General features: G+C 43.8%; 1 protein-coding gene across 1 annotated transcript; it reads left to right on the forward strand.

Annotated features, from left to right (window-relative positions):
- Nucleotides 1–30,171: 30,171 nt before the first annotated feature.
- JAG2 (jagged canonical Notch ligand 2) lies at nucleotides 30,172–100,492 on the forward strand. The gene is made up of 26 exons (XM_074583793.1): nucleotides 30,172–30,504; nucleotides 30,787–31,110; nucleotides 57,905–57,959; nucleotides 64,745–64,999; nucleotides 66,036–66,096; nucleotides 77,251–77,381; nucleotides 77,765–77,884; nucleotides 80,243–80,356; nucleotides 81,144–81,257; nucleotides 81,837–81,950; nucleotides 82,507–82,553; nucleotides 82,835–83,008; nucleotides 85,386–85,536; nucleotides 85,839–86,003; nucleotides 86,600–86,713; nucleotides 87,906–88,019; nucleotides 88,398–88,511; nucleotides 89,408–89,524; nucleotides 90,513–90,540; nucleotides 91,580–91,665; nucleotides 93,906–94,019; nucleotides 94,204–94,319; nucleotides 95,947–96,192; nucleotides 96,630–96,761; nucleotides 97,771–97,927; nucleotides 99,883–100,492. The coding sequence occupies exons 1-26, from the start codon at nucleotides 30,172–30,174 to the stop codon at nucleotides 100,353–100,355; spliced, it is 3,969 nt and encodes a 1,322-aa protein (XP_074439894.1). The 3' UTR covers nucleotides 100,356–100,492.
- The last annotated feature ends 43,687 nt before the right edge of the window (nucleotides 100,493–144,179 follow it).

Raw genomic sequence — 144,179 nt, forward strand, 5'->3', positions numbered from 1 at the left:
TTAAACACCATGGCAAAGGGAATACATTTTTAAATCAATCATTTTCTTCCTACTTGTAGGATTGTCTAGTCTGTAGAAGACAAAAGAAGCAAGCTCTAGGCTAATGTTTGCTATTCAGAGATTACCTTGAATTTGACCCTTCTGCTCAATTTACTCTGTAGAAGGTGCTGAAATGGTCATGTCCAAATGCCACAGAGTCAATTAATCCGGGCTTTGCAGTTCCAGCTCTGTCCAGGGACTCCATGGTTTCTGCACTGTCAGTTCCTGTCAGAGCCTTATCTGCAGGGCACATCGGACAAAGGAAAGTGAGGGGGTTTTAAATGATAAAATTGTGGTTTATTCCAACAAAAGAGGAGGGAGAGAGGCAGGGAGGACAGGCGGTTTCCATGAGAGGAGAATCAATCCGGGCAGAATTTCCAGCAAGGCACATTTAGGCTCGGCATGTAATGGAGATTACATTGATTTTCCTCCATTTACTGTAAGGTAACTGCGAGTGAAACTGTAACAGGAAACTTAGAAATGCACTTCACAGAAGCTATATTTAGGCAGACACACTGACATGATACCACTGAATAAAATAAACATGCAGGAGACAACCAGTCCTGAGAGACTTTCAGCTCCATCCGCATGACATGCAGCAAGGGGAGTGCATTATTCCCAAGCCATCTATGCGACCTTTACCGTGGAAACCTATAGAAAGCCAGCAGGCTGCTGGGCAACAACCTGGATAAACTGGGGGCATCTCACTTAAATGCAAAGGTTTTGCCCTTCCCTGCTAAAACAAAATCCCTCTAGCTGGCCGGAGCACAGCTCCTGGGGCTGCTGTTCCCTTTTATATAACAGGATAATTTACAGCTTGTTGTCAACAGAAAGAGGAACATTTTTTTTTTGCAGTGCAGGCTAGAAGAGATGAGTTTTCTCGGAAGTCGGGGTCATTTCTGGAGTTAAGGGGCAGCTGCTTCTTTAAAGCCTCTGGCATCGTCTCCAACATGAAATTAAGCTGTGCAGCAGGTCCAGCTGCCTGGTGTCGGTGATGCCAGCACAGTGTATGCAAGGGCCTGATTTTCCACAGGGTACCCAAAACTTGATCCAGCTGCCTGATCCAGCCGAATTCCCTATTGCTCCTTTCTCACCGGCAAGGGACACCTTTCCCTGAAATGACAGCTCTCCAGATCCCTGGGAAAGAGAGCAGCCCTGTGCCCTGGGGCTCTGCTGGCTTTTAGGTCCTGCAAGGGTCTTTCCAGAGCGGCCATGGACGAATGACTTAACTCCCCTGTAAGTGGGAGCGATGACGCTTTCCCTCCTCGCAGCCTGCACGTGACACACGCTATGTAAATATTTAGTATTTGAGCCAACTAATGCTTGCCGGAGTGGCACAAGTGAATATCAGATCTGCAAACATTATGTCCAGGAATGCAGCAGAGAACACTGTTTATTTTTATGAGCTAAGTGCACACCTTCTCCCCTTGGCTGCAAAGGCTGCTCTGTGATGGGAGGGGAAAGCGTAGATGTCTGAACACTGTCCCAGATCTCAGCTTATTCATCCTTGGCACAGCATCCACATTGAAGTTAGCCTTGTGGGCATTAAGGAAAAGATGTGAAATGACCTTCCCACTGGGCTGGAAGACCTCAGGGTGCCACCACCATTCCCCAAGAGTTGGGGAAGACAGTGAGTTTCGGCAGGCAGTAGTGAAACTCTCTGCCCAGGCTCTGAAGAAACGGGTGCTGAGGCCAAATACCCTCAGAGATGAGAAAGCAAAGTCAGAGGATAGTGTGGGGCTGACAGTGTCTGCAAAGGAGGCACGGGGAGCTACGCCAGCTGGTCTTTGCCATGATCCATTCTTGAGGATCCCTCCTGAGCAGCTGGGGAATAAAGATAATCCACGCAGACAGAGGGTATATTTCAGCCCAAGACGGTGACCCGTGTAATCTACTCTTCGTTATCAAGCAAGCCCATTGTTCCCAATCTTTTGGTTTATACCAAGTGCCAAAATGATGGATTCGTTTGTGGGAATCAGACGTGTGAAATCAAGCCTTTGTTTTTGCATACCTGGGGTTAAGTCACTTCTCTGTGCATTAAAGCAGGTTTTATCTCTCTGCCCACCAGAAAATAAATTCATGGCTCTTGACCCAGATTGATTGCCAGGTTGGGGGAGTTGCACGAGCAACACCTTTTTCCATTTCGTGTGCGCGCTTAACGTTTGGTTACATTAATCACACAAAACTGATCGCTAGGCTGTTTCTTCTGGCAGGCAGAGGCAAAACCTCCTTACTCCGTGGTTACAGACTGCAGGACATGCTTAGTGCTGAAGCCACGAGCTAAGGTAAATGTGTTGCGTAGACATTTCAAACATTTGCAATGGCTCAAAATCCAGCTGTTTCCAGAACGAGTTTCTGTACGAGCTTCACTTTCTACAGACAAGTGTCTGTAAGGCATCTCCAAGGCTTTTATCCTGAGCACACTCCATCTTTCAGATGACTACTGTGGTAAATCAGCACAAGACATCTACTGTAAAAATCTGCCGCATGACAATTAGACGTGTTTGCCGGTGCCACTCATCCTCGTTATATTTAGCAACATGAGCACCAGGTGGGCCAGCGAGGGCTGACCCGCTGCAAGGGAGAGTGTGGATGATCTCACTCCCCTGCAGCCCAACGGTGCGGGAGGGGAGGAGGAGGCATCAGCAGCGGCCAAGGCGAACAAAGGATATATGTCATTTTTCAGCTATTTGTCTGCCTTTTTTATGGTTTGGTCCAGGTCACAGGGAGGCCACTGGCCAAGGCAAAGAGACATCTCTGCCACCTCTCTGGGGAACGTTTCTCTGCAGCATCAATAGCTTGAGCCAAGTGGTACCCACTCATTAGGAGTGCACATCCACAGGCAGCGGCTGGATATCTTTAAACAGGAGAAAGAGCACGGTCCAGCGGTTGCACCCCCAAGAGATGATGTGATGGGGCACAATGTTGGGGGAGGGAATTGGAGCCTGGAGAAGGGTGAAACGTGCGCGAGGAGTTGCGGACACAACACAAGCCGTCGAGTGCCATCTGCTGCTATCTGGAGATCATGTTAGCTCTGCGAAGGGCACGACACTTAGGGGTCTGCCTAATATGGAAGGAAAAGCAGGAATGAGCTCAGTGGTGCTGCATCTGCTCTCTCAGGCTAAGGACAAGCAAGGAAAGGGTCTGGAAATTGTATAGATCCACCATCTGGCTCGGCACAGCCCCGATGCAGAGCCTAGCTGTGCCCCTGCACCGGGGAGGAAAGCCTTTCCCACTGATGTTTTTCTTGTCACTAAACGTTAATAAAGTGGTGTGAGGTCCTTGCAGACAGGCAACTGCTGCCCTTTCTCCTCCTGCTGCAGAGCTCTCTGAGGTGATGTTTTTTGCTGCTGCAGGGACGGCTGGTTTTCATGGCCCTCGCTGCCACCCTGCAGGGCCTCCAGCAGCGGAGCTGGCAAATGGCTCATAGGTGCAAAGGAGCAGCTGTGTAGATCCCAAAATAGTTGGCTTGTGCCATTTCGGTCCCAGTGGGCCAAAGCCAGCACCATTGCAGAGCCATTGCGAAGCTGTTTGGGCAGCGTTCGCTGCTTGCACAACCCTTCCTTGTCTTCTCCGGATGGATGGAGCTGCCACACCAGGATGTCACTTGTTGGCCACCAAGGGAACTTCACAGCACAGAGGGTGTGTGACACACGGTTGCCTGACCTCCTCTGCCATAGCCCACAGCACCCCAAATCGTGCCTTAACCATGGCAGGGCTTTGCCAGAAGACAGAAGATACACCCTGCAGCAGCAGCACCACAGCCAAAATCCCCTTGCCCATGCCTGACTCAAGGAAATGCAACTCCTCCCCTTGCCTTCCTCCTTGACCTCTCCCTAAATGCAAAGTGAGGTCCAGCTCTGGTGTCCATGCCTTGTCTCGGTGCGTGGTGAGCTGTACATACCGGGCTGAGGTCGCTGAATTACTTTACTCTCAGGCAGTGCAAGACCCGCAATTTTTGAACAAGTGCTCCAGTGATTATTTCATTGCAGCATCATGTGAGTTTGGCTCCTCCTGTCATTCCATTGAGAAAGACTGACGCAGTTAGGAGGGCAGATTCATTTGTCAGTGGTGTAACAGCTGCAGTTAAATCCAGTTCTCATCCCTGCCGTGCAGCTGACCAACTTGTTCGCAGCCCTACCCCGATCGCCCAGCTACGATACCATACCCTGCTCCATGCCGTACTCAGCACTGAGAATGGTGATTTCTTTAGAATTACAGATGCATCACATAAATGATGAGACAGTCTCGGGGTGGAAAACACTTTGTTTTCTGATGCCAGACTCCTCTTGTGCACTGCAAAACTCTTTCTTCCTCATTGAGATGTAAAGCAAACAGTAAAATGCTTTTCACCTATATGGGTCTTTGGATGTTGTGAACTACTTTATGTCGTCATTTCTCTGACTCCACCGGCAGCAGGACAGGTATGGGCAGAATCCGTCCTCAATGCTGGGGATGGGGGATGCCAGGGGAGAAGTGCTGGGGCTCGGTATGGAGGCAGGGGTGGAGAAAGTGGCACGTGCCATCTTCTGCCAGCAGCACCTGCTCGCGTGTGAGTCAACTGCGGAGCAGGAGGCTCTTGAGAGAACATAAGGAGGAAAGCAGATATTTAAGAAATTAGTCACAAACATAATGGCTTAATCAAGAGCCTGTTGGAGGCAGTTGGGCTCCATCTCACCAGAGCCTGCTCTGACCACCTGGGCCAAGATGCAGGGGTGAGGGTCTCATTCAAGAGCCTGGCTGGCTCTCGGCATTCCTGCATCCCTCCATGCTTCACCCCTTGCCAGTGCCAGGGAAACTCTCCCTCCACGTACCCACCCATGCTTCCTTGAGACAGTCCAAGAAACTGATCCAGCTAGAAAATAACACAGGGAAGGAGAAAAAAAAAATATCACATTTTCCCCACAGACAAATCTGATCTCTGCTACTGTCCTCACCAGACCCTGGTACCCTCCCGCAAACATGGCCAAGAGGAATGAGCAGGGTAGGAGCAAATGGCTGTGAGGGAGGGGTGTGAAGGGCTGGTTCATCTGAAACTCATCATGTCTGGAGCTAATGAGCCTGGAGATGGGTCGTTGGCTTGGGCTGGTGCATCCAGGTGGGGTGTCGCACCACCCTGTACGGCACTGGTACCTGGGCCACCATGCTGAGCTGTGCAAGCGACACCTTCAGGCCTTCAAAGTCTCCAAAACAGACAATGAGGTGATGATGGCCTCCCCTCCTTCACACTGCCTGATGCTCCTTTAGCTGTTGCTGCTTATCATAACAACAGTTCATATATGTATTTATAATGACAACCTGTGTATTGCTACAGTAGAACCAAGGGAACAGTGCGGTGAGATGCTGAAAAGCGTTTGCATGTTTATGCTGTTCACACTTGGTGACCGATTAGGTCTTTAGTGCAAAATAGACATTGAAGGTAAACTAAGTGCACCTCCCACATCGGAAAATAAGGATTATTGCATGAACAAAGAAAATTCAGACCGAATCATCTGAACCTAAGAATTCAGAGGCTGAAACTACTTTGTATTAATAGGTGTCTATTTAATTTCAAGTACTGACTTGAATGTATCCTACTCATAGATAGGAACAGAGGGCACACTGCTATTAGTGAATTTAGTTGAAAGATTTCTGCTGAAACATTTTTGAGAGCAGAAACAGTAATTTTCACACGTAAAAGCCTTTCTCTGTTCCATAAAAGAAATCCAGGTTTTCCTTAGGAAAGCCAAAATGCTTCAATGTAGCTAAAACTTAATTTTGACAAAAAATATCTCAGTTGGAAAAGAGGAGGAAGAGATAAGGAGAGGATTTTCCTAGTCCACTCTAGCTATTAGCCCCTTTTCCCTTGATATCTTGATTTCATGACCTCTAATAAAATGTCAAGCTAAAGGACAGGGAAGAGTCCCTGAGTGATGAAGTTATTTTTTCTGTCTCTACAAAACGCCTCAGTGCAAGAGATTGGCCCAATGCAAGAAGCTCTGATAAGAGATATTGCCAATAAATTCCCAGCTGCATTAGGATGTAAACATAAAAGACAAGCGTTACAGAAAAAAAAAAAAGGGGGGGAAAAAAGTAACAAATTATGTTAAGAGCATTCAGGATGGAAAAAGCAGTTGCTATAAACAAAGCAAGAGGCTTGAATTAGATCTTTCTTTTGTTTAGCCCACCTACTTCAATCTGACTCAGGAACTGAAGGCAGAATCTGGCTTTTTCAGTGTATGTCTACAGTTTGTGTATCAGGTCTATGAAAATGTGCTATCAAACTTAAATTGTTACTTCTCCTCTGTTCCTTAAAGGCGAACCCTTTGCACAGAGGAGTAAAACCATGTGGCCACATTTTCCTTACAATAAAACAAATGAGAGCAAGGAGGGAATAAAAGCCACCAGCAAAACCCACTCCTTCTGTTTAAAATTATAGATGTAAGCAAAGAGCCCAGGGAGCAGCCCATATTAGGCAAAGTGCACTCTTTTCTTGTAAAAAGTTTGAAGAATTGAAGGTCTGCTGTCCCCACTTACAATCGTCAGCTCGCTTGTGTACTGCAAATGAAAACAAGAGAAGATGCGAGGATACCAGAGCAAAAGGAAGGGCTTTAAACTCCTTGCTGTGGGGAATGAGGGGTGGAGAGGGCGATGAGATGTGCAGAGAGGGAAATCACGGGGTCACCTCCGCTTCGGCTTGGTCCCCACAGCCGAGCCGGGATTGTCATCACCACTGCACCCGCTCTGCAGTCAAGAGGGGCTCTTTTGTCCAGGCTCCCAGGGAGAAGGGACAGCCCCAGGGAGAGCCGCATCCAGGAGGCTTCTCCAGGCTGCCCACCTCCATGCCGCAGGTAACGGTGATGGGCCATGCTCAGCCCCGCGGCTGATGGCACTTTGCTTGGCAGCCCAGCAAAGAGCAGCCCGCGCTCCCAAAGCACCATCAGACTGTGAGCACCCAAGGCACAAAGCTCTGCCTGCGATGACAAAAATCAAAGCTCATTTTAGCTCCAAGAGCCTCACTGTACGTGACAGCACTGGGCAACCTAGCGAGGACATCGCCAGTAATCAAACCTGTTTGAAAGCACGATGCAATGCTATACCTGGGTCAGGATCCCAGGTATGATTTCTGCCAGCTCTGCAGCTGAAAATGTGCTTGCTGGTATCTGGTCTCTCTCAAGCTTCAGGGATCAGATTGGTTTATGAACCTGCTTATATTAAGAGCAAACAATTTATCATGGCAGATTTTCCGTGGATTCGCCTCGCTGTTGTTCCTCTGGTTTCACAGCTACCTGCCCCCAAGAGCTTGAACCTCAGCCCGTGGCTTTTGGGAGCAGTGCAGTCTGTGGTGACTCCGTGGGTACCTCTTCCTCCTTCTGCCTCCAAGCCACAACTCAAACCTGGCAATTTTAACCTTTCTTTTTACTTTTCCTGTAATTCTTCCTGCAAGGTGTCTTTGATCACAAACATTGCATAAAGGGTGCTGGTGCATAACACGAGTGAGAATGGTACACTCTCTATCCTTTTCACACGGTTTTCTTCTTTACTTGCCATGGGTTTGGGGTTGGTTACACCACAATCAATAAGGTGTGGTTTTTTTCCATATAGGCTCCACATACCATACAGTATGTTTAAAATTGCTGCATCAACAAATCAAAGTAAACAACCTTCCTCTCCTCTGTGAGATGATGAAAAACATAAATTATGTAGTCTTTAAACAAATGGTAAAGAGTTTCCTTATTAGGCTTCAGGGTCCTGTGTGTGTATATGCCCCTTGTAAAATCCTTGTCATTCCTGGGTCTGTAGGTCTGTATAATGTTCTTCACAGATTCAATTGAGTGGTCAGCATACCATGCCTGGGCTGGGGGATTTGACATAGACACACACACACATACACATGCAGATATATATATATTTATCAACTGCAGTGAAAAAGTTAAAATCTCTGCTGATTCTTTTGCAGAAATTTTCTTGAGGGTGAAAGCTTGCCTTGCTTTTGGTAGATTGCCTCTTCCATTTCCCTTCTGTAGTATTTTGTCCATTTCTTGGCTTGCACAGAAATGTTTCCTATGTTTAGTCTCTTGCTTTACCAGGTAAGAAAGACACAGGCTGGGGACATGACCTTCTCCTTCCCAGCCAGGTGTGCTCCAGTCCACCTCCAAACAAAGGATCTGGTCACATCCTCACTCACAGCCCATCCCTGCCCACCACCTTCTCCTGGGCCACAGCCACCAAGGCACCTGAAAACCAGGGAAGACCTTGGTTCAAAATCTAAAAAGGACACTGAAAACACTGAAGAAAAATCTATCAGCAGCTTTGCTTAGTTTCTCAATGGCAAGCTGGGCTGTAGCAGACTTCTGGGTGAGCTTCCCAGGGTAAGCTGGGTGGGAAGAGCCATGTGGTGCTGTGTTTGCTGCCCCAGGCTGTCAGCGCTGCCCGTGGGCAGGGGACCGGGGCAGCTCACCGCAGCCTTGCGGGAAACGGCTCCTTTGAAACAGGACATCGCCGTGACCATCGGCTACCCGAGAGCGCCTGCGAGTATGAGAGTCACAGCGCCGGCCTTCCCTACATAAATAATTTTGCTTGAACAAATAGCATCTAGTTCATTGTACTTGTTATGGGAAATATCTTGAATAAGGCAAATACTGACGTTATCAGAGAGATATGTCTTATCTAATGCAAATGGCAATTTTTAGGGGGGTCATCACTGTTGACTGATTAAACACAATCCTGATGGGATGTCTGGCATGAACTTATCCATAGAAATGCCTCACTTTTTCTGGGTAGCCTTTGAGAGCAAAACCCAGTCCTGGTCTATTGCCCAACTTCTATTTCCCATGCAATTACCTGTTATCTCAAAGCAAATGTACAACAAAGGAGGAGAACCAACAAGAACTTTGTAAAATGGGGTGCTGAACCACAGCAAGGCCTCCAAGGATTACAGCAACACAAATAAAAAGTGTGTGTAGCCAAATGTGCTCAATAGCTCACCATCCTGGCAATTCTCCATCTCCTTTCTACACTGGCTTTTCACCCCACCATGTTGTTGTGTCTAATTTGAGATGTAACTCACATTGAAGCTAGCAAATCTTTCAAGTTACTTTAACTGAGTCAGTGAACACCTATCCTAGGAGCAAGCCATGAAACTGCAATCTCTGAGGATGATCGTTCTTTCCCCTCTTATTTCTCAAGGACAGGGAAGGAACCGTTCATATCTTTGAAACTATAAACAGGACTGGAAAACCAAGTACTGCACAGGTAAAACAGCAGGATTAAGGATGTCTACAACTACATCATGACCTCTATTTTCTTGCCCCATTGCTAACGACTGCTCTTTGCGGTAGCTGAGCAGTTTGCCAGCATTGAGGAGTCCACCAGCATGACTCTCTGAGAGACTTGGTGGCGTTACCTCTTTTTGAAAGCTGGAAAAAGAAAAAAACTAGGAGATTTAGGTCAAACCTGCCATCTTCCCAATTACTAGGAGTGCTCAGCTTGAGATTTTTCTGAATGCTTCATGTTTTATAGCATAAAGCAGACTTTGTGGTTTGAACACAAAGACTTTGCACTGGCTGTGAGCGCTCAGACGAATATTAATCCAGGGCTTGTGCCCTTACATCCCAACTGAAGCAAAGCCAAGCCAATGGATATCTGCCATCCCTCCCCTCTCCTCTCTCCTCCAGTGTGGACGTACATGCCTGCTCAGCAGATCCATGAAGGGACAGGAGAGACCAAAGAGCAAATAATGAAATAATCATCGATGTCCAGGGACTACATTTTGGCTCTCCACTTCGCGTGGAAGGCACTGAGGTGTTATAAAGTGTGGTGGCAATGTATCACAGTAAAATAAATGAGTCTCTCATGCTGGGCACATAAAAAATAAGAAATTCACTAAGAAAATCGCATGTGGGTAATTTGTCACATACTTTGTGCAACTTGCATGATGGGAGGTGCAGGGGAAGAAACAGTTTCTCCAGCCTTGCGTTCAAACACCCTCCTCAGACCATCTCTTCTCCCTCAGCTAACTCACCAGCTGCTTTCTTTGGCAGACACTGAAAGACCCCCCCAGAGCCCTGTGTGCTCCCAGCACAAGAGTTTCCCACCTTGTCTTACAATCAACTGAGCCTCCAGTCAGCTGGATTCGCCGTATGTGCAGGAGCAAAAGAGAAGGCAATCACCTCTGTCGCTGCCACTGGGCAGGGTTTGCCCCTTGTGTTCCACTTGGCTGCCCAGCCCCGGGGTGTGGGACACGGACACCAGGCTGTCCACCATGGCACAGGTATACTGGTTGTGTGGGATATATCCCAGCTGCGTGACAAATAAGGCCTTGTCCAGATTGCATGGGGTCTTGACTGAAACCAGTCTCTGAATTTGGTTAAGGAGATTGTTTTCAATTAAATGGGCACTTTCTAAGGTGATGAATAATTTGAAGGTGATTTTTGGCTTTGATGTCTTAACCCACCCTGCAGTTGGCTTCTTTAAATCACCGCTTTTTAAAAACCCCAAAGTAAGACTATCCACAGTTTCTTCTCCACTTTCAGTACCAGCAGTCTTTCATGATACCACATTATTTTTATCTGATTACTCCTAATTGTACTTGTCCTGCCTGGTGAGAATTCCCTGGAGTACCAGCCCTTGCATTCTCACCCGTGGCTTTCAAGCTGAAAGGTTCATGGTCTGGAAAAGTGGGTAAAGAGTTTCTGACTGTGAGAAAAAAAAAACAGCTCATGCAAGGAAAGCTAAAGATACGCATTTAAAAATCATAAATACCTGCCATTTTACCCGACTGGAGATTTTTCTTCCACAGGTAATTCAAAGCAGTTTAACGTAACGTTAAGGGCCTGATTCCCATTTCGTTTACCTCACTGAAAAAACAGAATAAATCCATTCTGTTCAGAGGAACTAAACCATTTTTAAAAGGATTGCAGGTCACAAGTAGGCGTATGAAATCTAGGCAAATTTACATGATGTAGGAGTCCCCAGCTTTTCAGCCACAGTGTAGCTATTAAGTGAATGATCAGCGGTTCATTATATTAGTGTTGGCACGCAGTACAAGGTAGCAGATGACTGGCTAACACATTTCAAGCGATCGCTGTGAATCAGATTTAACTCACGCTTTCACTGAGGGCTGCTCACCATTACTTCCTGCGCAGATCTTTTCAGGCACCAGCTCTGGGGGAGTGTACATACACTGAAATGCTCTCTCCCTATAGATCAATAGACGTAGAGAGAGGTGGAGCAGGAGGTCAATGATCTGCACACCTGCGCCCAGCAGGACCAAGGTGGACACTGCAGAAAGCAGCCCCTACGTGGACCGGCAGAGCTTCAAAGCCTCATTGCAGCATCTCCTACCCAGGGTGGAAATCACTGCCCATCCCTGCACTCCCGGGACAGTTCGTGCTGGGGTAGGACCAACAAAGAGATGGTGTTTACATCTCCACTTCCTCACTCTAAATGTCAGGAGGGTTATGGGGTATAACTTGCTTTCGTGCGCAGCGCTCATGAGGTACATCCCACGTTTCCTGCTCTCGGTTTTGCCCGTGCATGCACTGATTGTGTGGATACTGCCTTATCTTTACCCCAGCTAAGCTTTTTTATCTGGACTCTGCTGTTTATTGCTTAACACATCCCCATATAGTCATTGCTGGCTGAACATATGCCTTGTGAAAGGAAGGAAAGAAGTGGAAGGGCACTTACAGTAGATTTAGAGACTTATTACAGTAACCAGCAGTTTGTGCCAAACACTGTACAGCCAAAGCACTGAATAGGATTTCAAAATCTACCAAAATCCAGAGATTTTAGGCTGATTTTTCTGTTATTTCTTTATCCACCATTACTGGCTCAAAATAGTGCTTTTCAGCGTACAGACCTATACCAGCACTATTTTTCCACATGGGTAAAATAAAGACCCCGAGCACAAGCACACAGGTCTCCAGAGGAGAAAAGAATTAGCAACTCTGTGCCTCCAAACAGCTCCCCGGCAGTGGCGGTGGTGGCCAGACGAAGCATTCTCCTGAATGCTCAGGGAGGAGGAGCAGCGCCCATGACCCAGCAATCTGCCACGGAGAAGAACCGCTAATGGCACTTCTTATCTCTTGGCAAAAGCTGCTGGTGATCGCAATTTCCATTTCTACCCATTCCCACCTCCCATTAGACCAATTTGTCTCCTGCAGCAAAGTAGAAGAATAAAGTATTTGCAGCACTGGTACACACGGTCACCTCAGTGGCCAGCACGCCCAGCTGTGCAATGCAACTCATTTGGAAAGTCATCACCAGGATTTAGAGACATTCTGGTGCTTTCTTTGCTTTTTCCTCACTCCTCTTTCTTCATCCCTCTGTTTTTTGCCACCAGGACTGCTGACTTCATTTGTGGCTTCCAACATGGGCAGAGACACCCTCAGCGACCGGCTCTGCCTGGTGTGTCGCTCAGCCTGAGCTGATACCTGCACAGCACCTGGAGCAACAACGTACCCCATCTGGGACAGACGGTCAGGTCACAGTGCCCCTTCCACATCCACGGGAGGACTTGAAAATAGCATAAATGTTGCTGTGTGCAGTATCTGCGTCCAGGAACAGGGTTTGCGATCCCTAAGCAGGCATCTGACCTCTCCAAACACCTTTCTCACCCATCCCAGTTTGCAGACCCTCCCTTCCCAGGAGATGTCCTGGCGGGAAACTGAGGCCTGCTGGCAACAGGGTTGCCTTGCCTACGCTACAGATCCACGTCCGTGTTGTTTGGTATGAAGTCATTTGTGCCAGCTCAATGGACGGATGGGATGGTGAGAGTGTGGGATCACCAGCGAAGTCTTTGAGGTCATGAGGACTCCTTAAGGTGACACTGTTGTCACTTCCACTGCACCAGATGAGCCCCAGCTGTGGATCCAGCTATACACCATGTTTACTCCCCAAACGCTGGGTGCAAAAGGTGGCTCTCCTGAGGCAGCAGCACCGCTCCTTGCTTTCCTTCTCCCAGATGGAGGGCAGGCAGCCGGGGATCGGGCCCCCTGAGGAGAGCCAGGCTGCAGAGCTGGGGCTTGGAGCCCCTCAAAGGGCAGCCGTGTTTGGACGTAGGAGCTTCATTCAGTCTGCGGTGAAGACAGAGCCTGTTTGCAAATGTGGATTGTGGATTTCAGCAGGGCTCAAAAATCCCAAAGACATCCTGTGATTTAAATGGGGCATGTCTGTCTTAAACGTTCATTCGGGAAAGAGTTTAGCTCTTAATCCTTCCTTCTTGAGCCAGAAGGGAAGAATCTGTCCCTTCTGTTTTCCTCCTATTGTATAGCGCCGTCTGAAAAATCATTAGACCCTTAGTGATGTTTAGATATAACAGTGACGGGCACATCATGAACTCCTTAGAAAAATAAATTTGCTTTGACTGTTTTAAGTTAATTGGGGATTTATTTTCTTTAAAGCCTGTAGCCCCACCTCTTTGGTGTCTGGGTTGGTTTGACTAGGACTCAGAGGCCCAGTGTTCAACCTGGGCTTTGAATAGAGTCCCACAAAGCATTTGCTTCGCTCAGACCCCGAATGTGATGGCGAGTGCCCAACAAGTGAGTCAGTGAGGTTCTGTGAATCTGTTTATCAGACAGCAACAATCATTTGTGGAAATGTCTTTCGTAGCAACAGAAGAGTCTATTTGATGGTAGCACTGACTAATGTAAATGAGGATTAATTAATGTTTTCCTGCAGTGATGTTGGCACTGATAGCGCCTTATTCATGTAATTTAATTTCTATTGACAGGCTGCTAATGGAAATGGATAGCAATGGGTGTCTCTTCCATCAGGCGTGCTCTGCCGCAAAAATAATTCTCCGAACTGGCAGTTGGGCTCATTTGTTGCTGGAAACGTAAGGCAGTAAAAGAGGACGAGTCAGAAATGGGAAACAAAGGGACTTATTGTCCAATTCATAGCAGTCATCTCCCAGGTATTTGAACCAGGATAAATTTGGGGGTTCAGGTCCGGTTTGGGCTCAGCTACCCCTGAACCCCAGCTTCGATTTGGCCCCAAATCATGGATGCGTGGCTTCACAGTGGGAAGGAGCGTATTTAAAGAGGGCAGGGGGATACGCAGGTAGCTCCATCGCTCAGGGCTTGGGAAGGTACAGGCTCAGCTTCTGACTTCTGCCTCCCTCGCAGCCCAGCACCGCAGCCGGGGGAGGCAGGGTATAACCAGGAGAGACTGGGGTTAATATGCACAAAGTCAGGTCTTTCCCTCCCCACAGGAAAATACTGCACGTACAGATGTAGAACAGTCCCTGAACAGGTCCTCAGGAAAGCCGCTGGTGTTATTCTAAAGCAGTAAACAGCAGCGACTGCTGGTGTTCAGGGATGGTTTGAGTCCAGCAAAAGACTCAGGCTTGTGAGCCCATTATGAACTGAGAAAAACGGGCCATTTTTTTTCTAGTGTTCAACTCCACACTGTCCACAACTGCTATCCTTAATGTTCTGAAGCGCAGTTGGGGAACTGCAGTTCATCCGAAATCACAGAAGCAGGAAAGCAGAAAGAAATAATCCGGTGAAAAAAAAAACATATTCCCTGTTACCTAGCTAGTTCATGTACAAAATTCACATACAAATACTTTTTCTGTTTAATGTAATTAATTCTAAACATTGCTTACTTCTTAAGCAAAGATACACTTTCTAAGTGTCCTTTTCTCCATGGGAACTCATGGTGAACTTCCAAGGGACCATCATTTTATCCTGTGCTGAGGAAGCCCCACACAAAGATGAATGAAAGGTCCTCCGGGTGACTGGATTACCACCCCATCAGAGCCTGACACGTGCAATTGCCCCTCTCCTTGCAGAACTGAATGGCAGAAAACCACCTGTCAACACCTCTGCATCTTCAAGCACCACCAAATGTCTGACACAGAAGAAATTTTATCTGGTAAGGTCTTTCATATGGGCAACCTGAAACAATCAAGGTGACATTTTGGGTTGTGCTCCCACTCATATGACAGCCAGCAGAAAAATACTTTGAAACGTGAAATGTAAGTGTGAAATGTAAGACATAGTAAGTGTGAAGGGTGGAACAAGAGCAACATACCAACCTGCCACAACCAACCCGGCAATAAGGCACAGCAGCACCTCTCCCAGAGGCAGGAGCAGCCAAAGCAAGAGCCCCGTGGCCAGTAGCTGCCCCATAACTCTGCTTGTCCCCACACGTAAGGGCCTGCAGCTCTCCCTCTAATCTGATCACCTGTTTAGATGCTCACCATTAGCATTTGCTTAATCCTCATACCTTCACTGAACTCCATCCTTGTCCTTTCAAAGGGAGAGCAATAACCTCTCCCCTCCGGGTATGCTGCTGCTGATATCCCCATTCTCTAACCAAACCGGAGGCTCTAATTTGATGCTTCTGCTGCCCAGATTGCAGCAACAATGAGGAGAGCCCAGCACCTCAGAAAATTAAATCTTTGCCATTTAAAGTCAAGCACCCAGGACCGGAGGATGCTGAAGTCGTGAGGGGTCGTGATGTCCGAGTGAACCGCAATGCTACCCCATACATCAAGGGGGTAGATCATCTGGGTGAGATCAGCTGTGCTCAGAGCTGCGTCCTGGGTGGTGGCAGCAAAGCTGTGGTGGCCCAGCCTGCACAAACCCTGCCAAGATCCTGGTAGCTGAAACCGTTGCTGCAGTAGCATTTTATTCCCTGCTGCTTTTTGGGGTATCTCCTTGCTGCTGTGAGCAGGAAGGAGCCCAGCTATGGGGACCAGACCCCCTGGTTCCCACCATGGGCACGTTCAGAAGAGCAGCCAAACCCGCAGGAGGGCACCTGTGCCTGGCTGGGATACAGAGGCATTCATTCTCCATCCCTCCTCCCGCTGATGCTGAATCAAAAATAACTGAGGCTTTCCTTAGCCAGGAGATGAGGAGAGGAAACAGCTCCCCAGCCTCACGCTCAGGGCACCCCTAAGGAAAGCACTCTGCATTTAAAATTAAACAGATGCTGAAAGAGTTGGGAGAAGAGGGGCAAGAGCAGAGGGCTTTCCTCTCCCTGCCATTAAGCAAGGCCAGGGTTGTATGGAGATATAATGACCCTCATCAGACAAGCTCACATCGTTAGAGAAAACAGGTCTAAAAGCCCTTCTTTAGGTTTGAAAGAGAAGCAGCAGTTCCAGCCTAGGGATATCTGAGCACAATTTCTTGAGTTTGATTTTGTTAATTACTTAAAGTAAGTGAAAAAGAAGGGTTAGCACCTGCACAGAAGAGAGAACTATTAGCAAAGTGGTAAGGTTAAGAAAAAAAAGGAGCAAGAATTACTGCCTAAGGAAGGGAGAGAGGTTAATTCAAGGTAAGACCTGAGGTAAAGTATTAATAAAAGCCTGTGGAGTCCTTGTTTTTTTGCAGTCAGCAGAGCTATGGAGTCCGGTTTCCAGGCTCACCTTTGTCACCGAGGTATTTCTCTCCTTTGCCCTCCTTTCCTACAAGCACCTGCCTGAACAGAGTCCTAAGCATCTCATCTGTGACCAGGCAGCGAGAGTGCTCCCCTAAAAGGTGAAGGGAATGGGGCTTGGACCTGTCCTCTCTTACAGAAGTGCTCTAATTAGGTGATGGTATGCAAAGTGACTCCAGCCCACCTCTCCCCCCTCCCTGCCTAGGGCAGGGAGCTGAGCAGCAGCCTTGGCCCCTTTTAATGGGGATGCCAGTTGGGGGGTTTATGCAGAATGGCTTCTCTTTCCTCTTTCAGCGTCGTACAGCCATGTGCTGTGGCTGCTGCCCGGATTGGGCCCCTCGTTGCCTGCCTGCAGGTAGGCAGGGGCAAGCAGGAATTCCCACCCAGATCGCAGGCTGGTAGGGGACGTGTGGGAGAGCGGGGAACGTATTTGGGTGACAGACAGAAACTGCAGCTGCGTGCCACGGGATGCTTGATGCTCAGTGCTCGATGCTCCCAGTTCATGCTCCGGCCGTGCCTGCACGTGTCCCTTTTCTGGGGATTCGGCTGTGCCGGGGACTCACTAGCTGATTTTACGGGGCTGCCCTGAGGTTTTGCTGCCAGGCTGCGTGCATGGGCAGTTCACACCCAGTGCACAGCACCCCTGGGACACCGCAGCTCTGAGAGAACCGAACCTGCTCCTGCCTCAGCAGTAGTGGGTGCCCAGCAGCACCCCTGTGTAGGTCTTGAAAACCATTGCCTTGACAGAGGCACGGCTAAGGAGGTTGGGCAGCTCTGGGGTGTGCAGAAGAGGTTCAACTTTGGGTGCTTCCTCTTATTTTTAACACGTATATCCTTTGCTGAGCATAGCTTACAGCAGCCCCGCACCAGGTTATGGCCCGTGGAAGCACGGGCTTGCACAAAGGCTGGCCGATGCCACAGTGATGGAACTGAAACAGTGGCACAGGTGATGGGAGGTGTTTTGTGAGAATCACTTTTGCACCGTTACGGGATCCTGCATTTTGGGCACTGACAAACGTCTTAAAAAACAATTCCATACATTTGATCCCTGGGAGGCTGAGCGCTGAGCTTCCATCTGCAAGTTTGTTTATTTTCCGACGGGGTACCAATAATTTCTTATTCTTTTTTCCCCATGCGTCTGTTGCTTGCTGAGCCCATCAACTGCCTTCCATGAACATGGTCACTTGGATCGTGTGTCAAGGAGACGTGACCAGCAGGACTCGCTTTCTGCTGGGTCCATCAAGACCGCCTAGCAGCGTCTGACAAGCGTGCTGGCTGATCTTCCTATAATAATACCATGTCACCCTACATCTTCAACGCTTCTACCCCACGCAGGCTTTCCGTATCTGTTTCATTTACAGAACACAGTAATTATCCATTTTACACGTGAAGACACCAGCAGCAGCCCGGCATTGTTCGGCTCGCGGTGTTTCGCCACAGGTTGTAGTCTACTCTCGCAGCCCGAGAGGTAAACAAACAGCCTATTTAATAAGTACCAAATTCTGTCAATGCTGGTAGTTGCTATGGTGAGAATTCCCAGCACGGCGCTGCAGCCCTTGGTCACTCCAGGCAGACACACGTGGGCGTTTCGGATCACAACACTCTGTTTACCGAGGTAGGTCTGAAACGCATCGGAGGGCAGGGGCGGAGGTTGCTGGAACGGGGAGCCTGCTAAGGAAACCGCCAGAAAAAAACACTGGCGGATGGCAAGGTTTAGGAATAATCAGAAAACCAGCTCAGGTCGGCAGCACCGGATTCGGCGCTGGCTGAGAGCTGCTTGGTTTCTGTTGCACTGGTATTTTTCAGGGCAACCCAGAGTGCTCAGGGATCCAGAGCACAAAATCCCTCGGCACAGCAGCCAGCAAAGGCACCAACCAGCAGCTGCAGATGGAGAAATATCTGCTCTTTCAGCCCTCGGGGAAGGCTGTGCAGAAGAGATGAGAAGGCTGATAGCACGTTGCTTGATCTGCCTGCTGCATCCTCACAGCGCGAGGAAGATTGCAGGCTCCAGGGCTGTCAAACCGTCAACTTTCACTTGGTTTGACAACAAACTCGCTTCACATATATGGTTACACTTAAAGAAAATAAGAGGAGGGAAAAAAGAAAGCTGTTGGAGCAAGCAATGTCCACAGATGCTTCCTAGAAGTAGAACGTTATTTTGCGATCTGGCACCGACATTTTAGCAGCCTATAAAAGGTAAAGTTGGTACTACAGCCAGCCATTTGTACTGTACAAATAAGAGCTGCGAATATATTCTGGAAGTAACGTCAAAGAGGACCAGATGGGAAATGAGCAGCATTCATTCTAATTTAACAAAGACAGCTAACCCAGAATATGCATTAACATGTAGCATTTTTCGTCTGCCTCCATTCAGAACAGATTCTCGGTATCATTTCCAAGCAAAGGAAATTGAAGGAATACTTACTCCTTGGTGAATTACTGTTCTCTCGTAATTGGAAAAGTTTGGCATCCGAAGCTAGGTGTAATATGTTTTGCCTGGAAATGTATGCAAGGACACAATACACCCACAAAACCCTGCGTTTGGGCGTGCAGCCAGCTCCGTGTGTTTTGGTCCACGCTGGATGGATCCAGGGTTTCGGAGGCCCCGGGCATGTTGCTGGTCTGTGGAGGGAGATTTCACAGGGCACGGCAGCGAGGGGAGGCTGTGCCAGCCGTACGGTGGGTCTGACGCAGGGGCTGGGGGGGGGGTGTCTCTCCAGGCAGGGGTCAGTTTGCACATTAAAGTAAGAGCAAGCCCGATTCCTTGTTTCCTTGCATACACCCATCAAGGCTTGTGTGCGACATAGGCTTTGGACACACACTTTGAGGGCTAAAACCAAATTTGGAGACTACCAACTACTAAATGTAAATTTTAAAAACACAAACTCATTTTTTTAGCTCTTCCAGTACTGCATCAAGTAGGGTGAGGGTGCAATAAACTGTGGGATTTCTTCTTGTGTTTAGTAGAACCTCTGATCCTGTTTTTAAACAAAACACCATTTCCATTCCCCCCCCTTTTTTTTTTTTCCTTAAATATTTAGAGGGGATTAACTACAGAAAACAAGCCGCATCCTGAACATTTTTTTGCAGCTTGAACTCAATCTTTTTATTCAGAATTGTTCATTACTGGAACTTCTCTCAACTTCCAAGCTCCTTCGTGTAACATTTCTTTTTTTGAAATCCAGAACTGCCGCAGTTCCCCCAACCCCCCCATCCCGCCACATTACAAAGCCAAACTTTTATAACATTCTGATCAGTGGAGCTCTGCGTTTAAAACATACCATTAATTTACGATAGCGATGCAACTTCAAGAAGTGGTTAATGAACATGTCTCTGCTCCACTCCAGAGCACTCTTCCTTTGCCAGGAGAAATGCAGACACAAATCATGCCAGGTCCTGGAGCTTTTTCTCTGCGGCTCAGCGGTGTTTTCTCAGTTTGTTATGCAGCCCCCAGGCCAAATCCCGGAAGGGTGAGCGAGTGGCCCTTCCTGAACCGAACTCAGGGTGCCTGGCCGCACAGCCTCTCTTACTAACAGCAAACGGAGCGAAAGCCTGAAAACCAGTTAAGGTCAGACCGGGTCGCCATCAAGTTTCCATCTGACCTTGAAAAATCTGATCAAAATGCACAGCTCTGACTGTGAGTTGACACTGTACACAAAATGCTTTTTGGACGACTGAAGCATCTGGTTTAATGGATCCCTTCAGTCCCTCAGCTTTTTCTATGCAGAATCGCATTTGGAGCAGCTACGTGTAACGCCTGGCCAGTGATCTGCCTCCGCAGGGCACAAATCCTCTTTCTGTCTCTCTCAGTAACACCTACAATACATCCAGCTGGTATGTGAAGAAGCCACTTTCAGAAGCAGAATGGGATCTCCAGCTTTCCAGGCGAAGGCTCTACCCTTGATCCCAGGGACAGCTGTGCCAGCCCGGCTCCGCGGGGGACCCCGGCGCGCTGGGGCAGAGCAAATCCCGCAGCAATTCCCGGCTAAGGTCTGCAGCCAGCGCCATATCCGTCCCAGCAGACTCACCCAAATCTCCGCTTCCCCCATCTCTGGGATTCTATCCCATAGGTCCCTGCACTAACATATATGAACTGTGTAATCCTCCGTGAGTAAGATGCAGCGGAGCCTGCTGAAAGCGGTGGCAACCTGTTTCGCTCCCTGCTTCATGGCTGCTCCAAGTGCTACACAGGGGGAAAACTGGCTGCCGGTGAGTGAAGCGAGGTACACGCTTTGAGCCTTGCTCGTTCATGGCTTTGAGAACGTAAAGCAATACTGAACAATGTGAGACTGCTGCTGCGTGAGCATGCTAGGGATCACCACGGCCAGGAACAAAAGCACCGGCTGGAAAAAATCTCAACCTGCAATTATGTGCAGCACAGTGCACCAAATCCTCTACGCCCAACAACCTTTTTTTTTTTTTTTTTTTTTTTGCCACGCTTTCAGCCTCCGCAAAGCTAAGGTGCAGGTTGTGTCCTATTCATTAGGGCTGGAATAATGACTTACAACGGCTCCTGAAATCGCTATCCTTGCTGGCAAGGGCAAAGAAAGCAGCATGAATCTTTATAGGCAAGAAAGACTAATAATGTCTCTCCCTTCTCCCTTCCTCTAAAATCCACCCTCACCCCTCCTCTCCCGGAACAAACACACTTTTAAAAAGGCTTTTAAATAATCTCATGTTCCTTAACAAAATTACAGCAGCAGTTTCCTCCTTTAATAGCACTCTTCTTCTCAGTAATCTTGTTTTAGCTACAGTTTTTGATGGGAGAGTGCTGGTAGATGAATCATCTGTTGCCCCTCTTGGTTATTTTGCCTGCCTCCAGGAAGAAGGAATTCTTTTTCGGAGCAAGGTCTCTTGTTCAGAAGAGGAAGCTCCCATTTATGTCTGCTTTTAACTAGGAGTGATAAAAATTTTATTTGAATGGTTAATCAGGGCATAAACAGATGAATTGTGAATGTGACTGATCCAGCACAATGGATGGCATGGTCCTGGCTCTGAGTCACTTATCTCAAATGAATTGAGCTGTCTTCTGCAAGCTACAGGTCCGCTCCTGCACACTGCCTTCCTACAGAAAGCGCTGGAAGGCACTGGCTGCAAGAAGGGTCAAAGACTGACTGAGATCCCCGTGTTAATGGAGACAGGGGGCACAACTATTTTAGTTCAAGAGCTCTGATGTGGACGATCACTTCTCTGACAACCTCAACTATAGGTAAGGCTAAAGAGAGAATTTTTTAGAGAGAGATCTGATTTTATTTATCAAAATATAAGGGGCTGGAGGTGCCAGTGAGGGAGAAGAAAGATTGCATGAACATGCACATCAGATCAAATTATGCATCAAGCAGTGATTCAAATAAATGCATTAGTAACTGGAAAAAAAAAATCTAGAGGAATGTCATAGCTATTGGTCTTTTTTTTTTTTTTTTTTTTAAAATCAGTGTCACTGTGTAAATTCGTTACCACGCCTTTGCACTAGAAGAGCTTCTCAGGCACTTCTCTACTGCTGAGGCTGCACTGGCATGATGCTCAAACTGACATCACCAGCGTGGTGCTCAGCAGCGCCACATACAAATCTGCATTTCCTTAGGTCTGACTGCTTTACTCTCAAGCACGTTGTGTTACAGCAGTCCCTACATGGCAGAAGACCCTAATAAAAAACAATCCCTCCTCCTCCAGCATTGGGTAGGTTTTCCAGGTGACCAGAAATAGTGGAGGGTATCAGCTGAGGATGCTGCTGTGCAAGAGCCTAATATCAGTGAGGAATGCATGAACTCTACTCCACTGACAATGAGTAGGATGCTTTCAAACAAAGGAGATGGAATAATAGATTTAAACACTTCATGTTTTTTCTTCTGTCATCTACCATACTCTTCACCTTACTCACATTTAAGTTGCAGAAGCTGTGAGCTGGTCAAGGCCAACCACACGGCTAATGTGGTGAAAGGAATGTCTTTGTATGAAGAGAAATGTACCATTATATCTATGTACATGTGTCTGATACCTCAACCCGTTGCACCTTAACAATTCATCGCAGACATACATGTCTGCTTTCCTCCCTTCTCCACAGACGTGGATATTTTATTGCATTTTACTGAATTCTGCAACCTCCTCTTGGCATGACAACAGCACCTCCTGGTCAACAACAGCTCCTGCTCTGGCAAGCAGTCCAGATGCAGGAGAAGGATGTCAGGCCTCTCTCCTCTGACAGCAGATTATCCAAGATGTCAGAGGCTTAGTCTGAATTTAGATTGGGTTTTAATTAGATAAACTTCTAACTGCATCTTGGATGATTTCCCTATGAATTTTCCATGGGAATTAGAGATCTGACATGTTGGCAGTTGGCTAGAATCAACATATCCAGAGTGGGTTTTCTTAGCATTGGTCAGACCGGTTCATGTATGAAAGGAGGAAGGAAAAATTCCTTCCATGAATAAAGCACTAGCTATTTTGGTCATGAGTGGCATCAGCTACTTATAACTCTTTTCCTAGAAATGAATACATGGCTGTGCAGGTGGAATCACCAGGAAGGTTTTGACTTGCTTGAAATTGATGAACGTTCCAAGAAAAAGAACTGGTGATCAGAACTAGCATTCACCTCACAAGGCAGGAAGAGCATCTCTGTGCCCTGACCTGCTGCATTAATGCAACTAGGATCCTCAAGGACTGGTTTCAAAAGTGAACAGGTAAATACAAGCATCAAGTACTTGGGCAGATGCGTTATAAACTAGGGGAAACACCATTACTCATAAGAAAATCATTGGAGGAGTGCTGAAGAGGATAATGAATTGCCTAATAAAATAATGCAAAGAGCATAAGGAATAAATAAGGAGAGATTAAAACCTTGATACATAGTCAAAATGAGAACTGAATTTGACTCTAACCAAAGAGAAGGAACTGCTTATAACATGCAAGAGGAATGCAGCTTGGGTGAGAATGACCATGAAACAACAGAGTTCACAAGTCATAGGAAAGGAAGGAAGGAGAACAGCAAAATAAATACAATGGACTTCCAGAAACCATATTTCAAAAACCTCATAGAACTGATAATCATGAGAAACAAGTTTCAGAGAAAAGAGAATTCAGGAAAGCTGGCAGCACCTTAAAGAAACAATGGTAAGGACATCAACTCAAACAGTCCCAGCAGAGAAGGGAAACCAAGTGTTGTAAGAGACGGGTGATTTGCTTAAATCATGACCACTTCATTGACCTCCAATGCAAGAAAGAGTGCATTCAGAAAATGGAAGAGGGACTCACTTGCATGTGAATTTAAATGCATAGGCTGAAGATGTAGGGACCAAACCAGGGAAGTCAAGATGTAAAAAGAAATACAGGATCAACAGGACATTAAGAAAACATAAAATAAATTAGCAAGGACGTGAGGGCCATGGAAGAACTACCCAACCGGGAAGGAAAGCTAGCAAGGCGTGATGGAAGCACTTGCCTTTTTTACTTCAGCTTTCAGTAAAAAGACCACTTGCACACAATTAGTGTCATGGATGACAGAGAAAGAACCCAGTCTGGAAGGAAGAAAGAATAAGTGAAGAATGCTTAGCTGGATTAAATACTGTGTGCTTAGGCTGCTTGTTGAAGCAATCTCATGGCTGTTAGCAGCTCTCTGAGACCCCACAGAGAACTAGCAAGGTGTCAGAAGACTGGAACGAACAGAGAAATTTTCTATAAACATCTGGAAAATAACAAAGAAGTGAGTGACAGCTAACACAAATTTGTTAAATAATAACCCAGATATTTTTCCTATCACTGGGGCAGCAGGATACACAAGAACTGGTAGATGCAACAATCCTATTGTTTATTAGGGATTTTGACACTCATATCACATTCTCATAACTAGAAAACATGATCTAAAGCTCCAAGGGTAAAAAGCTGCTCAGTAGAGGGCAAACCAAACTTAAGTCAACAACATCATACTGTTGCAAGAAAGAGAAGGAACACTAAAGCAAGCATCATGCTTGCACGTATAGCAAGGACTGACTTCTGCCTGGTCTGTGATGTATTCCTCCCACTTCATCCAGCGCTGCTAAGATCTCACCAGAACTCTGTGTCCAATCTGGGGCACTGGATTTTAAGAAAATCAAGGAACAATAGCAGAGAGACTACCGTAGGACCACAAGAATGATCAAGGGTCTAGAAAATATGGTCTACAATCATGTAAGACCAGAAAAATACTGGGTTTTTCTTTCTTTGTAAAGAAGAGACATCAGAGGGAGGCACAACCATAGTCTTCAAATACATAAAGGATAGCAGCAGAGAGGAAGGGAATATGCTGTGCTCCACATCCGCTGCAAACAGGTCAAGAAGTGGGATCAAAGCACAGCAAGGCAGTAGCATATGTTTTCTGATGGTTAACCACTAGAACAGGTTATCACAGCTAAGAAATTTCTATCTGGGGATGTTTTTAAGAAGAGGTCGGACACCCATCTGTTATGCAAGGAGCAGGCACTGTTTGTCCTTCTTTGTGGAATGTGATAAACTAGATAATCTCTGGATATCCCTTCTGACCTTATTTTCTGTGATTCTTGCACCAGGAAAATCACAGGTAGAGGTTTCTTTGAGGATGACTGCCATGAACCTGAAGAACAAAGGCCGGCTGTGGATAGCAGATGCAGCATGGGTCACTCAGTTTTGAGAGGGCTTCTCAGATGGGTTGTCTTCTGAAAATCCACAAAGAACCAGTTGACACCTCCACCCTTACCCCAAGTGTTAACATTTTAGCAGGGCTTTAAAAAACGGGAGGAACTCTCAAAGACTGTGTTCAGTAGATCTCCTTCATTTTACTAATATTGCTGGCCTCTAGTGCCAAGCTGTACAAACTGAGACCAATTGACTTCTCAGGCCAGACTCAGCATATGCTTCTGCTGGCAGAAGCCCAGGACCCAAAAGCAGAAAGGAAAGCATGCCAGGCAGCAAAGTTGAAACGATAGGAAACCACCTTCTTTCTGCTCTGGAGCCTGCAGAGACCCACGCCAGCTCAGAGCTGGGCAACCACTGAAATAGGAAGGGGCAGTGCCAAGATCTCAGCTTCTTTCCTGGCACAACTTCCATCAAGCGTAACTTTACTTTCCTAGTAGTAGTCAGGAAGGGAAACAGATACAAGCACTACCTTATTCCTTCTCTACTTGGTCTTCTCTTGGGCTGTACTAGCGGCTCAATCCTAACTAAGAGACGCCACTCCCAGGTCTTACATTGGAAGATATTTAAAAACAACATCCTCACAGTTCAAGTCTGCTTTGCTTCCATGAAGAGCATGCACATGCATGTACACACTCGTTAAAGACATTACATAAGCCATACAAATCCAACAGGACTCTTCAGTCAAAGTCAAGGGAGAAGACATGTCTTTACGCTGCCAAGTCCACAGCAAAGCTCAAAATACCTTGCTCCAGCCAAGTTCCACACAGAAGAGAGAAAGAAAAATCCTTCTCCTCTGGTTACCCTCTAGCTCTCTTCCTGAGCAGTCTTCTCCATTCATATTCTTAGCCCTGGCCCACAAGGCTTCCCATGGAGGAGGAAGGAGAGAAATTAATTCTTCACAGCTGGTTCTGTCCTGCAATGCCTTGCTCTCAGGACAGGCAGCTGTAGCCTTTCTAGCCAGAAAGGGAGGGTTAACTCCTGCCCTGCCAAGTTTCAGATGGACAACATCCAAAATGATCTTCTTGCCTTTAACTTTCCCAAGCGGACACATTCTGGCCTGGGTAAATGAGATATATGTCTATATCCATATCCACATGCATACTGACAAATGACATCCCTGTACCTCTGCTGTCTCTAAGACAAATGGATGAACCCTGCCCCTTCCTAGCTGCTATGATCCTCCAGGGATATTTTATGCAAATGATTTAATGAGCATGCTTGCAAAGGATTTGCATACAGGCATAAACTTAGCACAAGAGTGCAGCCAGAGCACAAAAGCAAAAATCCTGGCCCAGAGGGCTGGGAATGAGGAGGTGCGGGATGCCGGCACTCCACCCTGCCTGAGACTGGCGGTGAGCGCGTCCCTCCCCTGCCAGAGGGACCGATGTTCTCCAGTCGCGTCCCTTGTGCAGGATGAGTAACTGCTGACTGCAAGCTCAAACCCCAGTTAAAATCAAGCACGAGTTTCCTCAGCCCTATTTCCACCCCTCTCTCATACGTGGCCCCCCATTCCCACTTGCTACGCTCATCAGGGGTTGCTGGAGAAAGGAGAAGGAACAGCAGCAGGAGGAAGCAGCAATGTGAGGATATTTACTTTTTTTTTTTAATCTGGATCTTGACAGCCCTTGTACTGGTGGGGAAGGAGTGAAAGAAGAGCACCTCAAAGCTTGTGCTCGGCATAGGGAAATTTATATCGACTTCCCCTGAGCAGCAGGCAGGTGCCTGCAGGGCACCTCATGGACGGTCCCACGACTCAATGCAAAGGCAAAGGGACCCTTCTCCAGGAACGGCGAGGGGAGGATGACCCCGCAGTGGCAAAGGAAAGGTCCCAGCCTCACTCACCGGGAAAAGGACGGCTGCCGGTGCAGCCAGATGCAGTACAGCCGGGAAAGCCAGCGGGTTGGGTGACAGCAGGCTGGGCTGCAGGTGTGGGTGTAAGAGGAGACACGTTACACTTGGCAGCCAGGGCCTCGAGCGGGTCTTGGAGAGCGCAGCTGATTGGGAATGAGTTATGGAGCCTCCGGCGCGCTTGCTCAGAGCAGGGGAAGCCCGGTCCCGCGAGCTGTCATGCGACTGGAGCAGGAGCGGGGCGAATCCTGCCACCTGGATGCAGAAGAGTTCAATGGCTTGTTCGAAGTGTCCAAGCCACCCCAAGGGCTGCACAGGACCTTTTGCTTTTCATCTTATCTAACTTTATCTCCCCCCAAGTGCTAGTGGGAGGCAGCCCCCTCAGGAAGGCAGGGACTACACGGGAGGCTGGACTGTCCCACTTCGGGGCTGGTCCTACAGAGACAGTCTGACGTGGGTTGTCCAAGCTGCAAGGGATGACTCCTCTTAGCCTTGCTCAGCATTCACCTCCAGATCTGGCCACTGGGCTTTTTTAGGAACTCAGAGTTTGTACGCTAAGAAATATTTTTGCTGCATTTCCTGAAAACTGTTGCTATCTGTGCATAACTAAAATGAAACAACTTTGCATACCTGCAGAAGAAAAGAGTGAATCTCCATGGCGCTCGAGAAATAACGACCACAATAAGAGAACTAAGTAGTTCAGGCTGAAAATGGGGCTGCAGCACCGAGAAGAATAAAATGAAAATTCTCCTGAGCAGAGAGAATGCCTGGAAATAGCTGCACCTCCCCACTCTGCTCCTGTGAAGTCAGGTTACAGCGAGAAAAGGCATTTTTAAATGGCACCAGAGTTGTTGAGTACCGTAGGATATTTAAAAGGTGAAACCAAAGCATAAAAAGAACATGCAGCATGCTCAAGGTAACAAAGAAATTCTGTGATACAGCAGGTAACCGAGCTTGGCTCTGCAGAGACCGAGCATATGCTGTAACTACTGGATCATCTTTCTTCTGTATTACATTTGCTTAGCTTGCTGATAAAAATATATGTCTTCCTCCACAGGCATATTGACCGCATAATGCTGAACGAGGATTATGAGGTTTTATGTTTGTTTATGATGATACATGCAAACAAAATACCTGTCTTGCAAAATATTTTGGCTGCCATCCACCACAAAATAATCTTTAGGCAGTAAGCTAGTCTAAGAAACTCCTTCCCTTCAGCCACCAGAATAGGTAATTAAAACTAAAGAGCATTTGCCTGTCTATTTAGAAGCACGCAGCTGGGCAAGGGTAGGGGCCCAGCAAAGTTTCTGATTAACAAAAAGTTCTGACTTTAAAATAACACCTCAAACCAAGGCCCTGGCCCTCCCTCAGCTCCCCCTCCTTTCCCTTTGCCACCTTCTAATACTAGAGGTTATCTTAACCAAAAAAATGCTTGAACACAGTTATGTTGGGAGGCACAGTTTCAAAGAGAGGACACATAAAATAATTAAAAGCAATATTCACCGCGCCACTTCAGAGAGCTCCTGTTTGAGCTCAAGGAGGGATGAGAGGGAAAGTAGGGGATGCTTCCTGGAGAGCAAGTAAGGTGAATCAGGACAGCAGAGGGGTAGGCTCAGGACAGCGGGGAGGTAGGAAACCAGAGCAGATTGTGGAGAGTGGGAGACGTGGGTGGGGAAGGAGAAGCAGGTCTGTAGGTGGGGAGGCAGGAAAGCAAGGGGAGCAGGGCGGACAAGAGGATTTTGGAGAGCGGCTAGCCAGCTGGCACACATATAGCAGCTGCTGCTGTGTCAGCCTAGGAGAGTAGCTGCAGCTGCAGGCTGGCCATGAATAGCAGAGGAGCAGCGTGCCGGCTGGCTGCTGGAGGGACGGGAGGCAGCCGGGGCACTGAAAAGGCAGGGGGAGGCTCTGTGAAAGGTTTTCCGTGCAGGGAAACATGACAGCCCTTTGATTTCTGAGCTGTTTGTTCTCCAATTGTCCACTCTGGTGGGTGATCAGCGCTAAAGAGTTAAAACGGGGAGAAGGGGGAGGGAGGGAGAGCAACAGAAGGAAAACTTAGGTCCTAAATGCAGATCCGGGCTTTGATACCGTATCCATAGCATGCAGTTTTCTGGATGTTTAGCTTTCATAGTTGTCAGCAAGGATCAAAATCACAGGATCCTTATACTAAAGGAGAAATCTCTGCTCGCTCTCATAGTTGCTTGAGCCACCACTGGAGAAGGACATGATCCCACCACTTGGCCATCTGCTCTCTGTACCGCACACGTCACTGAGAACACTCTATAAGCGATCCTGTGTGAACTCCTATGTGGCTGTGGGTGCGCGCACCCTTTGTGCTTCAACATGAGTGTGGGCGCACACATCCCATGTGCTCCCCCACAGCTGCAGGTGCATGCACCTCACACACTTCTCGGGCTGTGGGTGCTCCCACCTTCTGTGTTTCTCTACATCCACAGGTGCACGCAGCCCATACACTCCCCCACAGCTGCACATGCATCCACTATGCACGCTCTTCCACAGCCGAGGGACGATCCCACCCTGTGTTCTCCTCCACAGCTACACTTGCATGCACCATGTGTGCTCCTACATGGCTGCGGGCACTCCCAACCAGCACAATCCTCCATGACTGTGAGCCTATACATCATGCGCACTCCTCCGCAGCTGTGGGTGCTCTCACCCTGTGGGCTCCTCCACAGCTGTAGGTGATCCCACCCTGCCCACTCCTGCACAGCTGTGGGTGCATGAACTATGCGTGCTCCTGCGTCGCTGGGGTGCTCCCACCCCAAGCCCTTCTCCTTGACCCTGTGTGCTTGCACCACGCGTGCTCCTCCACTCCTGTCTGTGCGCACACCCCGTGCGGTTCCACACCAGTGGGGATGCGTGTATCCCACGTGCTCCTCCATGGCCAGGGCTGCACCCACCCCACGCACCCCTCCACCGCCGTGGGCGCGCACGTCCCACGGCTGCTCCTCCGACACTGCGGGTGCAGGCGCCCCGCGGGCTCCTCCCCACCCACCGACACGCGAGTGCGGGCACACGCACCCCGCAGCGCTCCTCCGCGGCACGCGTGGGGGCGCGTACCTCACTGCCCGTGGGGGTACTCCCCCAACATCCCCTCTGGGTCTAACAGACCCCCCGCTGCCGGCAAGGCAGGGCGGGGGCTACCACCGCCGCCCTTTAAGAGCCGCGGCGGGAGCGGCGCTGGCCCCACCCGCCGGCCGCGGGGCCGGGCCGTCCCCCTCATTAATATGAAGGCGGCGGCAGCGGCGGCGAATGGGTAATGAAGCTGTCACTCCGGCACCTACTTGTTGGGTGTCCGCGGAGCCGAGGCGCACAGAGGGCGAGCGGAGCCCGCGGGAGGGGAGCGGCGGCGGAACGCTCCGGGCGGCCCCGCCGGCAGCCCATGCCCTGCGCCCTCCGGCGCGCTGCGGGCGGCTCCCCCGCCGCCCATGCGGCGAGCGGCCGCCGGTCCGTGGCCGGTGGGCTCGGCGGGCTCCTCTGAGGCGGCGGCGCGGAGCGGCAGGCATGCGGGGCGCCGGCCGGCGGAGCCGGGCCCCCCGCGCCGCCGCGCTCAGCCTGGCGCTGCTCCTCGCCTCCTGCGTGCAGGTAGGGGGGCGCGGGGGGCTCCGCTCCCGGCCGGTGGCGCGGCTCCCTTCTCCCTACTCCGCTTCTACTTTGCGCACATCATATATCTATATATACACATATATGTATATAGTGTGTGTATATATATATGTACATATATGTGCTGCCGCGGTGGGGCTAAACCCGCAGCCGGCGAAAGTTGGGGGGGGGGGGTGTACCGGGGAGCGCTCGCCGCAGCCCCGCGCTGCCGCTGGGCCGCGGTAGTAAAGGAGGCTGTCTCTTCCCTTTGATTTTTATTTTTAGGTGTCCCGGTCCACGGGCTATTTCGAGCTGCGGCTTAACTCGGTGCGGAATGTAAACGGCGAGTTGTTCAATGGGGAATGCTGCGATGGCATGAAAAGCCCCCAGAACCTGGACTGTACCCGGGACGAGTGCGACACTTACGTGAAAGTCTGCCTCAAGGAATACCAGGCCAAGATCACTCCGGTCGGACCCTGCAACTACGGATTCGGATCTACCCCCGTTCTCGGTGGAAATATTTTCTATTTGAACAGCAACAAATACTCCCATCAAGGCAGAACCCCCGAGACGGGCAGGATTGTTATTCCCTTTCAGTTTGCGTGGCCGGTAGGTTGATGATGGGGCTGCTGTTATCGCCCCTCTTTTTGTTTATTTCTGCCACCCCCCCCGCCGCCACCCCCCCGTCGGTTCTGCAGCGCCTGCCCGCTCCCCCGTTAGGAAGCCGCGCGAGCTGCCGGTGCGCTGCCCGGGCGGGGCCGGCCGCCTGCCGGGGCTTGCGGGGGCACGGAGCGGGAGTGTGGGGAGGGCGGCGGGGCGCGCTGCCCTCGCCCCGCGGAGGGGCGCGGGGGCCGCGACAACCTCGCAAGGGGCTCTCGGCGGCGGGGAGCGGCTGCGGCGTGGCCGGCGGCTGCGGGCGGAGCGCGTGACGGGCTCCCGCACGGGCCGCAGGTGCGGCTTGTGCGCCGAAAATGTTTAAAAAAAAAAAGAGGGGGGGGGGGAAGATAATAATGGCGAAAAGCCGCCTGCGAAAGCCCGACGGCAGCCGCGCAGCGCGACCCGGTGCCTCCGAGCCCCCGCGGCTCCGCGCAGTGCGGGGTTGCGGCCGGCAGGGGGCGCCGCCGGGCGGCGCGCGGCGCAGGTGGGGGCGCGGCGCGGGGCGCGTGCCGCGGCTGGAGGGCGCGAGCTGCCGCCTCTCCCGGGGCGCGGGCGGGGCCGCGCGGCGGCGGCAGCAGCAGCAGCGCGCGCGGGGGTCGGAGGGGCGGGAGCCGCCGGCCGTGGGTGTGAGGGCGGGGGCCGGCCGCGTCCCGAGCGCTGCGAGCCCTCCCTGTCCCCCCCCCCCGACACACACCTGCGCGGGGCTGAGCGCGGCGCTCGCCGCCGCCCCGGTGGCGAAGGGAGGCCGGAGTTGGCCGCCTCCGGGCGCACGAATCGTGAGGGGGCGTCCGGAGCGGAGCCTCATCCTGTCAGACACCGGATCCGTGCCTCGGCCGTGTGGCGGCGGGAGCTGTGGGCGTCTGCCGGCGATACCCCGGTGCTGCCCCCGTCCTTCTCTGCTCCTCTCTCCCCTCAGGATCTCGGGGGGTTTTCTGTAGCCCTACCGGTTACCTCAGCCCCCACCTCCCCGTGCGCCTCCCCGCCACCCCTCCGGCAGGGTCTGCAGGCCAAGGCTCGTCCCCGTCCTCGGCGGGCGGGGGGGGTGCTTCCTTCTGCTTTTTTGGGGGCGCTGGGTGCGGAGCAGGGCCCGTGGTGGGGAGCGGCGGGCGGGCGGGAGGAAAGGCCGGGCTTCCTGCCCGGCTGCAGGCAGGTAGGATCCTGCAGGGAGGTTCACAGCTGTTGCTCCTGGCCCTTCCAAGTGGGCCACGGGGTGGAAGCTGGCAAGTTGCGAGGCGCTGAGGAATGGGGATGGTGCAATGCCCTAGCTCAGGAGGGAGATGAGTATCGGAAGCGCTGGTACCTGCAGATCGTGTTTGGCACCTGGTGACTAACAGATGAAATGGCCCTTACCGACCTCTTGAGATTATGTAGCTCGCAGGATCTTTGTTACTTGGAAAACTGCTGCTGGGAATGGTTAGGGACAAAACTGCTCACTTGTATTTTGTACTAAGGGCAACCGGTCCCCATAAATCACTTAACTTTCTGTGGTCCCTGGGACCCTCCACTCTCATGCTCATGCATCTCAAATTAAGAACTGTCTGCTATTTTAAGGCAGGGGTTTTGCTCAAGTTAGATGGTTAAAAAAAATGGTACAACTGATGAATTTCTCTGCACAGGGGTGACTACATTCTGATTTCCAAGTTGGGGTGTTTTGATTGCATTTGTTGGTGCTGTGGAAGTTGAAAAATTCCTGTTAACAGGTATAGCAAATACCATAAAACCAGGTTATTTAGAACTCTGTTCTTAAGTTATAAGATCAAAGGTAGAATTAAGATTCTTTCTCCTCTTTATTGACCATTTAATATGGGCTTCATGAAATCATAAATTCCTCAGTAGGAGATTTCAGGAGCGTTAGTGCCTCAAACTTTATATGTTATCTGCATGAGGAAGTAAAGGTAACTTAACTCGTACTTTTATTTTGCCAGTTTCTAGTATTTCTACTTGAAATGAGAGGAGGGTTTGATAATCCTTACAATGCAAGTCCCTAAGCCCAGCCTTCTTCAGTTTTCCTCTGTTGGAATAAGCACATTCCTACCTTGCAGCTGCCGGATATTGTTGTTCTATGCTCATCAACTCCTAAGAAAGGCCTGTTTGACCTACCTCTTGCAGGTAAATTGCCACAGTGTCTCTAGCATACAATACCATGTCTGCTGCTATTTTTTTATCACTGCCTCCAGCATTTTAAAGGACTTGAAATATTTGGTCTTTCTTTCCACTGTTTTTTTTCTTGCAGCTGTTGCAAAGCAGCCTGTAATTTATTTAAACAGTCCCAGTGCAGTTTAGTGGGTGGCTGGCTGATTTTTGGAAGGTTTACTGAATACTGTCCCTGCCCACCCTCAATTCTAAAAATAAATTGTGGAGTAGTTGTACTTTTAAAAACAGTCCCTCTACTGCAGTCCGTGGATGCACTTGTGGAAAGAAGTCCCTTCTGAATGTTGTAGTTACATCTTGAATTCTGGACATTCAGTCTGTTGATGGGGAACACAGCATCTTTGTCGGAACTGTATATAACCTCTGTAGACTCTGCAACGAGAGGCTTAATTGTAATGCTAGTTTAATGCAATAGATTGAGTTCCTGGGTTAGGTTGTAACTCACTGGCGTAATTTGGAAATTATTCTAAAATACTATTCTCTCTTTACTCAAGTTTGCAAACAAGAAAGGACAATACGGATATAGTCTTTTCATGTGATTTTTTTTTTTTTTTTTTGCTATGCGACACTAATGAAATTAATGTTCATTTATTGAATATGCTGGGAAGGGACAAGACTAAGGAGAATTGGAAATTGTGTCTTTTGCTTATGAAACGAATTTGCCTTGGTACTGGCAGTGGGCAAAGGAGTTACTGTGGTAGTTCTAGATTAGATTTTTAAGACTGAGAAATCCAACCCTAATGTAAGCCAGCAATGGTATATGTGGACTTCTTATTGAACCTCATCTGAATGATAACTCGCTCACATAAGGAGACTAATGTGTTAATGTATAAATCACTCGAGGGAGGCTTTCTTGATGTCTGTTTGATATTGCAGTGTCCTGAGCTAGCAGTAGCCGTAAGGCAAGTAGTATCTTGAAAGGTGGCTTTTTTGCCTTGGTTTTGTTAAACTGTTTTGTTTTTTGCTTTTTGGTTTTTTTTTTTAATTTTGCATGGTAAAATTTTACCTAAAATGTGGACAAGTGTCTCTTCTGTAAAGCTGCAGTACCAGAGTTCAGTGACTTCCACTGTTTGATACAGTGTCAGTTATCCAGTTTATTCCTATTTCCTGTCTTTTTAATAATGTTAATCTGATCTCTGATTTGCAAGAGGAGCTTGGGATATTGCCAAAAAGTTCTTAAAATTGCTACCTTGGGATACATCATCCACAGAAATCTGGCAGTGGGAGAGGCTGAGGAACAGCTAGAACAATACAGCTGTCTTCTTCACCCACCTACCTCACATTTTTTTCTTTGCCTCCTGCTGTAAAACTTGAAGCTTAATGCCCATTTGAGATTGTTAATAAACAAATGATGCAATTAAAATTTGTGTGCAACTTTAAAACAAAAAAGACAAAAGAATTCAAGTAGTTTTGAAGAATCAATTCTGGTAACTTACACAGTTTAGGTTTATTAGTCTTGAGCAATTTGTGACACAGAGCTGTTCGACACTGAAGCTTCAGAAATACCTTGCGCAGCAATATTTATCAATAACAATTAGGGTATTGGCAGAATTTTAGACTTGGATTTAATTAAAGGCTGTTTCTGAAGATGATGTTTTAAAGTTATAGGTGTTCTGTTGGGTGGGTTACGTGGAGCCATTTTTCATACTCCTTTGCAAGATGGCATGAAATGGAGTTGTGTGTGTGTGTGTGGTTTTTTTACCTCCACCCTGTTCCTTCCCTCAGGGAACTCGCAGCTTTTCCTGCACCGTAAATATTGGTATGGCATCCATTACTTCAGTTAATTAGTCATATAGAGGAATTGTTCTGACTAGTTGTGGATGTCGAAATCATACGTTACAGTATGCATCACTATATCCCCTCAGCCCCTCTGTTTTTGAGATTCTGGTGTGACTGACAGTGCAGTATACGTATCAGTATAGTATACTCTGAACTCCACAGGTGAACTTCAGAGTTCAGGGCCTTGGAGATAAGTAGCAGAAACAAGCAATTTCACTTCTCTCTTTCCTTGAGAGATCACAAATCCTCTTAGCTAGGACTCTGTGTACCTATCTGAAGAAGAGGTTGTAGAGGCTCAGGCAGCCCTCACAGCTTGCTTGGGTAAAGGGTGCCTTCCCCACTAGAATGTGGGCAACTAGTTGATTACTTTTGTAAGCACTGATCTTAAGTTTTTCCTATTCGGAGTGTGATTGTAGCACCTCTCTCTAAACTTCTGAAGTACTGTTAACTTTCAGGTTGATAAAAATGGGTGAAAGTATATAAAACTAATATCCAGGCTCTGTGTGAGTTTCATCCATGTGCAGTCCATGTGTGAGTCTCATCCAAATGCCTGGAAGGGTTCAGTCTTGATCTGAAACATACACAGGAGCATGAACCATCAAATATGTAAAGCTGTTGAGAGAATAACTTGGCTGCAGCTGTAAATGCTGAATTTCTTAGAAAGCAACCCCTCCCCTGCCAAAACCCAAGCAGGAATACTTGACCTTATAGCTTTATTACTTAATGGGTACAGTGTTCTGTTTGGCACTTTCAGATGTTTATTTCAATATAGGATTCTGCGTCAAGCTCTCTCAGTCCTTCTAATGTGAAAAATTAAGTTGGAAGGCATCTATCCTTGAAGCGCCTTATCTGGGATCCTTGGTGCCTGTAGGGAGCTAGGCAGCCTGACTGTAGGAAGTGTTCTTGTCTGTTTTTGTTTGGCTGGTAGATCTACAGTTGGTCTACCTTCTGTCTTAACACAGCCATCACTGCTCTCTGATCAGGATCTTGAGGCTTTGTAATGAAAACATCCTGGATTAGATTACTCCGTGCTCCCTGATAGAGTAAACATGCATCCTGTCAGCTTGAATGACAACGCATTGTGACAGATAGGCTTAAATTAAGCAGGTTAAAGTTAGGCCGTTTACCACTGGAAAAGGTGCTTGTACACAGCTGTACTTGAGAAACAGTACATACGCTTCTTTCATGGAAAAAGATCAGAATTTGACAAATGAAGTACCTTCAAGTGATACACAGCAAGCTTTACCTCTAAACAGTTGTTCTTTGCTCCATTCAAATTCCCCTTAAAAAAAAAGTGCATGCAAACATACAGTCCAAGCAAGACTTGAGGGCAGGGAATAAGAAGTGAGAGCAAGACCTCATGCCAAAATGTAAAATTCACCTGCTATAGCGGTGGGTTATAACGTACATGCATCACACCTCATTAGCAGAGGAAGTTATCATGAAAAAAATAAACTGGTTGATAGCCATATATTGATGAATTACATACATGTTTGTCTTATTTGCCAGCAGCCTAACTTTTTTTTTCCCGGGTGGAAGGCTCTGCTGATAGCACAAAGCTTCCTTTTTAATGCTTGACCACTTTCCCCCTCCCTGAGCTTGCTGCTTGCTTACTGACTCTGCCTGATGGCTTTGCATGTAGACTCTAAGACTGCTGTGGTAACTGGCATGCCAAACTGTTTCTTATTTTGACAAAACACCTGTGGTCCTTGTGCTTATAAGGCCTTCCCTTGCCTGTTGCAATTCATGGAGAAGATGTAGTGTGGATCAGAAAACGTGGATCCGTGTTTCCTCAGTCTTGGAAAGTAGATCAGGGAATCAAATGTTTTCACCTGCTCACTACTGTATTTACTTTCAAACTTTTTTCATCAGAAATGAAAGGTTGAGGTCAGAGGAACGGTTTATTGTATAACTGATATCCCTTTAGTTTCAAGTTACACTAACATGAAGAGTAGCTTGCAGGTTTTGTTATACTCTTTGCTAAAAGAAGATAATTGGGTGATGTTTTAGAGACTGACTTTACCAATGCTGGGTAGTGACAACTCCAGTTGATTTCAATAGCAGCTGCAGGTGTCACCTCTAAAAAAGAATCAAGGCCTTAATGGTGAGCACTACTGAACCACTCTTTGAAAAAGGGATTTATTATTGGCATGCTGTGTGTGCCAGCAACTATTTGCAGCTTGCCCAGAATAGAAAGCCTAAAGACTTAAGTTTCATGTAACTATAGAAAATCTATCTTCTAACTTTAAGCAGAAGTGTTCTTTGCACTCCTAGTCTTTCATACGTTGATGTCACTAAATCTAGAATTTCTTCTGACTTTGAAATAAATATGCCTCAGAGGACAGTATTCTACTAACTGCTTAAGGTTTTATACCTTAAAGTTCTGGGGGTTTTTTGAATGTCACGGAGGTGGTGAGATAGTAAAGAACACTTCTATTTATACTCCTTGAAAGCTTCCTTAAATAAACACTTGCTTATTTATTAGAAACACTGAGGCCGAACTCAAAACTTGCGGACAAATAACTTTACCTCCCAGACACTGAGAGTTGTATGCTTATACACCTCTTGTCAACTTTCTAATCTTTATTCCAGAAGGTACTCTAGCCAGCCTATCAGTGAAATACTACACTCTTAGCTACACAGCTGGTGCGGGCATTAAATCTTTGACTGAAAATGGAGTAGGTATTAAAGTAGTCAGGATTACTCTTACACTACAGGATGTGAGCTGGACAAGAGGGTGAGGAAGAAACAGAGTATGTTCGATTCACCGCAGTGTGATGGAAGCTTTGTAGCACTGTCTTTGGGCTGTTTGAAGATGTTTCAAACAGTGTTTTGTCAAAAAAAAAAAAAAAAGGTCTGCTAAAGACATGACTACTTGCAGCTGTAATCTTGAACGATCAGGTTTATCTGTAACGTAGTTGTTTGGGGTAAAACCATAATTGCTTGTATTTATATCAGATTTGTGATCTGATCACTTTGGCCTAATTGGGCTGCGTTCCCACTGTTTTGCAGACTTTCTGAGCAATCCCGTGAAGTTCAAGGAAGTCTGTTGGTGTAGATATTGAGGAGCTTTGTGTTGGAAAAGCTGCCTTCTGTGTTTGATGCTGCTGCTTGTATTCCTTGTGCAAGTCCAGCTTGCCTTGAGTTACTGTTACAGTTCACTGTTTGTCAGCACAAAAGCTGCAAAAGATTAAGCTTCTGTCAAACAATGGATGATGTGAAACGACTATGTTTTGTGGATGTAAAAAATGTGAAAAATAGTTTAGTACATTTTTAATCTGTTTGTCATTAATCAGTTGCCACAAAATTTTTCTTCATAGAATCATAAAATGGTTTAGGTTGAAAGGGACCTTAAAGATCATCTAGTTCCAACTCCCCCTGCCATAGGCAGGGACACTTCTCACTAGGCTAGGTTTCTTCTTGTGTAAGCAGGATTGTATTTGAGACAGATGTGCAGGTAAATGATGATGATTTAGTATTTTTTTTTAAACTTTTAAAATTAATTGTGTTTGTGCTATCCCTGTGGGCTGGTGGCTCTCTGGCCCCTCTTTTGAGCAACACCATCGAGTCACTTAGGTGTAGGTGAGATGAGTAGAATTCATCCTTTCTGTGTAGTCTGACTCCTTCACTTGTTTTTTCTGTAGGTGTTGCTTTGTGCAAGTGTTGGCTCTGAAATACATGCTATGAACATACTTTAGAAACTACTTTATTAAGTTAATAAAGCAGCTATGATCGCATTGTATACTTAGTCATCTGCAGAAGCTTTAAATTACCGTGTGCCTGAAAGCTTCCCTCCCTCCTCTTCTGAAAACAAGGCCAATGTTTTGTCAACTCTGTGTGGGTCCTATTTGCATTTGCTTGCTCTAGTTCAGAGCTTCTCAGCCTACTGAAGAGACTAAAAAGGGAGGGTCACTTTCCCGCTAGCATGTCAGTTTACTTTTCCTTGGTCCTCTACAATTGTATCTGCTAGTAATCCTCTGGTCTGGAAGAAGCTTGGGAGCAGCAATTTGGAAGGAGAGAGGCTACTTCAAGGAGTGAGGAATAAATGTGTTACTGGCATTCCTTTTGGCTCCTTAATGCTTAGCCAGATGCTTACGCAAAGGGTAGTTGCTACTGTTCCTTGCCAGTAGCTCCACCATTCTCTTCCTCGTCAGCACTCTGATATGCCTTTGGGCTTCTTGGTAGAAGGCTACTCTAGTTTATGGTTAGTGGGTGTATAAAATTGATCAGGTTTTGGCCAGAGATGACCACTGGCAGTACTGTCTGCCATACCCAGTTGGTGGCTTTTGAGCTGCATGTTCAGCTGTCATGTGGACAGGAGGTGGACATGTAGCCCGACAGCTCTGCTCTGCCACTGCCCCCAGGGTTGGGGAATGAACTGGTGTGGATGGCTAAGACCATCTGTTGGGCATCTGCTGAAATTCTGCCTCCCATGGGGCAGTGGGACCCTTTTAGAGGTACCACCTTCCCCTGTTGTACACTCAGGGAGACCTGTCAGGAGGGAGAAAGCTGAGGAGAGCTGTGTGATAGCTCTTGTGTAGATCATGCTGAGTCAGGGAAGAGCGGCCATCCCTGATTTAACCGTAGACTTTTGGTGTCTTCATTTACTGCGTAAGGAAAAATATATAAAACTTAATCTTTAAGACTGCTGTCTTAAGTGGAGACTATCGTATGTCCATTGATATTACAGATGAGCAATGAAGCTAGACTAGGGCTGAACAGATGAGTTTATTTTTCAATTATTCAGATTCTTGTGGCCACTTCTTTTTTTTTGATCTGCTGGTCAGAGTTTTGCTGAAAGATACTTGGTTTAAGAAATCTAGTGTGTGCGACGTATAGATGCATTTCAGCATCACCAAGGATCTAAATATCATCCAGCTCTGTGAGATAAATGCTTGCTATTTCCCTGAAATGTGTCTACTGCTGTATTTGATATTAAGTGTTTTTCTTGTATCTGTATTCAGAGAATGTTTTACCATTATAAAATCTTGTTGTTTAAGACTTTGGCTATAACTTGTGCTCGCTTACTAAACTTTATTTCCAAGGTCATTTTTTTTAGATTTGTAGTTAGCCTTTATTTTATATAAAGGAGGAGATTTAAAGGTTTATTTTATTAATTGCTGTTTCAGATACTAAATAAAGTGTAAAAAGCATATTCGACATGAAGATCTTCTGATAGCAAGTGCTAAGAGGAACTCTCAGCTGAAACACATAGTAAGCATGGATTTTATCTGTGGTTGAAATGACTGTTTGCTCCTCAATAGCAGTTAGAATGCTATATTAGATGGAAGGGGCAAGACATTTCAAGGCTGAATGGCAATCTTAGTCTTGATTAGAGCTTGCAGAGGTTGCTAAGAAACAACCTAATAGTCTTTGAGTAACCAATTATATGCCTCTTGGACAGATGTACAGGTGCTCATTCTCTGAAGTTGGGGTTTTTGGTGTTGTTTTTTTTTGGTTGGGTTTTTGTTTGTGTTTTTTTTTTTTTTTTTTTATCTGAGATAAGACTGGTGTATTAGTACATAAACTGCAATCTCTTTACATCCTGCTTGGGCTTGAAAGTCCTGATTTTATATATCTTGTTCCCGGCAGGATGTGTTCTGGTGGGTTTTGTTAACTACATTATTATTACAGTTAAATTGTTCTTGCAATGCCTGTTTTACTTCTAGATAGTCCACTAGGTCTCTAGTCACTCCTATGCTTCCTAGTACTCTGAACATACCAGCTTAAGTAACTTTAAGGATCTAATGTTTGAATTAAATAAATTGTACATTTCCAGACTTCCAGTGAGTAGGCAATATTAATATTGCTGCACTATCCTACAATTGTTAGAAAATGCTAGTTTCAGGTAGAGCTAGCTTTCCTTAATTCTTCTGAAGCAGTTCTGTACATGCAAATTGTAGTGAAATACCATATAAGCTGGCAGTTAGGCTAAACCATCAAATAGGATTCTTTTAGTCTTTTTCTGGCCACTGCCATCCCCCCGGTGCCCCCCTCCCCGCCACATTATGTATCATTCGGTTTATAGCATTGTAGAGTTGAAATGTCTGTCTTAAAACGCAGTCTACCCTTTTAATCTTCAAGGTCCAAGATGCCAGCTGGAGAACTTAAGTTCTAATTAGGGAGCTTGTTCATAGTTGGAAGACTTGACTGACATGTGCTTTAAGCAGTAAGTTGAGAAATATGTCAATAGTTTAATTATTGATCTACTCTAATCAAGACTGAACTAGAAGTTTTTTAGAGTGTGCAATTTTTGGTACTCTTTACTGCTCTTCCCATGAGTTGAGGACAATTTAATAATACTGGTCTGGTAACCTGTGCTGCTGCTTAATAGATTTTAGTGGCAGTTCCTTTCTCTTATGCCATGTACACAGAATTTTTTTTCAGGTGCTTTTGATAGTTCTAGTTCTCTTTTATGTTACAATAAAATGATTTTCCTTATATCACAACATGGAGTTTTTACTGTAGCTGGCTGCATGTAATCAGCAAAGTCTAGAAGTCAGACCGTTTACTTGGACTGTTCAGAGCAAGTATAGCCATCTGCTGCCCCTCACTAATGACTGTTTTTTGTACATAGCAATGAGCTGATAGCACCTTCTGTGTTGGTTATAAACTTGTTTAAACTATATGTTTATATATAGGCCCAAAATATTTTAGTGTTGTATTTGGCTGTTAGAGAACTTTGTAAAACTGAATATTGTTTCCATAATTCATACACACAGAATGGTGCTTTCTTCTATTGGAAAGTGAGGAAGAGAAGGAAGTGGAGAAACTGAAATGTTTAGACTTGTCTACACACTTAAGATGTTGGTTGTCAAGTATTTAGTGCTCCTGCAGTGTCTTCTGATGTTTAGTGTTAAACCATGCAACCCTGAAGTTATTGGTTTAAAGCTTGTAATCAACTTCACATCTTCTCTTGCTCTGTAAGAAGTGAAGGGTAAAGGTGTTGCTCAAACCTAGCTGGTGGCAATTCTTGAGAGGTTAATTCCCAGAATTCAAATACCTTTTTTCTACCACTGCATGTCCTGGACTTAAACTGTGGACTGTCAGAATTTAATCGTCACAGGGCTTAGAAGAACAAACTGTTGTGCATCAACAGATCTTCTCAAGCTGTTCACATCTACCTCCAGATCACCATAAACGTAAGGTAAATAAAATAAGCTTTAGTTGGCAGGAAAAGATAGGCTTTACTTGTGACAGCTTGTTGTCAGTGATAATTTGTCTGTAAGGCCTTAGGATATATTTTTAAGATTTGGTAGTCTGTGAAACTTATGCTTGGTAAGGAATCTGGAGAAGACAGAACATCAGAAGGGTCATTGGCTAATTAAGTACTAAAGAAACTGAAAAGTATTCACTAGTACTTTGCTAGTACAGTAGCTTACTCTGCATGGCTTCTTTCTGTTCTCCACTTGATACACTGAGGAAAGCTGTAACGCTGGTACCCAGCAGAGAACTAACTAGGGATCAACAGTGAAATGAACTTGAAGACTTGCTGAGATAATCTCCCTTTCATAGCTTCCAGATCCATGTCAATGTGAGGAGAAGGGGAAGGAAAAAAAAAAAAAGAGAAGCACTCTTAGTTCACTTGCTTAGAGTAAATTTACAGGGCAAGTGCCTGCTTTCAGAGGTTGTTCCGTGTACTTTACTATGCTTGTTAGAAAGCTTTCCTTCCAAAGGAATGCCAATTTGTGGGTTATGTCTGATTTGTAATAATATAAAGCTATATCAGATCCCCTCCAGTTTACATTAATCTGCAAGGTGTGATTTCATATTAAAGTTCTGTTGCTGCTTTGTTTTGGTGGGATTGATCAAGCCTTGGTCGCCATATAGTCAAATAGATATCTTGGAATTGTAGCCTATTTATACTGTTGTATACTCTTTTTATTTGCTGCTGTAAGCAGTTCATTTTTAATAGTAATTAAATGCAGCATAGTGGTTGGTGTTGCAAACATGTGATAAAGATTTACTGTAGCCACAAAGTGCTGTTCAGAAGATTCAGTCCTGCTACTGGAATATGATACAAGCATTTGTTTCAAGAACATGTTTATAAACTTATTTTTTTCCACAACTAAACTCTGGTGCTCCCACATATATTTAACTAAGTGTGCATGTCTGTGTGCAGAATCGCTGTTTAATCCTTTATTCAAGTTCCTTGCATGTGTTGATCTACATGAAAGAACTTGCACCATCTCTTACTGTGGTGACTGTTATTTTTCTGCCCAGCTTATTCCTGTAAATTTATGGAGAGCAGCAAGATACAGATACAGCTTTGATTGTGTCTGCAGTGTCCTGGTTCAGAGTGCTGAGGTGGTTTTCAGGGAAGGTGAGCAGCTATCTGTGAAGTTGACACAAGGTGTTTTCTTTCTGTTTGTTTCTCTGCCTGCCTCTTTAGCATGTGCAGAAATTAAAAACTGAGCTGTTGTTCAGTTTGGGGATGGTATGAAGGACAGCTTAAGTACATTATCCCCTTTTTTCTAGATTAATTACATTTTTGTTCCTAGCTGTGAGGAAATCTACAATCTGTTTGATAAATGTCTTGTGCAAATGTGAAGTTCAAATTGTCTGAAACCGTCGTGCAACTCATGTAGCAATAAAACCTAGACATTTGTGTTCCTTTAGGGCAAAAAGGCCTTTGACAATACCTGTGCTCAGAGCCAATGCCATTGGAAAAAAATGATGTATCTTGTTTGGAGCTATATGAATGTTTGATCAGTCAGCTGCTGCCATCACTGTGGGCCAGCGTGTCCTCTTCCAAATGTAACTGATGCTGCCCAACTAGCTCTAGAGTTGACTTCGTTGGGTAGGACTGATGAGAGAGTTGAAGAGGACTTAGAAAAACAGTGCCCTTGTCTCTGTGCTCCCTTAGGAACAGAGGTTGAGTATGGGCCTCGATCCTTCCTAGGGCAAGACATCTAGGCTCATTAGCTTGAGTTGGTTTTGTGGGCATTTGCTTTTTCAAAAACAAAGGGAAAGACTGCAGTGCTATCAACTGCTAACGTTATTTAAAAGGGTTTAAGATTAAAACACTACTCTATTCCTGGGAACTTTGCATACATAGAACTTGGGGGCATATCTGTTATTTTTTTCTGTATTTGCCTACCTTCTTAGTATGCATATTTCCAATACAAAAGAGAGTGCATGCAGGTGTTCTGTGTTTAGAACAATAATTAAAGTATGTTATTACATAGTTAGTTTAATTCCCTCTTGACTTCAAGTTGAAATTATAATGATGCATGGCTTGAAGTGCCCAGAGGATACTAATATCCATGCCACATGGAGCGTGGAGGGGAGGGGAAGAGCAGTATTAATTACTAGTTCATCTTTGAGTTCTAAATATTAGCATAAAACAAGTCTTGCACTAACCATTAATGGGTCTTCATGGTCGTTACATTACACTTCAAAAGAGACAACCTAGCTACACTTTCATTAATGCAACAAGAAAGTGTACATATAATGGGCTTAATTTATCTTGGACTTCTTCCAAAACTTTAGGAAAAGAGTAGGACATGGATACTTGGTTAATATCAAGTTTGTCTGAAACAGTTCAAAGGTGGTAGCAAGGCTGAAAGCTTCCACTTAAATGTAATAAAATGATGTTAAGATGGTACCCAGCTATCTGCATGGTATTGTACACATCTCTCTCTAAAAGGCTTTTTTCTCTGTTCTCTAATTTCATAGATACTTTCTTCTGTTCTTTGCTATTGAATTAACTCAGTGTATTTCTGGAAGCTGCTAGTGCTAGCTCCAGCTGTGGTGGAAAGGACAATCTTAATAGCTGTGAAGTCATGAAAATATCTTAAGATGTAAATAGCTTGTTTATTTCCTTTTATGTAATGATCAGGCAAAATGTCTATTGAAACTTAGCCCTGTGTCCCTCCATCTAAAACAGTGTTTTCTGTCAGGTTTCTGACTGGTTTTTGTCCACTAAAATCGGATACTTGCAGGGAAACATCTACAGGAATTCCTTCTCTTTTTTTCTTGTATATAACTTCTGATTTAATCTCAGTTTCTAATCTAAGTTAAAAATGAACACCTTGTGTTCTCTCTTAGTAGGATGGAAGGGAAGGCTATTATTTGAGGTTTTAGCAGGTTTACAGAGTTGATCCATGTAGACTTTATTTCATTTTCCTTCTTGCTGCTTCTGCTCTCGAACTGTCAAAAAGAAACGAGACCTGGGGAGGTTGCGTTAGGCTCTCCTGTTTGAGAGAGACAGGTACAGTACAAACTGTGGCACTTGTTTGACTGCCCTCAGTTAAACTAGTAGGCTGTTGTCTCTTCTTTTTGTATGGTTGTAGTATAGCATACCAAATTCTATTTCTTTGGTAGCTGTTATATTTAAAGTAGGTGGGGCTATTTGGCTGGCTGGCTTTTCTATGATCTAATTTCTCCCAAGGTATAGAAGGAAAGCTTGCTGATGCCATTTTATACCCCAATTTTCTTTCCAGAAAACCTCATTGGAACAGATACGTTAACACCTATATCAAAGGATATTTAAAGATGGGTTAGTTTTAATCATATTGCATAAAGGTTTAGTGTATATAGATGTGTTAGGTAAATTAACTACCAGAGGAGAGCTGTGGCAGTAGGAAGGATGACTAATGCTGCTTCTGAGCGCTGGTATTTTCTGGCTGCATTAGGTCTTTCGTGTTCTGTGCTCATCATTAGCTCTGATCAGCTATTGAAACAAAGCTAAGTGATGAGCAGGATGGTTTATTAAGACTCTGTTTTCATGTGAATTTTACTTTGTGCGTGTATCATCCTTCTTTATAGTGTCAGTTGTTCTTCCACAGCAGTCATGTGTGAGCAGGGCATTACAGTGCTTGGGCATTTGTGGAAGAGCTGGCAGTTGGGAAAAGCTGTCCTTTACAACGTCTGTTTTCCACATGCCTAAAGCTTTTTGTGGCGTGCTAGAACCTCTGCCCAGCAGATCTAAGGATCACCTCCAAGATGCAGGCAAAATCTGCCATTCTCGTTGTTGCAGATTGGAATGTGTATCGTGGCGGGGGCTGCTTTCATGTGCAAGAAAAGCAGTTTGACTGAGTTGTTGAAAAGTATTGAGTTTCTGGAAGTTATTTCCTATGACTTGTTAGGGATGAGAAGGAGATGGGTTTCTGTGCGTACTGACCAAAATGGTTTCCAAGACATTTTTTTCCCTACTGGACAGTGTGCAAATGTTCAAATAAAAAAAGCTTATCTGGAAATAGTTTGCCTCTATAGGTATGGTTCCAGAAGGCCTGTGATGTCTTAATTCTTGTTTCTCCACAACTGTTCCTTTTGGTCTGAAATGTCTCTCCTGAGGTTCACTAAGGATTGTGATTGTGGCTCAAATTCTGAATCTGTGTTACCTGAGCCCTGGGCTGAGCCTACAGTGACTGTCAGGTACATAGAGGGAGATCCAAAGGGATAGGCAGACATATCTACTGTTTCCCTTTATCAGGAGTACTTATGGTAGCCGTGCAGACTATCTGGGGACATCTTTTATAAATCTAGGCAATTAATCTGGCTTGCTCTGAAGAGACTGGATCTTATTCCAGTAGCTTGTGTCTGGGATCTTGAGTTTAATGACAAGATTTGAAGATACATTTTACGGATAGCAATGTTGCATTTGAAGTGGTTGAGTCAAGTTAGGGAAACCTCTGCAGTAAGTCTGTGACTCTCTTATTTTTTCCCTTCCAGCTTTAAAGTTCTGACATTTCTTCTTTCTTTTTAGTTGGTGTTTCCAGACTGTCACAGATGCTCTTGCCTTCACAGCTTCTGCACCAGTCATGCTAACTTAATCTTCACCCTTCCTATTCTATTCTTCCTCTAATTCCACCTGGAAAATGTAGGTGATGTTTTGAAAGCTGTTTTATTCCTTGTTAGAGAGACTGGTTCCTAAGTGATTGAGAGGTCTGGCGCTTTTAATGGAGGGGGGAGGGGGCGGGCAGGCATATTTCTTGCTGGCATTTCAGCTACTGTGGAAGAACATGTCTGTCTGGAACTGTGATACTTGGCTCAGCAATGTATATAGACAGTGCAGAATCACTTTCTTAGTGGAATAGCAGTAACTAGAGATAGCACCAGCCTTCATCTATGATGTTGTATAGCTGCCAGTAGGGGATTGGTTTCGACTACTGTAAATAGAATAGCTACAATTTGGAGGTGAATTGCCTAATTATTTCAGTTACTTTTCTGTGTAAACCTCAGTTTAGTCTTTCCCAAGGCAAATATTGATTTTTTCTAATAGTTAAGCCAGGATTTTTATCACAGATGTGAGGACAAATTTTTGTGTGAAAAATTGCTATAAAATCAGTAAGCTTAGTATTTCACTTGATACTTGTCGATCTTCAGCTACTTAATAAATTATAAATGCTTGCTGTATTTGTGCATTTCTCTTATCTTGCCTTGGGTGACAGTATGTTCTGCTTTGTCTCTTGACTTAACCCACACAGTCTTTAAAGAGTGATTACCTTTTCCTCAGGGGAAGTCTCAGAAGTCTATAGACCTCTAAACCTCTATTCCAAGTAGTAAGATCTCCCAGTTAATAGCTCTAGCTCAGCTTGTCTTTTTTCTGAATTGCATTTGTTGCATCTACTACCAGAGGTATGTGGCTTGCTATGTGTGTTTTGCATACATGATTGGTGATTTTTTTGAATTTTTTTATTTCATATGACACTTCAGTATTGCAGAAAGGAAAATCTTGATTAGCATTGAATTATGGCTGCTTCTGTCATGGCTTTCAAAGAGGAGTTCTGAGGTATAATAATAAATCTAATTTAGAACTGGTTTCTGTTACTCTTGGCTTCCCTTTTTTCCTCAGTCATTCCTTGGTCATGAGTTTGATTACCCCGGGATAGATACTAATGGCTCAGATGGGCATGTAAAATTCTACAGTGTAAATGTTGTGGATTTTATTTTTTTGGTAGTCTTTTGCTTTAATGTCAGCCATTTGAAAACATGGAGTGCTTGCTTCAGAACAGCACCTGTATTGGTTGAAACCAGAATTCAGGGAACATAAGCAAATGTTCATGAAAGGCTAAGGGCAAGAATATAGAAAATTTATTTTCATTCTCCCAGGCTTTGTTTTCAACCTGGTAACTTCCTGAACCTAGTCGTGATTGGTCTCTACTAAGTATTTGTGCCAGTCTGCCCTTGGACTCATAAAGCTCTTAAAACCACTCTGCCCTTTGGCAACGTATGTAATGTTTTGCCAGGTTTTGCGTGAAGTGCCCTCTTGTCTTGTTTCTTTTCTTCTGACCATGTCTCCTGTTAGCTTAATTTGATCCCCTTTAGTTTTTGTCGAGGACAAGAAAATGGATGATCTATTCCTAGCCGTTCCCAGGGTCTCTTCTAGCTTTGCAGACTCCTGTCATATGCTCCAGTTGTCTCTCTTCCAGGGTGAGTTCTGACTAATTCTTTCATTCCTCTGATGGAAATCATTTGGTTCTTTGCTCCTCCTTGTTGCTTTTCTCTGGACCTTTGATTTCTAACATCCCCCTCTTGAGCAATGCTATTCATCTCATCTCTTGGGAGAGGGGGAACAGGAGAACCATGCTGCCTTCCTTCATCTTCAGTTACAGAATCACACAGTGGCATAACACTGAGTGTCTCTTTCCCTGCTTTTCCTTTTGTTCTCTAGCCTCCCCTTCTAGCCAGGGTGTGCTTTCCAACTGACTTCTGAATATTAAGTAGTCAAGACATGGATGAGAGCGGGAAGCAGATCTCGTACTGTGATCTGATCAAAGAACTTGTGTTGAGCTTGTGAAGACAACTCACTTTGCTAGAAACAAGGTGGCTTTGGTGGATTGAAGGAGTAGCTGTTTACAGAATTGACAAGTCACAAGACGTATTTTGTGAAACCTAGTTTATCAATAAAAAATTTGCACAGAAGAACAAAGGCACAGGTGTCATTAACTCAGGGTTATACGAGAATCTCTGAAAATTAGTTTACATTCATCAAGGTTCGAAGTTTAAATTACAAGATTTGAAATACTGTACTCCCATTATGACAATTGGTACAAAGAATTCTCAAAGGTACTGTGGAAAGAGAAAGAAATAATTGGTAAGATTAAACTGTGGATATGTTAGTCTAAGAACTGGTTTAAAGACCACCTAGAATGCCATTATTCTAGTCACTAAAATAAAATTGTAGTTAGTTATTGTTCACCTGAGATTTAATTGATTATTTTTTTTCATAAGCGTTATGCTTGCTCAGCTGGTTGGCAAAAAAAAAAAATAATTACATCTATGTCACCCTTGATGTTATTGATTAGTTTTATAAAGCAATTAGGTTTATAAACCAAAACTAGTTTTATAAACCAGTACAGGAGTTGCCTAGAGGTGGCATAGGCAGAAGTCATTTGCAGTAAAATAGAAGTGTTTCAACAAAACTGGTAAGTGTGGTAGCTGATAGCTTGGATTGGTATTAAATACTGGTATTTTTTTCTTGCTGAAAAATCTCAGCAAAGGCAAGCTCTCACAGGAGCCCTTGTATCTGAGGAGCTCAGTTTTCACTGATGCTTTTTTTTTTTGTTTAGTTCTGCAAGTATAAGGAAAATAAATTATTTGGAGGCCAGTCCTGCGGTGTTTGTTCAAATTTAAGTGACCACAGTTGACAGCTTAAACTTCAGAGTTGCAACTTGATCTCCCTGAGTACAGTGGAGATGTGTATATGATGGAATCGGGGCAGGGGAGATGGAGTAGGGTGGGGATGAATAGCAGATAGCTATAAAAAGCAGAATTAGGAATTACTTCCATTCTATAGGACGAGCATTGCTTCTATGCATGTAATGGTGAAAGGCGCTGTTTTAAAATAGGGATAGACTCTTTTAGAACCTTTAGTGTTCTGTGAGCTGAGAGTACCTAGCAGATCAGCTTTTCTTCAGATAAGTCCTGACATGACTAATGCCTGGTCAGATCTTACGCAGATTTTCTAAATAAGAAGCTAATGACTTGCTTCTGGCACTGAAAACTCTTAGTGAGGTGCATTCTTCCTATTTACTCAAGGAGGATGTAGCTCTGTCTGCAGCAGCTGTCTGACTGAGGGTGCTATCAAAGGTCAGGGCCAGCGCTCAGGTATTGGGAACAAATACTGTGTCTCTAAGACTTGTCATTTGTCACAAGGTTGAATCGGCTGAGATTGTTTTGAGTTTCTGTAGGGTGCTAAGCTACCAGAACAATGTGGAATCTTTTTCTGATGGTTTAGCTTTTCATGCATAGATCTCCAGGGAGCTTTCTCTTTGCTCTGTATGTGGTCTAAGGTGACTGCATTGATGTCATCCCTTGAGGAGCTCTAGTCAGAGACATGGCATTTTGTCCTCTTGCGAGCTACCTGAAAATGGGTGATTGTTTCTACAGGCATTAGGTAAAGCTACTACGTGACTTCAGATGATTTTTAGAACTCCAAAGCTAAAATGTTTGCTGTCCCATGATATATGAAAACATACTTATATCAAGAAACTCCTGTTGCATTCTGCCATTGCAGCAGGTTCAGAGTATCTTCAAACCTTCAAGTGAAGCTTTTCCTACAGATATATCATCTAGTAAGATATGTCATGATCTAGTAGTTGGATCACCTTGGAGAGAAGCACGCTATACTCCAGTTTCACAAGGCCCTGGGCACTGCCAGATAGGTTGTAGTACACCTTTGAGTTCCTTCTTGAAGTTGTTTTATCTTTTAGATGCATGCACCTGGTTGTTGGTAGGATTATTCCACCCAGTTGCTGGGTAATTTTTTTAACTGGAGGTGAGACTCTACCTGGGTGTTAAATTTGATATATTAATGCCAAGACTGACTCTAACTTATTCACCTGTTGTTTTTATTTGTGCTCCTTTTGCAATAAATGAGTCTTAATAGTCTAGACATCTAGATTTCCCCCTGCCACCCCCATATGCATACACACGTACACACCCCTCCAGTTTTGACTTTGCTTAGTTCGGTGGAGGAGTGGAATGAAGTGTTCAAACTCATGTGGGTGGACATATCAGCCTGTTGGCTGGCAACCGTGGCAAAAAATACCCCCTATTCCCCCTGATTTTACAGACTTCCTAAAGAGTGTCAGGTGGGGCTAATTCATAAAGAGTTCCCCTCACACAGTAGTAGGGTCCAAAGTTTGTAAACATCATGCTGCTTTGTGACTGGGCCAAGAGAAGTATAACTGCAGTAATTGCTTTCAAATAGAAGCCTTCAACTTGCACAACTGCTTTATGTTATCTGTTGCTGATGTTTGCAGTACTCTAACCTGGTGTTCCACAGCAGTCCTAACAAAATGGGATTGTTTCACCCCCTTTTCTAAAGGAAAGGCTTTAGTTTAGGCCTTGCTAGGCCAATGGTGCTTACTTTGCATGAAGTGAGAAATTAGGGTTTTAGGGGATGGGCACCTTTATGATTTTGCGTGGTGGGCTGGCATTTGCTTTCAGAAGATGAGTTCTTGCATGTGAGTGTGGCTGAAGCATACTTCCAAGTTTCAAAAAACAGCTCCCTTCCCTAACCACACCTCCCCGCCTCTCCCCCCCCCCCCCCCCCCCCCACCATGGGGAACACTTTTTCCTTCAGTAAAGGTCTCCATTACATCTTTATAATGTCTGCTTGTAAAAGATCCACCTGAAGGCTTGTTCCATCTGTCTGCCCTTAAACCTCTGTTGAAGATGCATCCTGGAACTTCTCAGAATCTTTCTTCATTTCTTCCTGGCTCCCTTTGCACTTCTGGCTTATTCATGAGGAAGTTGTAAGAACTTGCCTAGCTGCAGGGCTGTTGGGGAAGGAAATGGAATATGCTTGCCTTCAAGTCAGCTTTTTCCATGGCAAGCAGGCTGCTTGGGGGAGGGGGAGAGGTGGTCAAAAAGAAAAAAAGGAGGGGAGGCCCCAGACCCGTGCTTGCCTGACTTGTCTAAAAGTTTCTTAGGAAACCAAACCTGAGAGTTGACCATGACTTAATGGACTTGGTTGCAATAAATACCAGTGATGACTTACTACTTGTCCAATTTTTGTAACTTCTGGTGATGACTTACTACTACTCTAAGTTTTGTAACTTCTGGAATACAGATAGTGACGTGCTGCTGGCTTTTGACCTGTTTTTACAGTTGAAATGTTCAAATACAAATGTTGTGAATCCTTGATTGATGTTAGAAAGGAAATGGTGCTGACTGGTGATGAGACCTTGTGTTTGCTGTGTGACAGTGTAACAGGAAGACAATGTGGGCTCTGGATTTGTTTAAGAGACACACTTTTCTCTAATTCATAGCCGATTCCTGATTTCTTCTGAGGTTTTTCCATGCAGAAACTCCAGTCCTCTTGTTCACATGAAATTGATAATTCTTTGTTAGAATAAAAGTATTTTAACACACAATAGCTTGTTATTGGTACAGATAATGTCAACTGTTGATTTCATGTGAACCTTAACTTTTTGCGTTTTTCAGACTTTGAGGTGGAGAATAGAAGTTCTATACCTGATGGAAAGTGCTGTCAGCAGATCATCTTTCTTGGGATGAAAAGTCTGACATGTCTGTTTTGGAAAAAAAAAAAAAAGACCACTTTTGAATGTTGAGTTGGAAATATCAAGGTAGTAGTAACAGTTCATGAAAAGACCATGCCAAACCAATATTGCAGGTCTTGTTTCCCCCCTCCCCAGAAAGTTAGGTAGCTGGGATAGTACAGGGAGTGTTTTGTTTAGTATAAACAGTGGAATAATGCTTTGAAGTTGCTTTTGTCAACACCAATCCTGAGAAAAACACGACTGAAGCAGCATTAGTAGGATAAACAGGCTTAATTTGTATCTTTCCAAACTGCTTGGTATATTTATTTAGTTAACTCCTACCAAATTGTTCTCTCATAAAGCTGTACTTTTCTGCAGAAGTGTGCTGATGCTCCTCTTCTGATTTGTAGCCTTTAACATCTTCTGAGAATTGATTTGATGAGCACAAATATGCTGTCTTGTGTTTAATTCTTTCTGGAGGGTAAACCTAGACACCAAAGTCAGTAGAATCAAGTGTGTTTTCAGTGCTGTATGTTCACCCCTATCCCCTCCCTCTCCAATCTGCATTGTGATCACTTTTAAAATATTTTCTAAATATTTTGTCAGTAGTAGTTGAACAGCAAATACTACTTCACAAAGCTTTTCTTTTTATGTACAAGAACAGACCAGAATGTACCTATGTTGTTTTTGTGAGGCGCTGGTCATATCAGCCTACAACGAGAGTTGTGTGCAAGTTAGAAAAGTAGTGTGTGTGGTGGTGTGTTTATTATGCATAAAATACTCATGATTTTGGGCATTTTTAGGATACTTGCTAGAAAAAGAGAGTTTTCTGTTAAATTTATGCAGGAACTTGGACATACTTGTATAGATATCAATCAGTAGCCTCTGTGGAGAACTTCTTACCTTAAATAGCTTTTAAGCTAGGCTGTTCTTATTACTTTTATGTCAAAGAGCCAATAGACCACTGGATGATGTGAGGGATTTAAAGATTCATAGTATGGGTACACCTTAGATTCTGGACAAGAGCTAAATTAATGCAAGTTCTGTAATTTAAGAAAGATCTTGTCTAGTGTGTAAGTGTCTGTGCTACAGAGGAGTTACTTGCAGCTGGTGCTAGCAGATGATGTGCTAGGTAGTCTATGCTAGGCTTTCTGTCAAAGAGTATAGACAGGACTAATGCAAGTGAACAGTAGAGCTTTTTTATAAAATGAGTGTATCCATTATGTAAGCTAAAAGTATTCTTCAGAACTTACATCCATTAGCGTTATTCAGCCTATAGCTCTTATTTTGGTTATTGGACAGGGTTACAGTATGGGTGAGTCTATGGATATTAAAGTTTCCACTAATAAATGTTTCTGATAGTTGAACAAATGTTTCTGATAGTTGAGCAGTAACTGGAAAGCTGTCAGTGCAGCGTACCATGAACATATTTGATGACGCAGATGCTTCTTTGTAAGTTTTTCAGCCATTGGTTTAAAGTGAAGTGCAAAATTCAAAAGAATTCAAGCAGATCTAGTGCAAGACTTAATACTTGTGGGGGGGGGGATGGAAAGGAAGAGAGGGGTTTTATTGAACCGGTAGATTAAGGATCCATTTCCTGTTTTGAGGTGTAGTAATTGTAACATGATGATCCATAGTGCCACCATGGAGAGGAATTCCTGTTTGAAGTTATTGACTAGCTGGAGGTGAGGAAGAGATGACAGGCTGAGTTGATAACCTTAGCTGTCTTCCTTTAGAGGTAGAATAGCCACAAAAATCAGTTTCTCTTCTGGTTATGTTCTTACTATGTCTGTTAGGGGTTTTCAGAGGCTGACTGTGTAACTGTCAGTAGAAAGCAGGAAGTTGCACAACGAGAACTGTCCCAGCTGAAACTGATTTTCCAGTAAATATACATTTATCTATCAATACTGTTTTACTGACATTTGAATAAGCTCCCTAATCTCCTACAAGAGTGACTAAAAGCCTTCCTAAAGTGTTATACTCCATATGCTTGCTCATGTGTAAATGGCCAAGAGCTTGCCTGTTAGCTCAGAAGTAGACACGGGGAAACTGAGGCTATGGGACATCAGTAAGTAAAAGGATTTAATAGTCTGTATCTTGTCTTTGTTGTATATGTTCTTTAAGCTTTTTGTAGATGGGCTTAGATTTCTTGATGTTCACCAGTGGAAGGGGAAGATAAAGGCAAATGCTTTAGACCAGGCCTATGCAACCTGGCGTTTGCAGAGCCACGTTCTTGCCCTGCCAGCCACCAGGAGGCAGCACGAGCTGTGCGGGCTGCAGAGGTCAGTTATTTGGCCAGAAATCCAGTTGTTCCACGTCTTGGAAGACCTGTGCACCAAAGTCGTAGTTGCTTGCAATATACTATTAAGTTTCTGTAAGGTAGTAGAGGAACACGTTGAACCCCAGAATCTATGCCAGCTTAGATGGTCAGATTTGCTACCGGAGTTATGGGACTCCTTATTTTAAGCATCTTAAAATGGGTAGAATACCTCTTTATCCCCATTCACACCTTCCAGCACAGTGCATTGCACAGACCTCTCTTTACTCACAAAAATTCACTAGCATACTAGGCAAAGACCCAAATCTGCTTTCAGGTGGAATGGCAGGGAGACATAGTTCACCGATCTGTTCCCTAAGAGAGCAAGTCCAGCTTAAAATTTTCTTCTGCCTTAGCCCGTGTGGGCGGTCAGATGCAACAGCCAGTGTGCAGTAGGAAATATCAGCACTTACATAAGATGAGTAAGTGGACATCTGGAAGCACTTGACCGCTATTTTGTACTTCTAATACAAATCAATGGAACACAGGAAAACTAAGGGATATGCTAGAAGACCAGTTGTTAAAAGCAGGAGAGGTTGATAACAGAGTTCTGGGTCATGCACCAATTTATGTAATTCTGCCTAGGTTTACACTTAATTTTGACACAAAATAAGGAGACTTGCAATTGCCAGAAGGTAATGTTAGGGTGGTGCTTTGGTACTTATTTTCTGATAATATTCACTCTGCATTTATTTTTCAGGTAGTGGTTTAGGAGAGGGGTGGCAGGTAGTGTTTTCAGAATACATTAGGATCCTATCCTGCCTTCCCTAAATGCTGAAATTGGAGGGGAGCAAGGAGAGCAGGGAGTTGGAGAGCGAAGCTACTGAAATCCTCCACTAACGTGTTTTCAAAGAATTTGTGGAGTTTTGAGTTGTGCTGTGTTGTCATACCTCAGAAGCAGAGGCCTTTGCTTTCTCAACTGATGTCTACCAGTTGTCCTTTTCCAAAGGCAGTTCAAGCCCAAGTATGCCTGTGTCCACTTTAGTTACTCCTGAGCTTCCTTTTTCTCTCCTTCCTTGAGTGTAATCTATTTACCACTAAACCTTTATCTGTTTCAGTGACAGAAAATTGTCTTCCCTAGCATTTGTCTGAAACTACAGAAGAAAGCCTTTTTTTTTTTAAAGGCATAGTGGTTTAGGCATAGGTAGAGAAATACACACTCAGTTACTCTGATCCCTTGCTGTAGTCGTGAAGGAACTGAGGAAAGTGCCCTTCTGCTTAGGGTGCTGCACTGATCATAGAATCATAGAATTGTTAGGGTTGGAAGGGACCTTAAAGATCATCTGGTTCCAACCCCCCTGCCATGGGCAGGGACAACTCCCACTAGATCAGGTTGCTCAGAGACCCATCCAGCCTGGCCTTAAAAACTTCCAGGGATGGGGCTTCCACCACCTCTCTGGGCAACCTGTTCCAGTGTCTCACCACCCTCATGGTGGAGAACTTCTTCCTAACATCCAATCTGAATCGACCCATCTCTAGGTTTAATCCATTCCCTCTAGTCCTACCACTACCCAACATCCTAAAAAGTCCCTCACCAGCTTTCTTGTAGGCCCCCTTAAAATACTGGTAGGCCACTATAAGGTCTCCTCGGAGCCTTCTTTTCTCCAGACGGAACAACCCCAACTCTCTCCGTCTGTCCTCATAGGAGAGGTGCTCCAGCCCTCTGATCATCCTCGTGGCCCTTCTCTGGACACGTTCCAGCACATCCATCTTTCTTCTTGTTGCTTCTGCTGCTGCTCTAAAATGGGGAGACCAGTGTTATGATCAACCCTCCTTGGTAGAGAGGTGAGGGACATACAAAGCTCTTAAAAAGTATCTCAAGGCAAAAACATACATCTCATGATGTAACGGTAAAATAGTCTGAAACACCCTATGAAAGATAGCTGAATTCATACATAATCCTCTACCTAAAATGGCGCTATTAATTTCTTGGCTGTACGTCCCTAGGTCCATGTGAATTCATGGATTGTTAGCCTGTGAATTTTGTGCATATTAAGGCTTGGCTCTGCTGTATTTAATGAGCTTCAGGTTTTGGTGTGGCTTGCTTCTAAGCACAAAGATGCATACATGAGGTTTAGGATAGTGGTGCAATAATTCTTTCTCTTCTTGGAGGTTTTTTCCTTGGTTTTAAATGTATGTGAGAATCTCAATGTTAACTTGGACAGGTTGGAAAGTATCAAAGCTGAAGGGTTTGACAGCTATGCTTGTTAAACTCAGAACAGGCAAACATTACGTCTATGCATAAGGTAACTTATTCCTAAATAAGTTTAATATTTGAATATCACCATCCATTCTACAGGTTTGGTCATAAAACTAAGAAAAATGCCTGAAGGCTTGCTTCAGTGAAGTAAAGCTTTCATGTTTTTTCCAAATCATTTTAAAACTGTCTGAAATCATGCTTTTACTCTTTCCTCAGGGGAAGTGTGCTTCCTTTAACAATTATGTTTCTGCTGCATCTTTTGCAGGTCCATTTTTCACACTTCCCCTTTCACGAGAAAGAAGTCTACATTCTTGATAGATTAGATACAGGGTGGATTTTTGTGTTTCTCCTTTAGATACGTTTTTCTAGAAAATGGCAAACAGATCTGTGTTATAGACCTTTTTCTTTTTTTTTTTTTCTTTTTTTCTGTCTTCAGTTGCTTAAGTCCTAAATATTCTAGCTGTTTCCCAGTGTTCAGAACCCCTGACTTCCTTGAAACCTTCTAGGGCTACTTCTGAAAAGGATTTCTGTGGCTAAGCAAAGCTGAGAATTAAATGTAGTAGGAGTAGAATAATAATACTTCAGTCTTTGGTGGGTGAGTGTGTGTGTGTGGGTGTTTGTTTTGCTGTTAGCATGCTTTGCCCCACAATTTTTAATGCTGCTATATTTTATGCTTTTGAGAAGATGCCTTCAAGGGCTTTCACATGACAGCAGAGAAGTGAAATTTTTAACTGCTTTCAGTTGGCTTTCTTGTAGCAACAATATCTGCTTATTCCAAATCACTGTTTGTGCCTGGCATGTAACTGTTTTCTATTACTATCTAACTGGTGTGTTGTTTCTTTTCAGAGATCGTTCACATTAATACTAGAAGCATGGGATTGGGATAATGATACAAAAGCTGGTGAGTATTTATGTAAAAAATGCAGTTTTCACTCACTCTGTGCGGTGTGTATGCAGACTGGGGAGGGGGCGAAATGGTATACTGCTGCAACTAGCCGTCTGTCCAAATCAGTCTGAATGTAAGCCTGCTATCTAAGTAAAGGGCATGTACAAATCCAGGCAGTGAATACTGGGTTAGAAACGGTGAGAAGGTATTACTGATAGGAAAAAGAATGGACAATAGTAAGTGAAGGTTGCAATACATGACTTCTAATAATTAGCTTTAAATATTTAAAAAACACGATAGGCCCTTTTTTTAAAAAAAAAGAAGGAAAAACGTCTGTGCTGTAGAATTACACTTTGAATTCTCCTCGGTTTCCCCATAACCACATTGTGCAATACTTTTCATGATCAGGTAAACAAATAAGCATTCTTGCTCCCCATAAAGAAACCGTGTTTGATGTTTTTTAAGGTGTTCTAAATTATGGTATGGTTCCTTCTCCTCAAGTACTGAAAGTTACCTTCCATTTCCGGTGTGTAAATGCTAGCGCTCAGTATCAGAGCAGGGCTATTGATTTGAAAGAAAGGCAAGATTATTGTATAAGTACTTCAAAATCCTATGAAGGCGCTGGTTGCCATATTGTTGCTAAAGTAGGACTCCAGCGTGAACCTGCTCTTTAGTAGTGGTTTACAAACCTGTCTTAAAACAATCAATGCTTTTGGCTACAAGTGCTAAGTGAACTTCAAATTTCATTGCGGTTAATGATGGACTATTGGACTAGGTAATCTTGGCTGGGATCAATATAGAGGAAGATGAGTGTTTGGACACTAAGTTAGCAAAGGTTTATGTCCCAAATGATCATCAATATCTAATTGTAGGTTCCATTCTCTGCGGCTTCACTGACCATCCTTACAAAGATGCATCGAACATAAAAAGTTGGCAAAGCTCAATTGATGTTAAGGCTATGTTAGAGGTTTATGGTCCTTTTCCTTGAAGATTGTGATCAGTGCCACTTGCATTTTCATGACAGACTTTCCTAACTTAGAGATTTTCCTAACATACTCTGTTTCCAATAATAGACAAAGTAATGATGAGTTATAGTTTGTTCTTGAGCCCTCCCTCTGTTAGAATTAAGCTTCTTTTCTCTTGTTGTTTACCAGCTCCTTCAACCTTTTCTAATAGGTATGTTTTCTTTAGATCTCTAGTAATTCATATTGCTGTAGCCCTTCAGTTGGTCCACAGCCTTCTTGAATGGCAGTTCCAAAAGCTGGACATGATATTCAAAATAAGATCTTGTGTGCTGAGCAGAGTAAGCCCTAATCTTGAATAAGTTTAGATATCTTGCATAGCAACAGATTGGAAGCATCCTCTTGAATGCTTTGTTCAAAAAGCACTACAGAAGTTAATTGCTTTAAATAGTTTCCAGCTTGGGAATAATTTGCCTAGGGGCAGCTAGTACTGTGAATAATGGAATATTCATGCCCTAGTTCTAGATGGCAGATCAGCTTATGAGGTGGTATAGAAGGGGGTGAACATGAAGAGCCTATCCTGCAAAACAGATATGTATGCACTTAAGTGCTGAATTATTTTTTTAATAAGCTACTTAATAAATAATGGTCTTCTAATTTGCTATGTTTATGCTTTAGAATGTGCAGAATCCTCTTGCAAATCTGTAGCTTTAAAATCCATTTTTAAAAAAATACACTTGGTAAGGGGACAGTCACTCTAGGCTTGTGTTAAGTCTTTCTTACATCTTCTAGTTTTTTAACATGCTCTAACAAATCTGTTTACTTGCATTGATGTCACTTTTTTTTCCTGAATTTCAGGACAACAGGATATATAATGTCTCATGGGGGCACAGTGGGCCATCTCCTTAATTTAACAGTTTCCATGAACTACAGGAGTCTATATAAGTGTCAGATTACAGTTTAGCTCTCATGAGAAACTGCTAATAGAAGGTCAACTTCCCTTTAATATAGGCTGCAGGAGAGGTGCTGTTAAGTTGTATTGCATCTGAAACTTAGAAAGCTTGTCATGTGAACTTAGGAAGGCTTTCTTGGCCTGTAATTTGGCAGAAGACTAGCTAAATGCTTGCCTTGGTTAAATGTTTCTGTAGTCTGTTTACTGATTCCATGATAGAGACCTGTTGCTTTGCCGTTCTGTAATTTAGGCTTGTGTATTAGATTTCTAGGGAGAATTCATTAATACTGAAGATTTTGCCTTGTGAATCTGTCAAGATGCAAAGATGCTTCTCTTGTATTTCTGCAAGAATTACTGAACTGCCAAACTGGGACAGCTCAGTAAAAAATCGTATGTAAGAGAATAAGAAAGGGAATATGGCAACTCTTCCAGAGGAGAGACAAACAATATCTGCATGCTGGAGGGGTGAAGAGAGTATCTGTGGAAAGCTGAACTCCCTAACATATCCTGGACACTGAGCTGATCTCTGGATCCGGTTACATGTGTCTTCTGTTGCTACTGTAAGAAAGATTAATCAAAGTAATTGCCAGAGTCTGTTTATAAGCTGATTAATTAGTTCCAAAGTCAGGTTTTGCTTTCCTTTAATAGGGATGAGTAAGGCTGAAAGTTAAATGCAGGTCCTGTGTTCTCACTTAAACTTTCAAGTGGGTATTTAAAAAAAAAAAAAGGCAAAACAAAACACCAACAAAAAAAAGAACAAAAAAACCCAACGAACCCAAACAAAACAACAAACAAACATAAAAAACCCCAAAACCTGGAAAGAGGGGGTTCCAGTGAACAACTTGAAGGTTTTCAAGTGGTTGTCATTCTTCCCTCCGTGTCCTAGCATCCTGTATTCTTCCTTGCACCCATTGAAAGCAAGACGAAGGTTCTCAGAGCAGACCTGTGAAGAACCATCTCAAGAACAAGTCTTCCAGGGCAAGTGTTTCCCCAGTATTCACCTCAAAGTACAAACTCTAAGAGAGGCTTTCAGATCGATTCCTGAACAACTCCTGTGCTTTTTTCCTCCTGGGTGCAGCAGGGTTGTCTCGGAGGGAAGCTTGTGGCAGTATAATGTTACCACTTGTTTGCTTTGTGAGGGTGGAGGAGGGGGAGAGGAAACTGCCTTAGATACAAAGTCACTGGAAAGGTCCTGCTTTCTGTCATCTGTCACAGCGGTTTGTGCTACTTTCCAGGTAAGTCATTTGACTTGGCAAACTTTTAGTTGTATAGCAGAGGTCTTGGCAGCGCCTAACCCAGCACTGCCATTATGAAGCAAGCTGGCATCTTCACATGTGAAGTAACTTTCCATTTCACTACGTGTCTGCTGAGGGGATGCAGTGGTTGCTTTCGTCTTTCATAGTAGTCTGTAGGAGACTAATGTGTCCTTACAGCTTTTTGAAATGGTTGCTTGAAAAAGGCTGAAGACAATGTACTTCCTGAGAAGGGCACCTCCTGTTCCGTTGGGCATGAAGTTCTTATGCCACCATGTGTGTGTTTCCTTGCAAACAGCTACCAGCATCCACTTTTCTATTGCCCTGTGAGTGGCTTGTTGGGAGTGTCTGACCTCTGCTAAAAGTTAGCGTGTTGATGAGCAGTGTTCTTATTTAAGCGTAGTCATGGCTTCTGATTGCACAGTTATGGATAAGGATTCCTTCTTCAGATAAGGACTCCTCTCCCAAAAAGCAGATGCTTAATTAAAGAACCACCTTTTAGCCATCATCGTCTTTCATGCAAACATCTGTACCACTACCTGTTTGTCTAGAGAGACTTGTAGGAAACTTCTTAGTAATCGAGAAGCCCTATTGCTTCTGAGGTGTGTGTGTGGGAGGTTACAATAGTAATACATGCTGCTTTTTTGACCAATGAGCAAACACATTCAGTTATACAGCTCATTGCCTTTACTAAGGGCTAAAAGTAATGCGTGTGAGTTCCTAATGTGAATTTTAATGGTAAACCAGATGTAGGGAGCAAACTAGTCTCATCACAACAGTTAAATGTGAGAGACTGAATATCTTCAGAAACACTTTGGCATTGTGGGGGAGAAAGGGGAACCTTGACAAACACGTTTCTCCCTGTGATTACAGATCTCTTTGGAAGATGCGCTTTCTGTTTGGGATAATTTTTAAATTTGAAGTAAATCAGAATTCTAATACTTAGGTACTTAAGAATTTAGTATTAAAAACTAAATGACTTGGAGCTGATTTCCTGATGCCTTTTGTGGTTCAGGGTAAATAATTTGGCTTTGTTAAGCCCTCCTTTTACTGATATAAGCTAGAGGAAAAGCTCTGAAGACTCAGAATACATTCTATTTCAGAGGAGTCTGTGAAGATAAAGTTTGAGTGTTCAAAAAAAAAAAGCACTATTGGGTTATTTCCCCTATTCTTGACCCCCAGTATCAAGAGGACTGTTCTGCATAGGTATATTTGCAATAGCTGTAGTGCGTGTTCCAGTTATTTAACTTTGATGAATCTGCATTAACCTGAAGATATTTGATAAGATTTTCTTTTTTTACTACGTAAGCCACTCCTTTCAATCGCAGGACCTGTTCTTCAGTCCACTTGATGCACTTTGGGGACACACTTTTATAGCAGTGGCTGTTGCAGCTGTTTTTAATAAGCCTGTGTTGCTTATTGTTGGAAAATATCTCTATAATGCATATTTGCTATTTGTTCAAATTTCTTGACCATCCAATGATTCAGCATTTTTCCTTTATAGTTTTTCATCAAGGTTTTCAGATCAATAGTCATTAGAGAAGAATGAGATTATGGAAGGATATTGAATCTAATCATGAAGCATTTAATGGCGACTGGTAATACGATAGATATCCTGTTCAGTCAAAAATAAACCACAGGCAGTCTTTTCTAGCTTGCAGGTTTCTCGTCCACTCTGCTACTGACCACATGCTGCTGGATGATAGAGGAGCTCATGTACGGGAATTTGAGAGTTAAAGAGCAGAGATAGACTTCAATATGTCTTGTCTAGCTATAAAAGGTTTTATGCAGACTAGTCCTGGCAAGCACGAATTGTAGCCTATACGTGGCAATACTACTTTAATATTAAACAGAGAGATACTTTGAGTCCTTAATAATTGGAGAACCTTTCAGTGCTTAATTAAAACAGCTTTTTAAAGTCCAATATCCCGTAGTTTTAAGAGGAAAGATTTTTATGGTAGAAGCAAGCTTGAAAAAAGATGTTACAATAAAATGCATTGCACACCCCACTGCAGTAGCTTTCCTTTTTCTTTAATGTTGGAGTTGAATAAAAATTGTCGCTTGAGTCCTTTTACGTGCTGAGGGGGAAGTACAGCCTTGGTAACAGATGCACAGGACACCTCTATGCTGTCAGTAACTTACTAGGTGAGAAACAGTCATTCCTTTTGGTTTTATTTTCTAAACTGATTAGGTTAACAAGTTCTATAAGGTAGGTGAAATGTATTTGCAGAAAATGGTAGTTTAGTATTGATTGCTACCCGTTTGGTGTGTTTTGTATAGTTAATAATCTGAAGTTTAGACTCTGTCTCATTACCATTACAACCTCTTGCTGAGTGAAAGTTTTTGGTTCTTCATTTCTTTTAACGTGCATTTTAAAGAATCCTTATTATTTAAAGAAGGTGGACACTGAAGTTTTGAGCTGACAATATTATTAGCTATTTCATAAATGGGTATGAAATTCATGTATACAAGTGGAGCTTCTGTACCTTTTCCTTGCCCTTAAATAGTGCTTGGAGTTCCATCCACAGCTTGCAGTGATCTAGAAAAACTCTTGCAGTAGGATGTTACCAGGTTTGAATAGTGAAAACACTTCAAAACTCTTATCACTGGGGCTACTGTCTAGCCTTAGTGTGTTTTGCTTATTCTTAACATTTACTGAAGCAGTTGTATCATTTCATTGTACTGACTATAATTTCTTCTCATCTTCTAGTACTGAAGCCTCTATACCAAGAATAAAATGGATAAATTCATATTCATAAAATAAAAATACTTTGTGTTGGCCGTTCCATAATCTGATATCCTAAAATCCTCTTTTCCCATGTGACAGCTAATACATTGTGCACATTTGGTCTCAGTTAACGGAGCCTGATAGTAGCAGTGCTGCTGCTTTCTGTGAGGGCAAGGCAGGATGCTTACAGAGTCTATTGCAACAATGATCGCAATTATCAGTAGTTCCACTGGGGATAAGGATAAGCAGGATACAAAGTTGAGAATAGACCCTTGGTAATCCTGGGTTCACTTGTATATTTCTTCACAAAATATCAAATTCTAGCTGCACAAAGTGTTCTATGAAATGGTTGTTAAAGATGATTTACCTTTACTGTAGAGAGAATGATAAAATGGAAAAAAAGCTAGTTTATGTACATAATGCAAGCTATTAGAGCATTTACTATTAGTTAGTAATTTTGCAGCAAATTGAGTATGTCTTTTGCTTTATTTTTAAAATTAAACCTGCACCAGAGAACTTGAATATCTCAGCTACTAGGTTATGCAGATTTTGCAATTTTATAAGAACAAAAAGAGCCTCAGATCAAGATAAAGCTGCTGGTTGTCAGCATGTGGGTGTGGTATGTTTGGCTGCCTTGAAAAATAAGCTATTTCCTATGGATTATGTTCCAGGGTTTTTTAATATTTCCTTTGGGACACTTTTTTAAATTGGCCTTCCTGTAATGAACTTTGCAAGGCAAAGGAAAATTCAGTTATACAGTAGATCTTTATCATCTTAACATTTTCTTTACTAGGTTTTCTCTTAACCAGTTGAATACTTTTGATTTGAATTCATATGCTTTTGTGTGCTATTAACTTATCATCTGAATACTGCCACCTGTTTGGTTTTTTTTTTTTTTAAAAAAGGTGAAGACTTATTAATAGAACGAGTGGCGCATGCTGGCATGATCAACCCAGAAGATCGATGGAAGACACTACAATTTAATGGTCCTGTTGCCCATTTTGAAGTACAAATAAGAGTAAAGTGTGATGAAAACTACTACAGTGCTCTGTGCAATAAATTTTGTGGCCCTCGAGACGATTTTGTTGGTCACTACACATGTGATCAAAATGGAAACAAAGCCTGCATGGAAGGTTGGATGGGAGAAGAATGTAAACAAGGTAGTATTGTTTGCTTCATTTTACATTAGCTCTAATGTGTATCTGTAGTAGGTATAAACTGAAGTAGGTATTTCTGTAGTGTCAGTGCTATGGAGCATTAATTTTAACGCATACATACTTTGTCGTTTGAATGAAAATCTTTGAAAAAAACCATTCTCTGTGAAGAGTGGAGCCCAGGGCAGGATACAGTGTTGCTTGTGGGTTGTGCTATGGGGGCTACACAACAAATTTAGGATTCAAAATAGTGAAACATCTTTTTACTAATTGACTTTATTTGATGGTGGTGTTACTTCAAAGCAAAATGATGTATTGCATTTGTTAAGGTAAGATATTATTGAATAGTCTTGATATTGGTAATACTGTAGACCTTTAATCCTGTAAAAATGCCCTCATAACTCTATTTTTGCAAATGAAAAAGTTCTAAGTGTAGCATACGCAAAGCTGAAAACTTTTTTATAGCTCTTAACGTGAGCAGAAATTCAAGTGTAGCCATCTTTTTTATTATACCACTCAATCAGATCTCTTTGCATTTTGCCTTCAGTCTCAACGAGTAATTAGTGCTAAAATTGCTTGACATACTCTTCTCTCTGAGGGCTTCTTGTTTTTGTTTTCTGTTCCTTTTCAGTAAAACCCCCGTTAATGAGAGGGGAGACCATTTTAGGGCTTACTCAAGGTCACGTGTATCTTTTGAAGCTTGGGATTTCCGGCATAATACTGGTCTAACACCAGGTTTAAAAAAAACCCCTGTATTTGAGAAATGTTTCAGTGCAGACATTCTTGCTGCAGCCGTATTTGTTAGCAACTTTTTCAAGGAGTTACCTTAAGTTATTTTTCAAACAGTTGTAATGGGGCTGTGTTTTGTGAAATAGCTAAGTGGAAGCAACAATTCTTGGAACATGACAAAAGACAGTCTGCTTTGCACAAGCAACAAATAGGCTAAATGACAGAAGCCCTGGCTAAAGAGTTCCAGATTGCTGCTGTACTAATGGATTACCTTGCTGCCCAGACTGATGCCTAAACCTTTTTCTATTTACAGCTGTATGTAAACAAGGATGTAATTTGCTCCATGGAGGCTGCAGTACACCTGGGGAATGCAAGTAAGTCTGCATGCTTGAATATCTTTTTTTATGAGTGCTGATCTTTCTGGTATTTTCTGTGTATGTTGCTACTTTTAAAAAGTCTACTTCAAAATGAAAGAAAAAAAAGTATACAATTGTATGGATGAAAATGGATCTGAGGTAGATTTCACATGTGTAAGAACTGCATATAATTCATATTGTTTTGCAGTCCTATTCTATTCTTTTGCGTGTACAGGACTGAAAAGATTTGCTTCATGTAATCCAAAACTATGCCTTTATCAAATGAGAATAATCTTTTTTTTTTCTTTCTTTCCAAAATTCTTAGAGGCTTTGATCTCTATGTACTATCTGCTCCCCTCAAATAAAAAAGGGAGCTTGCTCGTTGGACTGTTATGATTAGGAAATGCTCACAGTGCTAGACACTCTATATACTTGATCACCGAAATATAGTAAACTTAGCTTTTCCAATAAAAAAGGGGTTTGTTGGTAGTAATGGAGATAACAGTAGCAACCCCAACTTAAACTTTCTACCCCAAGTGAATGATTTGTGGCCCCTAAATCTGAGAGAACAGTCTGAAATGTTCCCTTAACTTTGTGATGAAACCTAAATAGCCTTTCTGGTAGCAAGAGGAGTTGATTGTTTCCTTGTAAAAGTTCAGGCATCCAACACAGTAGGTCAAGGGGAAATGGGTGCTATTTTTACACTGACTGTTGAAGAAATGAGACAGGTATACTTGTGAGTTTGGGATCCTGTATAAGTTTTTGAGTTTATTTATGGTCAGAGTTGTATGTGTCATTTTAAGAGTGGATTTGTGCAGTGGTTCCTTTGTAAGCTGTATTGAATCTGGTTGCTTGGAATGATGCGAAGCTGAACTGGCTGCCAGAACCCCTGAGAGCTGACAAATACCATTTGTGGCAAGCTGTGATAGTTTAAGGCAATTCTGCTTCATCATCCTACTAGTAACTACTACAAGCATCATGTAAGTGGCAGGAATGGGATGCAGGTTGCTTAACTTTGGGCTTAGAGCTAAGCTGGGGTTGAAGTGCCAGTTTGTGAGCTGTGGCAGCTGACATGCAAACAATTCTCATCCTGTTGAGAAGCCTGAAGTTTCTGACAGTGCAAGTATGGCAGATAACAAAGTCAGTCCTATATCATTGCACCACAAGGTGGTTTTTTACCACCCTGAAACTTCCATCAGGTGCTGTTGACTTGTAGATTTGCTGTGTTGTAGCTCTGAAATCTGACTGAAAACTGTGAATTCCTGTGTATGAAGTGCACTGTTTCAGTGCATGTACAGTTTCACTTCTGAAGAGCTCTAACACCTCCCTTATTTTTTTTTTTCCAAGGCAGATGTTTAAACCATGGCTTCATTTCTGTAAGAAGGAATACTTCTATTTAATGTTGTTTGTGATCTTTTCTTATCATTAAATATTCTGCTTGTGATTTCAAGTATTGTGTGTCCGTACTGCTGTTGGTGAGTTGTTTGGGTTTTTTTAGATTAGAAGTAGAGATTGTGGTTGAGAGCTGGGCCAGTATCACTTCTACCTGAGTAAGAAGTGCTCCTTCCCTCGAGCCTTCCAAGGGCACATTTCCCCATAGGTTCTCAAAACCTACTCTAATGAATTTTCATTCATGTAAGGCTTTCTGGAGTCCTGTAGATATCAAAGGAGTGTCCTAGGGACCTGTGAACGTTTCCTTTTTGAATGCAAGGAGCATTTGAATAAAGGTGAAAAAGCATCAGGCTTAAGCAAATGCAAAGCAGTACCCTTTTTTGGGCAGGGTGAGAGGGGCTGGTGCGCTGTCGTGGTTTGGGCTGGGCTGGCCACTTTAGCTGAAAAGCAAAATTACTGAACAGAAAATAGGTTGTTTTATCTCAAACCAGGACACCTGTTTAGCTTTCATTTCTCTGTGATACCAGCTGTATCTGGGAAAACAAAAGTTGCGGAGGAGGAGGAAGCTTTAAAGAAGGGAATACAAAACCTTTGAAGATGGGGGGCTGGTGGTTATGGTACCTTTTTTTAGGTGCCTGTTGATAGTCTCATGCGAGCAAAGCTTTTCCTTACAGCATGTCGCTGATGTGAAGAAGCATCTAATGATGTAAGTCTAGGTACCCCCTTCTAACCTGCCCAGCTAAATAAAGCTCACAAAAATAACACTGAGTCTATTGAAGCACTCTGACCAGAAATCTCACTATTTTGTTGGATGGATTCTCTCATCTGAAAAAAAGTACTGGGGGAAGGAATAAGGACGTAATGTTTCAGATGGATTGTATGCCATTTGCCTTGTTTCTTAACAACTGTCTGCTGAATTGCTAGATCTGGTCAGCAGGTTAAAGGAAAAGAATAGCCTTTCTATGTATGGCCACTCTGCAGAAGGTTCTTGGCTACGTCTTTAAATATGATTTCGTAGCTTGAACTTGTTCACACAGTTGTCTTTAGCTTATATTCTGTAGTAGTTATTAGGCTACATTGGAAACGTTGCTTTTAACCCAAATGGGTAATACTTGCTGTAGAAAAATGATGCTGAACTAAAAATAAGCAAGTCTTACAGACATGACCTTTATCTTCAGCAGTACAAAGGAAGCTGTTATTTAAAAGAAACTGCTATGTTTGGTGCTATTGAATTATAATCTAGATTCCTTCATACTGGTTTTTGGACAGTTGCCACTGTCATTTAACAGGTGAAAACAATGTCCTTTTTTTAATTCAGAAAGAAAATGAAAATGTGAGAAAAACATGGGTGTGAGACGTATGGAAATCTGGTGCCAATAGCTACTTGGTTGCCAAAATCTGCAGTGTCATTTATAAATAGAAAAGTTGGAAAAAGGTTTCTATCTTGAACTTGTATGAACATGCAGGTAACTTAACCAATGGCTCTGAGGCTTCAGCCTAACTCTCATAGCAAGGATCTACCCTCCGTGCTTTGATTTTCCAAAGTAATTTAGATCTGTTCTTGGATTAAATGTTATACTAAAAATGGATCTTAAAAGTAGCTAAGTGACTGCAGACTGTTAGTAAAGGATATGCCATTAGCTGTAACTGTACGTCATCTGTTGGGCAAGTTCGTGTACCCCTTGTTTTGAGGAAGTTAGTGTTACGATGTTTGCCATTTATTTTGTTGAGCTTTCACCAAACAATTGGAAAATAAGTAGGGGATGACCTGATGTCTCAAAATGACCTAATGTCAGAAATGATTTTGTGGTATGGCTGGTGGTAAGTGATAGGTTTTTGTCATTCTGGAGGCAGTTCAGAAAAAGTAGTAACTTACTAACGAGCAAAATTACATCCTTGAGGAAAGCAAAAGCAACTTAGCTGGCTCTTGCAAAGATAGGAAATTGCAATCTTCTTAAAATTAAAAAAAAAAAAATCCCACCCAAAACAAAACAACCTATATCTAGACTCAAAGTGTTTGGCTGTAATATATTTATTTTTTTCCTAGCCTGCTGTGTCAGACTAAATAGTCTTATTGATTGACTTCACCAGCCGATATTAGTAGGAGGGATTGTCAAAGAAGCAACACTGCCAAGCCATGATGATTGGTGCTTTTTGTATGTTTTTGCATCATTTGAAGTACTTTGTTAAATTTCATTAAAATGTTTGGAGATGAATAAAGTTGGACCTAACAGCTTATAACTGGCTTAGGCTCAATCACCGTATGAAATTATCAAAGTGAACATAGAGAAACTAAAAGTGACGGTCTCCTTCCTTGATGAAAACTGCTGGCTTGAGTATGTTTGGTACCACTCACAAACCATGGTTTTGAGGTTTAATGGCTTAATCTTTCACTTCCTTGTGATCTAGAGTGGTCTAGACTTGGCAGAAGCCCAGATATGGCTCATATGCCTCATATCTGGGCTACGTTGTCATATTCCTGCCAGGATGGTGGTATTTTCAGAAATCTTTGTACTTTTCCTGTTGCCTTTGAATGCTTCAATTTCTATTTTCAAAGCAAAACAAAAGGGGCCAAATCCCTAATACTGTTCAGTTTGTGTTCAGTTTCTGGAGCTCTGCTAGGACCTAGGTTATGTCCTGGGAAATGCAAGTCTTACTTCACACAACTGTGATACAAAAAATTTCTTTAGAATATATAGACTAGCTGAAAGGAATTAGAAATGGGATCATTAATAGTACTTTAATGCGAATTTGTGCAAGGTGAATAAAGCAAGCATATGGTTTTTAAAACTTTTTAAGTAACTTTAAGTAAATTAATTGTTTAATCTGTGTACTTTGAACTGTCTTACTCTAGAATTACTTTTGAACTACATGTGACAAAATTTTGGTTTTACAATGTTTGTGACTTTTGTTTTTATTTAATCACAAGTCTCATGTTTCTCAAAGTTCTTGTCCAGCACCATACCTTTTGTAGTCCTTGTATTCCGTTTCCATCCTGCTTGTGAGGCTAACTTCTTGCGTTCAGCAGTGCTTGCAGGTGCTGTATGCCTCTCCCAAGGGATTTTGCTCCCTCTTACTGTCACTGTTAGGGCCAGAACATGCTCAACTATTATTCAGTACTTTCTTTACAGAGATGCAGGAACAAAAGCCTGAGCTGCAAAATGAGATACGAGTACCTGGAGTGTTGTGGGTGTAATGGTGTTCTAGAGATCCTTTGTTAAAAGTTAAAGGCTTGCATAGTCTTCTTGTCCTTTTCAGTAGGAGGCCTACCAATATCACTAATCTCTTGCTTGTGTTTTTGTGACAAGTTGGGTGAATAACGTGGTTACCATCAACATTTGGGAACTCTGACTAAGCTTTGAGGAAGGGGAAAAAAAAAAAGGCAGCTGGATTCTTGTAAACTTGTTCTTGGGTACAAGGAGATCTGGTGAGGCATCTCAAAGCAGATTGTTATTGAAGGACTGTAGAGAACTAACAAAAGGTCTTAGAGGACTGAAAAAAAGTAGTAACTACAATGCCAGCTTCCAAAAATGGGGAGAAAGTAAGAGATGGGAACCTTCCATACTAGCTAGATCAGATAGAAATCTCAAAAGAACACTGAAACAGGTATACCATTTCTAAATATCTAGAAAATGCTCACAGATGAGTTATTGGCTAAGCAGGACTTGTCAAGAGCAGATGATAAATGATATGGCTTCCTTCCCCAACTGTTCCAGAATGGAATTATGAGAAATCTCATAAGCTGTCAAATTTGGAGAAATCTCATAAGCTGCTCTGAACAGTAAACTAGAAAGTCTTGTTTGAGCAGTGTGCTAGCTGCTGTGGCATCTGGCCGTTTCAGTTCCTGCAACTTGGACTAGCTGTGGTCCCTAAAGCGCATAGGGCTATTGTTTGGCCCTGCAGGAATGCATTCGGTACCCCTACCTGGACACCTTCTCCTGTCTCCTCTCTGATGCAAGGTATTGTATCACAACTTGAGTTTCAAAAAACTTGCAAAATTATTACAATTGCTCTGTGTCTCATCATATAAACTCTCTTGCCTGTTATCATAACCAGTATGCTTTTATTATTTTTATTTTTTTTTTACGTCGAAGTGGTAAGCCTCCTGGGATTGTTGGCACATGTTTTACAAGTAGACGTATTAAGTTAAACAGAAAAGAATCCCATGTTTTCTTTCTTTATTGGTTAGGGAACTGAGGCATACTCTGCTCTCGCTTCCTTGGATCGTTAGTGGGTAGAAAGGCACAGAATATATCCTAAAGTTGGATGCTGCTTCCAGGAGAATGTGAGCCGGTGTGCAGGAACTAATAACATGTAGTACTCTAACCTGTGTCTACAATAGTAGGTAGTGCTGACAAATTAGAACAGTAGACCAAAGCAACGTTGAGAACACAATATCCATACTAAAAACACTTCATTTTTTTTAATTTTAGACTAACGCTAGTATGGTCTTGTGGACTAGCTGTTTGCAGCTGGAACACATTAGGTGTGCTCCTGGCATACATTGTCTTACATGGCCTTAGCTTAACCTAAAAGGAGGTCCCGTTCCTTTGTTCCAGAACAGCTCTGTGATGTGAACCAGCACACCATCAACAGGAATGATCAGGCAGTTCACTTAAAAAGTGTGCTACTGGTGGGAAGTAATGCAAATATAGAAACAGCCCCTTACTGCAAGTTAACTGAGCAGCCTTTCCCCGTATGTTCTGGGTAAACAATTCTTAACCATCCCCTCTATCAGCTCCTTCACAAAACTCTAAAGTACTGCAGTGAGAATGCTAGCTTTCAATGACTTCCTTTATCAGGGGAGGAAAAAAAGTGTGTAGGGAGAGGTTTGTATCTTTTGGTCTAACAAGAATGCTCAGGGTGAGAGGAAAAGACAACAAGCTTTCAGGTAATTAAATTACTTGTGTTCATTAATGAGCATCTTTTCCTTCCCTATTCACAAAACCATTATGCCTTTTTCAAAGGTAGGAAAGTGGAGAAAGGACTTCTGTGAGAAATCCTTAGTGAGTACCGTACTAGCTATAACATTGAATCCGGATGCTTAGAGTTGTAAGATCTCCTAACAGCTAGACCATATTGCTGCCTGCTATGCAACAATTAATCTCTTAAAAGATTAAACAGACTTTCTTATAGTTATTTTAAGTAAATAACTAATATAAAGCTATTGTTCTGGCCTATGCAACACCATCCTGTTCACGTCATTAGAAAATTTAGTGGTTTTCCATTTAAGAGGGTTATTTCTCCCCCACCCCTGAATGATGCATTTTGCTTCTGCTCTTAATGTCACTGTTTTGCTTCGTTTTCCTGTGTTGAGTGTTTTGGCCACAGCTTCCAATTGAAATATGAGTGGGAGAAGCTCTCTCCAAAAAGCCTGGTTAAAAAATGACATGTAAATATAGCACACTTCAGCTTTTTTAAGATGGATGTGCAAGATACCAGAAAGGTGTAACCTGTCATAATTTAAAGGCCTGTACTGCATTGACTATGTCATTCCTAGGATTTTTTCAATTTATTTTTAGGTCCCATATTTTGACTTAGAGTTGAGAAGTAGTTTGGGTTTTATTTCCTTCACATTGATGGTTTAGGTGTACTTGTGCTTAGGTGCTGACAAAGCTCTGTAGCTAGGTGTAGAACAGAATTTATTTAGTTATCCTCTCATTCTCGTGTATTACAAGCCTTTTTGTAAGGTTAACCAGAGTAGATCTGAGATTGAGTGAGACCTGCAGTATGAAGTTTGTCAGGTGAACTTCCTGCACAGAAAGTTCAGGATTCTCAAATAACCAGAAGTGATTAACTAGGACAATAAACCATGTGTGAAGATAGTATAAAACAGCTGAGTTAATATTGATGGTTAAGAGCACCCTAGCTTTTTGGTATGTAACAGGCGTCTTCCTTTTGAATAAGCATGAGTTAATCATGCAAGGTGCTGAGGGACCATGGTTTACAGGCCGTCAGGATTTGAGTACATCTCTTCACCTTTCCACATCACTTCCATAACTGCCATTGTAGGATTTATCATAAAATCATGGAGTTTGGAAAGTCCCACCTCCTGCCCAAAGTAGGTCTAGTTAGACCAGATTGCTCAGGGCCTTACAAAGTATCTGTTTACATACAGCAACATGGGATCTTCTGAACACCAGAAATGCTCAATTTAAACCTCGCTTTCACTAAATAAATGTGACACAAACATCCTCAGAGGAAAGCAAAGATCAGTATTCGGTGTTTTCCTTACTTAAAACTGTTTCAGAAGAACATTGGGAAAGCATAGTTCTGTAGGAAAAAAAAAATAACCTCAATTTTATTGAACTTGACCAGTTAGGTTTTTTAATAGCCCCAGAGAAAGCAAAAAAACCCCAAATCTTCTATTTCTTTCTCCTTTCCCCATCTCACCTCCTGGCTCCTGCTTCTGAGTGCATAGGTGTCTTTGAACAGTGCGGAATGGTGTGTGCTTTCTGCAGGATTCCTTGGTACTAAATTAAATACTTTAAACACATTGAGACTTACTGTAGAAGGCCTTTCTTCCTTGTGCTGGATTTAGCTGTTTGAAGGCCCGCTTGCTTATTGTAACCATGTATAGACTATGAGTTGAATTATTGTGGCTTTATCTACTTGTCAATGACAATAGTATTTTTTCCTGCACTGTTGCAGTTTCTCTAATCTCAAGACTGAAATGTTATCTAGAAGCTTTGCTAATGTTAACTCCTGCCACCTCCCCTTCCTCCAGCCTTGTATTTAAATTCTCATTTTCTATTGCCACGAGACTCCCACCTATGGAAAATGGAAGCTGTGAAGCAAGTCAGTAGAATTATCAGGATCTTTTCTGCTTGTTTTTAGTTTTAAGATAACTAGCAATTGTTCTTCTATTCCTATTGCACTCTCTCTCTGTTAATCCTGACCTGAAGGGAGGCTTTGGTCTGGGAGCAGATGCCTGTACTTCAGCCTTCCATCAGGAAGTTACTAAACTGTAGCAGTCTATTTATGGTAGCTTCTTTTGTACTGCTAATAACCCAGCAAGGGCTGAGATTAAGCCATCTCGGATTGTTTTGCGCGCATTTAGTTGTAAAGGCAAGTTAAAGCCGATGAAGTCAGCAGAGGGGAAGGACAAAGGAAGTAGAATCTTGATTCCAATAAGAATTTTCTTTGTCTGTTAAACAATGGGAATCCTTATGATTCTCTAATATTTATTTATTTATTTATTCAGATGTGAAAAATTTAGGATTGCAGGAATTTCCAACAGATTATCCTCAACTGGAGGGGCAGAGAAGTAGTAACTTTAGCCCACCGTTAACCAGACTAGCAGTTTACTTTTGGCTTTTATACAAGTGGTTGTCATTTGAAAATGAATTCTGGGAGGGTTTTTTGTTTTGGTTTGTTGGGTCTTTTTTATAGATGATGTTGCTTTTATATCTGTACCTTTTGGGCTTCTCGTAGTGGATCATTAAACTTTTTTCATCTTTGTGTTGTGGCTTGGTATTTTTGTTATAAATTACAACATTCCTATTTCTGAATTGATTTCACTTTATTGATCACATCTTGCTCTAGGGGTGAGCTGAGATCTGTGTAAACATTATCTTTAGAAGGAAGTGGGATTAAAGCTGCTCTAGCACCTGCTAATGTAGGATGCGACCAGACTTCCTGTTCAAGAGGAAATCCTAATTTACTCTTCCTTGTAAACTGAAGGCTGATCAACTTACCACATAGTAACCTTTTGACTTGTAAACACTGTGTTCCTTTGGGCTGCTTTTAGCCTCTAGAAATTATTTTCCCTCGGGCTTGATGGTAACTTTAATGGTAAACTTTGACTCTATTGAATATCATGAAAAAGCAGCAACCCTTTTCTAGTGAACTAATTTTAATGCAGTCAAGCATATCTACAAACTCAAGTAGGTGCTTAAGATGCCTTCAAGTTCTAAGAAGGTGGCTGTATTTTTCTTTACACTCTTAATCACCAGTGCAGTGTTAAACAAAGAAACTTGTTATCCATTGGGTATCAAAAACAAATTGAGCTATTGTGATTATTTGCTTTGTGATGCAGACTTTCACCCCTTGCAAATGGTTGTTGTGTTGTGGGTGGGGAGTTGGCTCTGGCTAGGATAGTCATGGTGAATCACTGGCAGTAGTGGCATGGATGAAGATTTGGGTTGGGGCCAGTAAAGTGAGTTACAGTACTTTTTTTTAATTGTTTATTACCAGCCCCTGAAAAGATTTTTCTGTCCTTGAGGAGGAAGGAAGAGATCAAATTTAGCAGGAGCAGTATTTGTTTCCTCTTACTGCTAATACAGCAAAAGAAAGCTGCTTCTGAAATACGTATGTTCTCCAGGCTTCTGACAGCCTTGCTTCAATGAGTGATGGGAGGCTTCTGGACTAGGTACACAGCTGAGGATCTCCGTAGGGATCCCACAACAGGGAGGTTTTGAATGAGGAGCAGCTACTGGGACTCAGAGAGATCTGCATCTAGATTCCTTCTGCCTATGTAAATAGTAGCAATTTAAAAATGCTGACAGCATAACCTGTTCTGTTCTTCTGGGGACTGATACAGCTTACTGAAATGGTGGAGGTGGGTTGATTCACAAGGAACCAAGACTCCTCGTTTATACCTCTTTTCCTTGTCTTCTCTTACCACGCCCCAATGACTTAAGAATTTATTTTCTGTTCTTTTATGTTGTTCAAAGCATGTTGATAATAGAAAGGAGGTGTTAAATCTGAAAAAGTACAATTTCCTTTCTTATGCTTTTTTTCCCCCCTAGGCATTAGGGCTCCACTGGTATTCGTGTGCCCATTCACTGTGTTTTTAAGTGTCTCTCTGCTAGTATGGCTCTTAAGTTGTTTATAAGAAATACTCTTAAAATAACAGGCAGAATGTTTTCTTGTTGGCCCAAAAGAGCAACCTTACTATTTCTTTTTGATTAAAATGTGTATGAAGTTTAAGGTTGTTTTTTTAAAAAACAAAACAAAAAAACCCACTAGCCTATGTCCTTTTCTTTTTCTTTTTTCTGAAGTTCAGACTTTTAACGCTTTTCCTGTAGAATAAGCAGTTGCTTTTGTTAGCAGAATTCTGCTACAGATAACATAAATATATTGGTCCCTGAAGAAATCTTCTGACAAAATTTCAACTCTGCTTAAAAAAAATGAATTATTAATGTTTTTTGTTTCTATTCTCTCTCCTCCTTTCTCCAAAGAGCACCCTTTTCATGATGTCACTAGAGAACACTGAGGATATAATAGAATAAATCTGTAAAAAGGGTTCTCTTGAGACACTAAGTCCCGAGAAAATTGACAAGACAGCTGCATCTCTGACTGCCCTGATCTTTCAAGACTGTAGCACTCCAGAACAAACTATCTAATATCTTGAAAGCTATCTTCATAGAGAGAAAAATGCTATGGTGCTTGATGCAGTAAGCCAGTGGTCTCCTTTTGAAAAGTAATTTCAACTCTGTTATACCAATCACAATTTTTATCCTAGTGTGAGATGACTACTTGAAGATGGGGACTTTTTGTGAAAGAACAACTGATTTACGTACAGTTCTCATAATGCATAGTGTGTGGTGGTGTTTGTTGCCATGGTGTGTAATATGGTTGAGCAAGATGAGTTCCAGTAAGGATGTTCAACAGAACTAGTATGTCCCTTCTAAACAGGAGAAATAAAGTTTTGCTATTTGTTGCGCATTGAACATTGACCTTGTTCTTGAGAATGGTAAGTGTAGCGTTCTAAATACCTGTAATGCTGACAATTAAGCATCATGTTGCTAACTCTTAACATGTGAACTTACATCTTAGGTGTCATTATGGTTGGCAAGGACAGTTCTGTGATGAGTGTGTCCGCTACCCAGGCTGTGCTCATGGGAGCTGTAATGAACCATGGCAGTGTAATTGTGAAACCAACTGGGGTGGCCTGCTCTGTAACAAAGGTACTTAACATTAATGTACAGGAAAAATAAGTAAAGTTGCATGATTAACTGATAACTCATTAACCATTTTTTTCCTGTTCGTGTGCAACTACCTGAGTATTTCTGTGCCTGATTCTTTTATGACAGGTGGTGCCTAAACATCATAAGTATAGGCAGTTTAAGACAAAAGGCTTGGTATGGTCCTGATTTTCCTAACTCATGCTGTTGTCTCTTGTTCATCCTTCCGTGTTCTGTGGATAGGAATGAGATAGCAGGCTAGCTAATGGAATACGGGGGTGATATGGGTGAATGACGTTAAAGCTAGAAAGGCATCTGTATGTCTGACTACGGATTAAAATGGTGAGATTTGTATTCCTTGTCAATTGACACCTTTCTCTGTCCAGATCTGAATTACTGTGGAAATCACCATCCCTGCCTGAACGGTGGAACCTGTATGAATACTGAACCAGATGAATATCGCTGTGCTTGCCCAGATGGCTACTCTGGAAAGAACTGCGAAATTGGTACGTCTGGATATTGCACGTATCTTCAGTAATCTGAGACTGTTTTAGGCATGGCTATGTTCTAGTTGGCCAGGTGGCATTTCTATACGCTCATTGTTGCTGCTTTTTTTTTTTTTTTGGTGTAGAGTGGAGGGCCTGTTTTCTCCTTTCCAAAAGCTAGCTTGGTTTCTGAGAAAGGGAAGTGTGATAAGTGATGATGTGCAACTTGTCCTTTCAACTTGATTGTTACTTTGTGTGATAGTGGGGATGTGCCAGCTCAGTCACTCTTTGTTTAGTGGCTTAGGCTGGCTATTCAAAAAAAACACTGAAGGTAACAAAAGTGCTGCAACATTTTCCCTTGGATTTAGATAAGACTGAGTATATGTCTTCCCTTTAGCTCCCATGCAATTGGGCTATAGTCTCATGGAACTGCAGCCTTTCCTTGTTATCTTTCTCCCTGCTACCTGTTTTCTCGTCTTCTGGCTTGCTTGTAAACATGCATCTTTGACAACCTGGTGACTAAGGAAGGTGGTAGTAATGGACACCTCAATTTTAACCATGGAGTGGGGCTTGGCCCAATTTTTAGCTGCCTGAACGTGTTGACTACCCTTTTTGATCAGCTGAAACTTGATTTTTAAAATCATCTTTTAACGTGTGACTTGTAATACATTTGGGTTAATGACGCAGATGTTAACTACTATGGAAATGTGTTCAAGCCCTCTTACAGAGTCACCTTGAGCAGTCTAAATGAAAAGTTAAGTGTAATCCCTGTTCCCATTGGTGAAATGGATGAAAGCATTTAAACTATATTTCTGATGAAGTATGCCTTCTTGACTAGAGTTTTAACAGATCTGTGTCTGTCCAACATGAAAAACTGCTTCCTATCTCAACCACGCTACAAAGAGAGCATATAGCTTTTTTCATGTATATCTGTGTATGTGTTACACAAAGACCAAAATTTTAATGTACTGGAGACTATTTTGGTATTTGGAGACTTTTTCTGACTATTCTGTCTCTGGAGATAAAACGGCAGGTGTGCAATTTCTATTTCTTTCCTATTTTGCTGTAAAGATGTGATTTTTGGAGAAAAAAAAGAAAACTTTTGAACTTTTGGTTCAACTTTTTCACCTGTAATATTCACTTGGGTGTTCTGCTGTGACTCTCTTTGCCATGATAGACTGTTAAATCCTTTTTTTTTTTTTTAAACGTGATATTCCCCGTCTTCTCACTTTGAATTTTGCTGTTCCTTGATATAGTTAAAAGTATGGATGGAAATAACCCATTTTTTTTTCTTTAACTCAACAGTTTCACTGTTAATTTCACTAAACTATTATCACCAGAAGGTTTTCACATTTATCAAGATGTAGATCTTCTTTGAATTTCTAAAAGTGCTGTGTGGTTTTAGTGATAACTATCAAAACCTAAATTTTGCTTCAGCTGGTAGAATGCGATGCAAAGTTTGGGCTAAAATGGATGAAATCTTGTCTTAGCTTACCCCAAAAGATGTGGGGAAACACCTTGGCTCTCCAGATGAGGAGACAGTGATAAAAGGAGCCATATATTTGATGAGTTCTATACTGATTATTAACACTAGATTGGTATATGAGCTGCTTTAGGTACTAGTGTCTAACTTCCTAGACAATGCAAAGTCAGTTTGCAAACTAGGTAACATCCCTGGAAGAAAGATTCCAAATATAAATGTCAGCAACAATTAGAAAGCTGTGCCTAGCAAAGGGATTGTTTTCTTCTTTCCAGAAGCTTCCTTGGCTTCTGAGAGGGGAAAATATTCAAAAGTGATGGTGTACAACTTGTCCCTCCTCAACCTTACTGTTGCTTAATGCAGCTTCTGCATACAGCCCCCTACATGGAGTGACAACAAGCAGTACTGCCTATAATTGCAAGTGCCTCTATACTTACTGTTTCCAAGGAACAGTATTAGAATGAAGCTAAACAGACCTTTGATACTTAAACTACTACTACTACCTCTGCATACAGCATATCTGTTTTGTCTCACTGAAGGAAAAAAAATATGCTTGGAGCACTCTGGAGGTGGTAGTGCATGGCTGGAAACAATAGCTTAAGGGGGAACTTCTCTAGCTCTTGGGTTATTGAGATATGAGTGACTTGTCTGCCTTCAGGCTTTCTAGTTAGTAGATACGAAGGATGCACCTTCGGTAAAAATCCTGCTTCAGTCTCCTACTGGGAATCTTACTGTCTGCAGCTAGGGAGAGGAAGCTCCAAATTTTTCTGTACAGGCACCTCTCTAACACTCATGCTATTTGTCACTTTAATCAGAATGCGAATTCTAACCATGTAAGTTCTCCTTAATTGATATTGGAAGAGTATTTAGCAAGAATTTCTTTCACTCTTTCTTCCCAGCTGAGCACGCTTGCGTATCTAATCCCTGTGCTAATGGTGGAATTTGTCACGAAATTTCGTCAGGCTTCAAGTGTCACTGCCCATCAGGGTGGAGTGGACCAACATGTGCTATTGGTGGGTATGCATTTACTGATGACTGACCTGTTGGGTTGGAAGGGTTGATACAGCTTACTTGGTAATCATGGACTGTGGATGTGGAATTTGGTGGTAATCCTTTACCTTACCTGTCCTTTAACAGCTATGCATTGGGAGCCTCTGAAGAGATTAGTGGTACTGTGCAGCCAGCCAGCAGAGTATCTATTTGATGCAGTTGAGATCCATGGGTTATCAAAAGCTGGACCATATAGAAATAAATGCTGTTGCCAAAGCTTGTAGGACGATTTCTGACTCTTTAGCCTGTCTAAAGCAAAATACAGAATGGATTCATTTTAAGAGATACAAACGTGAACATGAAAGGTTCTGCCCTTCTTAAAGTTGTAGAAGAGTAGATTACTTGCTTAAATATTTAAGTGCCTGTTGCCCATGATGTGGAAGACAGGATTTTTATCCATTTTTCAACAGCAACTCTCCTAAAAAAAAAAACAAAAAAAAACAAACACCAAAAAACCACCTGGCTAAACTTATGTCGTGATCCAGGAATATGGCTTTCAGTGAATGTGTTAATAGTTAGCAGAGTAACTGAATCACCTTGTTGTTTGCAGGCAGGGGAGAGAGGAACTCTGAAATTTTCTATATCAAAGATGTGAGAAAAGCCTAAGTAAAAAAATTAGGTTAGAAATGTTAGTCTGTTCCTAAGCTTATTTGTTTGTATGTTCTCCCCCTTCATCTCAAAATAACTTATACCCCACAGTTTAAGCCAAATTTTAAACCATATAATGGAAGGCATACTTTGACTTTCCAGATATTGACGAGTGTGCATCTAACCCTTGTGCTCAAGGAGGGACCTGCATTGATGGTGTTAATGCATTTGAGTGTATATGTCCACAACAGTGGATTGGAGCAACGTGTCAGCTTGGTAAGTAAATTACCTTCTAAAGTTTTGAAGACCACTGGACATTACTCCTAAATAGCAAAATAACTCTGTAAGTGTGTTTCTGATACGATTTTTATTAAAGAGAACATTGAAGATGTGTGTTGCTATTGGTATCTTAGCTCTTCTTTAATAGATCTTAAAGCCAGAAGTTTCAAGTGAACCTGTAACTATTTAAGCCCCAAGTTAAGCTTACTTATAATAGTTCTTCTAGAATGCCCGATAACTTTTCTGTTTCAAAATGCAGCCTTGGTGATGGTAGCTCCTTCTTCATGGTGGCAGAACAGTGACTATAAGCTTACGGAGGCAAGGAAGGGATTTGCCCTCACTAACTAACATATTACCTTTTTGAGTTTTGGCAAAGGGAAAAGTAAGATAACATGCATGTGCTACTATAGACAAGTGCGCGTTAAAAACCTGTGGTATGTAAATGGTTTTAGTGCCATACCAATGTATAATATGAGCTTCTGATGCTTGGATTGCATGGGAACTTTGCTTGGTGCTGTGGTAATCTGTTTCTGGGTTGGTGCTTTATTCTCTTCTTTCTTTTATCTTCTTTCACAGATGCTAATGAGTGTGAGGGGAAACCCTGTGTTAATGCTTACTCTTGCAAAAATCTCATTGGTGGATATTACTGTGACTGCATTCCAGGATGGACAGGAGTAAATTGTCATATCAGTTAGTATTTCTTTAATATATGTTGATCATAGGATGCTTTATTCTTTTAAAAAAAGGTTTTATGGTGAATGATAGTATACATACTTGTACAGAAAAGAACCCCCTGTTGTCAGGATTTTCCTAACTTACAGCAATATAAATTGAAAATATGGTTTGAAAATTTATTTAGAGGTGTAATTAATATTAAAATGAGCTTAGATGTACACTTACATAACTCTAATAAACATCTCCCTACTCACTCATTCCTGATTCTGAATGATATCGTGTACTAATTCAATTTAAAATACTTTTTAGGTAAAATGATAGATGTGAAATTATCTGATAGCATTTGATTTAATTTCTATTACACTGTAATAGAAATATGTAGTATGTAATTTTCTGTTACGTATTCTTTAAAATATTAATCTCTTCAGACATCAGGCATCCTTGCTTTTCATTGAAACATCTAGAAAAATCCTTTCTGAAAATCATTTGTTCTGCATTTTTATGCTAGACCTGTACTTTTCAGCTTTGTCTTCCAGTATAAATTCTAATGCCGTGCATATTTTATCCATAGATATTAATGACTGTCATGGACAATGTCAGCATGGAGGAACTTGTAAGGTAACTCTTGTTTATTACATGCCATGTTGAAAATAAATCTTGTTCTGGCTAGTTATGAATTCTATCTTTTGCAATTACGTGTTGGTTAAATGAGGTTAAATGTTAAAAGTGTAGTATTGCACTTGCAGGCTCTTGCACCATTTCAAAGAATAATTTTATGTGGTGCTCCTGCTGTTCACAAATGCAGAATGTAGAAATAACTTGAATACTTGTATGCAAGTATTATTATCAATAACAATTCTTTCTACTTTTGCTTGTTTTTTTTTTTCCCATCCGTGAAGGATGAAGTGAATGGTTACCATTGCTTATGCCCTCGAGGTTTCACAGGAAAAAACTGTGAGACGGAAACAAATGAGTGTGAAAGCAACCCATGCCAAAATGGAGGCCGTTGCAAAGACCTGGTGAATGGATTCAGTTGCCTGTGTTCACAGGGCTTCTCAGGAGTCTTCTGTGAGGTGAGAGCACTGGTGACATTACTGCAATACTTTTCGTGGATTGAGTTCTTGAAAGAAACATATATCTGGGTTTAAATGGGAGTAACCCAAGGCTAAACTATTAACTGACTGACGTAGCTGTTACTTGACACTCTGAATAAGTAAATTTGTTGTGCAGTGCTGTCATAGTAGCTGTAACACTTGAATTTGCAGCCTGATAGACTGCAAGTGTTGGCTCTCGTAAATGTTTTAAGGCTGCAGGTATTCCTTAAGCTTGAAACATTTTCCTTTGTAATTTTCAGGACCACGTCCCTTTGTTACACTAGAATGTTTTAGGTGTTCATCCTAATAACTCTGAAGTACATAACTGAATTACCTTTCCAGTAATCCCACTGCTGTTGGTCAGAGTATCTGCATAATTAAAGGCAGGCAGATACACAAGTATTGGCTCTCAGAACTTTCTGTTTGAGATCATTTTAGGAACATGTAGTTCTAGTGCTTAAATAAGGATTCAAATCTGAAATTCTGAAGTGCTAGTGATAATTCATAAAGTACTTCATGATAATGAAGATCTGTCTCTTTCTAGTGAGGACATTGGACTTCTTAATGTAAAATTATATTGCCCTAAGTATGTACTTTGTGGCTTTTACTTATAGCCAAATTCATGTAAGTGTTACAATTAGCAAGGCAGCATCAACTGGAGGCACTGGATTAGAATTGGGTTGATTTACTCCAGAAGTTTTCATGGAAGACATTGAAGTGATCTCACATAAATGCTGAAGTAATCTTATTCTGTCTTATGTACATTATTAACAAAAAAAAAAGCCCTCCTTTTATACAAAATTTAAAAGGGTTGCAGATACTGACCAGTTTAATAAAATTGGTGCAGTACCTAATAGCTCACGTACCATTTCTATGTAAGGATCATAGCTTGAGTGCTTTACTCCTGGCTGATTCATACCATACTGTGTAATTAAAGTTTTAGCAAATCTGCTTGAATAATAGGGGGGAGTTGGCTGCTTGCCTTGTGTGTTGCAGGAAATATCTACCATTGATTCCAGATGCTAAAGTACCAGCTACTGAACTTGCATTGGGAAGGGGAAATTTACTCTAATGGAAGGAAACAAATGGAGACATCTGATAGAGGAGATCTGAGAATCTTTCTCAGACCGTAGCTATTTTTTGTAGTTTGCTTTGAATGTTTCATGTGAGAGCAAGAAATAGCTTGCTGAAAATCTCTCTAATGCAGCTGCAGTTGTTACGTGTTCCTCTGAATTAAATACTTAACACCGTTTGTGTTCCTTCTGTTTTGGTTAGCTTTGAATTTTTCTCCTATTTAGCTACAGAACTACTGAAAATAGTGACCAAACCCACTATTAGACTTAAAATTAAGTCTGTAAGGTTGAAAAAGAGGGAAAGATTCACTTGAGGGAGAAGGAAAGGAATCCTTAAGAATAACGGTTTAGAGGAAAGATACTGTGATGTAACAGTAGCCCTTTTGGGGCCCCTTTGTAGATTTTAAGGCCAATTTAGGGCATCACCAGTCAGTGATACTGTGTGATGGTCTAAGATGTAGAAGAAGCAGAATTGCTTTGCTAGAGTAATTTGTCTGTGTCAAGGGTTACGTTATGAAAGATAGGTTTAAATTTTGCTTTTTTGAATCAGATGGTAAGAAGTGTTCAAAATATACCTAGTATTTCTGTGTGTAAATTGTCAGGGTGATAGTATTTGTAAGAATAAGGCCCTGATCAGCTTAGTTCTAACTAGACCTACTTTGAGCAGGAGGTGCAAGTAGCTGACCTCTAGAGGTCCCTTCCAAACTATGTGGTTCTATAGTAAATTCTGTGTTAATTGAGATGGGAAGAGAAGTTGCTCTAGAGAACAGCGTATTTTTTTTTAAGGTTCTATAGTAAATTCTGTGTTAATTGAGATGGGAAGAGAAGTTGCTCTAGAGAATAGGATTTTTTTTTAAGGTTTTGTGTATTTTAGGTGTCTTGCAGACACACAGTTGACAAGTGCACTGTTACTTAACTTGCATTATAGCATTTAATATGTGAGTGTGAAGGACAGAGAAGTGACTTATAATGATCCAGAATAGTCACAGTAAAATGTTTTTTAATGGCTTGTTCTTAACTAAGTTATTGCAAATGTGCTTATTCAGCCTCCTGCGAAGGAATATGTTTTTAGCAGTATCAGAAATGCTTTGTGTTAGGATTGACTAAAGTAACCTGAAGTTTTTTAATGTGTTGCAGGATGGAATACAATATATATGATTCATAAACCTTCTTAAAACTTGAGGTTCCTTGTAAATTATCTTCATCTGTGTCTTTGGCAATGCAGATAACTGCTTACTCCTGGGAAATGAAGCAGCTGCTGCTAACTATGGTCTCTCTTACAGATGGATATTGATTTCTGTGAACCTAATCCTTGCCAGAATGGGGCTAAATGCTATGATCTGGGAGGAGATTATTACTGTGCCTGCCCTGATGACTATGATGGAAAGAATTGTTCTCATCTCAAGGACCACTGCAAGAACAATTCTTGTAAAGGTACCTGCTGTTGTCCAGAAACTTGTCTTAATGTAGTGATGCTACATTAAAAAACAAAAGTAGTATTTTTGGAAATAGTATAATGCATAAACTATTTTATTGTAGTCATTTGGATTTTTGTGAAATACTGATGCAGTGAAAAGACATGCTTGTAACAGCTTTTATTTATAAAGAGGTAGAGAGTAACTTACAGCTAAAATAATGTTTAAATTGTGATTAGTCTTAATTTTTCTATAACTTTTTTAAAACTAAAAACTTATGGGTGATACAGATAAGTCTGATGAAATACTTCTCGTTCTTAGTAATAGACAGCTGTACAATAGAGGTCTTCACTAATGCTACCCAAGAAGGAATCCGTTTCATTTCATCTAATGTTTGTGGGCCTCATGGACGGTGTATAAGTCAGCCAGGAGGGAATTTTACTTGTGCCTGTGAAAGAGGTTTTACTGGAATATACTGTCACGAAAGTAAGTAGGAGTTTCTTCTAAATTATTTTTTTGCTCTAAAACTTCATTCAAGTTTTTGTTATGAAGCTTTACAACATTAAAAATAAATTAAGATTTTAATGAAGCTGCATAAAACGTTTCAGATGTGCAACTTGAAATCCAGTTTCTTCTGGTAACAGTTGTCTTTGTAGTCATTCACACTTTCTCTGTGAAGGAAAACTGGCTTTAGTCCAACTTCAATGTGAATGTGTCTGTACCCACTACCTTTATGTACAGTCTTACAAGAAGCCGTGGATTTCTCCAACATGGGGATGATAAAGAAGCAACAGACACATTGACAGCCCAACTTAGGAGCATGTGTATTGCCGTTCCAGGTATTTTTTGAACACCTGGATATTTTTGCTAGGTTAATGCTTAATGCTCTGGTTTGGCTTGCTACATGAAAGAAAATACATCTATAAACCTTACCAGGCTTGAAAATAGGTGTTTGAGCTGTTCTTATGTATGTACTAACGGAGTATAACTTTGTGCTGCTTTTCCTGCAGCCACAAGTGTAGATCACTTCTCTAGGTAGGTGAAGAGAGCCTTGAGCGATAATTGTTGACTTTTTGCCATAGATATCAACGATTGTCTTGGAAAACCTTGCAAGAATGGTGGGACGTGCATCGATGAAGTTGATTCATTTAGATGTTTCTGCTCAAGTGGCTGGGAAGGAGAATTGTGTGACACAAGTGAGTACTGCTGAGCGTTGCAGGGTCAAATAGTAGGGCTTTGCTGAAACAGTTAGTGGTGGTTGGTACGTGGTTAATAATAAGGTGGTTTGTCTGTTCTGTAATTACAGTCTATGTGGTGGTGTTTGCAAAAGTATTTTCAAGAAGGCTTTTGGGTAGTTGCTCTAAAAGGTTCAGTTCCTTTAATAGGACCATAATCTGATTCTTTACTATAGTACAGGATATATCTCAGGAGGAGAGAACTTTTTCTCCTGAGGAGAGGCAAACGTGAATATACTCTGTTAAGAGGGTCTACTCATTATATTGCTTTTATTGCTATAAGCGTATATACTACTTAATACTTACTGTATGTAGAAGCTTGTCCCTTACCCAATCTACTCATACACAGTGGTTTCCAAACTTAAAAAGCTTTTTAGCTTTAAGCCAGTGCAAGCTATAATGTGCTTCCACCTTACTGAAGGAATTTATAAATTTAATATCTATTCCTTTAGTAAAAAAAAGACCTGCTGAAGCCTGAATTTTTACTCAATAAATATCATGAGTAGGGGTGTTGTATTCCTGGTTCAGTGGGAGCAGGCCTTTACTCTTGCTGCCATAGCTTGAGACGCTTTTGGCAGCTATCACTGCTTTTTGTGTGGTCTAGATGAAGTTTAGTCTGGAGTAATTATGTTCTACCTTTTAAAACATTTTTCTGAAGTGAAAAGAATCTTCTCTAAAATTCACATATGTATATGTTTGGTGTGTGTATGCATACATATGGTTAAGCCATCTAATGACTTTAACTCTCTGTATTTTGAGACATAAAGCAGGAGAAGGGAGCCTTAACTGTCTCATGTGGATGTCCTGGGCTAGGGCTCCTATTTGGGACATTGTGGTCCCTACTTAGGAAGCTTTCTCTGAAGTTCAGAATGCAACTGTTTGCTTGAAAAATGAACTACTTTGGTGCTCTACTTAGAAGCCATACTGAATTAGACTTTTTCTCTTAAGCTGTCAGAAAATCTTTCATAATTCATGTTATTCTGTATTAAATCAGAGATTTTTTGCCTTGCTTATATAAAGATGACCCCATAACAATTAGGAATGCTGTCTTCCTAAATAGTACACAATTTATTTCCTTTATAAAGAAGTATTTTATACTTTCTCATGGCCTTGGCTAGGCTAGATAATCTAATTTGAATAACTCTTTCTCTAGATTTCAATGATTGTTCTCCTAACCCATGTCACAACGGTGGCCGATGCATTGATTTGGTAAATGACTTCTATTGTGAGTGTAAGAATGACTGGAAAGGCAAAACTTGCCATTCACGTAAGTGTTCTTTACTTTGATCTTTAGTTTACCCAAAGATTTGTTTTCTTTCTTCTCGTGAGACCAGAGTTCCTGAAATTTAAAATAAAACAATTGCAGTGAAATAATAGGCATATTTTCATTACTTCTTCCAGTTTCCTAGCAACAAAATGGAACATTTAAAAAATGTGTTCCTTCATGTAGTGAAAAGGTGTTGTAAGAGATTCTCTTAGATTCCACTCTTTTGGTTGTTTACTGTAATACAGCAAGTGGAACTATGCAATTTTCATACTATTGCATTTAAATATGAAGTCTCTTTAATTTTGTGACTAAAAAGTAGCTGATCTTAAAATTCAGCAAGACCAATGGAAATTAAAACTGATTTATTGTGATTTATAGGTGAATACCAATGTGATGCAAATACTTGCAGCAATGGTGGAACATGCTATGATGATGGAGATACATTCCGCTGTTCATGTCCTCCGGAATGGATAGGAAGTACTTGCAACACTGGTAAGCTTTTTAAATCATCTTCTACAGAAAAAGCCAGAAGAAGTAGAGAAGTGTTTGATACTTAACTCTTTAGTAAATAGGCATACAGCTGGCTAGTTCAAATCAGTTCCAGTTGTCTGGTGACTGAAGTTGAGAGTAACTTCTTTCACTCAACTGACATGATACTGATTTTTAGGAAGCTGTTCTCTGCAGGTGGCTTATGTGGTCTTTTACATAGCTTCCCTTGGGCAGATTTGGAACTTCTCTATTAGTCTTTAGAGACCTTGTGTAAAGGTTTTCTTGTGAACTTAGTCCCCCACTTTGCTTGAAGGTTCATAATGTGAGTAAGTTTGTGATCAAGAGATGTATGAGCAGACACCCTCAGGAAAATGAAATGAAGCTGTTCTTCCTAGTGGATTTGCAGAGTTTCTGCCTGCTGTAGGGATCTACTCTTGGATCTTTTGGGGGATTGAATGTAGTCTCCATGGTACATTTTTCTGAATATGAAACTTCACTAGGACTAAGAAGCTGGATGAAGGTAATTTAGTATAGCTTTTCTACTTCTTGGATACAATTGTGGCATTTAATCAAAATCTGAACGAAGTACACCTCATGACTTGGGTAACTCACTGCCAAAGTAGGAACTTAGTAGTATTTGAAGGATGCTTATGCAGATGGGGAAAAAATAAATAATATTTTTAATAAAACTTCATGGTTCAATCAAACAATTGAATTGGGATGATAGTGAAGGTAGGTGAGAGACTATCTTGTGATGTGACTGTTTTTGGAGTCTTTTGACCTTATTGTAAGTCTCGCACTGTTGACTTAAGTGCTATTCATGATTGTGATATTGACATATCCAGATGATAGATACTTTTTGTTTTCTGTATTAATAGAGACCTTTTCTGTTTTCAAAGCTAAAAACAGCAGCTGTATTCCAAACCCTTGCATGAACGGTGGAACATGCGTTGGCAGTGGAGATTCCTTTTCTTGTATCTGCAAAGAAGGATGGGAAGGACGTACATGCACACAGAGTAAGGCCTTTCTCTTTTCTTCCCCTGCATTCTCCTGGGATATTAGGAGTGTTTGGCACAGAGCTGTTAACTGAAACAAAGCAAGTTTATAGAGTTCATATGCCAAAACATGTGAATCATTCAGGGTGGGAGGTAAGTAAAGAAGATGATGCTGGAGTAATGAATGAAGAACTTGTTGTGCTTCTTTTTGCACCTAGTCTCTGCCAAAATAAGACTTTCGGCCTTCTATAGAAATACAATTTTTGGGAACATGTGTGCAGAGGAAAAAAAAAAATCCTTGCAGAAATACAGATTTCAATAATGAAAAGGGCAGGCAGTAGTGTATATTCCGTCATTTTCTCCGAGGATAGCTGTTAACTTCTTCAACATACCAATACAATGAATTGGTTAGGTGGAGTAAAGCCTGCAGCTTTGATTTTTATTCTTTTTTTTTTTTTTTTTTAAAGGCATAACACGGGGGAATATCTAAACTTGAGCTCTGTTTCTACTCTAAATCTACTGTGAAATTACTGTTGTATTGATGTATGCCCTAATTAACTGTTTTAAAGCTGACAGTGCTAGTATAAATGCTAGCAAATAATTTTAAGTCATTTATAATGAGAAAGATTTGCTTAAGAAATCTGGCTGGTTGCACATATACATATGAAGTGCCAAAGTAACAGGAGTCTTTTAGAAAGCTTTTAGAGCCTCGTTGAATTATACACTACAAATCTCACCGATACCTTGTTTTATTTCTGTTATATTGCCATCATGCTGCATATCAGTCTGTGCTGCTGATACATCAAAATACACCAAAGTTGTAAAATTTTGCATTTAAGGCATTTCATTGGTCTGTTAGGTCTAATTGAACTTTCTTTGCAAGTGTGGAAGAAAACATTCAATTTTGTATTATTTTTCTTTGCTTTCAAATGTGGTGTCTCTTGAACTATGTTACACATTAGAAAATAAATGTGCTACTAGTTACACTACTCCGTATTCTTTTTTATAGATACCAATGACTGCAACCCTCATCCATGGTAAGTATGCAGAGTCCAGTGCTGTGCCTATTGTGAAAATAAAAGTGAGCACAGTAATATGGATTTCCAGATTAGAACTAATTTTACCCTAAAATAAGTGAAGCCAGCCTCTGTAAAAATCTTAAAATAATTTTTTGCCATGCCTTGTCTATTCCTTGAAAGCAACAAAGACCACGAAACAATCCTAAATTGATTCTTATATGAACAGGTAAAAGTACTTTAGTGTAGTCTTTGTGCCAGTACTTTGATATGAAATGAGTCAGACTTGATAACATTTTGAGCATCTACAGTTGAGTTAGTAAAAAAATGAGAAATCAAAACCTGTTAGTTTACAATAAATAATTTTAGATAACATAAAAAGTACTGTTAGATCAAATACGATGTATAAATGTGTTTTTAAAACAAGATTAAATTTTTGGAAGATACAATGGGAGTATTTTAAATATAGAGGTTGATACTTATGGTTGAAGAGGAAAAATACTGACATGTGAGTGAAGCAAACCATCTGCCTTATCTTTCTCTGTTGTCCATTCTGATACAATAACCTGTACTTCATGTATTTTAAAAAAAAAACCACAACAACCCACCTTGCAAAAGCTCAGACTTCCTCCATATTCACTTTACAGTGCTATTTTTATCTCCTAGCATTCTCTTGATATACTTCCCCATGCATGCATGCACTTCTGTAGGATGTTGCTGTTTTAACAGGTGACTTACTAAGCAATACTGTTTATGTAGCATTGTGCTTTCTCTATTGATGGGAATAGAACATCCCCCTAAACAACAGCAGGTTTAATTAACAAAGCTTTAATTAGAGACCAATGAAACAATGTATATGACTTAAGTAGACTCATATTATGAATTAGCTGGGATTTTTTAATTCTGCATTGTTGAATAGTGAGAAAGTATTATGAACAGGAACAACAGAAATTTGCATTTGAACACGCCGCATAAGACCTATGGGGTTTGCTCATCTTTAGGCTTCAGCGAATATAACCTGAGAAAGCTTGGTGTAATGATAGGTTCATTATTTTTACAGTTACAATGGAGGCATCTGTGTTGACGGTGTGAATTGGTTTCGATGCGAATGTGCGCCTGGGTTTGCTGGTCCTGACTGCAGAATTAGTAAGTACCTGTATGGGTAAAGACCTGAAAGGTTGTACCATTCTGACACACAAATCAGAAAGAACACCCTGTGACCCTTTTTGCATTAGGTTACCTGAATTCCAAATAATGAAGCTGAAACCACCTGTCAGTCAGCCAGGTACTCATACCTTGTAAATAATGGCAACTTGTGTTCCTTTCTTCATTTCATTAAATGGAACTGAAATGAGTTGACTTAAATTATACTCAATACTTGGCTGATGGATTTCATCAGACATTTCTGAAGGTTTGGTGGTGCTGGCTTCATAGAAGCTTATTAAGTTTTAAGTATTTTTCTTGGTAAGCAACTTGTCATTAAAGGTGACATATATCACTAGGCGTTCCATTTAACATTAGAAACTGAAATCCACTGAGACATTGCAAACGAAAACAAAAACATCAGGACTGTAATGCTGGCACGTGAATAACCAAGTATGATAAAGGTCTTTCAAAGCTATAAAACCAACCTATTACACTGCAATTATCCTGAAGGGTAGAAACTGAAAAGAGAGGGGAACCAAAGACCTTAAAGTTGCACTGAAGTGTTTTGGAAGAGTCCTTTTTCTTTTTTTTTTTTTTAAATGGAATATTACCATTTTGACTTGCATATAATAGATACCCTGGTTTTCACTTTATTTCTGCCTCTTCAGAAGATCACACTTTGAGGCTTCTGTAGCCTCAAGGCTGTTGGGCTTGGTCCTCCCACTCCATCAGTATGGTGGTGTGCTTTCAAGTTGGGATTTCATCCTCATTCTGGCAGATAGCAAATGAGCCAACACCTCTAGTCAGAGGGTGACGTAGCACTTGTGGTAGCATCAACTTAGTGATCTCTGGATATAGAATCAGGGATGGCAGATAATCGTGTATCTACATCTAGACATGCAGTGAGGGATACTGAGTTCTCCTTTTCCAGACAAGAAATGCAGAGAGGACTTTTTGTAGTCAAAGATAAATACTGTGCATTACTAATGGCACTGCAGACTTTTTTTCTTTCTCGTTTAGAGTGGTATAGACAAAAGGAGTAGCTCTGACAAAAATGCCTTTTATGGGTGATAATAGAAACAGTTAATAGTCATTTTTATCAGCGTGCAGAGGCTGGAGAACCTTAAACCAGCATGAAGAGTGGAGGAGAGAGTAGTTAAGCCCTGTAGTAGTTTCTATACTTCTGTATTTGCATAAAATTTCATTTTAGAGCACTTCTGAAGGAAGCTAGAATAGAACCAAAAGCCTTTTCACACCCATTTGGTATTTTCCATTGCCTACATGGGTAACAGTCTCACTACTACCACTTGTCACATTCACTTTCTAAGTCCAGTCCTTTAAACAGAGAATATGAGCTGATACTGTGCATCAGTCAAGAATTGGAGTTTAAACAGTTTTTCTGAGGGGTTGGAGTGGGCATTCATGTTCAGTGATTGAAAAATGCTTTGAAAGATAATGGTTATGGTTGAAAATGAAGCAGTTAATACCTGTGGCTCACAACTTGACAGGTTGGTTTCTGTTGCCTTTGGTAGACTGTTGTATAAATTGGTATTGGTCACTTCCCCGGGATAACAAATAACACATTGCTGTGCATCTGAACGGGCTATGCCTCCCTGCCTTTTTCAGTAGATTTCTATGGCTGAGCCTGAATCTTCGAAGGTTTTGTGTTGTGGGGTTTTTTATTTTTTTAAGAGGCTTTTGCGCTAAGTGTGTAGGTACAAAATTGATCTACTCACTATTTCAAGGTTATTAAGAAAAGTAACATCAAATGTCTAAACTATTCTTCTTCTTCCTTATGGTGAATTGTATTGCAGAAAGTCACTTTTTTTGAACACTGCTGAGCTAATTCATTGTTCATCTCTTGCACTGCGATAACTTCCTGAAAGCACGTGCTTTTCTAGGAAGCCTAAATGTCTGAGATTAGTGCCAGAACAGCATGTGGGACTTCAGTTTTATAGCTGAATGTGGAGAAGACATTAGCACCTTCAGCTGTCCAACATCTCTGCTCTGTGAGATGAGTCAGCGTATGACTGCTTCTTTGATCAATTAGGGTGCAATTATGAGAAATCTGTTAGAGGTTACTGATGAAATGGTATAATCATCCAATTAGGAAATTAATTCTGAAGCCAAACTGTCCTTTGCTTGTTAAGAAAGCGGATATTGTCAGATTACATCTCAGTAAACGTTTGATTACAATGTTCTATGTCCTTGACATTGAGTTTTACCTATTTTCTATCTAGATATCGATGAATGCCAGTCCTCCCCTTGTGGATATGGTGCCACTTGTATAGACGAAATAAACGGATACCGATGCACTTGTCCCCCTGGAAGAATTGGTCCTAGGTGCCAAGAAGGTATTCCCATATCTGCTATCAGTCTTCACCCAGAAAACAGTAGGGTACAATGTAGCAAGTATAGAGTTTATGTACAGTAGTCTGATGTGTAAGGAACAGTAGCTAGTATTTTTTTTTATATTTAAATTTGTATAGCTTCAGTAAATCGAAGAGGTGAAGTGTCTGAGTGTGCTTTTTTTCTTAGTGATTGGAATTGGAAAGCCTTGCTGGCTTAGAGGAATGACCTTTCCCCATGGCAGCAGGTGGGATCAAGAATGTAACAACTGCCACTGTTTGGATGGCCGCATTGACTGCACCAAGGTAGGCATTTTGACCTATTTTCTTAAATCTTTCTGTCTGAAACAAACTTAATGTTCTTCGTGCACAAGTTAATCTTTGGTTTCTTCCATCTAGATTCTTGCATAGGTCTCCCCCAAACTGTTCAAAAAAAGGTGTCTAATAACTTCCTGTAAAAATACTGATGGGATTGTCCTAATACTTATGGGATTGTCCTTAACAATCATAAGCTACTATCCTGCTCTCTACCTGCTAGAACCGTCTGTCTAGAAGCAGACAGGCACTTTTTGCAGAAAAGGAAATATGAACTGGAGTGGAATAACGATCACTCTGCCAAAGCTTTGCAAACAAAATTTAGAGCTCCTGATATTTTGAAACATTAGTTGTGAGGCAAAGGACGTGTAGGAAGACAGGTTTCTTGATTTGAGTAATAATTGCCTTTTTGTGTTGTCCTTCAGTAGGTTTATGAATTGAGAAATTGCAACCTTTGTATGTTTATAATGGACTATATCCTGGTGGTTGTGACTTTAAAAAAAAATTAGCCTAAATGCAGATTGAACATTTTGGTATATGTGCTCCAAGCCTTTCAGCCCTCTTGACATAGCATTTCTAAGTGGATTTTTGGTACCTGTGCAGCTGGAGACAGACAAGATCACTGCTGCTTACAAGTTGTAGGGCTGGGTGGGTGGCTCCAGATGAGCACTAATAGCACTTACAACATTGCCTCACATGGCAGTCTCCCACGTTTCATTGGAAGCACCGGTTTAAAAACGCCTTGGGTCTTACAAATCTATCCAGCCTTAATCTTTATTTAGCAAGGTATGCATTTTAGGTAAAGAAATAACTAAATCTTGCACATAGTCATTGGAAATGCTATTTTTGACCCTTTATGGTGTTGTGATGGCAAGTTTGAGATGTCTTTAGAAGATAACAGTACATGAAGGTAACTAGAATCTCAGAAATGGACATGTGGTAAATGCAACTTATCCATATATAGTGTTTGGTTCTTTCATGCATAATGGAACAAATATGCTTTCTTGCTGGCAATTGTGCTTTAAGAAGTCCAGAGGTTCCTAAACTAGTAGCTGTACATTATTATAGAATCTTAAAGATTACATCATAAAATGGAGCTGCGTTTGGAAGCTTGCTGCACCTCAGTAACTTGGCGGGTACCAGCACACTGTTTTCTTTTGGGAGAGTGGTTATTAAGTGACAGTGCTTATCACCGATGTACATCAGCTCTTCACATCTTCAGCATTCTGTGGCAAGGATCTCAGTATAAATACTGAAGAGAAATTAATCTTTGTGGAGGTGTTTCTCTTTCTAGATTATAGAAGCCTATATGTCTAGTTTAAAATAAACGCTTGAACCTCTGTATAACAAATCTGTAAGCCTCTAAGGAGATATGCCCAGTCACTGGTGTCTCGGGTAATGTTTGCACAGTTTTTACTCTTTTCTCCATACAGAATGTCCTTGTTTTGTGGCAAAGCAACTCCATCTGCTACTAGGACTACAGCAGTAATGAAATATGGGTTGGGTTGGTTTTTTTCAGTCAGTAATAGATAATTACTATCTGATGTGAATTACTTATTTTGATTTGATGCATAAGAGCAATTAACCTTAACAGTACTTTGTTCTTTTTAATTTCTAGGTGTGGTGTGGGAAAAAACCTTGTCTGTTACACAAACACTGGGATAATTCAAATAACGAGTGTCCCATGGGTCAAGAATGCCAGGAGAAGTATATGAAATGTTTTCAGCCGCCATGCACGGACTGGGGAGAATGCAGTGCCTCTGAACCTCTGCCTGCCAATATCAAGTGTCTGCCTAATTCTGGATACTTGGACAATGACTGTGCTAGAATTACTTTAATTTTTAACGGAGACAAAGTCCCACAGGTGAGAACAGAATTATTAATGAAGTATGGCAATACATGTAGGGATATAATCCACGTCAAAGCATGGAAGATTAATGTTTCTAATATGACTCCTTGCTGTCATAAACTTGCAAAATGTATTATTACACTCCTCTGTTGCTATTAATTGTGCTTTGTCTAAAGGGCAAGGCAAAATTAGGGTTCATAGTGACTATTTTATTTTCTTTTTTAAACCTCAAAGAACTATTTTTCTTACATTTCAACATGGGCTCAGACTGTACTGGGATAGTCATGCAAGCTCAGTTTCTCACCCTTCGTTCCAAATCCCTGCCCTGTGGTGCTGCCCTCTTTGTACCTTCATCATGTCTCAGTAACTGCAAAAACTCTGAAGATGTTTATTTTTATGTACTATTTTTTTTTCTTGAACTAAAGTCATACAATCTCCCTTGCTTCTAACAGGGCACTACAACTGAAAATATCTGTTCTGAAATCCGGTATTTACCAGCTACTAGGACTGTTTCTAGGGACAGAACTCTGATAATATTATGTGATCTGTCTTTCTCCACAGAGAATGCAGTGGAAGTTGCGATTGTAAGTATGAGACTTGTATTGATATATATAGACAAACGTTTTCTTATTAGTTTGAGCTGTGGGAAGAGGTGGTTTAAGCTTGTTTCACTTCAGTGCAGGTAGTGCAATCTGTGGCTTAGTCTGAATGCAAAGCAATTTTGTGATCTTGCAATTTCCTGTAGTGCTAGATAGCTGAAGCTGCAGGTTTCATTAATGACGGAAGGCTACCACAGGCTCCTGATAAATTACTCTAAAGACTGATTCAGCCCCAATTAGTGAACAGGTGCCTACCTGTTCTGTCAGAAAACTTGGGCTATTGACCTTTTCAGTAAGGAGATGTGGTTGCAGGTGACTGGATTGGATCTTGTGACGAAGTTTCTGCAGTGCATTTGAGTATGGCTGCTTCAGGATATTGATTAAATGCGTAAGTGGGAAGTGAGGAAGATGCAAGTTGAGTAAATGAAAGTTAACTGTTGCCTTACTGAGATAAAGACTTGCTTTAGAGGTATTTACAGCCAGATCACTCAATGCTTGCATACTGCTTAGTTTCCAATAAAAATTTAATTTTCGTAGTAAAGTGTTTATCCAGGCAGAAGCTGAACTGTCTGTCTCTACCAGTACCATAAAGAACATGCTGAGCCATGATGCAGGAAACAAAGTGTATGGTATAAATAGAGCAGACTGTTATTAGTCCAAGCTTCTATCTAGATGATCCACGTCTTGAAGTGCTCCAAACTATGACTAAGTTTAGCTCAGCAGTGTAAGTAACATGGAAGTCAGCTGCCTTTTATTTGAGGTATGCTGTATTAGCAAGTAGGCGTGTTACCCACCAAGTCTGACACTGCGTCTGCAGTTTCAATAGAGCCAGCCATGCTATTGCTACAGTAAACTTTTAGGGTACTGTTTGTAACTACTGTCAGGTAAATTCAACTTAGTGAACTCAATTAAAATGTAGCTGGATTTAAAAATGTGATTTCCATGTTTTAAGTGTTTGAAATAACTTTTTGGTTTTCCCCTTCACTCCCTGTAGTCTTTTGTCCCGCATCGAGATGAACAAGATAATAGTCTCATACAGAATGCTGCTAATACAATAGTAAATGCAATCACTAAGCGGCAAAACAGCACTGTTATGTTGGCAGTAACTGAAGTCAAAGTAGAGACCATTGTTGTTGGGAATTCATCATCAGGTAAGGTTCCCAATGCATACACCCTGTGTGTGTAAGTATTTTCTGTTCCCCAGCTGTCGGTCTTTTCTTACCTTTCTTTACATGTTGGGGAAAATGTTAGATTGGGTTGTTTCTTCAATTGCTATTACTAGCTGAAGAGAAAGTGGCTTTAAAATCAAGATTGTGTGCTAGTTTAAACTTAACCTCATCCCTAGCATAATATCCCCACCTACCCTTGCCACTGTTTTGGCTCTGACTTCCAACCCTGTTCTCCAGTCTAAGCATACCTTTCACAAGATCAGGAGGAGTTCTCATGTGCTGTTCAAATTCTTTCTGATTTTCCTGCATTGACCTTAACCCAGCTTCAGCCTTGATGCTGCTGTACTGTAGAAACTGAGGCTGTGAGGTAATGAAAACATGGGGAAGGGGAAGACATAGTGTGATACCAAGTCTCTTCTGAAGTGCTTATGTGTTATTTATTTTAACAAGAATTAAAGATGTTCATTATCTTCCAATACTTGGCCATGATAATGTAAAACTGTTCTCTTTTTCAACATGTGTTTCAAACTAGTGCACAGCTGGCTTAAAATGTAATGTTCATTCCTCTTAATGAGGATATGGTGTGATTGGAGAGACCTTTATCTCTGAATATTGGCTCTCAAAGAGCTATGCCAAAATAAGCAGTTGAAGATATTGCATCCCTGTGTTCCTGCCTGAGGGAGGCAGGAGACAGTCTTGTGGAAGACCCCTAGTAGGCTCCAGGTCAACTAAGCCCCAGACCAGAAATCTTAGACTGGTAGGAGACTCTCCCAACTTTTTACTAGATGTCCCCAATATAATCTTCTGGCAGATCTTCCATCCATAGTCCAAGCAATTAGTAAATTTCCTGGTTCCACTTTCCTTGCATTTCCCTTCTAGGGAATGCCTTTCATCAGCTAAAGCCTTGGCAAATGTACTATTTCCTCAGCTCTCTTGAAGGAGTGTATGAGCTTTGTTCTTGTCTTGAACAGAAATTGCGTGACGATAAAGAATCGAGCTGAGATTCTGGCAATACCTCATCCTCTGTTCTTTCTGATTGTGTGTTAAATGCTAAGGCAAAAGGGATGGGGGGGGATTACTTTATCTCTCTCCTCGATAAGTTTCAAAGATTCTCCTAAGAAAGTAGATAGACTTTGACTTCTCTTGCAGCTAGTGTTAGAGAATGGTTTCCAAACATACATCAGTTTTCAGGAATGGTTTCCTAGAGAAATAACTTGGGTCTGTGTGCGTGGGAGAACACTAGTGGGGTTTGTGATTGGGAATGTGGAGAAAAGCAGTTGCCTCAACTGGTTCTGTTTAATCATTGAGCAGTAAAGACTCTTACCTCTAGTGACAATATTCTAGTGTTTTACTCTGAATTCGAAGTGGAGCATCCTAAAGAATGCATGAGTGAATTGGTTACATAGCTCTAGCCTGAATGTTATTTGAAATAGTTGGTACCTAACTGTCTGTGGTCTTGATGGTAAAGGACTCCTCATTCTGTTGCAAGTGCCAGTAATTCTAGAGCTACTTAAAGGCATAGTACCCTTTATAGCCTACCTCCTACAAGGATAGACTTTTTCTTAAGAATCATTACTGAGGTTTTCTGGGCCAACTTAGCTTAGGTGTGCGAGAAAGAGATGATGCTTAAATAACCAGTTTGTCTGTTGGGTGGGAAAAAACATCTTAGCATTTCCCCCCTCATCATTAAACAAGCAAAACTCTTAACTTGGTTTAAACTAGTAAAGAGCATTTCTAAATGGAATAGTGCATTCAGACAGTTATCATTGTGTTGTAATGACATCTTGTTTCCTTTCTCCTAAAAATCTTTCTAGGGCTAACCTGTAGTTATGTATGGATACTTCTCTTGCAGATGTTAAATGCTATGTATCTAGTTCTGTTGACTCAAGACTTTGTTGTGTTTTTGTTTTTGTTTTTTTTTTTCATTTGCCCTCTAGATTATTTGGTTCCAATTCTTTGTGCTGTATTTAGCATTGTATGGCTGACTTGTATAATCATCTGTGTGTGGTGGACTCGGAAGAGAAGAAAAGAGAGAGAGAGAAGTCGTCCTCCCAGAGAAGAGGGTGCCAATAACCAGTGGGCACCTTTAAATCCCATAAGAAATCCTATAGACAGATCTTACAGTAACAAAGACATTCGTTATGAATGCAAAAACTTCATAGCTCCTCAAAAAAGAACTTGTGATGCAGTAGAGGAGTACGTAGAGTATGAGGAAGAGGAGGATGAAGAGGAGGAAAGAGATGAGGAAATGGACAAATTCCTCTCTCACAAACTCGCAAAGCCTTTGCCTACAAAGGCATCTGACACATCTGAGAGCAGTCCAGTAAAGAAATCCCATCAAATAGGCAAAATGGACAACAGATCTGTAAAAAATGTGAATGCATCAAACTTTGAAGGCAGTAGAGACTAACCTGTATTTGGAGTGTAGGCAGACTGTGCCTATGCTTGCTGGGGAGGGGAAAAATTGACATCTCCACTTTGCATCAAGGACTAAAAATATCTGGAGTCAAATGTTCATAGTTTCTTTATTTTGCGTAAAAAAAATAAATAAAAATAATAAATAAAATTTATTTTGTTTCTTTAGCCTTGTATAAATTATTCAATAACTGTCAGATGAAAAAAAATGAGTAATCTTTGATAGTTGCTATTTTTGTAAAGTTTACTTATAATACACTCGCTGTGTGGCAGAGGAGAGGTTGTATTTTCAATATGTGTAAAGTTTATTACAAAAGACTGTACACTGTTTACAGAATGTATTTCTTTTTATTACTTGCTCTAATTTAATGGTGGCTTTAAAACCTCCTGGTTGAGGAAATTGTGTGAACTTTAAACTGCTTTCTTGACTTTGAATCTCTATTAATGGCAGCTCACTGCACTTGTTACGTTAGTAGCTTCTGTGAGATTTTTTCCAAATTTGCCTTATACACTTTGTAATAGGAACAAAAAAAAAAGTTATAGAGATCTTTCAACTGTGGTTTAAAAGTGGCCTTTTTGTTTCTGTTTAATTACTTTAGAATTGCAGTATTGAAGCATGTGACAAGTGCCTTGAGATTAAACTTTTTCTATAGCAACTGTCAAAGACTGCCATATCAATATAGTAAAATTGTGAGAACTCTAGGTTCCCCAACTGACACAGTTTATTTTCTAATAGTGAAAGTGCTTTTTTTGTAAATATGTACATATTAAATGAATCACTCTGTATATTTGATTTAATAACTTAAATATTTTGGTCTTTTTTTTTTTTACATGTCATTCCTTTTAATTTATGTTGCAGAAAAGGAGGTTTTATGGCAGTTTATAAGACTTTTTTGGGTATTATGTCCAGATTAGAAAATGATGTTAATACAATTCAATGTTAGAAATCTGTTGGTCATTTGTATTTACATAGGAACATAACCACTTACGTGTAAATAGATCCAGAAATGTTTGTTTATCCCCATGTTCAGCCCATCTCAAGAACACTAACGGGTGCATCTACTGTACAGTACCAACATAGCGAGGCATTGTGGTTTTTTTCTTTTGTGAATATGTTAATTACATGTGGTATTACTTTTTTGCGTTTAAATACAGGCCTAATGAAGGGAACAATATTTTCCTCAATCCTGTTTCTGTTGTGCTTTATTCATCTTTTGCTCTAAAGAAAAAAGGCTGGCAATCTCAGAAGATGGGAGTACCTCATGAGAAATGGTTATTTGTAATGGAAGGCTTATGCGTTGTTGGTTTGTTTTTTTTTTTTTAAGGCTTTATTATTGCTATTAACTGGGCAGACTTATAAGTTTATTTTAAGTACTGAAGAAGCGTAACACTACATACACCTAGTTACCCTACCAGTGAGAGGAACGGATGTTTGAGAGTATAAACTCTGGCCCATGAACAATGTAAACATGAATTGAATGTTTTGAAACCAGTTATTTTCTACAGGACCGCAGGATTTGCTTTGCAGGATCTTCTGTTTTAGTACATTTTTGTTTGACATGTTCTTAAAAAAAAAAAAACCTTTCAGAAAAGAAACTATTTATTAAAGCATTTTATAATGATGTTTGTTGTAACTTTTTTACTTGTGCTAAATATTCAAAACTTATTTTGATAACCTGATTAGGAGTTAGTTTAGAAAAGGGTACTATCCTTCTCATGTTCCCCAGTATAATCCTGAGTATTTAAACCAAAAACACTTTTTTTCTGCTACTCTTGTAACTTTTTGTACTGTAATGCTGCTGTCTTCCATAATCTAATAAAATGATTCCCTCATTGTGTGTAAGATACTTCAGATTGTCTTTGCTTTTGAAGTGCTTGGAGTACTGATGTGATGAGGCTAAACGAAGGAGGGGAGTGAAAGTCCTGATGTAATACACGGTACTTCCTGTAACCTGAGCCTACAGCCTGCATCCAAGTGCCCATACTTCCTGAGCCGACTTGGCAGCGTTGTCCTCTGCCCATGGCCGCACCGCTAACAGTGTGCGCAGAGGTGGTATCTCACATGTGCTCTAGGGACGCAGACACCTTCAGGACGTAAACTGGGGCTCTCCCTGCACTGCCTTTTTCCAAAGTACAAAGGCTGATTTTCGTTGGCAGTTACTGACCGCGCCTATGATGTGCCTTTTTTGACATGGCTCTCCTCCCAGCTGCTGAGCGGAGGCTTGTCTATGCAGTATTGTTTTGCTTCCTTGGATGATAAAGAGGGCTGTCGAGCATGCACGGGCTTGAGGTATTCTTGCCAAATCAAGTTGGATTTTTAAGTAGTACCTTTCTCCTCTACTCTGCAGCCATTCAGACCTTTTGCTTGTCATGCTCCAATTTCAGTTTAGTGAGGTCTACGCCCATTTTTTAGGGTTTCTTGAATGGCTTTTGTACAGAATAATTTCTGTAGTAAAAGGTGAACTTTTATGTAAAATAATATGGAATATAAAAGTTGAATTTTCCTAGTAGCTACCAACCTCCAAAGCAGAATTCTAGATCCTAGCAGAGTTTTTATTTCAGTCATCGTACAGTTACTTTGTTATTATTTTCCTTGGAGTATTGGCTTGTGTTTATGTTGATGAGAGCTGTTTCCAAGTCAGTTCTCAAAATCAAATTCTATTGTTATCTTTGATTTCCACTTTTCAAATATCTGTCTCCTGCCTTTGAAGAAAGGCTGATGGGGGAGAGGGGAAATCCAAAGGTGAGATGGGGAACCAGCACTCCTTCAATGACGACTTTCTAAAACTTTCTAAAATCAGCCCCATGGTTGGTGCCTTGGGAGAACCTGGTGGCTGCTGTTAGCTGCCTGGAAATAGTGGGAGCAATGCTATAACCATTCAGGACAGTGCCAGGATAGAAAAATGTCTTTTTGCAGTGTTCTCTGCTTTCCAAGAGCAGTATTTGTGACTGTCTGCTGCAGAGAGCAATTTGTGATACTCACAATGTACGTAAAATACCTGAGAGAATGCTCCTTGTTGGAGGTTTTACATAAATACAAATAAATGTAGTGGGTTGCTGCTGTAGGCAGAAGGAGAAATCACAATTTTTTTTATACGCATATTAAAATGCTGTGTTGCTGCTGTTGCGTTGTGCAGCAGTGAGCTGGCTCACTGCTCCTGAAGGCGCCAGTTCTGCTTCTTCGTATTACCGAAGTAGTATATAAAGTAACGGGGTCATGGCAGCGGGCATCAGAGTGTTCCCCAGCGACTGGTACCGCGTCCGGGACTCGTTCCCCTGTGGATTCACAAAACCAGCATGTGTTCAACCTGGTAGTGCTGTGTGCCTGCCAAAACCAAGAATTATTTTATGCCACCTTCATGTGATGACCAAGGGCGAGTTATGTAGACTGAGATAAGTGAAACAAGATGATTAAAGGTGGAGGATGAACAGAAGGTAAACTTTTTGACTTGCACAATTTAACTTTGACCTGTTTTATACAGATTTTATTTCTATGTTGCTCTTAAATTAATTGCATGTCTTCTCCACTTGCTCCACATTATATCATTCAGCAGGTTTGTTTCCTTTTGACTTATTTTTATGTGAAGTGTTGAACTTGTACATCTCAACTTCTTGCACATGCGCTAAACATTATGGTACTTCTAGAACTCTATCTGTTAGAATAACTATGTAATGATGAAAATTAGTAAATGGGGTCATCTTTGAGATTTTTCTAAGCAATGAGTAGTTCCAGGTTAATTTTTCTTTGTTCTTTTCAAGTTCTGATGCTAACCTGAAACACTTGGCCATTTGCTGTTGTCCGGTTTGTTCTTCATCAAACCGTGTAATTAGTCCTCTTGACATAAAAGTGTGCTTGGATGGAAAGTTAGTTCATATAGTAAAAAAAAAACTCGCTGCTGCCCCATACTCGTTTTCAGGAACAACCTAAAAGTTGAAAGGCATTGAAAGCTGCGGAGGACAGTAGTTGCGATGCTATTTGTGAGGTAGCTTGGACAATAAGGGATTGGGGTGGCACAGAATTAGCTTGCACAGGTGTTTGGGTTGGTTCAATTTAGTCATACGTGTGGGCTCTGTTTCATTGTTCTTGAGTGCCGATGGGCTACTTACAGCCTTTTGGATGCAACAAGAGAAAGGATGAGCCTGAAGAAGAGTCCAGGCAGCCTGTGAGCCTTCCTGGGCAGTGAGCGTCCCTTCTGCCAGGCAATCTAGCTGTAACCTTTGAGGGCCTTATTGTCAGAGAGGAGGGTGGAGGTTGGCTTTGCTTTTTCTCCTTTCTCAACAGTAAAATAGGCGTTTGAGTCACATACTAAGAATCTTGCTTTGGAAAAATTATGCGTATCTCAGACTTGCTCTGTTCAGGGCTGCAAAGCAGTCCCTAACTCGCCGCTTGTCCTTGTTTCATCACAGATGGTGGAATGAAGAATGGGCTTACGAAACAGTAAAGGAACAAAAGGTCCCCTTGGGAATGAGATATGACTAAATCCTTTCCGTGTTCATCCCTTTTACAGTACCCGTTCTCATGCACGCAGTATTTCTATACGGCTACGTGGAACTTTTTGCTTTTGCTCTGTATAAAAGTGATTTCTTTCAGCATAACAGGGCCTTAGTCTAAGTGCAAAGATCTTGCTTCTTCAAACACTTGATTGTAAACATCTGCTTGCAATTAAATGTTTGTAAATGAATGTCGTAAGTAATATTCTTAAATAGATTGTATTTTTTTTTTTTCCTGCAAGCATCACTAAGTTTCATGGTTCATCGGGTCACCTTTTCCATTGCGAAAGCCAGTAAAATCTGGGTGGTTTATATGAGTCTCCTTTTAACACTGTATATACTACTTCTGGAGCAAGAAGAAACAGACATCGTACAGGGTGGTGTCTGTATTCATAGCACCAAGTCAGTTACAAATGAGCTGGCGAGGGACCCAACTCTCCTGCCTCAAAGTTAACAATCCAGGTTATTTGCAGAGAATCAGCATGATTTGCACAAGGTATGTAATTTTGCCATGGAACAATGCTATCTTGATGATCCTTGCAGCCAATAACAAGTCCCACAGTTCATACCCATAACCTGTTCATGCAACTATGCAAATGGAGCGTGTATTTCTCAAAGGGTACTTTGCAATACCTTCATGAAAGGAGTATGTAAATCAACTGGCTTGAGTGAAAAATGACCTGGTCTTTAGAAACTCAGAGGAGGAACTTTAGTTAACTTCTTTCCCTGGCAACAACGCTGCTTGAAATTTTTCTAGATGGGCAAAAAATATCATGGAACCCTTAAACAGGCAGCATTTAGCAGGCGTTACGCTTTTGTTCATATTAATGATGCTCCATCCATATTACTCTTTATAATTAAAGAGGCAAAAAGAATGTCTGCTTTTCTGCAAACCAGACTAAGATTTCTTTTTTTTTTTTGAGTGGTGGATAAGGCAGAAGGATCACTCTGCAGGTGTAAAAGTGGCAATCCTGTAAGGATGCAACACTGTGACTTGGGAGTCACGCTGTTTTCTGGCCTGTTGCTTTCAGATGTTCTGTCGAAAATAACCCACAAACCCAACCAAATGCAAATCCTTCATCCCTGTTTGGTAGGGAAAGACTTGCTAACTTGTAGATCTTTCTCAGCTGCTAGCCTATCTTTTCTCCCACCCATCTGAAGGAGGCTTGGGTTGGAGGGGACTTCTGCCTGTGGCAGATTTGCTGTGCCGATAGGCTACATATGAAAGAAGGTTGAGCAGGGAGCTGTGGAGCAGGTTTGGAAACTGCTGTGGCAGCGGCATGCATCAGGCCCTTTGAAGGTTCGGCCATCTGCCCGGAGGCATAACTCTGAGCATAACCCCACCTACTAATTAACAAAGCCCTACCTGTGGGCGGACGTTGATTCAGCCAACAGCCGTACTGGTGCAGATCAAATGTCCATCTATTTTAGTGTCCTCTGTCCTGCAGTGGACAGTGGCAGATGCTTAGAGAAAGTGCAAGAAAGCAGCAAATTGCAGCACGAGTCCTTCTCATACCCACCCAACTCTGTTGTTCAATGGTTTAGGGGCTTCCTATGCCAGACGTGTTTGATAGGCACCTCTTCTCCACGGCATCGTATCATCCCTTTTATGCTTTAGGCATCCATAACATCCTGTGGCAATAAGTTCCACGACAACACCATGAATTGGGTGCAAAAGTGCTTCCTTCTGTTTGTTGCGAACCTGTTCCTTGGTGAGGTGACATGAATACAGCAAGCAGTTGTTTCCTCTCCACCATCTCTGCAACATTTAGGATTTACAGTGCAGATGCCTCTCTCTCCCTAAGTCTTGGGGTTTAGAGTCTCAGTCTCTTCTGTCTCCACTTGCAGAGATGCTGTCCCACGTCTCCGGCTGTTTTTCCTGCATGAGCTCCATGCCCTCAAAATTATTTTCTGCCACTTTTGAGTTGAGATGACCAAACTGAACAGCATCTGCTGTGTGGGCACCCAACACAGACCAGAACTGTTCTCCACTTCATTCAAATCCTTTCTTGACAGTCCCCGGTGGGATGGTTACTTTTTGGCCCCTGCTGGCTTCAAGACTGATGAGGAAATGGAGAAGGCCATTTCATGCATTGGTTGTGTGTGTGCCTGGTCCTTGTTAGACTGAGGGTGCAAAGATGTCCAAATCCCACTGGTTTGAGTGACAGGGTCCCTGGAGAAGCTCACTCTACCCATGACCGTCTGCAAGGAGCAGAACTGGAAAGTGGGGTGAGGGGGTCCACACTAGGCCTGAGTGTTGTGATCCCATTTGTTTTGGGCGGGGGGAATACGCCAATGGCCAGGACTTGTGCACACAAGGCTAGTAGAAGAACTAACCCTGCAGCATCCATAGTGGGGCACATGAAGAGGACGTGCATCAGTGAGCACAGAAGAGGACTGCGTTTTGGGGGATGCTACATCAATAAGATCCAGATGTGGGAGTCAGGTAGGCACTGCATTGCATTGGTTCATCCCTCTTTGCTTTCTCTGCTGCTGAAAAGCTGTGTCACGGCTGGCACAGTCTTTCTGAAAAGCAGAGTATCCACAGCACTCTCCAAGCGGAGGCCAAAATGGCCATGTTCATGCTGTACCACCAGCACTCATGGAGGAGAGGCAAAAGGGAGAAGGGAGAGGAGACAAGGAAGGGTCGGGTGGCTCATGAACGTTGTCCTGTGCCCAGCCCTGGGCAGACACAGGGTTGCTCAAGCCAGGAGGAGAGCAGCCTGTGTGGCTTCTCCGCACCATTATCTGGCAGAGAGCGGCAGCTCCCGTTCGTGACTAGGATGCCTGTTACTAAAAGCTCTGCCACGTCTAAGAACTGCTGCAGACAATCAGTTGTTTTGGGAGCAGAGAAAATGCCCTGGCAGGGCTTTTCTAGGTCGTGGTACCTGCCAGTGCTGGAAAAAGCATCAACATACACAACTCCCTTCAGAAATGGCTCAGAATTACAGTTTTGTATATTTAGGAGCTGTGGTTTTACATAAAGTTTTGTGTTCCATAATTTATAAATAGTATATGATAGCTGTTGGGGAGAGGGGGGCTGTCCCTCCTTCTGTACCCTTGTTAGACGCAGTCCCAGGACCTGACCTCTTTTTGGATTAGAAAATTCAGGGACAATTCCTATCAGGCCTTTTGCCACGTGGCTTATCTAGTTCATCCCTCTTTGGTGGTCCCTTCGCTGATGTATGTCTACATGACTGGGCTACACTCCAAAATCCTCCGTGCACTACTTAGAAGGAGGTGTGAAAGGGCCATTTGGTGCTGAAACCCCGAGTCGGCCCATGCAGGAGATGTGCAAGGCAGCCCTTGCTCTGGCCAAGGTGACATCCCTGACCTGGCCTGCCTTCCCTAGGGCTGAAACTCCCCTCAGCTCCCCTGGGCAGGGCTGGCCCCTCCACAGGGCACCGAAGGTTCAACCGCTGCAGCGTTTTCTAATCTCCACTTCCCAAGAGCAAATGGAAATGGTGAGTGCAGCAGCTTCTCCACAGGAGGCAAAATAAGGCATTGCTGGAGCTGAACAGCTGGGGAAGTGAAAAGATAGGTATGGATCAGCATCTCTCCTCTCCTCTCCCTCTCCCTCTCCCTCCAAAAAAAGAAGATGAAAAACATTGATAGCAAAAAGCTCTGCTCTCTCTCAACAGCCTTGAGTATGTGCTGGGAAGTTCAGCCGTGCTGCCTTGGCTCCCCTGTACCCCAGTGAGCTGCTGGGGGTGCCTGGATGCAAACCTCAGCCCAGCGAGGGTCCCCGCCATGGTGGCAGGGGGACAGCCCTTGTGCACAGCCCCCCGGGGTGCCACAGATGCTGCAGGTCGGCAGGGAGGTGTTCTGACAGCCCGCTGACATCGCTTTCAGTACAGATAAACTGGCGAGGTTATCTCAAGTGCAACGATATCCTCTAAAAAAGTGAGGAGGAGAACCTACTTTGCACTGTGTCACCGTGGATAAAAACCTGTTAATGAGGAGCGGTGCTGGGAGCGGAGACTCAGCACCTTCTACAGGCATCGTGCAGCAGCAGCCTGGGTGTGCGGGACCCGCAGCGAAATGTAGTGGAGGGACTACGTGGCCAACATTTTCCAGCCTGGGTGTTTAAATTTTGCTCTATATTTAGTCCCCTAAATGAGCGCTTTGATTTGCAGTGTTTCCAAGCACCTGCTGCTTCCATTGACTCTGGTGGTCTATATGGGTCCCGGCAATCCTCAGGGTTAAGCTGCTCTATCTACATGCCTAAATTTGGGTACTTGGGCTGGGAGCTGCGGGTGCTATATTCTGCTTGGGTTTGTGTTTCTCCTCTTGTGGGGTATGGTGCTAAACTGGGGTTTGTGGGCAAAGTGTTTTCAAAACAAGGGCAGCTTTGATTTGCCCGTGTCTGGTTCAGCTCATCTGAGTGATTAACCATTTATTGGAGCAGAGAGCGATTAAAACTTCTGGAAATAAAAATTGAATTAAGGCGGACGACTTTTTTTCCTAGCAGCAGATGCCTGGTGCGCGCAGCGCTCGGCCGCTGCGGTCCATCTCTCTTGCAACAGGAGTGTTTTTCACGGCCTGTCCCCTGCGGACCCGGTGGAAACGCTGAGCTCTAATGCTGAATGCAACCATCCCGCTGTTAAAACCTCCAGCTGGCTGCCACAGCTCCGCGGGGCACCGCTGCCAGCGGAGACGGCACTTGCCTTTTAAGGTGCCCTGGTCTGGACCCGGGCATAAACAGTTTCCCCTTACATGCTCCTTACCAGGGCAGGTAATTTATATGTCTAGGTAAGCACTGGCAACCATGTCTATGTTTCTGTCCCTTTGTAATGTCCTGTTGTTGCTTTCCAGAGAAAAATACCAGCAGACATTCAAGGTTACTTTCTTGGCATGCTCTGTGTGTTTTCAGCCTGATTGTATCTGCGCTGCTTAGACGTTTCCTGACATGCTGTATCTCCCCTGCTCTTGCATCACAGGCTGAGGGCTAACTTTGCATGCTTTGCTGCAACAGACCTGTCTTTCCTGACCACGACCCCGACTATCTTTCAAAGGCTTGCTTCCAGCCACGTCCCCTCCTTTCTGCTACTCCCACTTTCCCAGATTGCTCCTCAGATACTTCTTCACGGTGCTTGACACATGTTGGAGGTCAAAGTAAGTCTCTACCCAGAGCAGGAGATGCAGGGTGAAGGTGGCAGGGATCACATGCCCACACAAACACGGGTGCTGGAAAGGGCCCTCAACCCTCTTACTTCAAGGCGAATGACATCTCTCAAAGTTGGTTTTATAAAGCGGCTCTCATTGCAGGCTGACTGCTCCAAGGCTGCATCCGGACCCCGTTGCTCTGGGTCTCTGCAGCACCTGGACGAGACGGAGCAGCCCCGGGATCCTCACCTGTGCCTGGTTCACTGACCTGACCCTGGGAAGTGTGAGCCCAGGTTTGCTGTTCCCCATTGCTTCAGGATGCTTCTGCCTTGAGATTCATTAAGGAGATTAGAGCCTGTACCCATCTCCACTCCCAGGCCTGGGCTTCGGCAGCACGGTCCAGCCCCCAGCACAAAGCCTGTATCGCGCGTGATGCTGCAGATGAAAGCTGTTGTTTGTTTACAAGCTTTCCTCAATTAGAACTCATTTGCTGCTCACACACTATATTTAAAAGCTCATGTTTAAATCAGTGCTGGTGATTTAGGAGTGTCTGTTTTGTTTTCTTTCCTAGATACATACGATAATTCCTCCACCTGTTAAAAATCTGTTGCTAATATTTGCTGTCAGGTTTCTTTTTCTTTTTCTTTTTCTTTTTCTTTTTCTTTTTCTTTTTCTTTTTCTTTTTCTTTTTCTTTTTCTTTTTCTTTTTCTTTTTCTTTTTCTTTTTCTTTTTCTTTTTCTTTTTCTTTTTTCTTCTTTTTCTTCTTTTTCTTTTTTTCATTTTTCTTTTTTCTTCCAGCATAGCCAGAGGCCTGTAAGTGTTTATTTAACTGTAGCTGTTTATTTCTCATAATATTCCCTGCCTGCAAATACATTTGGGATCAGGCAGGAAAAGTCTTTGCCATCAAGCTGGTTTTGATCAAAGTAAAAAGTTTCAGTTTGGGCATTTGGCAGCCCAGGATCTCCTTAGAGCTGCTCTCTCAGCGAGGCTTTCCAACACACGGCCCCAGAAGCGTGGAGGGGATAAGCTCCTATCCCAATGACACTTTGTAGACCGGTGTCCTGGCCAGTGTCAGGAGTTCCCGGCAGTGGGGCAGCAGCAGGAGCTCTGCCCCATGGGGGGCTTCCCTGAGCCCCCTCCGGCCTCAGGGGACCACTACAAGCAGAGCCCCTGTGCCCTCCCTCCAGGGTCTTAATTGTTGCAGGTCAGCAAAGTGGGGAAAAAGCTGATTGGATTTTTGGGGTTTTTTTTTTGTTTGTTTGTTTTTTTTTCTCAAGGTTATTGTTTTTATAACTTTCCTGTTATTTTCTTTCTGTTCTGTTTTTCTTTTGTTACGCCTTTTTGCTAGTTCATGACAAACTTATCACCTGATGAATATGTGTACATTTTTCAGAAAATCAAATCAATCAGATCAGATTTACCCATGGGAGGATCACTTTAGCCTTTCAAGAGAAGTTTTGTATAGCTCTTACTATAAAAATTATCCTGTGTTTTTTGTGCACTTATTTCATCTCACTTTTCCATGAAAGAAACTTGTGAGACCTTCTTAGACAATTTCCAGTGTAAACTTAGGAAACTTGGGGTAAACCCAGAAACTTCCTTTCTGTACAGGTGAACTGATCCAGCAGGCTTCCAGGGAAGGGGAGCAGACCCAAGATTCGACACCTATGGCTTTGGGTTTCATCAGTCATTCCTCCCAACTGAACCCGTCCTGCCACAGTCTTATATGTAGAATTTTCCATTTTAATATTTTTCTGTCCACTGACCAAATTTTTGTGACATTGAATGTTTGTAAAGACTGAGGTGGGTTTTCCAATGGGCTATGAGCAGCGATGCTGACAGAAATGTTCCCACGTAGGTACCAGTTTGGAACACGGCACTCCTTTCTTCCGCGCCCCTGGACCTTCCCTATATTTCATGCTTTAGCCAAGGGCCAAGTGCCGACCCCTGTCTCTCACTTCCACACCATGGAAGTCAGCAGAATCGTTCTGGATTTTCCGCAATGTGCATGAAAACAATTTTTTGTTCCTTTCATAATTTTTAGAACAACTTGAATGACTTTGGGGATGAAGTCAGGAAACATAATCTTGAGTAAGATAGAAACAAGAAAGTCGAGTCCTTGTTGTATCCTCCATGCTATTTCCATCTCCAGTGTATTTCCTCTCTCAAATTGCTTCTCTCCAGAGTCACACTCTGCCAGAGATAACTAGGTGGCGGTGAGTGAAGAAAGGAACGGTATTGTCTACAGCTTTGAACCATGAATAGCCCTTGGAAAAACAGCAGCAGAGAGAGATACAAGTTCACGTTGATAAAGCGGGTTGCCAAGTGACAGAAGACTTGATCCTGTTTCACTGAAGTTGGCAGTGAACTCCCACAGACGTCACTTTTATTGCTGCTCTCAGCCCATCTTGGGTACCATCCACCACCAGCCTGGGCAGAGGGTGGCTGTGAGGACTCCTGCAGGGATGGAGCTTTGCTGGTTGAGCGTCCTTCTGCTGCAGCTGCTGGGGCCACGGTAGCGTGCACCCATGAGAAGCAAGGTGGGTTAGCTGGGGCTTGCTGTTGTTGAAGGAGTGAGCCCACATGCATACACCTGTATACATCTTATTTATGTATATCAGGGCCTCATTAGCCCCCAGTTTGTAAGCAAAAAGCCCCAGCAGACAGTTCTGCTGATGTTGACCGGTTGCCATCGATGAAGACTGAGGCCCTCAGCTCTCCGTTGGTATTGCAACTCATCCTCAGTCCTGGCTCCATCAGCAAAAGCCACCCCTGTCTGTGTCGGTCCAAACTCCGGTATGCTCCTCGGACGGCACAACGGGCCGACTCCACGCAAAGGGCTCGCCTCCCTGGACCTTGTCCAAACCTAACACTGTGCCTTCTCCAGGTGATGGAAGGGGACAAAGCGATTTAAGGCCGTTTCGATAGCTGCCCGCTTCCCTGCCAGCCTTTTCTGCCCGCTCGGCGCACACGACATGAAACATCAGGCAGCCCTGCAGCTGGGTCGCTTACTGTTGTCACCGAGACCATTCGTCAAAGCCCTGCGTAATGTCAGCCGACAAAGGGAAAAGGTTTTATTTCGGTGCCTCTGAGGGGGCTAGATGAATAGCTGAACCGCAGCAGCCTAATGGATTTTGGAGGGGGGGTGGGGGGAGCCGGACGGGACACGGCAACGATTTACTGGGAGGCGTGTGGGGAAATGTTGTTGCAGCGATGAGGAGCAGGAGATGGAGTAACAATGGCTCCGGTTTACATTGTGCTGCGCCGGTGCTGTGATCTGCTGCCAAGATCAACCCGGGAGAAAGGAACTTGAAAATAACACGAATAGTGTGGCAAGAGAGATACCCTACAGCATATCCTGCTCCCTCGGACTTCGCCTTTGAGTCAGGAGTGAAATATTGGAGCTATTGTGGTGAAGTGAGACTTAAAAATAGAAAGAAAAATTGCTGCCTTTTTTTTTTTTTTTTTATCTCCAAGGGGACATTAATTGTTTTTAAGTTGTGCTACTTCTAGCTTGAGTCAAGAAGGAAAACACTTCAAGGCATTGAAAGGGCTAGAAAACATGTCACTCGTCAGCTGCGGTGTGAGGCCGCCCCTTATCTCCATTGCCATAGCAATGCTGCGGCTCTGCTTGCTCTCCCCCATGGGTTTCACGCCGCTCCCCGCATTACCCTCCGTGCTCAGGATCCCTTCACGGGAGGCCTGGTTATACCACATGCCCTGCAAAAAACCATCGCCCAAGCTCAGCTTTGGGCTCGGGGTAGCGTTTCTGGTTACCTATGTGCATGCCCCGCAGGGGAACGGAGGGCTGATGCCAGGGGTTTCTGCACAACAGGCGAAGTTGTCTTCAAGGCAAAAGCTCTGTCTTGCAAGAGCAACACCCTGGGACCAAACAGGGTGTAGGGAATTACAAAGTTTATATTTCTTGTAGTGTTTTAACCTGTTTGTTCTTTTGCTATTGAGGGGATTGGTGGGCTGGGGCTAAGGGTAGTCGGCTGGTAAAGGTTAGGGGTTTCTGGGTGTTCAGAGAATTGCTTTTACATGAATGTGGGATGAAGCAGACCATCACCAGATGTGGTCACAGCAATGCAGATGCTGTTTATTTGATATCTTCAGGGGCAGCACGCCCCTCTGCGTTTGGCTCCTGTCAGGGTGCTGCAGGATGCTGCTGATGTCGGACCTCTTAGAGGTGCCTTTCTGGGTCCACAAAACCCCCCCACTCTGCCTCTGAGCTTCCTTGGGAGTGGAGAAGCCAGTCTGGGATGCCAGCACCACCACTATCCCGGGACAGCCATGGGTGGCCTCCAGCCACCCTCCCGGGGGAAAAGCCCCCCATCCCAGACCTGCTGCCACCCTTCAATGAGTGACTGCTGCTGCATGGGGACGGGGCTGGTCCCCTACAAGAGGAATGCTGTACTGGTTTGTATAAATATAGCACATGACATTTATGTCTGAGTTTACCAAATTCAGCCCTTTCCCACTGATAAACTGTGAGAACCAGCAGGGTCTTAACTTTTATGGCCAGAAGGAATTGCTAAATCTGGATTTACCCAGATCACTGAGCTCAATCACTCAGTAACTTGTTTCACTAAAGCCCACGTTGCTCTGAAGATACCGGGAGTTGGAATACCTCTTTTTCTTTGTCCCAATAACTGGTTGCCATCGTTGTTCAGTCGTGTGCTTTCCTTCTGGTTCAAGTATGCTTGTCCTTAACTCTCAGACCACCTACGCCTTTGGTAATGTTAAAGATTCCGGTAGCACTGAATATTTTCACCCCTTCAAAGCATGTATATCAGGCTGTGTCTCAGTCCTCTTTGCTGAAATTAAGGAGAGACTCAGCTTCTTAAAAGACTGCCTCTAAGGTCTGCCCTCCTCCCCTGTCCTTGTATTGCCCCTGTGCCTCTTATGCCCATGATGGATAGCATAAATCCCCAGCGTTCAGCATCGGAGACCTGGTCTCCCACAAACAGTTTCCCAAACTGAGGATGTTTCTTTTTTCCTCAGGCTCTGGAAAGGGCCCGTGACAAAACCAAGTGCTTTGGGATGAGTTTAACTGAAGACCCCCCTGCTATGGCTGAGACCCTCCCGGCGGCAGCAGTTCCTGGGAAAGCGTCTCCATGGGCCACCACTGAACAACGGTTTCTGCAGGATGGTGGGGGACACAGCTGTGCCTTGCCCAAGTGCACAGCTCCTCCAGAAGCTCAGGGGAGCCACCATGCAACGGCTCATTTCTGCAGCAGATTGAATCAGCAGAAGGAAGTGAATAAAGAACAAACAACGTATTTTAAAAGATGGGAAAACAGCCTCATATTGACGTGAAGCCTGACAAAATACCCAAGTGCTGTTTAGAGATGGCACGACTTGATAAAGGTGGTGAAAACACAACATGGGGGCAGAGAAACAGCTTAGGACCCGATACTACACTGGACATGGGGGTTGACATCCCAGACGGGACCCCTGGCCAGCTGGGACAGGTCTGATGATAGTGCTGTGATGAGCGATCAGTGGTGTTTTGAGTCTGTCATGTGCTCAAGGAGGGGTATTGACTCGAACAGGGAAAGAGGAGCAGGCTCAAGTCATTAACATAGGAGTTTTTCAAATGACCTTAAAAAGAAAAAGGAGGAAAACACCAACAGCACCGAAACACTGGAGGAAAGGTGAATCACCACCTAAAATCTGCACTATTCATGCCAGGTTATGCCAATGCTTTTAGGCCCCATAGCTCTGAGAGAAGACTGGGTTGAGGAGGTTCAGGCTGTAGGACCTTGACTGCCAGAGCTTCTCACTGGAGAAAGAGGTTTCCTTTCCATAATGTGTTTTTCATTATGGAAATCCTCCCATCCACCCTTCTCTCTGCGTTCAACTTGTGGTGATCAGAGCAGACGTCCACCTTCCTCCTTCCCCCCATCCCAGGGCAAAGCCCAAGAGCTGCATTCAACTCACTGTGCCCTTGGTTTTGCCCTGGGTGGAGAAGAGCCAGGAGCACCTGTGGTTTGCACCAGGGACAGGGAGAAAAACCCACTTGCTCCCCAGCTAGCTAGTGCCTGGCTTGGTACCTGCTAGGACAGAAAAATTAGAGGTCAAAGAACCCCAGTCTGAGCCCAAGTTTTTGCCACACATGGTCTCACCTCCAGTTTTAGAGGTTAGAAACCAGACAAAGAGCACATTGGATCTGTACTGTGGGCCACATTTCTGGAATTGTCCTTCTCTCCACAGGAAGCACTGTCCAGCTGCAGCTCCTTCCCAGAGCTGGGTTTAGTTCACCACAGGACATAAACATATCCCAGAGCCTGCTATGGGATTATACCCCATTAAGGCTCACTTGGAATCAACGTATTGGGCTTCACTCACTTCATGGAACAATGACATATTGACGTCCTGGAGCAATGACATGTCAATGTCCCAGAGTGATGACATGCTAACATCCCGAAGCAATGACAAGCTCGTGTCCTAGAGCAATTCTAAAGTTCAGGAGCCAGAGGTAATAACCAAATCCTCACTTGAACCGTGGTAATATTTATTTTACCAGAGGACCATGTGAGAGATCAAATTCATGACTTATCAATTTTGGCACAGTGTGACTTCATATAAACATGCAGGACTGCCTAAGAAACAGCTCGTTGCATTATTATTATTTTATTCTTTCTCTCTTTTTATTCTTCCACCTGAGCCCCAAGCAGCTCTGTTCATCCACTATTTCTATCCCCTGGGCACAATTATTGTGCCCTGAATTGTCCTTCTTGCTACAGAAAGTCTTCTCTAAATGCAGAACCTTTGCAGAGTTTTATTCAGTTCACCAGGGGACATACGCCACAGCCTGCATTTCCCATCAGAATTCACCTGAAATTCTGACAATAAGCAGAAAAAAAACCCTACAAAACTCCCCACCCACAACGTGCCAAGAAAAACCCAAGCCCGTAGTCAATAATTCCAAGGAATTTGCAGAGACCTCACTCACGGGCACCAAACAAATTCCTTGCTGGGAATTATTAGCTTGCTTGAAAGTAAGTGTTTTCTTGCCCTCTGTGCAGTGTTGTGTCTCAGATGACAGTTTAAGAATCATTTGCCCAAAGCTGGCGGACTCCAGAGATGTGCAATTTATCATTTCATCCACCGATCCACACAATAATGTCACTAAAAGGGGTCATAGCATGGGGTCTGTTTGGTTGTCAGATAATTTCTCCTTTAAAATATAAAGTCTTTGCACGGGAATACTCTCACCTTTCTACTAACTTGTTGTAAATCATTCAATCTTCAGAAGGAACATTTAATATCTGTTGGTTATAATCTGGACAGGAGACCAAGGACCTTCTCCTGCAAAGCTAATTGAATGTCACAGAGCAGCCCATGGATTACAAACATGAGAAGCCAGTCTTCCATATGACTAATAAATAATAAAAAAGACCCATCTCAGGCAGAGGAGTGCAGTGATTCAGCAAATGCTCCACCAATGGCCTAGATGGCATTAATCAGCTCTCCTGTCAGAGATGATGTGTGAGGTCGTCTCAGAAACCAAGTTCATGGCAGCAGCTTCTGCACACCTCTGAGTCAGATACAATTTTGAAACCTCGAGGTGCCAAATTTCCCAAATGACCTCAAGGTGGTTTCCCAAATGGGGAGTCAAGTGCAGATGGTTTGGAGCCCACACGTCTACAACGGGACTGGGACACCATCCAGCTGTGAATCTCCTGTCGAGTAAGCCAGCCAAAGGGCTCTTTGTGCAGGATCTCACCCGAGAGAGGGAATGTCACAGGAGAGGAAAATGTGCAAAAAACTTACTTCATGAGTCCAGTTTTTAGTGCAGCTTCTTTCTTCTGCCTTCCCCCCATGTATCCTGAAGCTGAGTTACTTGACGGAGAGTCAATGAGACCTGAGAGCACCTGCTTGGTTTCTGCCCATACACAGAGATGCTCCCAGGCTTGCTCCTTAGGTCTGGGCTCATGTTTGGGTCTGGAGCCAGCCATGGGGGAGGGATGCCCAGCCTGCCTTGAACCACAGAGCATACCCAGCAGCCCAGCTCCGCGCTGGTGGTGTGGGACCAGCCCTTGGCATGGGCCGCAGCCGTGCAGCATCGCTTTCCACAAACATTGTGGTGTGCAGCCACCGTGTCCACAAAGGCCCTCAAATTTTGGTGGTGCAGGTGAGAGAACCTGTTTGGCAAGTGCTCCATGGCCCAGGAATTTGGGTCCCCTCTAATCTGATCTCCATTGCATGCCTGCACTGGCCCTGCGGCTGTTATCCCCTCTGCAGAGAGTCTCCTTCCTTGCAACTGTGTCACCGTGCTAGCGGTCTGCAGCAGGGCTTCCCGATGCCCCTTTGACATCTCTGGGAGTGGAGTCATGCCAAGAGCAGATGAAGAAAAGTACCTCTCAATATTCTGCTTTTCAGCATTTTTTTTTCCCCACTGCGGTGTGTCATGAAGCTGGATGTCTCCCCTGGGGTCCGTCTCTAGCCATTTCCCGTTTCCATTTCTGCCTGCACCTCCCCAGGTTGTCTCCTTTCAAAGGTCAGCAAGAAGTGGGGTTAATACAGTCACAAATCTACGGCCCAGCCCTTCTGAGCCAGCGCCTGGGCCACAAACAGCAGTATTTGGACTGAACTTGGAAAAGGTCCTTGCTGTGCTGCCTGCAACACCCCCCTCACCAGGGGATGCTAACAGGGTCACTGCACCCTGCTGCCTTTCATGCTCCTTACAGATGTTCCTCAATAAATTTTCTCCCTAATCATTTTGATGCTAAGTCAAGTGGATATCGATTTATTTGCGCCAGGGATGACATCCTCTGTGCTATGTATTTGGATACCTGCAGCCTTTTGATTTAAGAAAGTCCATTTTTGGAGGTGGTAGGTGGTGGTTTTTTTCCCTCACAGGCTTTGCCATTCCCCATGGCCCGTAAGTGGCTTTCTGCTGGCTCTGCAGGTCCTCGCCCCTCCGCCTGGCAGCGGCGCTGGCGATGACACATTTTGCAGGTCTGCAGGGGAAATGAATAAATCTATGCAGGATAGGAATGTCCTTTGGGATGGTGGTGGGGGGAACTTATGTGATTTTGAAACTTATCTAAGTTTTAAATATTGGTTCCAAACCAACAGGTAGGGAAAAAAAATGTTTGAAATCTCCTTCCAGAGGTACAAGTGGGACCGCAGATGTCAGAAGAACATTATCCATCAATACAATCAATGAACCTCATTCCAGGCTCAGTCTTTTTTGAACTGCACTGCTGTTTGTAATAGAATATGCATTAAAAATTAATGAAAAGTTGTTTCAAAAAAAAAAAAAGAAAAGAAAAGAAAAAAGAGACAAGGCTCTTGGAAAAGGCTGAGAGAATATCTTGACCTTCGCAGGAAAGTGCCAGTGTAACTTCTTGCAAAGTGACTTTTGGTTGAAAGGTCCATATTCCCACAGAAACTTACCATTTTTTTAAGAAATGTAATTTTCTTTTCCTTTCCTTTTCATTTTTTTTCGTTTTTTCTTTCTTTTTTTTTTTCTTTCTGACAGAAAAGGTCTCAACCTGAATATTTGCAAGCAGCTGTCTAAATAAGCTATGTCAAAAATGTCTTCTTGTGACACTGAAGAATGAGCAAAAGTATTTTTGGTCACTGAAGTGGATGTACTTAATATTACACATTCTCCCTCTACACTGTTCCCAGCGTATTTCCCAAAGCCGCTTGGCAGCGCACATCTCTGCTTGGGAATTTCTTCCTGGAGGTTTTGTTCCCTGTCTTGGGCCCATCTGAACCTTCTGCTGCCATTTCGTCCTGTTCCCTCTTGTCTGACCCAACGTGAGCCGATTGCTTCTTCCCTCTTTTTTGGCAGCCTCATAACCTCTTCGGGGATCACACCATTAGTTCACAAAGTGTATCGGTGCCTGCAGGCAAGTTTTAAGTCCCTAAATCCCCTCTTAGATGCCTCAGCAGTGCACTGAATCTGGTTCAACAGTCTCTTAAGCAATAGACCCTCCGTAAAGAGTCAGGGGATGGGCACATCCCTATTTTTTTTCCACTGCAGTTTGCCCTCCAGGATGAATAGGAGCATCCCAGCTTGCAGCTGATTATTTTTTTAACACTTGGAGACATCTGCCTGGGAAAGTAGCCACCTCCCCAGCATCCACAGGCGTTTGTGCATCAAGCGTAAGTAAATGGAGGGCAATTTTCCAGAAAAGTTGCTGGGCGTGTGTGTGACAGCTAGAAATTGGAGTGAGGCCCTGATGGAGCCGTGAGAGAGGCTGCGTCCCATAAATGGCCTTTCCTGGAGGAGGAGGAAGAGGAGGAGGAGGAGGAGGAGGAGGAGGAGGGGAAGGGTGGTGAGAAGCCAGTGCAACCACAGTGCCCTTTCTCCTTCTGCACAGAGGAAAGGCAAACACCAATCTCAAACGAAGCTGCGAGCATGGGGAAATCCTGCATTCTTTTCCGAAGATATGGCAGATCCAGCGGCTGACCAACCTGAGCCCTGGGATTTTCTCCCCATCCCTGTGCAAATAGCTTCGCCCTCGCTCGCCACATCTCCCCATGGCTCGGATGTGACTGAGGGCTCTGTGGTTGCTTTCCCTGCGTATACGACATGCGTTCATGCACAATGCCACAAAGGAACCTTGTAAAACTGGGACCGGGAATGGTGTTTGGCCCTCCGACCCTTGACCCTCCAACAATTCAGTTAATGATTCTGGTGATCAGATATACTGGCTCAGCAGTGCATCCATCACCAGGCTGACAGGGATTCAATCCCGTAAGGGGAGGGAATGTACAAACACATTCAATCCTGGCCCCTCCAACTCCCTGCATGCCTCCCTCCGCTAAATCCAAGAACAAATAGAGCATTTCCATCAGGGGAAGATCTGCTGTGTTTTATTGCAAAATAATGTACAAGAAGGGCCTGTGGATGCTGGCAATGCCTCACATGCAGGACAAACCCATGAGATGCTGCATAGCTGCTAATGCTCCTTGCAGCTAACTGGGGGCAAAGAAACAAGCAATTGGGCTTTACTTTCCATGGCAGCCTTTGCCTGCTCCTCTGCAATATTTTAATTGCACTGAATTGAATTTTGCAGCCCAAAAATGAAATCAGCAGCTTTCTTTGCTGAACTTAAGGCTTACACCTTGCATCTGTACTCTTTCAGTGTCCTGGCTCTGCACTGAAGCCTCTTGTCCCATTTGTTTTCAGCCCCTGCCCAGGACACTGTGACCCTCCTTGTCCTGCCCAGTTCCTCCACCCGCCTTTGCTAGATTATTCTGCAATAAATCACAGCAGCCTTCACAGGATGGAAAAGGTCCGTTTGTTCTTGGATTTGGGGGAGGTTGGTAAAGATGCTGTCATCCACAGCAGCCCCAAGGGCACCAAAGTGAGGAAGACAGAACTGGTGCTGCAAGAGCAACAGCCCAGGGTTGATTTTTCCACACCTGGACCTAACCCAAAGTTTCCCAAGGCTTGAACTGGATCACCCCTGTATTTTTTTGGATATCACAGTATTTTCGTGGTGAGCAAGGTATGAGACAAAACACTGAAATACGGCTGCTAAGCTCACCAGTTTTGTTTTTTTTAACAGGCTTGGAAAAATCTGGAGATGTTTCCTCTGCACAGACAGTGCAGAAATGAGCCTGAACCCAGAGTATCTAAAGACCAGTCCCTCCTTCTGCTCAAATGGCATCAGAAATCCCCTCTCCTGTTTCATTTTCTTGCCTTATTGAGTCACGCATGTGCAGGCCAGGCAGCAAGGAGGCACAGGACACCTCTCAGGCTGTGAATTTTCACCCTCCCAGCTCCTTCATATGGAAGAAAACCCTCCAGGGTAGAGGTCCAGAGGAACCACCATCAAACCCTGGCCATCCAGGAGCACCAGGAGACGACCGACCACAAAGGCGTGCATTAACCAGCCCAGCGTGCATCTGTTTTGCATAGCAATTATTTCAAATAGGGCCAGAGTTAATTAGCTGCTTCTGGTTGCTGCTGCCTGAAATGGGCCACCCTCTGTGTGAAGAGCTGCAGCTCGGAGCAGACCTGGCACTTGCCCTTGCTAATGATCGGAAACCAGGCAGGTAGCGCCAGACAGGCTTTGAAGGGGTGGCAAACACTGTGCTGGAGCTTGTATTTTGGTTTGGACCCCTCCAGCTGCCCAAAACCTTGGCTTAGCCTTCTCAAATCTCACAGGTAAGCAGGTAACACGAGCACAGGAAAGCTGGCTATAGCAGGGATAAGGCAGTACAGGCACCTCCTGGCTGATGGGTGCTCTCCAGAGTAAAGCTCCCAGTGCCAAGACACTCTTCCTGGACCCCTGATGTTCCCTGTACGGGCTCATGGGTAGTCGAAATCCCCTTCACTGGGATTTACAACATGGCTGGGTGCAACATCTGTACACAGCACTGCTTGCAAGGGAGAGGCTGGCCCCAGCCTCGGAGCAGTGTCCAGCTGGGGGAAAAGCTGCAGCAAACACACAGGTTTCCCCCCGCACCCTTTTCCCTCCCTCCATGCTTTTATAGGATCCCCGAGGAAGCCGAACACGGCCATCAGTGCCACGAGGACTGCTTGACCGATGTCTGGGTAGAGCTGCTGCCCCAAAGTCTCTGGTCTCACGCTGGCAGCCTTCACACCGGCCGGGTCTTGGAGGGACCACTGTGTTTGGGAAGCAGCACTGTAGCACTGTGAGATAACAGCAGATAAGAGAGTTCCTGCTGTGATTATGGCATGACCAAACAAGTTTCCTGATCCCGTGCCTATGCCTGCCGCTCCTTGAGACAATACTGTTATCCCTGGAGGGAATGCACAGGCAAGCAGGAGCAAACCAGAGCTGTAAGCCCTGCTGCCCTGTGGCAAATAAACGTCACTGTGTACCCTCATACCGTGCAAGGGGCTGGCTCGAGGACTCAGGGCAGAGAAATTTCCCAAGGAAATGTCTCGGGAAGGCAGAGCATCCTCACTGCATCAGGCTGGGAAGGGATGGGGAGAGGGGAGATCAAAAGTACAGTGAAAAAAGGATATGAACCAATGCAGAAAATATGACAAAAAAGCAACTAAAAGTGCAGAGAAACAGCCTCTCTTTGCCTCGGTGCAATTTGCAATTGGATACTATAGGGCAGCAGAGGCTCACAGCGATGGAAATGTTCTTCACACCACCAGCATTTCCCAGCTCCACCACGGTTGCCGCGACTTGTCCAGAGTGTGGCGGGTCCAGCATGCCCCAAGGTAGCCACAAACAACCATGGCCTGACCACCTCGTCCAGCAGAAATGTGCATGGAGAAGCTCTCTCCAGCTTTGCGTGTGTGGTCTGGGCTTTGTTGGCTTGGCTGTAAGAGAAGAGTCAGGCTGGCAGACTGGCCCAAGCCTTGTCGGTGCAGTCCCTGCTCTTTCAGGACAAGCAAGGCTGAGGAACTCTCAGCGATGTTTTCTTCTGGGGCTGCTCGCTCGCATGGGCACTGAGCTGGTAAAACGCTCAAACTCAACATTAGGCACATGGTTGCCAGGCTGGTGTTGGTATTTTAAGGCAGCCCATGTGCTGACCCACGGCAGGGAGACTTTGCTGAACTGGGACCTCACCCCCGGGGTTTTGCCTGCCTGATTTCCCTAGCCATTGAGGGATTATCGCTGTCCTTTTAAGTGAGCTAAAGTCTTTCTGGTGCTTTACTGTTTGCTTGGCTGCTGAGCCAGCAGCAGACCAGAACACAGAGCTCCAGGCCCACTCAGGACTGTGCCTCTCTGGTCTCTTCTACACAGTTTCTTGAAGGAAACACACCTGATTTTAGAAGCAGACATATTGCACCGCTGTTGTATATTCAAGTCCTATTGTAAGCATACAGACAGTTACCTTGTGATTCTTACCCTGTTTATGCGGCAGTGAAGTCACCGGGGCTACGCCAGTGGAAAACAAGGGCAAACGCAGCCCAAGCAAGGCCCATACCTGTGTGACTTGGTGTACAGCTGAAAGCGGTTTCTGAACCTCTTGTTTTTGCAAGCTCAGTGTGTCTGCGCTCATTTAATTTCAGTGCCCAACCTGCCGTCTGGACAAACAGCATAACGTCATGCCAGGGTGTGCATTCAGCACGTACAGTCAGTACAAAGGAGCAAATAACGGCCCGTTCGACCACGGTATTTAGCAAAGCCCACAAGAAAGAGCTTTCCAGCTATCTCAGAGGGCTCATTTGCATCGAGAGAGCCAGTTTGCTTCTCTGAACGCTTCTTGGCCTGCCTGAACAGTGCCACCCCAACAGCTCTCAAGAAACATCTTAATAGGTACCACTGGTTAACGCTTTGTAGCTGCAAATCAGAAAGGTGACCAGAAAAATTACTCTGAAGTTCTTTTTTTCCCCATTAAGAGTCGATTTGCATAAATACTGAGGGATCACCAGGAGGTTTTGCTGTTCTTCAAGCTGGTTTCTGCAAAGGATCCATGAGGCAGAGACGATCTCTTCCCCTCACCAGCAGAGAAAGTGCTCTGGTAAATACCTGTGCAGTCGTCCTGAGGTGCAATGGTTGAACACAGGCTTTTTGATGAATCTCCATGGGGCACTCAGCCCTGTGAAGACCTGCTGAGTGAGCAACCTCCTTTCATTCTGAGAGTTGGGTCAACGGTTGTGTCAGACCATCTCCTGGTGTTTTGCTTCTTGGGAACTGCATCTTAGCAATGGACTGGGAGGGCAGAAGAAGGCAGAAGAAAAGAAATCGTGTGTGTCATTTGGCCAGCTCAGACTCAGGAGATGAGAAGTTGTGTGGAAATAAAACACGTTAATGATATACTCAGACAGTGGTAGTAATTTCTACTTTACTAAGGAACCAGCTATCAAGTCTCCTGATCTCTGACGTTGCTCAGCAGATAGGCAACTCTAGTGTCAGAAGAATAGCAAGGATAATTTGTCATGATTAAAGGTGCAATAGGTCTCTCTAGATGTAATTAGGTGCCCTCTAAAAGGAAGAGAATATGGCTAAGCCTTGCAGGCATGTTTACTTGTCCACAGAGGGCCCTCATCAGAACATTCAGTACTAATACGTTATCACTAATGATGACAACCAACAGCTTCTTCTCCACACGAATTACAATTACACATTCTCACTTGGCTGGAGAGCCCAATTTTCACAAGGAAAATGTTTTGCTTGTACAGAACAAGAATATTAGTAATACCTACATGTTGTTCTTTCCTACCTTTTTTTTAATTATTATTATTCTGTTTTCCACGGCTAATTTGTTTCAAATTATTTCCAATGTTATTAGGTCAGTATGACTGATCACCCACCACTTTTCTCTTTCGCCAGCTCCCATGTGTCTTTAGATGTTCCACATTTTTACAGTTAGCCTGAAGGCAATATTCGATCTCTTAAACCAGCCATCACAAGAGAGTTTGCCAATCTCTGTTTCCCCACAAAACACCTTTTCAGTCTGGCATTTGACATCTGAGCTACGTGTTCCTCTTACCTCAAGTTCACCTTTGCAAATGTTCATTCTCTAAAATAAGCATATTTTAAGGGCCGCTGCCCCTGTTATCCTATGCTGTGTCCTACACTTAACATAACAAATTGCTCTGTAAAGATCATAGAAGGCTGAAGCAGCTTTGGAAGAAACTGCCTATCTCAATGCAATCCAATGGTCTGGAGGTGGTTACTACCTCTGTGTAGAAGCTATACCATAACTGAGCCTCCAAAAGCAGTGCACCTTAAGAAGCTCTGTAAAGCACTGGAGGGGAAACGTGTTGAGAGGCACTAGTGTGAAGGGAGCCACAGAAGTATTTCAGCTAGACCCCAAAACAGGTGAAATGACCAAGGAAGGACGCACTCGGAAAGCCTGAGATTGTCTGAAGGGGAAAGCTGTGGCAATCTCAGCAGTCTCTGACAGGCAACATGCCACTCAGACATCCTGAGGTGCTGTGACGGATGGGGAGGTATTGCATTATCTGGGCTAAAACCACTTCCCAGCACTGGGGAAGCCCAGTGCCTCTGTGAATCATATCCTGAAGTGCTCAGACCAGAGCTCAGCGGTGTCTGCTGCCACGTCCTTCTGTCTGTCTGGCTGAACTGCTCCTGCAGCAGGACAGAAGGCTGGTACCACCTTGGGAAAGCTCAGCAGTACCCAACCCGGCAGACTGCACCCAGTCCAACATCATCGTCCCTGCAAGGAGATTTCTTCCAAACAAGATTTGACTCCCTGTATTTGCAAGACAGTCTCCAGGCAGAACAGGCTTGCTTTGGGGCACTGCTCCATCATGGCTCCATCCCCTGACGGATGAAGATACAAGTCTCTCTCCCTGCGCTAAATTTGCCTTCTGCTGTGATGCAGAGCCTGCATCTCAGGTTTACTCTCAGAAGTAACCTCAGAAGTAAACCTCTCAGCTTTACTGGCTGTTGTGGATGGTAATTCTAAGCCTCTTCTAGTAAGCTTCCTCTTTGATTTCTATCTTCACTGCGATCCTCAAATTATTACTCAGCCAAAAACCAGCTTAATTTAAAAAAAAAAAAAAAAAAAAAAAGGAAAACTAGAAAGACATGTGCCAGTTAGCTCAGGAAACTCTTTTCTCTCTTTGTTATGTCCTGGCTAATGACAGCTCTCCAGGCCCCAAGGTGCACACCAAAGAGACAAGGAGGTCACTCTGGAGCAGCCAAGGTACTTGTCAGTGGGGTCTGAGACCTTGTTCTGCCACTTGTGGTGACGTGCTGGCTCCTGCCCAGGATGCCCAGAAATGAGCTGCCCATTTTGGGCAGCCTCTTGTCCACGGGGCAGGAGGAGATTACATTCAGGTGCTCTGTCTTGTCAGGCTGAGGGATTGATTGTGCCTCAGGACTGCACGCGTACATTCGCCACTCAATCAAAGAGCAAGTTGCTGTCTAGAATGGGGCCAGGGGCTGCGTCTTCCAGGTTCAGGTGTCTGTCCTGCGGTAGAACTGGAGGTGAGCCAGGACTGGACCTGGCTTTACTCCACTGAAATCTGGAGGCAGCTTGTCACCAATTTCAGGCGAGCAGCTGGATCTGACCCTCAGAAATCAGAGCATTGCAATTGGTAGGTTTTGTTGCCTAGAAAGAGCTGAATGACACCCACATTTTTCTTGGACTCCTTGCTTGGCTCAAAGGTCCCACTCCAGCCTGCCGTGGAGCCTGTCCTCCAGAGACGTCCCCTCCTTCCCGCCTGGATGGGACATGGCACGCTGGAATCTCATTCATGCATCTGCTGTTGCACCGCTGCTGCCAATCCAGCCCAGGCTTTAGGAGAGGAGAACTTGATCGCTTTGCAGGGTGCTGGTGGAGTCACTGCACAAGCAGAGAAGACCATCTAATCCTCGCATTCCTGCAGGAAAGAAAGGGCCCAGAGAGCTAAACATAAATGGTCAACGGTGTGTGTTATTTTTAAGTCAGAAAGCCTGAAGGCAAGGTTTAAAGACGAATCTAATGGCATTTTTTTCATGAGCTGTCTTAAGTCCCCTTGTCTCTTGCCTGGATTGCGTCAGCCAGCAGTGACATATTTTGGTGCGGGAGCTGTCTCTGTCCCTGTTCTCATGGCGCTTTAAGCCTCTGTACGCGGCTGGACCAGGCAAACTGAGACACAGAGCAAATGCTGGCTTCCATCTACATATCTTGTCATCCGGGATTGACAGAGACCACAAAGTGGCCTCATGAAGGGATAAAGTCAAACGATATGCCTGCCTGATGTTTCGCGTTATACCCTGCCTCTCCTCCCTGGAGCCAGAGCCAAGGGGAGGCTCACCGTGCCCCACGGTGATTTCCCTGCTCGCCAGCTGTCCATCACCGACGGCCGGCGAGAGGCCAAGGCCAGCCCCGCACCACCTCCTCCCTGCCATCCCGAGCAGGAGCTGAGGATGCAAATGCCCAGCATCTATCCTCCTTCCCCTCCCCACTCCGGGCCATGGAGAGCTGGGGCTGGCCCAACCCCACTGAGCGCCCAGGAGCATCACGACTCCCGCTCCTGCATGCTCCGCTTCCCCCGCCGCCAGAGCACCGTGTGTGTCCTGGCCAAGATGAAAATCAACGACTTCACACTATGGATATGTCCAAGTGCAATATTTCGCCACTTTGTCGCTGTGTGGGGCAGTGTTAGGAGATGAAATGAGGGTTGGCAATGCAGAAGGAGGAGAATGGTGTGTGCCCTCCGAGGAGCCCTGGGGAGGCCGCCCCTGTCTCGGCATGGCCAAGGGATGCACCCAGCATCCCAGGCACAGCAACCAGCACTCACTCTGCCTACTCTACCTGAGCGCCCCATGTATACACTGATATTGCATGGCATTAAGTAATGGGTTCCTATTTTAACACTTTCTCCCTTGGAAGGACCTGTAGAGGCCATCGAACGGTCCCCAAAACTCCACAACGTCTGCCACACCAATGTTTCCATATTCCAGCAATCATTTCTGACAGCAACGCCATTTTTGTGAGACTGTTCCAGCCATCTCTGCCATCACTGCAAAATATAACCAGCTTTGACGTTTGCAATGTTTTATACTCTAAAATTAAGATGAATATTTTTGTTACAGTACAGACAGCTCTTTCTGAAACAAGCAGCCATTCGATCTGCGATGAAATCCAGAAGGTAGGTGAGGTGATTTTCTTGGCAGGAAAGATGACTCCTGGGGACAAAGAAGCCCAGGTCTTTCACCGTATAGAAAATATTGGGGCCAAAATTGGAAACCATCATGCCACAATGCCAATCAATGTAAGAGGTGATAGGAGGCAGCTAGATGGGCTCCAGGGTTGAAGGGGAGCCTGAAATCCCCAAATCCCTAGCCTACGCACCCTGTTGCTCCCATCCATGCTTCTTGGTGTGAAGATAGAGACATACGACAGAAAACCACCACTGGTGCTTTGTTTTCTGAACACAAATGTGTTCAAATGGGCTGTCTTTTTTTTGTTCTTTTTTAGCTTTCGTTGTGACACCTTCTCGGTTGCTCCTGTTCCTGGTGATCTCACGTGCATTTTCTTAATCCAGGTTTTTCTGTCCCACCTTCTATCACCCTAGCTCTCACACACAACAGAGATAAGGGAAATCAGCTATATATCCCTCAGCTTCCAAAATTCCCTTTCCTCCTCTGCTGTACCATGCTGGCAGCTATGGGGCATCTGGAACAAACGTGACTGATCTGAAAGCAAAGTCACCTGCACAAACAAGGGAGAGGACTGATCCTATGGGCCAGTCCCCACATCCCTAGAAGTGGGTATCTAGAAGTAGCAGTGGCTTGGGGGCAGCAGCATGATGTTCATGCAGAAGCACTCGGGCTTGTAACCAGGGTTTTGTCCCCGCCGAGTGAGGGAGTCTGGGCAGACTTCATTGTCTGGGCATCTTCTTCAGACTCCCTTGGAACTGAGAACTTCTCCTGATTTGGTGCAGAGAAAACAAAGGAGGTGAAACACCACCATCAGTTTGGGGATGGAGGCGAGAGGACCTTGTTTCTGATTTTTTTTAATTACTTGGGTCATGGCAGTGGAAACAAAACCAGTTTAAAGAAGCCAAACTGATCTTATTAGCAATATGATTATGAATGCACTGCCTTTCCAGGTAGAGGAAAGGGCCTCATCTTCAACAGCTTCATTAAAATAATGACTTGCACCACGTCTCCCTCCCCCCAGCCCTCACCATAGGTCCTCCCTCTCCCATGCTGGCGACTGTGCTGGGATATGCCCCCGATAATCTTCTGCTATCCTGGGGGCCTGGGAGGCAGGAGGGCCATGGAAAGAATCTTAGAGTTTCCATCTGTCGAATTCCCGAGCGGCAGAAACCTGACGCCGCACGGAGCAAGTACGCGCTGCATTATTGCTGCTGTGGCAGAGCAAGCAGCCTGTGCTCCTTGTCATGCATTATTAAGTGAGCTCAGAGAGAGGGGAAGACACCAACGAGAGGGTGAGTGAACCTGAAAAGTGGAAAGCTCAAAGCTATCCTCATCATGAAAAAAAAAAGGAAAAAAAAAATATCCAACCTTGAACCTCAGTAGCCGACATGGCAGCTGCTTTTATGGGCAGAGCTGACTGGACCTGAAACAGAGACATGACAGCCATGCTGATGGTTTGCTGCAATAGCATGGGTTTTTTCCATGACTTTAGCAACTTCCTAGAAATGGAAGGTGCCCGTGTGAAAAATGAGGCAGTAAATGTCAAAGCCTGCAATGCACTTGTGTTTGTCCTAATTAGCTCAGAGCTGCCCCAGAGCTAAACCCCACGGAAGTGGTGCAATCCCATACAGTGAAGTATGGGGCTGTGAGTTCGGCCAAGTGCTCCTGGGGTGGCATTGCTGGCACTCAAGGCTGGGGGATATGACGGCTGAAGCAAATCAGCTCAGCTTTGGCTCTCCAGGCAGCATGTCCCCTCGCTCCCAAAGAACATTCGGGAGTGGTGGCAGGTCCCCCGCCCCATGCAGGGCCCTGCCAGGGGCATAGAACTCCTAAGTCATCATCCAAGGCTACCCCGGGACCCATGTTTAACTGTGCAGGTGCATCCCTGAAGCTGTGCTCCTGGCCAAACTGCTGCAATGTGAAACTGCATGGCGTGAAATACAGGCGAAGAATACGGGTGCAGGATTTCTCCTATGGGACTCCATCACCTGTAGAGATGGATGGGATTTGATGGTGAGGGGAAAGGTGGACCCCAGAAACCACCTGCCTCTGCCCAGCTGAACACTGTCACAGCAACATCCGGAGGGTTTCAACCAGCCACCAACACTGAGCTTGCTTGTGGGGAAAGGCCACCCACCAGTGGAGGTCCTGGACCAGAGATGTAAAGTCAATCAGGTATGCAATTACTTCCCAATCTTTTTCCCAAGCTGCTTAGAGATGCTTTTATGGATGCTTTTGCCAATTTTCCAGCCCAGTGGCGACTATTCCTTATACGGAAAAACAAGAGCGTAGAGGAACTTAATGTGTTTCTAGCTGTTTTTAAAGAAATTTAATAACTTTGGCAAGGAAGCAGAATCAGACCATCTAATTCTTTCTGAACCCAAAGACCGTAACTTGAAAGCCTGGCTCAAGCAGAGCAAAAATGGCCGCTCCTGTTATTTGCAGAAGAGGCAAAATTGCAAAGGGCCAAGTATTGCAAAACCCCAGGCTCTTCAGAAGGTGATTTATAGTTACCTGCAAAGACGTGACTAAGGAGCTTAGGAATCCTGAGCTGAACAACGGTCCATTGATAAGCCCCAAGACACTGTGGGCCAAACTCTTGGCTACCCCCTAGCTGACCCCTGGAAGTGTCCTGGGCTCGCCCAAAAGGCAAACGTGTGCAGGTGGGAGGCACCTGGGAGCACAGGAGGGCACTGCCGTGGGCCAAGGGCTCTGTGCACTGGCGCTGGTTTGCTTTTGTCAGTGGAGGATGAACCAAATCCATCGCTGGAGGCAACCGTCTTCGGTGCTGTCAACGGGCTGAGGGTCAGACCTCTGCTAATAGGGTGGGCTTTTTTCAGGGATGTTTTCTTTCCACTTGTGCTCCTGGAAATGGAGAGGCACACAAATAGACAAGGACAAATCAATAAGCATTTATGAGCCTTGAAAGAGCTTTCTTCTCGCTCAGGTAAAATCTTAGTTGTGCTCTTTATGTGGCTGGGATGATTCATTATGCTGCCCTCTCCCCCACAGGCAAGCAGAAATAAACAGGAATACTTTCCAAATTCAGGAAAGACACCCTCTCTCCCTCCCTCTTTTCTCCAGTATAAGTATAATTTTCTCGAGACAGCTCAAATCGTTCTCTCTGAATATGTGCAAACACCTGATCATGCCTGGTTTGCTGCCCCATAGCCTGGCATACAGGCGACTGGTCTTCCTGGCCATGGCTACATCCCCAGTCAACAGCTCATTTCCCTGTGTGCCAAAACACTCCTCTGATCCTCCGAGCTTCGCTTTTGCTGCCACAGGAGTCAGAGGCAAAACTTCCCCCGGCTCCAGCGGGAGCACGTTTCGTCCAGCAAGTCCACGCGTATCGCCATATGTTGCTTTCTCTCCCCGTTCTGTTTTCCTTTCGTCCCTATCTGCTTCATCAAATGAAAGGGAGCTGATCGTGGCAGCCACGCGGGGTGTTTGCACAAAGGCGGTAATTCAAGCCCCGGCGCGAGCTGTTTTGGCAGCGTAGCCTAGGCACCGCTTGTTGTTTCAGCTGACCTCTTCGGCGGCGCCTGCCCCGGCCTCCTGGCTGGATGCAGGTGGCTTTCACACCAGCCTTCCCTCTCTGTTCATTTTTTAAAAACGTTTTCTTGTGAATCGCTTGTGGATGAAGCGGCTCATGTCCTGGTTAGCAGGGCACCTGAAGGTCCTCCCACCGGGCGGTTTGCACCCTGCATTATTTTTAAGAGCCTGCAGGGCCAAGAGGTGCTGGGCAAAGGCAGCGGTCCAATAATGACACTAACAGTGGGTGCTGCCAGGGATTTGCCTGGTGGGGGTCTTTGCTTGGGCAGAAGAGCCACATGCCACTCTCCATCCTGCTGCACATGGGTATGCACCCATCACGCTCGCAAGACGCAGCTATCGGTGCCTCCGCCACCTCACTCTGAGGACAGGCATTGGAATTCAGTGGAAATCATGACTTTCTTTCACGTAACCGTCCCCTTTGTAGGTGAGTCCTCGCACGGAGGGAGGCACCCAAGCCCTTCTGCTCATCCTTTGCAATGACCTGGGATGGTGCCCTCTGGCTCTTCCTTTGGAGGGACTTCATTCTGAACCTGTTGCCATTCTCCAAGGTCTTCGTAGTGAGTTTGCTGGCCCCCGACGGGTTTGGAGAAAGTGCAGAGTGAAATTTCCTTTCACTGCACGCCTTGGTTTGGTTTCTCCCCACTGCAAGAAATTCCAGGATGGAGAACAGTCAGATCAAAGAGAGACAATCCCAGCTGAAACATGCACGATTTGCATATTCCATTAAAAAAATATCAAAGGGGAGGGTGTGTAAAATATTTGCGCCCTGGAGCATATACAATGTATGCCCCAACAAGATGCTCCATGTAGGGCTTATACTTATTTACTCTGATGCCTAATAACAAAAAAAAAAAAAAAAGACAGAAAGAAAAAAGAGGCTGTTGTAATTTTCACATCCCAAAGGATTCTGGCTCATCTGATACGCAGACCATCTCCTTGAAAGAAGCACAGATACCCCTAAAAAGCTTGGGCTGACTTTTGGCAAATTGCTTACTTTTGAAGGTCAAACTAAATACATTCCTTGTGCAGTGGGAGGTCCCCCATTGATAGAAATCTTTATTGCTCTGGTTCTGCCATTTCATTTAACATTTGATAGGCCCCAAACACAGGGGAGGTGAGTGGAGGTTACATGCATCTTTCTCTGCCAAATTTTAGAATGGTGCCGTGAAAAGTCAAAATGGCAAAGCTGAGTTTGTTTTAGGCTGAGAAAAGCACGGGTTGTGAATTTAATTCTGCTGCTGGCTGTGCCGCCAGCCAGCTGGATGACAGTGACAAGGTCACTGCTCTGTGCCGCTGTGTCTCCATCTATACAAAAATGTTATTGATCCTTTTTTGGGAGTATTTTGAGATCGACTGGTGGGAAAAGACCTGCCTGAACTGTAGGCCATTATTGTTAGCATTAATATTCTTATTGCCTTTTGTCGCCACTGTGGTGGCTTTTAACGCTGCTAGCCCATGTTGCACCACCCTGGTGTCTGAGCACAAGCTCAGCCTTTTGCAAAAGCAGGGTGATATTTGCATGGGGACATATGACCTGTGCTGCTTATGCTGAGCCTAACAACTGTGTTCTTCTTTCTGCCGACCATTTCCAGCTTCAAAGTCTGCGCTGATCTGCCCTGCCTTCCAGGAGACAAAAAATAAAAGACCCAGCCATGGAGTGGTGGGTCGCAGGGCTGCTCTGCCGACCCCCATCTCTGAAGCCTTTCTTTCACACGTGAGCAGGCCCTGAGGGATGCAGTGAAGGCTGCAGGGCGGCACGGGGAGAGGAGAGGCGGGGAAGACGATGGGCGCAGCCCAGATGGGAAAACACCACCGACAAGAGCAGAGCATCTCCTCTCCCCTGCGGCTGCCCCAGCCCTTCCCCGGGCAGGGACACAGTCCTCAAGTGTCCCCTGCAGAGCTACGGGCTGGAGGAGACACTCTGCTCCTCTTCCCCGCAGGGGTTTTCTCGTGGGTAAAGCCCTCCTGTATCAACGCTCCACGCTTGCCCAAAAACCTGACCTGCTGCATGCCTCATCCCACGGTCCCACGGCTGCCTCCAGCCGTCCTCCCCCTCAAAAGGGCCAGGCATGGTGGACACGCATGGTAATGCCCTAAGAGAGACGCCGGCTTCCTCCCATTGAGTTTTCCTAGCTCTTGGCACACCGCAGCAGTGCTGTATTGATTTGCTTAAAGGCAATGGTCAGGTCCCTCATAATTTATTGAAAACCAGCCGGGTGGTTTTTGCTGACTCCCACGCCTTATGCGGCTCACATTAATAGTGATCGGGTGCCAGCAACGAGTCGTTTTTGAGAATACAATCCCTCTCACAGAGCATCTTCCAAGAAAAAAATAATACGCAGGAAGAATGCACCTCGAGACATCAAGCGTTTTAGCGTTGGTTTGTTTGCTTTTTCCCAAGAGCCTGCCTCTAAGGTACATCATTTCTGGCATCAGGTTTCCTCACGTAGAGACCATTTAAGTACTTAAGGTGCTCTCTATGTACTCAGCCAAATGTTTTGCCAAGAAACCTAGAATTTCTTTGCTTTAAAGGCATAAAGTCTTCCATCTGAGTCTTAATTATAGGGTTGAATACACAATGAAACTGCAGCTAAGCCCCTACATGTATGGAATGTAACACCACTTCACTGCACCTCACCTGAAAGACAACTTGTAAAAAAGCCACAGATGAGTAATAAACTGGAAGGACACTAATAAGAAAAGAGAAAAGATTTAAGAAAAAAAATTCCCTCCAGTAAATAATTAGCCTTTTTCAGATTACGCTCCTCCTGATAAAAGACAAAGAGCTCTGTCAGGAAGTGACTCCGTCTGAGAACCTACTTCCAGAAAATGTGGTTTCAGTGGTCTAGACCATCTGCTCATGGCCACAGGAAGGGTGGGTCTGAATCTGTCTGCAGTAGAACTGCTCCAACGTGGGTGCCGAAGCTCCCCCGAATCGTGGCCCTGGGCTGGTTGTCTCAGGGGAGGCAGCAGGACCAACGGAATCCCAAACCCCCCCTGGGAGAAGCAAGCCCAAAAGTCATCCTGCTGGGACACGTCCTTCGTGCCACTAAAGATCTGCTGTGCTGGAGTCAATGGGAAATTTGCCTAGGTTTCTGCAGGTTTGAGGTCCAGCCCATCTGCAAGGCTCCTTTGGCACCTGGGCAGGGGCAGAGGTGGCTCTGGTGATGTGGCAAACCTGGCTGGTCTTTTGGGACTCTCTGGAGCACAGCAAAACCATAGGCAGAGTGGTCTCATGGGCATGCTTGGGCTAGCTCTGACTTCAGCGGCACTTTACCCACCTGACTCTTGCTCTTCACTGTGCCATTTCTGCTGCCAGGGCTGTGCCATGGGGTCTTGGTAGGATGAAAAAGTGTGAATAAAGGGGATTGCCCAACTCCGGGGAAGAGGAAGGGGTGTATGGGCTCTCCTTCCTGGGACAGAGAGGGGACAGGCAGAGCTGGGATGGCGCATGGGGTGCAAAGCCCTGGAGAGGCAAGCTTGCTCTCCACGGTCGCAGCAGCCAGCTTTGCCTTTCCCCTCCTTGTGGGTGACATGCCACATCATGCAAAGAGCTCAACGGCAGAACAAAACTCCCCAGATAAATCCCCAGCATGGCCAGGTCGTCTGCTGGGGGACAGAAGCAGGAGGATAACAAACAACGAGATCAAGTTAGTGCTGCCGTTACTTCGAGAGAAACGTGCACTGCATTTCTTAGCAGGGGAAGAAGCCTCATCAAAGCATACCTGAAAGGAGGGAGCATGCTTCACCCAGAGCACATAATCTTCATTTTTAACCTGTAATTTATTTTTTTCCATTGAAAGATCAAATTAGCTACTTTAGCTCCATCCCTAATTAAATGTTTTTCTTTTTTCCTTTTTCCAAATGGCAAATTCCTGCAAATTCAAACAAGTTATATCACCTGGCAGAATTAATTTTTAGTCAGGACATGCCTGTCATTCCAAACAAATTAGATATCTGAAGGGGTGGGTTCAGCCGCATTTCTGTGCACTAACTAAAGCAAGCAGTTATGATCCACACGGGGCCAAAATCGATGTTCTTCAGGCGACAGCAACCCCTATGCATACCAGCACCTCGCTGAATCAGAGAGTAAACACCCATTGTACCCGGGCATATGCCGTTGTGGGTCTCTGAACCGATGTTTAATGACCTTGTCAGGGAATGTGTGTGCTGTACTCTTACATTTTTAAGAAAGCATAATAGTGCTTTTGTCTTCTGTTTCTTCCTGTGTGGCAAGTTGCAGCTAGTCTTCAAACTTTAAAACTTCACTTATTACTTCTGGACAGTTCTCTTGCCAGTTCTGTGCTTCTTTTTTTAATTTTTTATTTATTTTTTTCCTCTTCAGCTGGGTGTCTCAGCAGATATTGAACTTTTTTTTTTTTTTAGTGCGGTAATTGATAGTTTGCAAACCAGTTGTGTGCCTGTGCATGTGTGTATCTGCAGACTCACAGTCTCCGGCTTATTGAACAAGCATACAGCAAGAGCGTAACTTCTGCCCCAAGACCTAAAATAAACAGTAATGCTCTGTTCAAAGGGCCCTGCTGTTTAGTGTCTCCTTATTCAGCTGGGAAGTTCACTAGGTGGCTGTCTTTTGGCACGTGCCAAAGTCCCACTAAATGAAAGACTCTTGGAGCATTTAAGGGGAGCTTTTAAGACATTGAGAATGGAGAAAACACAGGATTCACTATCAAAGCAAAACATTCTTTCCTCCCACCTGGAGGCTCTCAGGAGAACTTCGGGCTCTTTTTGCCCATGTTTGTCTTGGTGTGGGCATGAGCGTGCAAAGCACACGTACAGCTCATCAGCCTGCCCTAAATTCACAGCTACAGAACGGGAAAGCTGCTGTTTCCAGCATCTAAACCTGCAGTTCAGCTACAGAAAGGAACACTCATTACAAATAAGGTAACAAATTGTGTGTATACACCCAGCAAGCTGATACAGAAGCTTCATATAAATTTCTTGGGGCCTGTCATTGCGATTTGGAGGTTCAAGAGGATGTTTGGGATTACGAGGTAATAGGAACTACTCATTTGGAGCAATTAGAAGGCAGTGGGGGCTTTTGATGACTTTTTCAGTGCAGCTATGGATTTTTCATAATCCCTTATGTTCTTCTTTTTAACCAACTTTAATTACTGGAGAACAATGTTTGCAGCAGAAGAGTAGGGTTCATCTCACTGCATTTTAGACATTTGCAACTCTTCTGTCTTATCAGAGTTCCCTTCACAGTCATGTAACACGTTCCAGAGAAGGATGGATGTAATTGATTTTGGGCATCTGTTTCAGCATGAGATGAATCCCGCTTGAAGCCATTGACTCTGAAGAGACAACAGCAGGCTAGATGGTAACCAGCTAGATGGAGGTACCTGGAGTTAGGGAGATGAATTTCACCCTAGGTATCATTTAAGTGTAGAACAGGTCTACCAGCCAACTGCTTTTGCTGCAAAATTTGTAGGAAAATTAGTCAGGGAGCTGGAGGAATCTGGCTTTAGGCAAGGAACATTATCATCTCCTGGCAGGAAGAAAAGGCACTGGGAAGTGAACAATTAGGAAAGAGTATGAATATTAAAATCTTAATGGCTCCTGAGGTGCCTGTTAATTCTGCTAATACCTGGATGGAATGGAAGACACACAATGGGCCTTCCTAAAGAAGATGAGTATGAGGAGTTAGGGAGCCTTTGATAAACTGATTTTACTTCATGCTTTCAAATGCCTCTCAGGAATCAGCATCCCTCTGCAGGGCAGCTGAAGCAGGGACATGCAGAGCTCTTGGTCCCAGCCACGGAAGGCTGCTCTTCCAAAACCACCTGAGAGCATCCATAAGCATGCTGATGTGAGGGAACACCCTAGGAAACCTCCTAAAGGTTGTGACATTTGGTACAATGAAGTCTCAAAGAATTAAGCTCTGAAAATTTGCCAGGAGAGAGACACTGTTGCTTTTGCTCCCATTGCCTGAAGAAAAGCTGTGCAAGAGGCAGTGAGGAATGAGAAAGGTGGGCTGAAGGGCCCCTGTCTCTCCCCATTGTTCCATCATATGCCACAAACATGGGTGTGAGACACAGTAGGGCAGAAAGTGGTAAGTCATGAGATGAAGGATGGAAAGACACAAATGGGAGGGTGGGACCAAGGCCCTAAGAGGGTGATTTACCCTACAACGTGCTGAGAAGAGGACTGAATTTCATCACTCATGCCTCATCTGAGTACTTCACTCCCAAAGACCCTATTCTTCACTTCCGATACAATCATAGAATCATAGAATCTTCATGGTTGGAAAGGACCTTTGAGATCATCGAGTCCAACCATACACACACACACAAAAAAAAAACACCAACAAAAAAAACCAGCCTACAATCTCTGTCACTAGAGCATGCCCTGAAGTGCCAAATCTACACGTTTCTTAAATACCTCTAGGGATGGTGACTCAACCACCTCCCTGGGCAGGCTGTTCCAGCGCCTGACCACTCTTTCAGTAAAGTAATTCTTCCGAATATCTAATCTAAACCTCCCCTGCTGCAGCTTCAGACCATTTCCTCTGGTCCTGTCATTATTCATTTGGGAGAAGAGGCCAACACCCACCTCTCTCCAACCTCCTTTCAGGTAGTTGTAGAGGGCAATGAGGTCTCCCCTCAGCCTCCTCTTCTCCAAGCTAAACATGCCCAGCTCCCTCAGCCTCTCCTCACATGACCTGGTCTCCAGACCCCTCACCAGCCTGGTAGCTCTCCTCTGGACACGCTCCAGCACTTCAATGTCCCTCTTGTACAGAGGGGCCCAGAACTGAACACAGCACTCGAGGTGAGGCCTCACCAGTGCCGAGTACAGAGGCACGATCACTTCCCTGCTCCTGCTGGCCACGCGATTCCTGATACAAGCCAGAGTGCTGTTGGCCTTCTTGGCCACCTGGGCACACAGCTGGCTCATGTTAAGCTGGCCATCCACCAGCACCCCCAGGTCCTTTTCTGCTGGGCAGCTTTCCAGCCACTCTTCCCCAAGCCTGTAGCGTTGCTTGGGGTTGTTGTGACCGAAATGCAGGACCCGGCACTTGGCCTTATTAAGCCTCATACAGTTGGCCTTGGCCCATCGATCCAGCCTGTCCAGGTCCCTCTGTAGAGCCTTCCTACCCTCAAGCAGATCAACACTCCCACCTAGTTTGGTGTCATCTGCAAACTTACTGAGGGTGCACTCAATCCCCTCATCCTGATCATTGATAAAGATATTAAACAAAACTGGCCCCAAAACTGAGCCCTGAGGGTCACCACTGGTGACCGGCCGCCAAGAGGATTTCACCCCATTAATCACAACTCTCTGGGCACAGTCATCCAGCCAGTTTTTAACCCAGTGAAGAGTACACTTGTCTATGCCATGATTCACCAGCTTCTCCAGGAGAATGCTGTGGGGGATGGTGTCAAAGGCCTTACCAAAGTCCAGATAGACAACGTCCACTGCCTACCGCCTTCCCCGCATCCAGAAGGCGGGTCACATGGTCATAGAAAGAGATCAGGTTGGTTAAGCAGGACCTCCCTTTCCTAAACCCATGCTGGTTGGCCCTGATCCGTTGGCTGCCCTGCACTTGCCGTGAGAGCTCACTCAAGATGATCCCCTCCATGATCATTCCTGGTACCGAGGTCAGGCTGACAGGCCTGTAGTTCCCCAGATCCTCCTTCCGACCCTTCTTGTAGGTGGGCAGCACATTAGCCACCCTCCAGTCATCTGGTACCTGCCCTGTTGACCAGGATTGTTGATAAATGATGGAGAGAGGTTTGGTGAGCTCTCCCACCAGCTCCCTGAGAACTCTTGGGTGAATCCCACCCGGCCCCATAGACTTATGTGTGTCTAGGTGCAGAAGCAGATCATTGACTACTTCCTCCTGGATTATGGGTGGGTTGTTCTGCTCTCCATCCTTACCTACCTTCCAGCTCTGGAGGCTGAGCACCCTGGGGATAACTGGTCTGACTATTGAAGACAGAGGCAAAGTAGGCATTAAGTATCTCAGCCTTCTCCTCATCCTCGGTTACAACTTTCCCCCCCACATCCAGTAAGGGATGGAGATTCTCCCTGGCTCTCTTTTTGTTGATGTATTTATAAAAACTTTTATAAAAACTTTTTTTAGGATCAGGAGACGTTGACTCCATATACCACATCCCCATGCTGCCACATACTGCAAGCCTCCCAAGAGCCTGCCCAGGGGTACCATACCATGTTCTAGGGATGGACACACAGCTGAGCCCCGCAATAACCAGAAGTTGTGACTGTGGGCAGGTTGCATCCTTTCCCCCAGCTGGAATGCGGGTGCTTCAGCAGCCCCCACATCCATCCCTATGCCTGTTGGTCACACCCCAACACTTCCCATGCACCCACACACCATCTTCCAGGAGGTCAGGAAATGCCACACCACGCAGTCTGCACAGGCACCGGAGCACATGCTTTCATATGTACCTACAGACAGAGCTTTATAGCTTTATGAATACACAAACCTCCTATATCTTTCCATAGAGCTATAGGAGACCATTACATATATCAGAGCATTAAGGCCGGCAGCTCAGGCCCTGTACAAGTGCCCCACAGAAGATAATGCTTCCTCTCCCAAAGCACTTACAATCGAAACATAAGAGCAGGGGCAACAGGTGGACACAGACAGCCAGGCTGGAGGGAAGCACACGGCAAAAAAGGAAACCAAGAAATGCCTGCAGTGCCGATGAAGCTGCACGTCCCTTTCATTGAGATTGGTTTTGCCTGTTTCTTGCAAAGTAGTGCATCAAAAAGTTCACGTGCTCTATTCTGGGTTGTACAGACAATGCTGGAGAATCAAATGGATCAGCCATAACCATACACTTTAGTATGGGCCAACACTGTCAACTCATAAGGGCTTTTGTCCTGTAGAGGAGATCCCAAATTTGGCATTTTTGTTTAAATGACACTTCTGCCCTTACAGCTTTTCTCGCCAGCTGTCTTAGGAAGGACTATGCTCTATATCCGTTTGTTTACCTACTCTGCTGTAGGAACTGTTCCTATGACAGCTCCTACTAGAGAGAACACCTGCAAGTCTGAAACCCTGTGCTCCTTGGTTCAGAAATTAATTGTTCATCCTCATGGGCTGAAGCCTGAATCATTTAAAAAAGGGGACAAGCAAGAGTTTCCAAAGAGCAGTTAGAGCTGCATGTGGGGATTTGCGTGTAGAAGATGGCAGCTTCAAATAACAATTTCCAAAATTTCCCTCTGCCAGCATGTTACATGATGGATTTGAAATGAAAGTCTGCAGTTGCCTTCCTTTGTTAACTACCTGTCTGATGAGAAGTCTCTAAGACCCCTGGACTTGCTGTAGCAGGCACTATGCAAACATAGAAAGGACAGAGCTCAGAGTTTACAGTAATATGACAGGATGGGCTTTTTATTCTATTATTCTTTTTGTATTCTGCTCATGAATAAGAGCTGGGAAAAGGTTGCTTGCAGCTTCACGCAGCTCGGAATCAAAGGCAAGGCCAAATCCAGAAAGGCAAATCTCCCACTCGGACTCTGTTTCTGCATTGCTGAAATTAAACTGAGGTCCCACATGAAGTGTAAATTCTGGCAGTGTTACACACCAAACATCCAACAGCAGACGTCGTAAAAGCAATCAAAGATTGCTGCACCAGTAAATGCTCCAGCAGTGGCATCCAATTTTGGTGTAACCTTCTTCAGCCAGCAGAAAAATGCCCATTCACTGTACCAAGGAAGCCAACCTGGCCCACAGCATCTAGACTGGAAACATGCTGTTTAGCCCTTCTCTAGCTGTCAGCGGACTGTTCCTTAGGCTGTGCTTGCAAGAAGATTGGCCTTAGTTGTTGTTCCTGTCATTTCCTCAGGAGACATTCCCATAATTTCCTAGAGTACAAAATCAGAAAAAAAAGAGACTTTTTTCATGGGTTAAGTTATTTTGCCTTATCTTTGTGTCTTTCCACGCAGCAGGATGAAGTATGACTGCTTCACTTGTTAGCACACAGCTAGCATATCTCTAGCAAGAAGGCCATGACATGAGCTTTATCAAGCACAAGTAACAGAACAAACCCACCGGGGACCCGAGCAGCAGTGCTTTCATTGCCCCGCTCCTCCTCCTAGTTAGATGAAGATAGACAGGGCATATTACAGTGACTGCTTTGCTCTGCGGCCTCACCCGGGCTTTCATCTCCTGGCTAATAACTCCTCCTTAGCGGGGGCTTTCTGTACTTCCCAGTTTGAAGGCTTTCCTCCACCACCTTACTTGTCAGTCACCACGGCTCACAAGCTCCATGAAGGTAGTAAGAGGCAAAGAAAAATACCAGTTGTTTAAAATCCTAATTTCTGCTTTTTGTCTCTAACCTGGTAGGATTCATGACGCCACTCCTTAGCTCTGTGCCTGTGGTTGAGCAGCCATGCCCAGGACTGACCTTATGCACTTCATGCTGGTGGGTGACAGCAGGCTGAAGAGCAAGTGAAACCTCTGGAAACAAACTCTTCTGACTTAGAAGCACAAATCTAGGCATGTTATTTAACACTTTGGGTCTTACAGAGATACAGCTGAATTTCAGAAGCATGAAACACCTTGACAGGGTCTTGTCCCAAAGGCCAGATTTCAAGAATAATCTCAGAGGTCCCTTCAACCCCACTCCCCCCTACAAAAGCCAACTTTGGAAAATAAGAGTCACGTTTCAGAGTCAGAACCACATATCTAGATGCATATGGTGGCCCAGCAAGCTGCTAAAGCAAACACTGGCAGCACTACCCCTTGGCTCGCCTTGTAACATAATACAGAGCAGCTCCCAGGACTGATGCTCTGCAGTGCCGTCACCCAAGGAACCACTGGGCTCTGCTGGTAAACTAATCCTTGAAGTGAGGCCGGGGGGCAAAGGGGAGAGGGGCACACTGAGGAGGATATTCCCCATCTCCTTTAAAAATGAAAAGTTGTGTTCTACATCTGACGCCAGGTTGCATTTTGCTCTGTGGAACACTCATGAAAGCTATGAAATTTTAGGTGTGCAAGCTGCCCAGCTCTTAGCTAAGTGCCACCCAAAGGGGCTTGCCTGGGTCCCTCTGCAGAAGGAGAGAGCAAGTACCATGGGGTGCCTGGCCTCAAACAGGGCAAACCCTCTCCCAGAGTGCCCTAGAGATGGAGAGACACCAAAAATCATGTCTCCTGCCCATGGACAGTAAGCTAAGCTCTGTATTTTCAGTTTTCAATATTTTATTGTCACCTGCTCCTTGAGAGACACTTCCCCATCAGGTCTGGGACTCTGAAGCTGGTGCAGCAAACAGTGCTGGAGATCTTGCAGCCCAGGGACAACAGCCAGGGCTCGGATGGGACCACAGTTGTACGTACATCCTGGGTAGGTGCCCCTCTCCAGCCTTTCACAGGCTGCCACCTCACTGGGGTTATATTTAGTGAGGCATCTGCGGTGACAGCCATTTTTTCAGTATTTAGGAAATGCTAGCTCTGTCTTCTGGTTGGCTGCCAGGTGCTACTGGGAAACATGTGTTGGGATTATTTTCGGCGCTCCCACTACCAGAGTGCCCATCAATCATGCCTGTGGGGCTGCTTCAAGTCTGTCTGGACCATGGCAGCCTCTCAAAGTCCTCCTGCCTCCCCAGGGTGGGGGGAGCACGAGCACGAGGAGGCTCAAGGAAGGCATGCAGATCATTTTTTTTAAGAAATTCCTGTCACGCCAGGCTCGGCTGAGCCCACCCAAGCCTGTTGCAAAGCCTGGGGAAAGGGGTGACGTTTCAAAGGAGTGGGCCCGGGCTGGGGGCACGGTCTGGCTTCATGATGAAGGCTTCCGCTGAAATGGTTCTCAGGAGGAGAAGCCGAGCGAAACGCTCGCCTTCCCTGACGTGCTGGCTCACAGCAGGGGTTTCAGCAATTGGGGTGTTGCTTCACTTCATATCGGCTTCTCCCAAGAAGCGGCTCTGAGTTTGCTTTCTGCAGGGGACTTCTTGCTACTTAGAAAGCAAAATGCACTAGGTAATTGATCGTAACTAAGTGAGACATTGGAGACCAGCAGAGAGCAGAGGGTTTTATAAGTGTCATTATTACGGAATTGATACGGTCTGTTAAACCCTTTATTTCCTTTTAAATGGAATATTTTTTTCAATGTACTTTGGCTACAGCAGCATCAAAGAAGCATGGGTACAACAAACA

The sequence above is a fragment of the Larus michahellis genome, chromosome 4 (genome assembly GCF_964199755.1).
Source record: "Larus michahellis chromosome 4, bLarMic1.1, whole genome shotgun sequence".
Classification (NCBI taxonomy): Eukaryota; Metazoa; Chordata; class Aves; order Charadriiformes; family Laridae; genus Larus; species Larus michahellis.

Bases quoted from the DNA above. Each gene is read 5' to 3' on its own strand.
- JAG2 (XM_074583793.1), top strand. From the start codon at position 30,172: ATGGGTAATGAAGCTGTCACTCCGGCACCTACTTGTTGGGTGTCCGCG. The intron at 83,009-85,385 runs GTGAGAGCACTG...TCTCTCTTACAG, and splicing joins TCTCAGGAGTCTTCTGTGAG to ATGGATATTGATTTCTGTGA. The intron at 97,928-99,882 runs GTAAGGTTCCCA...TTTGCCCTCTAG, and splicing joins TGTTGGGAATTCATCATCAG to ATTATTTGGTTCCAATTCTT.